Source organism: Hemitrygon akajei, chromosome 4 (assembly GCF_048418815.1).
Source record: "Hemitrygon akajei chromosome 4, sHemAka1.3, whole genome shotgun sequence".
Taxonomy (NCBI): Eukaryota; Metazoa; Chordata; class Chondrichthyes; order Myliobatiformes; family Dasyatidae; genus Hemitrygon; species Hemitrygon akajei.
Window position 1 is genome coordinate 197,407,318 of NC_133127.1, and position 130,196 is coordinate 197,537,513.

Genomic DNA, 130,196 nt, shown 5'->3' on the forward strand with positions numbered 1-130,196 from the left:
GCAGCCTTACGACGGGCCCCTGTGGATAAAATTAAAATGGCCTGGGAGAAGGATTTAAATATCTCCTTATCCGAGGAGAGCTGGGACTCAGTTCTCAAATCGGTTAACTCAACCTCTCTTTGTGCTCGCCATTGTCTCTTACAGTTTAAGATTGTTCATAGAGCCCATATGTCTAAATCTAAACTATCTCAACTCTACCCTGGCATTAGTCCGCTCTGTGATAAATGCAAGAGGGGCGTGGCCTCTCTCATCCATATGTACTGGCTCTGTCCTAGCTTGGAGAAATTCTGGAAAGATGTCTTCACTACACTATCGGGTATTCTGAATCAGCACCTAGAACCTAACCCCTTAATTGCTCTGTTCGGTTTTTGGGGCAAGACAGATTTATGTCTGGGTCCGACCAAATGCCGAATACTATCCTTTGCCTCTCTCCTGGCGAGACACTTGATAGATAGATAGATAGATAGATAGATACTTTATTCATCCCCATGGGGAAATTCAACATTTTTTTTCCAATGTCCCATACACTTGTTGTAGCAAGACTAATTACATACAATACTTAACTCAGTAAAAATATGATATGCATCTAAATCACTCTCTCAAAAAGCATTAATAATAGCTTTTAAAAAGTTCTTAAGTAGTTTACTTAAATACATTAAATACAATCAACCCCGGCACTTTAACATATCTTACTCCTGGCGGTTGAATTGTAAAGCCGAATGGCATTGGGGAGTATTGATCTCTTCATCCTGTCTGAGGAGCATTGCATCGATAGCAACCTGTCGCTGAAACTGCTTCTCTGTCTCTGGATGGTGCTATGTAGAGGATGTTCAGGGTTTTCCATAATTGACTGTAGCCTACTCAGCGCCCTTCGCTCAGCTACCGATGTTATACTCTCCAGTACTTTGCCCACGACAGAGCCCGCCTTCCTTACCAGCTTGTTAAGACGTGAGGCGTCCCTCTTCTTAATGCTGCCTCCCCAACACACCACCACAAAGAAGAGGGCGCTCTCCACAACTGACCTATAGAACATCTTCAGCATCTCACTACAGACATTGAATGATGCCAACCTTCTAAGGAAGTACAGTCGACTCTGTGCCTTCCTGCACAAGGCATCTGTGTTGGCAGTCCAGTCCAGCTTCTCGTCTAACTGTACTCCCAGATACTTGTAGGTCTTAACCTGCTCCACACATTCTCCATTAATGATCACTGGCTCCATATGAGGCCTAGATCTCCTAAAGTCCACCACCATCTCCTTGGTCTTGGTGATATTGAGACGCAGGTAGTTTGAGTTGCACCATATCACAAAGTCCTGTATCAGTTTCCTATACTCCTCCTCCTGTCCATTCCTGACACACCCCACTATGGCCGTGTCATCAGCGAACTTCTGCACATGGCAGGACTCCGAGTTATATTGGAAGTCTGATGTGTACAGGGTGAACAGGACCGGAGAGAGCACGGTCCCCTGCGGCGCTCCTGTGCTGCTGACCACCGTGTCAGACCTACAGTCCCCCAACCGCACATACTGAGGTCTATCTGTCAAGTAGTCCACTATCCAATCCACCATGTGAGAGTCTACTCCCATCTCCGTTAGTTTGTGCCTTAAGATCTTGGGCTGGATGGTGTTAAAGGCACTAGAGAAGTCCAGGAGTGTAATCCTCACAGCACCACTGACCCCATCTAGGTGATCCTCCTTAGATGGAGAGATGTTGCCCCGCCCACTCATGCGTAATGGCTTAACGACATTATGGCCTGCTTGGACCTCGTAAAAATTCATTATTCAGTTCTCAATTCGGATTTAAAGTTCCATAAGATCTGGGGACCTTTTATCGAGTACTTTCATAACCTTCCTCTTGACTAGGGTTTTTTTTCCTTTTCGGTCCCTTGCTTTCAGCTCCCTTTTTTTTCTGGTAGTAGGCATTATTATCCTCTGTTGCTAAGTGTATTCACAGTCTGGGAGTTTGACTGTCTGGACTTATACTCTCTATATTGTGTGGTGGTTGGTCTGGAATTGTTTTTTTTTCTTGTGTTGTGGGGTTTGGGGAGGACACTAAGCTCACTTGTCTTTAATTTAGGTGCTTTTTTGTTAAATTCTCTTCCTCTGTAGCATATTGTTATTGTATGCTTAACCTTGCTCTGTATTAATGCTCCTCATTGGGATTTGGGGTTTTCAATTTTGTAAAATGTTCTGAAAAACTAATAAAAAAATTTAAAAAAAAAACAAAAAAAAACACCAGTGCCCAAGAAGAGTGGTGTGTATAGGGACTGGACATCCATAGTGAAAATTAGATGATCAGGGCCAGGGAACTTAAAATCATTGAAATATTCAAGAGCGTGTGGTGTCACGGATGTAGGTTGGAAGGGACAGAATCAGAGGGGATAAAGCAGAGTGGTGGTATGCAGACACAAATTCACTAGGGTGGGACAGGTAAATGTATGGATCTTGGGTAGGAGGTGGAAATGGGAGGTGCGAGGTGAGGGAACTATGAGGTTGATGGCAAAGGATGGGAGATTCCCATAGTTGATCAGGTCAGTGATGTTGCCTGATGCTCCTTAGTGGGCTCCAGTTCAAGGGGTAAGTAAGAGGAGGTGTCTGAGGTTGTCGTGTGGCCTCAGCAAGGTAGAGATCAGTCCACAAAAACTGCTACGGCACCACACCTTATCTGTGGGTTTGGTGCTGAGGTTGGGATTAGTGCAGACAGAGTGAAGAGCAGAGCGTTCAGAGGGGATGAGGTTAGAGTTAGGGAGGAGTGTTAGAATTTGGCTGTTGCCTCGTCAGCAGTTAGGGACTCCGAGACACTAAAGGACTCCTTATCTTGTTATCTCATATTCTTGTTATTTATTGCTATTTATTTACCTTTGCATTTGCACAGTTTGTCTTTTGCACTCTGGTTAATCTTTCGTTGATTCTGATATAGTTACTATTCTATAGATTTGCAAAGTATGCCCATAGGAAAATGAATCTCAGGGTTGTATGTGGTTATGTTTATGTACTTTGATAATAAAATTTACTTTGAATTTTGAACTTCGATCATACAAACTTCTACAAGGTCTCCGCTCAGCCTTCAGATGGAGGAGAGGGGGAGGGAGTCAGCCCCGGTTTGGATATGACCCAAGTACAGAGTGAGAGACATTGAAGTGGATGATAGTTCACAAACTTTAATGCGAACAGTGTTAAAGGGAAAATAAAACAATAAACGCTAGGCCAAACAGGGCCGTTAACTAAAACGCTCAAATGGAAAACAAAGCCGACACTGTGGCTGAAAAGAACATCTAAATATTAAACGAATACCATTAGTCTTCAGAGTCAGTTGACTCGACAGTCCAATTTCTCAGGCAAGGCCGAATGCAAACAGGCAGCGAAGCGTTGCTGTGCTCTGTCCAAGTCTCGACAAATACGACGACGGAATGAATGGAGTTGAATACTATCAGAATGAAATAATAATCAGCTGACACATGCATATTCACGAGCACAATTGCTACGCTGCCGAATCCGTGGTTGTGACAGAGAGGGTGAGAGAGCGGGAGAGAGGGGAGGAGGGAGGGAGAGAGGGTGGGAGAGAGGGTGAGAGGACGGGAGGGAGGGAGAGAGAGTGGGTGGGAGGGAGGGCAGAGGGAGAGAAATTAACTTTTTATTGTCAAACACAAGTATGTGTGTGCCCAAGTCTAATGAAACACTTGCAGCAGCATCGCAGGCGCAGAGCATCAGAGAAACAGCATTCACAATCAAAACATAAACATAAATTGTACACAAATTTCACATGTAAACCATTCAAACATTAGCATGAGAGATTAAGCAGATGCTCGAATTGATGAGCAACACACAAAACACGGGAAGAACTCAGCAGGTCAGGCAGCATCTATACAAGGAAATAAACAGTTGATGTTTCAGGCTGTGACCCTTCATTGGGACTGAAAAGGAAGGGGACAGAAGCCAAAATAAGGTGAGAGGGGAGGGGGACGAGTACGAGCTGCCCAGTAATAGGTGAGACCAGGTGAGGGGCAAGGTGGGTGGGTTGAGTGGGGGCAGCTGTGGTGTAAGAGGCTAGGAAGGGATAAGTGGAAGTATGAAAATACTGAGATGCAAAAGGACTTGGGATTACAAGAGGACTAGAGCATAAAGGTAAGGGTGTAATATTAAGACTTTATGAAGCACTAGTGAGGCCTCACTTGCCAGGATTGTGAGAAAATATGGGCCCATTAGAAAGTATGTGCTGAAACTGGAGAGGGTTTAAAGGAGGTTTGCAAAAATGATTCCAGGATTGAATGGCTTGTCATATGAAGAGCATTTGATGGCTCTGGTCTTGTATTCACTGAAATTTAGAAGAGTGAGGGGTGATCTCATTGAAACCTATTGAATGATGAAATACCTTGTTAACTGGATGTGGAGAGGATGTTTCCTATAGTGGGAGAGTCTAAGACCAGAGGACACAGTCTCAGAATAGAAGGGTGTCCTTTTCAAACAGAAATGAGGAGGAATTTCTTGAGCTAGAGAGTGGAGAATCTGTGTAATTCTTTGCCACAGACAGCTGTGGAAGCCATGTTTATGTATACTTTAGGCAGAGGTTGATAGATTATTGATTCTTCAGGACTTGAAGGAATACGGAGAGAAGGCAGGAGATTGGGGCTGAGAGGAAAATTGGATCCACCATGATGAAATGGCAGAACAGACATGACGGGCCAAATGGCTTAATTCTGCTCCTAAATCTTATGGTTTTATATAAAACACAAAACTGAAAGAGTCCAAGCATATTCAGTTCAGTTCAATCTGGCACTCTGTCGCTCATTACCTGGTCAAAAACGCCCAAAAGAGCAACAAAAAAAAAGAGCAAGCAGAAACCAGAAATTTTCAAACTTGCTGTGATTTCAGTGAGTGAGATATTTTTAACAAAACAATGTCTGTCAGATTTACATGGTTTACCATGCAGTATAACAATGTAATTTCATCAGAAGAATGGTCCCATGGTTAGTTACAGAACATGACAGAATGGATAACATTTATTTCAGGTGATGTAGACAAACTCTGCCTTTCTCCGTTCCAATCGACAGGAGCTGCAGGCCAGGCCGGTGCCACAACAGTGCAGTGAGGGGTGGTGAGGTTGCCTCGCTCCTATCACGGGCTTGGATACAGACCTTTGCCTCCATTCCAGATGACCGATGGTCAGGATGTGCATCGGCCTGTATCTCATCTATTGTTTTATTCCCATCCACCCAAAGTAGAATGAGGCTTCACAGAGGGAATAAGCATGGAATTGGAGGCCCACTACTGGGTCAAATAAAATACAGAGATTGAGAATGTATCCCGGGAGTGTCAGAATGTAGGGGAGGCCATTCAGTCCATCGAGTCTGTACAAGATCAACACAACTGATCCCATAATTTCCTGTTTCATTTTTCATAATTTCCCAGTTCCCTTGTAAACATCCCAGTGCAATCAGCTAAAAGTTGAATCTCATGCCAATGACTGAAATACTGAACACTTGCCACCCAGCTGTATATTGATGTCTGGTCCCTTAAAGACTCTCTTGTGGATGCTACGGAGTGCACATGGGGACTTCTGTCTGTCCTTTCCTCTGAGGCAGAATCCCCATAGAGATTATCTCTGAGAATTATCTCAATAATCATCTGATGATAGTGCCCAGGAGTCAGAGGTGCTGTTCTGTCAGTGGTGAGAACAGGGAGTGGGTAGGAGGGAGCTGAGATCTCTTGCCCAGTTCATTTGTCCATCTCATTGTGATGGTGACCTCAAAGTGAAATGTGTCTGTGAGGTGAGGAGTTCCTCTGGGTTACCGTCACTTTTGCCACACTCACCGAGTCCTGGTGAGATTGATACATCCTCTGGAACTTGCCCTGAGGTGCTCAGTATTGCAAATGTTTCCAGTTTACCTTGTGGGACTAGCCTTCCTTCCATCTTTCCAAAGGAATGTTAGAGGAGGAAGGTAAAGCAAACCCAAGACAGAAAATAAAGAGGACATCAACATGTGGGGTTCTGCTGTGGCTGTGGAGAGGTTCAGAGGCTGAGACAGGACATTGAGCATCGAAGGGGAATGACTGAATCACTCAGATAGACTTGGAGGCACCAACGTTCTCCATTCTGAATAGAATCTCCCTGAAACAAGCTCAGAGTCCTTGGTGGTGTCTCTGAAGTCAGTAATAAATCTTGTGGGAACAGTTCCTTCCTTCAAGCACAGGTTGTCAAGGCCACAGCTGGGATCAAGAGATAGATGGGACTGAATGGAGATGTTCTGTCCAGTCGATGGTTTCAGATGTAAACCCACCATTCCCAGGAATTTCCCACATTTATTAATATTCATAGCTTTCCTGAGCACAAAGGCTGTTGGTCAAAGTCCAGTTACCCTGTTGGGTTAGTGGGAGCTGCAGGAACAGAGCTTTCCTTGGAGTGCATCTCTGAGTACTGCTCTCCTCACTGCTCATCAGCATCTCCTGTGGCTGATTTCAAGGTATCGTCTTTCTGGTGTGAATTGTTTCAATGTCTTTGTTTCAGATTCTCAGCATCTGCAGGTTTTTGTGACAAGGTTTATTCTGAGCCTTCAGTAAAACTGGATCTACCAGTTCCAATTCCTGAAGCATCTATACCCAAATGCTTGTGCTCCTGAACCTCTTTTAGATTCATGACCTTTAGTCTATATTGCAGGGTAATTGGTTACTGTCAATTTTCCATTCCCCACCCAGTACAAGTATTTGAAAGGAGAATTCATGTAAATACAGGAAGTGCTGGAAGAACTCAGCTGATCAGGCAGCATCTGTGAAGGAACCATCTGTGTTTCATTTGCTCTAATGTTGAGATATTCCAAGCAAATGCTCTGAAGTTTCTGACAAAGGTCACGGATCTGAAACATTAACTGTTTTGCTCTCCCCAGATGTCACCTGACCCACCGAGTGGTTCCAACATTTTCTGTTTTAATTTTATATTTCAATGTCTGCAATTTTACCCACTTTCCTTTACAGGAGACTGAGTGGGTGGGTTGGCATTTGACTGGGAGTAGATGTCAGGGAATATCAAGGAAATGGGTTGATTTGAAAGCCAGCATTGTGTCAGTCAGATAAACTTTAACATTTTTAATAGTAGATGGAAAATATTGCCCTTTCTTTCCCGCTTTCACTTTTTTTTGCTTTAAATTTCATGGAACTCATCCAGCCCTCCCACCATCCTGTGGGCTGGATTCTGACAGGGGCCGTGACAAAACCATGAGCTGGGAGGAGGTTTCACTTCATCCAGCATGGTGGAGTAATATGTCATCCAACAGGACAGAGAGAGTGGGGACTGAGGGATGAGGTGGGGACAGTCTGAGACAAAGGAAATGACCTCTGTGTTTCCGACTGGTTTCTAAGGGAAGGGACACAGATGGAAAAAAGGTTGTGATGGCGATAGGTTCTCTGGGCTAGGATTGGGGTGAGGTGATGACTGAATGTGAGTGCCCCACCCATCTGTTAAAGGAGGTCAGCATGAGGATTGAAGATGTACTGTCAAACTCTGAGGGCAGATGGGAGAGGAGAATGGAGGTGAATTAGAATCAGCAGATGGTTCATCGGCTGGGTGAAACTTTGGCTCCCCAAATTGGGAAAAGCTGAACTGATTGCCACTTATTTATCGCTAACCACCCAGTCAGAATATATAGAAAAATGTTTTTTGAACAATGGTTGAACACCTTTTTTTACTATCACTGGATTTTGCTTCTTATCCCCTGATAACTGTTTCCTGTTGATGAACTCTCCAATAGCTCGGCCTGTTCGTTGACCATCATCAAAGACTGAATTCGGTCCAGGTACCCTGGTTTTCCTTTGTCTTTCTCAGACTGAATCAGGAGGTCAATGTAAGCTGGCGTGGATAACGGGTTTGATCTCAGAGCTATTTCTTCAAGTCTTCTATTGCTCTCAGATAATTGGATAATCAACTCCAGCACTGAATTCTGAACCCCCTCAAACTCCTGCTGAAGCTTCTCCATGATCTTCTCCTGTGACATCTGCTCACCATAGGCTTTCTCATACTTTTCTTTTAAATCACCCAGTGTCCTCTTCTCCTTTCTTGTCACAGGGACATACTTGTACTTTTCCCTTGAGTGACTAAGCACGCCACATTTACCAGGACAGACTTTGCAATTTCCCCAGAAATCCATTGCTACACACCAATATTTAAAAATATACACAGCGTAAGTACAAGGATCATGGCAAGTAAATTCACATTTCTTACAGACGTTTACTCTCGAAGCATTCGATCCAAGATCCTTCTTTTCTGTATGTGTGACCTCAACTTCAAACTCAAAGCCTTTATTTTCATCCAGCTTGTTCTGATGCTGCTCCAGGACCTGTTTGGTTTTCTTTAGTTCCTCCAGTTGGGTCAGCCCGACTTGGATCTGATCCTGCAATCCCTTCACTGCAGCTTCCAGCTGCTTATGTTCCCTCAAAACCTCTTTGGTGAAAACTAAACTTCTTGTTTCCATTGTGTTGAGAGCTCTAAAGAATTTCTTCATACTGTTAATTCCCATCTTCCAGAACATTGCATCAAAGTTATCATCGTCTTCCTCTTCACTGCTGTCATCCGATCCCTTGTTGGTAGCGTTTCCAGAGGCTGAATGCTGGGCAAATACAACGGAATTGTTAAACGTGAAGTGAACTGGCATCCCACTTTTATCTTTGGGACATTGTACCTCAGCTACCTTCAAAGCCTCCAGAACAGTGGGGTGCTTTCCATCTGCAAAAGTCACCAGAATCTGAATGTTCTCTGCAATATCTTTGCCAAAAATAGAAATAATTGAATCAATGACATATTTCTGTGTCGGAGTCAGGCGAGCCAAAGGTGCTTGAGTAACAAAACACACAGCATCAATCTGATCAACCCCCTGTGGGGAAGTGAAAAACTCTCGAATGTTGTCAGTAATCTCTTTATCTCGGCTTATTCCCCTGGTATCTCCGAATCCTGGTGTATCAATGATAGTCAGTGAGTAATCGATGTTAAATCCCACCTGATGGTGTAGTTTGTAGGCAGTGATGGTGGATGTCTGATTTTCAGCCTGCGACCTTCCTGTCTCTTCCTGTATTAACATGTATCTGAAGTTGTCACCCCATTCCACACCCAATATGTAATTGATCATCCCATTGATAAGGGTCGTCTTTCCTGACCCTGTTGCTCCCAAAACCATAATTGTCTTCATGGCGTGGTTTATGCTGGGATTTCCAAAGGAGCAATTCACAAGATGTTTGGACTTACCAAATACCTCCTTCTGCAGGTTCAGCATGTAAATGGAAGGGTTTCCTGGAGATATTAATCGTCCTTCTGTGGGATGTTTCTGGTGTATTCCCTTCGTTACTTCTCCGATTTTTATTAAAACCTCTTCACTTGGTACACTGGAACCTGCTTCTCCACAGTCAGCAGACACTCGGACTCTGTAATCTGTTTGAGATTTCAATCCCATTAAGTTATAGCGACATTCACTGTCTGTTGTCTTTACTTCCGTCCACGATCGAGCCTCTGTGTTGGATGTAACTGATGTTTCTTCACTATATTCAATCCTGTACTGAACTATTTCAACAGCAGCTCCAATATGACTTGGTCTATCCCAGGACAGTGTTGCAATTGGTGAACAATCCTGGAAGATCAGTTTACCAGGTGAACTTGTAGGAAGTGTGAACTGTGTAGAACTATCACTGGCCTTACTAACCCCTACCTTGGTCACCGCTCGGTATTGGAAATGATATTCCTGATGTGGCTGTAACCCAGATATTGTAAAAGACTCGGATTTACCTTGTGTATCCAGAGCACTGAGTTTCACATCATTGCATCAGACAGCATGGATGAGAAAGTTTCTGCACTTAACGTGTCGGGTTCGATGAAAGCAAGTCTCTTGTGTGGGCTCGTGGAAGTGAAAGGGTCTGCAAAATATCTCAGTGACACAAAGGGATCAAAGCAACAAGAACGAGTTACCCTTCAGTACAAAACAACAACCCAGTTTGAACAACTGACCATGAGCCATTTAGGGAGACAGAATATCACCGATCCGAGTGTGTTTGACGAGGGCTCAGCCACCCATGTCATCACAGCAGTGCTGTATGGAGCCCAGGCTTTTTTTGTGTTTGATCAAATGGTTTCCTCAGCAGAGAAATTGCAGGATATCCAGGGTAATATGGAGACGACCATTAAACATCTCCCTAACATTGCCATTGAGGGTGAGGGCTCCTTAAAAATGACAGAAGAACAAAAATCAAATGTGGAGAAATTTAACTGCACCTTTTATGGGGATTTCTCACTGAACAGCAACCCCACCACATTCCAAGATGCCGTCAGTACCTATGCAAGACTCCCAAGCTTACTGGGACCAGGTGGGGAGCATGCGGTGCCCATGACAGTCTGGCTTTACCCTCTCAGTAAACTAGACTCAAAAGCCACTCAGCTGGTGAGAGAGGTAAATGTGGGATTGATCAGTCGCTGCCAGCATGTCCTGGAACAGCTCGGAGAGGCAGTGATGAGATGCAATGATATGGAGAAAGACAGAGCTGCCATTCAGTTTCCCGAGGTCAGGGACAGGATAGTGAAATTCCGAGAGTTGTGTCAGGAATACAAACTAGTTTTCCAGCAGAATTTAGCAAGTGATCTTCCAATCATCCGGGGAGGTATGGGTGAGGAAGAGTTACTCGTGAATATACTGAAGAACAAGGAAGATTCACCATTCCAACACCAGTCACTGATCACATGGCTGGATGACAAGGAAAGGGAGATGAAGTTAGTGGGACATTATCTCAGGATATTCGATGATGTACCTTCTGTGAAAATAGTGAGTGAGTTGGAGGATGAATTGATGGATCATGCAATGGACTATGTGGTGTTGTCCATTCTTCCTGCTGGGTACCTTTGTACTCTATCTTGTTAGATATGGCCCTTGTGGCTAAAGGGATCGGGGGTATGGAGAGAAAGCAGGTACAGGGTTCTGAGTTGGATGATCAGCCATGATCATACTGAATGGCGGTGCAGGCTCAAAGGGCCGAATGGCCTACTCCTGCACCTATTTTCTATGTTTCTATGTTTGTATGTTTGGGTTGCTGAGCCCTCGTCAAACACACTTGGATAGGTGATATTCTGTCTCCCTAAATGGCTCATGGTCAGTTGTTCAAACCGGGTTGTTGTTTTGTACTGAAGGGTAACTTGTGCTTGTTGCTTTGATCCCTTTGTGTCACTGAGATATTTTGCAGACTCTTTCACTTCCACGAGCCCACACAAGAGACTTGCTTTCATCGAACCCGACACGTTAAGTGCAGAGACTTTCTCCTCCATGCTGTCTGATGCAATGATGTGAAACTCAGTGCTGGGCTGATCGCGAGAGCTGACGTTGCTTTGGAGTGTCTGTAAATCCCACAGTGTGATGCCTAAGGGATAAAACAGCAATAACAGTCATTAAATTGAGCTAAAGTGTGTAAGTCAACAGTGTGGATAATGTTAATTTAGTGGATCAGCACACCAGCATCTGCAGAGTCTCTTGTGTTTGTATTTAGCCAATCATCTATCTGCACTGGATGTACTTTGTACTGAGTGTACAATGCTTTGCACCTACTGAACTAAATATTTCACTGGTTTACAACAGGTTACTTCTCATGCCAGAACATTTCCCCTCACCCCGGAGACAACTGGCATCACACTTCCTCACCACCTGGTCCAAAACCCGATTCCAGTTCCACCCTTCTGTGGCGGGAATGTCATTGGCAACGTCAGCTTGTGCCTGAAAGTTGTCCAGGTCTTGCTGTGTGTAGACATGGTCTGTCTGTATGCTCTGCAGTTGCAATGGATTTGAACAATGCACATTATCAGTGAATATCCCCACTGCTAGCCTTATGGGAGAAAGAATATCATTTCACAGCAATTGAGGATGGTTGTTCTCAGGGAAAAGTCTCTGTGGAATTGCTATCAGCTGCTGATGAGGTTCAACTGCATGGAGCACATGGACCTTATGAGTGACACGTAACACTATTGGAGTATAAAAGTATAAACTTTAACTATGAAGTCAGTTATTTGCATATATTGGAGTATAAAAGTATAAACTTTAACTATGAAGTCAGTTATTTGTATGCATGTACTCAATTTAGTAGAATGAAATCTTAGGAATGTAGAGGTAGCTAAAGAACTAAAGAAATGTAGATTAGAACATTGCTCAGTTCTGAGTTTCCTATTTGCTATGCATGTACCCAATTTGGTAGGAGACTGCAGTCTTAAGATGACAATGGTGTGTTAATGAGAGGTAGCTAAAGAACTAAAGAAATGTAGATTAGAACATTGCTCAGTTCTGAGTTTATTATTTGCTATGCACAATGTACGTGCAGCACGTGTAAAATGCAACTAGAGATTGCTATAAAAGCTGCTGTGTCCGAGGATCAGCGACTAGCTCAATGACTGTCTCAGCTTTGATTTGCAAATTAAAGTTTAACCCTTCTTGAAGAATCTTCTGCGTCTCCTGGTCATTTGTAAGGCACGAAAAACCACGACATAACTGGCGACCGCGGCAGGACCGGATAGAGACCCGCGGAAGGGAAACGGCAGATTGGGAACGCTTCCCGGTCCTCTAGGGACCCCACAAGGCTAACAGAATTAAGGGTGCACCCAAACTAAAGGAAAGCGCTTTTTGCGACAATTTGGACTAAGAATTCTGTTGGCTTTGGGGAGGTCTTGGAGTCTCAGAAGTGTGGAACCACTGCCAAAGGGTCTCTCCGGTCCAAAGAATCTGGCAGAATTGGGGGTTAACAGAGGAGGCTCAGAGGATTGCTCAAGAACACTGCAGTGAGGGTAAGTACAAATAAGATAATACGTTAAGAAGAAGTCCACGTGGTGTTGGTAAATCCCTGTGAGTACCGCTTCGTATGAAACGACGGGCTGAACGGGCAGGGAAAGTAGAATAGAATTAGAGTAGAAAGTCCTCGTGGATACCGTCTTAAGAGATAAGGGTCTGCACGGGCGAGGTGTTAGAATAGAATTAGAGTAGAAAGTCCTCGTGGATACCGTCTTAAGAGATAAGGGTCTGCACGGGCGAGGTGTTAGACTAGGTGTAGAATTAGAGTAAGTTATAGGAAGAAAAAGTCCACGTGCTGTTATAGGAAGAAAAAGTCCACGTGGTGTTAGACTAGGACTAGGTGTAGAATTAGAGTAAATAATATTATCCAGTAAACAAACTGTGAATCTCTGAAATACCTTAACAAGAGAGAATAACATGACAGGTAAAGGAACAGCAGTAGAGATTCTGAGCAAAAAATTCCCATTAGTTCAAAATGAGATCACAAAAACTTCAGAAAAATGGGAAAAAAGAACCAAAAACCTGGTCACAAAGTGGCCAAAAGAAGGAACATTTGATGTAAGTTTGTGCGAAGAAATGGAGGGACTAATTAAAAATTACAAATCAAAAGATAAATCTAAGAGAGCAAAAAAGAGAACGAGAAATGGAAGTGCTAAAACTCTTCAGAACGGAGGGAGAAAGGCTGAGGAGGACAGGTAGAATATTGATTACAAGCGAGGAAGACACTAAGGTGCTGGAGAAACAGCCTGTTAGAGAGAGAGAGAAGGGTATGGTGAGAAGCTGGCTTCGGCTCCGTACCCGGATGTGAAAGAAACAGAAAAGCCCCCTCCCTATAATGAGGAAGGAACCCCTAAGCAGTGCCCCCTGCTGATGGGAACAGTAAACATGCAGGGAGAAGTACAGGTTTGGGATAATGAGGAGGAGAAAAAACAATACGAGAAGGAAAAAGCGGCGATATGGCAGGAGATACAGGCAGAAAGGATAAAGATAGAACAGGTACAGAGAGAAATGCAAGAAGGGATTGAACGGATGAAATACTTGAGAAAGGAAAAGGAATATGAGGAGTATCGATTATACCATAGAAATAAACAGACTAGAAAAGGTGACTCATTGGAGGAGCAAGAGTTAAGTGGACAGAGGATGTGAGAATTTGTGGGGAAGAGGTTGGAGGCAGAAGCCTAGAAGGAAAGAAGGAGGCAGTAGGGGAGCGACTTGCAGAAGTAGAGAGAGAGCCAGATAAATTACTGAAAGGGGATTGCCAGGAGAGATGCGAAAAATATTCTAGGGGCCAACCAAGACAGAAAGGGAGGACTCCACAGGGAGACCGAGGGAAGAGCAGAACCCCGGAGACATTTGTGTGGGAGGCAGTAAAGACATACCCTGAGACAGATGGGGAGTCAGGCGAGGAGGAGAGCCAGGGCAGGTGGGAAGAAGGAGGAAGAATGATGCCTTTATTAGTAAAAGGATCAGGACAAGTGCAGTATATCCCTTGGGGATCCCAGGACCTAGAAGGGCTGAAAAACACTCTGCCCAATTTACATGAAGGAGCAGGGAAATGGATTGGAGCCTTTGAAGAAGAAACGGCGGGACGATTATTGGCTATGGGAGATTTGAAGGCACTGTTGATAAGGTTGATGGGAACCTCCAAATTTAACGAACTAATGGAAATGGCTGGCATAGTAAACTCGAACGACCCAAGAACTGATGGAGATGGGTTTGACAGAGTGAGGCAGAGGGTATGGCAGGCCCTCAGAAAGCTTTATCCACCTAAAGTGGACCCCAAAGCCTTAAAAGGGGATCCACTGGGAGATACTGAAAACCCAGCAGCCTACGTAGAAAACCAGTTGAAAAGGTGGAGACTGGAGACTGAGCAAGAGGTGGAGAATAGCTTATTTATGACCTCACTGTTCCGCCATAGCATTTTGGATGCAATGCCACCACAAGTAAAATCCAAACTGGAGGAGGTGGTTGGGCTAACGTCAAAGACCCCACAAGAATTTAGAGACCACGTAGTCCATGCGGTTGAGAAATACCGGAAAGACAAACAAAGGTTGGCTGAGCAGCAGGAAGAGGTGCGAAGAAAGTTAATACAAATGCAGCTCGAAGAACTCAAAAAGAAGGAAAAAGAGAAAAACAAAAAGATGCTGCCAACAACCACCGGTTCGAGTACAGCCATCGAGCTGGACAAAGCACTGCTATATGGAGGGACCGATCATACTGTAAGACAAGGGCTGGAAAACCCCATGCCAATAATTAACCTTGAGGGAGCATTCCCACAAATGCTCTATCAGGAACAGACTAAATTCAAACAGCCCAGACAGGACTGGAAGTCCCAAGGAGGGGGACAGAGGAGCTATGGGCAAAGGAGACCAGTGAGAAGACAGTGGGAAAGAGGTAGAGAGATTGTGCTGGGAATGTAATCAGCCAGGTCACATGAGAGGAGATTGTCCGTTTATACTATGGCCTGTCACACACCAGCAGGAACCGATAAGAAGGGAACTAAAGTTTAGCCAAGGACCAGCCCCCACAGGCCCAAGCGGACCTGTGAACCCCTATGCGAGGTATTAGGGGTGCCCCGAGAACTTGACTGGGAAGGGACATTACCCAATGATAACAAGGGAGGCAGACGACGAACCCATTGTTCAGGTTATGTTAGAAGGGCAACTGACACCAATGATGATAGATACTGGAGCCACGTACACTTGCGTACAGCCACAGTATGCCCTTCACCTTCCCATGTCAGGAAAGTTTATTAAGACGGTAGGGTTCTCGGGGAAAACACAGTTAACACAGTGCACGGCTCCAGTGCTGTTGAGAATGGGAAATAAAGGAATTGTTTTGCCGGTGCTAGTATTTAAAGGAACTCCGATTAATTTGTTAGGCAGAGATGCCTTGTTGAAACTGGAATTAAAATTAGAATGCACCAAAAATGGGCTGAGTGTGAAAAGAGCAGGGGCTCAATTGATAGTGCGAGAAGACAAGAAGGCTAATGTCTTTTGGATAGGAGACATCGCAGACCAGATTCAGGAAACCTGGGAAAAATGGAAAAAGGGCGTGCAGGCTATATTACCCAGGGCTGTAATGCCCAAGTCTGAGCTACATTGTACAGTGATTTTTGACGAGACTCAGAATAGGGAGTTAGAGGAGAGATGGCACCTGGAGGCATGTACCCAACAGCACCTGGAAGGGGAGGCTGTGATAAATGGAAAGCAAGGGGCAGCTTTACAAGTTAAGTGGAACACCTTTTAAGAAAAATGGTACAGGATACCGGAGGCTGCGCCCCACGTAATGTTGTTGGTAAATAAGGGATATCAGTCTAAAGACTTAGGACCTTTAGTTAAGAGTGCTGAAACCGTAACAGTGTGGAGGAAAATCACGCCAGAGGTGTGGATATCAGAAGACAACAATTGTATTAAAATAATGGTAAGTGTAGATATGGTAGGGACAGTGAGAGAGGTCGAAATAACTCCCCAACCACACATGCCCGTGCTGGGAAAGGAAAGAGGCCAGCAGAAAGATAAAAGGTTAGATGAGTTGCCGTCTATTCTGTGGTCGCAGCATGACACGGACGTAGGGAAAATAAAAACAGCTAGTCCGGTGGAAATAAAGCTGAAAAAAGGAGCAATTCCACCCAGGAGACCACAATACCCTCTAAGACCAGAAGCGGAAGAGGGAATAGCGTCGACAGTGCAGGGGTTACTTGAAATAGGAGTGCTTAAAAGAACAAACAGTCCATGCAATACCCCGTTGTTGCCGGTCTTAAAAGCAGATAATTCTAAGTGGAGATTGGTGCATGATTTGCGAGCAGTAAACGATGTGGTAGAGGACTGGCCAGTGGTAGTCCCCAACCCACACACGCTTTTGACTAATGTTCCACCAGAAGCAAGTTACTTTTCAGTGATCGATTTGTGTTCGGCTTTCTTCAGCATTCCTCTGGCTGAGCAGTGTCAGTATTTGTTTGCATTTACTTACAGAGGTGCTCAGTATACCTATATGCCGCAAGGATTTAAACATTCACCACACATTTTTAATCAGGTGTTGAAGGCAGACCTAGAGGGCATGCCATTGGAAAGTACATTGTTACAATATGTAGATGACCTGTTGATTTGCTCCCACAGCGAGGAACAGTGTAAGCAGGACACTATAACTCTGTTAGAGAAGCTAGCGCACGGAGGACATAAAGTATCCAAAAAGAAACTGCAATTCTGCATGCAGCAAGTGGAGTACTTAGGCAGGGTAATATCCAAGGGAGTGAAGGCGATAGCACCAGATCAGATTGAGGCAATAACTAAGGCCCCAAAACCCCAGACTGTAGGGCAGATGATGACGTTTTTGGGAATGGCAGGGTACAGCTCAGATTGGATAGGAGAATATGCTGAGATTGTGGCACCTTTAAGAAAGATAATGAAAGAAGCAGGACATACAAATTTGAAGAACGGCTTACAGTGGAATGGAGAGGCGGAGATAGCTTTCAATACTATTAAGCAGGAATTGTAGTCAGCACCAGCATTAGCTTTGCCTGACTACGAGAAGGTTTTTCATTTGTATGTATCCAATCGACAGGAGGGTTATGTTACAGCGGTTCTAACACAAGAGACAGGCACAGGAAAAGCAAAGCAGCCGATAGCATACTACAGTACGAGACTAGATGAAGTGGCTCAGGGGTATCCACCCTGTTATCAGGGATTGGCGGCGCTGTACTATGCATATGAAAAGGCATCATTGGTAACCCTGGGCTATCCTGTAACTCTGTACACACACCACAAAGTAGCAGAATTGCTGGAAAAAGGGAAATTTGTGCTGACGCCAGCCAGGATAGCAGCGTATCAGATGCTATTGACATTTCCTGACATAACTATACAGAGATGCACTACCAGTAATATAGCCGATTTTGTCCCTTTAGACTATGAAGGAGAACCCCATGATTGTGTAGGGAAGACGATGGTATTTGCCAAATTGAGAGCAGATTTACGGTCAGACCCACTAGAGGATATAGATAAAAAGGTTCTGTTCGTAGATGGCTCTTGTTATAGGGATTATGATGGAAATCACGCAGGATTCTCAGTAGTACAGCAGGATCAGTCGAGGTATAAGATTATTAGGATGGAGTCCTGTCCCCAACCGTGTTCCGCCCAACTAGCGGAAATCAAAGCCCTGACAGCTGCGTGTGAAATGATGGAAGGGGAGAAAGTAGACATCTATACTGATTCAGCATATGCTCATGGAGTATGCCATTTGTTCGGGGCAGTGTGGAAGCAGAGAGGTTTTAAAAAAAGTAGCGGAGATCCCATACAACATTGTCAGCAAATCCTAGACTTAATAAAAGCCATAATGAAACCTAAAGCATTGGCTATAGTAAAATGCCAGGCACATAAAAAGGGAAACGATGTAATAACAAAGGGAAATCAAGCTGCAGACGAGGCAGCCAGAAAAGCGTCTGGATGTACGTCAGCTGTCATTGCCCCCCAGGTAAGCCTAACTCCAGAACCTGACGTAGAGGACCTAATTGAAATACAAGGTAAGGCAACTTTGGCAGAACAGACAATGTGGAGAAAAAGGGGGGCCAAGCAGAACCCGGAAGGCTTGTGGAGAATGGAAGACGGTTTGTTGGTAGCACCCACCCCTCTACTGATGATTCTGATTTCAGAAGCGCATGGGATGGACCATTGTGCAAGGGGGGAAGTGATAAGGAAGATAAAAAAGGATGGTTTTTGGTCACCTTATTTACAGGCTTGAGTGGACTTTGTCTTGTCACAGTGCGAGGTATGCGCACAAAATAATGTTCGGAAGGGAATTACAACCCCAATAGGTCACATTCCTGTACCTGAAGGACCATTTAAACATTTAGTGATCGATTACGTAGACATGATAAAGACAGTGGTAAAATTCCTGACAAATGAAGTGATCCCAAGTTTTGGAATACCTACAGAAGTTAGCTCAGACAATGGTTCAGCTTTTATCCAGAAAGTGGTCAAACTGGTACTACAGGCGCTGAGGATAAAGCAAAGATTTGGATGTGTATACCACCCTCAGTCACAGGGCATGGTAGAGAGAATTAATGGAACCCTGAAAGCCAAACTAAACAAAATTTGTGCAGACACTAAACTTAATTGGGTCGATGCTTTACCGTTAGCATTGATGAGTTACCGCATGCAAACTAATCGAATAACGTGCCTGACACCGCACGAGATGCTCACTGGGAAGCTATCATACCTGTGATAGGGGTAAGCAAAAATGTTGAATGGATAAACTGTATATACTATAATCAACAGAGGTTCATCAACTACACTGACGATGCACTGGAGGCCTTAAGGCAACAGCTAGATGCAACTAGCAGGGTGGCGTGGCAACACAGACAGGTACTGGATTGGCTTTTGGCAGAGAAAGGGGGTGTGTGTGTAATGTTTGGAGAACAATGCTGTACTTTCATACCGAACAATACTAGCCCAGAAGGGTCTTTCACCAGAGCAATGGATAAGTTAAGGAATCTGCGGACGGAGGTCAAACAGAATGCAGGGTTCGGACATCAGTTCTTTGATTGGTTAGAAAGTAGACTCGGAGGATGGGGAGCATGGCTGACTAAAATAGCAATAACTGTCAGTATTATATTGTTGAGCTGTGCGCTTCTGCTGTGCTGTTTTCTTCCTTGTCTCAAATCTCTTGTAGTGTGTGCTGCAACCAAACAATTTCCGATGCTCGTGGCAATTACTGAAGCAAGCTTAGTGGAGAAAGAAACACCGAAAATGTATCATTACAGCCTACAACACCTGCAGGATGAACAGGAGCAAAACAACAGTGTGGGAGTAGATTGTAAGGGCTTCTGAGTCTTTTTCCCTGTCTCAGATACATAGGGACAGGTTTTTGGCTCAGTGGCCCAGGGTAACAGGGAGAGAATACTTTGAGGTCTTGGCGCAGAAAATTTTAGTTTAACCTGAGATTTGGGAATAAGTACTTGAGTTTATTGGGGCTTTTGTGCGCAGACTCTTAGTCTTCTTTCTCTGTGTGAGTGTGAGACCCCTCTGGGTCTCAAAGGGGGGATATATTGGAGTATAAAAGTATAAACTTTAACTATGAAGTCAGTTATTTGCATATATTGGAGTATAAAAGTATAAACTTTAACTATGAAGTCAGTTATTTGCTATGCATGTACTCAATTTAGTAGAATGAAATCTTAGGAATGTAGAGGTAGCTAAAGAACTAAAGAAATGTAGATTAGAACATTGCTCAGTTCTGAGTTTCCTATTTGCTATGCTGTACCCAATTTGGTAGGAGACTGCAGTCTTAAGATGACAATGGTGTGTTAATGAGAGGTAGCTAAAGAACTAAAGAAATGTAGATTAGAACATTGCTCAGTTCTGAGTTTCCTATTTGCTATGCATGTACCCAATTTGGTAGGAGACTGCAGTCTTAAGATGACAATGGTGTGTTAATGAGAGGTAGCTAAAGAACTAAAGAAATGTAGATTAGAACATTGCTCAGTTCTGAGTTTATTATTTGCTATGCACAATGTACGTGCAGCACGTGTAAAATGCAACTAGAGATTGCTATAAAAGCTGCTGTGTCCGAGGATCAGCGACCAGCTCAATGACTGTCTCAGCTTTGATTTGCAAATTAAAGTTTAACCCTTCTTGAAGAATCTTCTGCGTCTCCTGGTCATTTGTAAGGCACGAAAAACCACGACAACACCAGGCCACAATCTGTCTAATTGCCACATTAAACCATTGCCTGTTCCCTGTCTGACATGTTCCCTTCCTCATCTACATCACTCCTCACCTCCTTACCTAGTGGAGACTTGTCAGATGGAGACTTACCTGCAAGTGGCTGTTACCAATCTGTTTTTGTCAAGCGGTTCTGAATGATGTTGAAATCGGCCATGCCACAATTCAGGATGTTTTCCCCAGACTACCCATATTCCTTTACATAACCAGAGAGTCTGGTGACTATCCTGAGATTGGTAACTGGAATCAACTGCCCTGTATTGACCTCTACTGATTGATATGATTGTATTCCAGTACCTGGGATCAGAGTGTCTGACCGGCAGTCGTACAGCATTCCCAACTGGAAAGGACGGCCCACAGTCACCAGTTGAATGACCTCACTCATGACTGCAGCAGGAACTGGAGACTCGGCAACAACGGTGACCTGAAATCCAAGATATAGTTACACAGAAAATGCTGAATTCAGCCGGCACACATGAGGTAATGTTTTACATAGAAAATGCTGAATTCAGCTGGCACACATGGGCTAATGTTTTACACAGAAAATGCTGAATTCAGCCGGCACACATGGGGTAATGTTTTACACAGAAAATGCTGAATTCAGCCGGCACACACGGGGTAATGTTTTACACAGAAAATGCTGAATTCAGCCGGCACACATGGGGTAATGTTTTACATAGAAAATGCTGAATTCAGCCGGCACACATGGGGTAATGTTTTACACAGAAAATGCTGAATTCAGCCGGCACACATGGGGTAATGTTTTACACAGAAAATGCTGAATTCAGCCGGCACACATGGGGTAATGTTTTACATAGAAAATGCTGAATTCAGCCGGCACACATGGGGTAATGTTTTACACAGAAAATGCTGAATTCAGCCGGCACACACGTGGTAATGTTTTACACAGAAAATGCTGAATTCAGCCGGCACACACGGGGTAATGTTTTACATAGAAAATGCTGAATTCAGCCGGCACACATGGGGTAATGTTTTACATAGAAAATGCTGAATTCAGCCGTCACACAAGGGGTAATGTTTTACATAGAAAATGCTGAATTCAGCCGGCACACACGGGGTAATGTTTTATACAGAAAATGCTGAATTCATCCGGCACACATGGGGTAATGTTTTACATAGAAAATGCTGAATTCAGCCGGCACACAGGGGGTAATGTTTTACATAGAAAATGCTGAATTCAGCCGGCACACATGGGGTAATGTTTTACATAGAAAATGCTGAATTCAGCCGGCACACATGGGGTAATGTTTTACATAGAAAATGCTGAATTCAGCCGGTACACATGGGGTAATGTTTTACATAGAAAATGCTGAATTCAGCCGGTACACATGGGGTAATGTTTTACATAGAAAATGCTGAATTCAGCCGGCACACATGGGGTAATGTTTTACATAGAAAATGCTGAATTCAGCCGGCACACATGGGGTAATGTTTTACATAGAAAATGCTGAATTCAGCCGGTACACATGGGGTAATGTTTTACATAGAAAATGCTGAATTCAGCCGGCACACATGGGGTAATGTTTTACATAGAAAATGCTGAATTCAGCCGGTACACATGGGGTAATGTTTTACATAGAAAATGCTGAATTCAGCCGGCACACATGGGGTAATGTTTTACATAGAAAATGCTGAATTCAGCCGGCACACATGGGGTAATGTTTTACATAGAAAATGCTGAATTCAGCCGGTACACATGGGGTAATGTTTTACATAGAAAATGCTGAATTCAGCCGGCACACATGGGGTAATGTTTTACATAGAAAATGCTGAATTCAGCCGGTACACATGGGGTAATGTTTTACATAGAAAATGCTGAATTCAGCCGGTACACATGGGGTAATGTTTTACATAGAAAATGCTGAATTCAGCCGGTACACATGGGGTAATGTTTTACATAGAAAATGCTGAATTCAGCCGGCACACATGGGGTAATGTTTTACATAGAAAATGCTGAATTCAGCCGGCACACATGGGGTAATGTTTTACATAGAAAATGCTGAATTCAGCCGGCACACATGGGGTAATGTTTTACATAGAAAATGCTGAATTCAGCCGGTACACATGGGGTAATGTTTTACATAGAAAATGCTGAATTCAGCCGGCACACATGGGGTAATGTTTTACATAGAAAATGCTGAATTCAGCCGGCACACATGGGGTAATGTTTTACATAGAAAATGCTGAATTCAGCCGGCACACATGGGGTAATGTTTTACATAGAAAATGCTGAATTCAGCCGGCACACACGGGGTAATGTTTTACATAGAAAATGCTGAATTCAGCCGGCACACATGGGGTAATGTTTTACATTTTGATATATGGTGTCAGTGTCAGAATCAGGTTTAATATCACCGGCATATGTCGTGGAATTTGTTGTTCTGTGGTAGCAGAACATTGAAATACAGAATAATAAAAACTGTAAATCACAGTTAGAAGTGTGTATGTGTGTATATATATATATATATATATATATATATATATATATGTGTGTGTGTGTGTGTGTGTGTGTGTGTGTGTGTGTGTGTGTGTGTGTGTGTGTGTGTGTGTGTGTGTGTTGAATTAGTTAAACTATATTATTTCAAACAGAGGAAAATAAATAGGTAGTGATCATGGGTTCAATGCCCTTTCAGAAATCTGATGGTGGAGAGGAAGAACCTGTTCCTGAATCATTGAGTGTGTGCCTTCAGGCTCCTGTACCCCCTCCCTGATGGTGGCAGTGCGAAGAGGGCATGTTGTGGGTGATGGGGGTCCTTCATGATGGCTGCCTCCTTTTTGAGGTATTGCTCCATGAAGATGTCCTGGATGCTGGGGAGGCTCGTACCCATGATTGAGCTGACAGAATTAAAACTTCATGCAGCTTTTTCTGACCCTGTGCTGTGCCCCCTCCCGCCCCCCACCATACCAGGCAGTGATGTAGACATTTAGAATGCTCTCAACGGTACATCTGTAGAAATTTGCAAGTGCCTTTGGTGACATTGGCTGGCTGGTGGCGTAGTGGCATCAGCGTTGGACTTTGGAACGAAGTCTCTGGAGTTCGAATCCAGCTGGGTCCCTTGCACACTTTCCATCTGCGATGGGTTGAGCATCGAGCTAGCAACTCAACCTCGTAAAAACATGAGAGCCTGCTAAAAAAACGTAGTCACGATGGCATCCTGATGTCTCCGCTCGGAGTTAAGGGATTTCTTCTTCTTTGGTGACATGCTCGATCACCTCAAACTCCTACTGAAATATCGCTGCTGTCGTGCCTTCTTTATAAGAATATTTCCTTCCACTTGTAGAGAATATATTTGTGCCGAGACAGGGTCTGGAACGTGGGCCTGAGCTGTACAAGATGAAACTCAGCAGGTTTTTGTTAAATGTTCTCTCTTTCACTGAGTTTATTGGAAAATTATTCATACTTCCGATATGATGCAAAAAACTTGGAATAAAGATTTTGGTTGTAAATAGGAGAAACAGAATTTGTTCAGCCAGCACCACAAATGTGCAAGGATGCCAGTTTGACATGCACATTAATTGCTGAAAATTTAGATGAAAGTGGTAAATTGGCTAATCCCAGACTCAATGTTTATCGACGATCCTCATTCCCGGAAAACTCAGTCAAATTTCTTCCGTGTCTTCTCTGTAAACAGAGACTGATAAACAGTCAATATGCAAACAGACAAATCAATCAAATCAATCAAGTACAAGTGACATGAGACAAGCCTACCTCTGGGGCCAAGGTGCAAACTCATACACATGCATTCAGAATAATGAGAAAAGAAAAACAGAACGTGGTCATGGAAAAAAACAAATTTTTAGACCAAGTTCCAGAGCAACAAGTCCTTTAAATTGATGGTTTCTGCCTGTAATTCCAGCAATCCACCACTGGAGGGCATGCTACAATGCATTTCATTTCATTTTTCAATCTTTTTATTGATTTTCAAATAAAGAATATACAAGTCAGGGGAGGAGTTTAGCAAACAGATAATATAAAAGACATATAAACAGCAATAATAAAAACAGAAAGTATATAATGTCAAAATCAAAAAAGGTAAAATGTTACGCTGTTATATATACAATGGTCAAATAAAAATTACAACTCCTCATAGCAATCATAAAAAAAATTGGAAATTTTATTTGATAAGGAAAAAAACCCACTAACTAAACTGAAACAAAAAAGAGAAAGAAAAAAGAAAAAAAAAGAAAGATTGGGCAGTCCAATTGAGGATAAAATAAAAAAAAGAGAGAAAATAAAACATCCTTCCGTTCATCTCCGAACCTTCACGGATAAGGATTTTCCCCAAAGAAAACAAAGAAAAATAAATAAATAAAAAATAAATTAAATCATGTGAAAATATTGAATAAAAGGTCGCCAGACTTGTTCAAAATTAAAGGATGTATCAAATGTCCGGCTTTTAATTTTCTCCAAGCTTAGACATGACGTAATGGAGGAGAGCCAATAGAAAACAGTAGGTGGATTAGATTCTTTCCAGTATAGCAAAATAGCTCTCCTAGCCAATAAAGTTGAAAAAGCTATCACATGTTGGGTGGAAGCAGACACTTTGCTTCCTTCCTCTGGAATAATCCCAAAAATTGCTGGAACTGAATTAGGTTGGACATCCACATCTATAACTTTAGATAATATTCCAAACACATCCCTCCAAAAATTATTTAAATTTACACATGACCAAAACATATGAGTTAGAGTAGCCACTTCTGCATTACATCTGTCACTAATAGGGCTTATATTAGGAAAAATATGCGCCAATTTATCTTTGGACATATGTGTCCTGTGTACTATCTTAAACTGAATTAAGATATGGCATGTGCAGATAGATGAATTATTGAGAAAATAATAAATTTTATTCCATTGATTATCTGAGAGTGAATGTTGAAGTTCTACTTCCCAGGTGCGTTGAACCCTATCATTGGGGGACATGCGAGCATTCATTAACTGTTTATAAATGATAGCTATTAATCGTTTTTGAAAAGGTTTAAGCTGAAAAATAGCATAAGCCAAATTTAAAGAGCAGGCCAAGGGGTAATGCGGTAAAAAATCACGTAAAAAATTCCTAACCTGTAAATACCTGAAAAAATGTGTATTAGAGGTATCATATTTATCCATTAACTGTGAAAAGGACATTAACAGAGGTTTAATTTTGGTCCAGGATTTATTTCCTGGATTAAATTGATTTATTATGCCCTGGTAGCTGCGGTTATAACTAATAACCAAAAGTCTCCTTATTTTAGATTATATAGAGGTACCCATCAGGGTTGTCCCCTTAGTCCTTTATTATTTAATTTGGCTTTAGAACCACTTGCTATTGCTCTTAGGGATTCTAATTCTGTGCAGGGTATTAAGAGAGGGGATAAATTACATAAGGTTTTGTTATACGCAGATGATTTATTAGTTTACATTTCAAATCCTAGGAAATCTATTCCTTCTATGTTATCTATATTTATGGAATTTGGTATTTTTTCTGGATATAAACTTAATTTACATAAAAGTGAATTATTTCCTATTAATAATTATTCTGATTATTATGATCAAATACCTTTTAATATTGCCAAAAACCATTTCACTTACCTTGGTAACAAAATTACTAAAAATTTTAAAGACCTATATAGGTATAATTTCTACCCTTTAGTTGAATATACTCAACAGGGGTTTTCTAAATGGTCACCTATGTCGATGTCATTGATAGGTCAAATAAATGCTATAAAAATGGTTATTCTACCGAAATTTTTATATATATTTCAAGCATTTCCCTATTTTGTTCCAAAAGAATTTTTTGATAAAATAGATTCTCTGATTTTGTCTTATGTTTGGAATAATAAAAGCTCTAGAATGAATAAACTTTTATTGCAAAAACCAAAGAAAAATGGAGGACTGGCTTTACCAAACTTTAGATTTTATTATTGGGCAATTAATATTCGTTATATTACTTTTTGGATTTATGATATAGACGACCAAGATCGCCCTTCATGGTTACAGTTGGAGGAAAATTCAGTAATGGGGTTTTCGTTAGGTTCTTTATTAGGAGCTCCCCTTCCGTTTTTGCTCTCCAGAATAGGTAGACAAGCTCTCAACCCTATTATTAGACATACTTTAAAAATTTGGTTTCAGTTTCGTAGATTTTTTGAAATAAATGATTTTCTACTTTCTAGTAATATTTATTCTAATTTCTTTTTTAAACCATCAACTTTGGATAAGGCTTTTCTAACATGGAAAATTAAGGGAATAAAAACTTTTTTAGATTTGTTTTTAAAAGGCTCAATGCAAACCTGAGGACTAAGGCCTAGTCCTAGCTACAACCAAGGTGACGCTGTTGCCTCGCCTCGTCGTACCACCAAGCAAGAGAAGCAGGCCTGTGGCAATCAATGTACAGCAGGGATTTGCATCGCAAACAAAACATCGAAGACAGTCACTCACAGATTCTCTACAAGCTGCCTTCGTGCCAACTCGAAGGCACCAGCTCCAGTGTAGTTCACCACATTGGGAGATGTGAAAGCGAGATATCGGCTTTTATTGACTGGAAGAAAGAACAAGCAGTAGTTGACCACCATACTACATCCTGGAGACCGAAGGCTGGGCTCAGGCCTCAATCGCCTTTATACCGGGGTCTGTGGGAGGAGCCACAGTCAGTGGGAGGGGCCACAGGAGCAGTCAGCAGGGGGCGTGTCCAGACAGGTAAATGTAGTTCACCACATCCAGTGCCTCTGAGTAGCAAGCAGCAGCACAGTCTCCGCCCAGGTCAGCTCCTCCAAACCCAATCTGGAACCTCCTGTGGCCTGACAACCCAGCTGGAATCCTCACGCCCAACTGCCTGAATCGAATCCCGTGGCCCAACAGCCCAGCTTAAATTCCATGGCTGGATGGCCTGATCCGACGGGCCGACTTACTCTGAACAATGAGCAGCTCACTGATGCAATGGACCTGCTGTACAAGTAGTTATTGGAGTAAAGAATAGTCTTACTATGCAAAAAAAACACATTGAACAAGGAAAAAAGTACCTTTGGTTGGCCCTCGAGAGGCTGCTGCATGTAGATGTGCTGCCATCTTACCAGAAATGCAAAGCGTGGAAATGAAAATATGAATAAATAATACTGAGAACATGACTTGTAGAGTCCTTGAAAGAGAGTCTGTAGGTTGTGGAATCAGTTCAGAGTTGAGGTGAGTGAAGTTATCCACACTGGCTGATGGTTGAAGTGCTCCAAAACCTGGTGGTGTGGGACCTGAGGTTCCTGTACCTCCTGCCCAATGGCTGCAGCGAGTAGAGAGCATGGCCTGGATGGTGGGGTCCTTGTAGATGTACTCAGTGGTGGGGAGGACATTACCTGTGATGGACTGGGCTGTATCCAACACTTTCCATTCCTGAGCATTGGTGTTTCCACAGCAGGCTGTGATGTGACCAGTCAGGATACTCCCCACTGAGCGTCAATAGAACTTGTCGAAACTTTAGATGACATGGCAAATTAATGCAAACGTCTAAGGAAATGGAGGTGCTGTTGTGCCTTCTTTGTGATGGCACTAACGTGGATGCCAGATTATTTGACCTTTAAGATATTCAGAACTCGAAAAGTGCTGCTGTGACTAATTAATGCACAACTTCAAAGTACAGCCCAAAGGTTTAGACTTCAGTACAGCAACTTTAGGTTCATATTCCAAAGGATCTGCCTTATTTGAGTGCAAAAACATAGAAAACCTACAGCACAATACAAGCCCTTCGACCCACAATGCTGTGCCGAATGTGTCCTTACCTTAGAAATTACCTAGGGATATCAATAGCCCTCTATTTTTCTAAGCTCCACGTATCCATCCAGGAGTCTCTTAAAAGATCCTATCGTATCTGCCTCCACCACCTTCACCAGCAGCCCATTCCACACGCTCATCAATCTCTGAGTAAAAAACTTAACCCTGACATCTCCTCTATACCTACTTCCAAGCACCTTAAAATTGTGTCCTCTTGTATTGGCCATTTCAGCCCCAGGTAAAAAGCCTCTGACTATCCACACGATCAATACCTCCCATCATCTTGTACAACTCTGTCAGATCACCTCTCAAGCTCCTTCACTCCAAGGAGAAAAGGCTGAGTTCACTCAACCTATTCTCATAAGACAAGCTCCCCAATCCAGGCAACGTCCTTGTAAATCTCCTCTGCACCCTTTCTATAGTTTCCACATCCTTCCTGTAGTGAGGTGACCGGAACTGAGCACAGTACTCCAAGTGGGGTCTGACCAGGGTCCTATATAGCTGCAACATTACCTCTCGGCTCCTAAACTCAATTCCACGATTGATGAAGGCCAACACACCATACGCCTTCTTAACCACAGAGTCAAACTGCGCAGCTGCTTTGAACGTCCTATGGACTCAGACCGCAAAATCCCTCTGATCCTCCACACTGCCAAGAGTCTCATTGTTAATACTATATTCTGTCATCATATTTGACCTACCAAAATGAACCACCTCACACTTATCTGGATTGAACTCCATCTGCCAGTTCTCAGCACAGTTTTGCATTCTATCAATGTCCCGCTGTAACCTCTGACAGCCCTCCACACTATCCACAAGACCTCCAACCTTTGTGTCATCAGCAAACTTACTAACCCATCCCTCCACTTTCTCATCCAGGTCATTTATAAAAATCACGGAGCAGGGGTCCCAGAACAGATCCCTGAGGCAAACCACTGGTCACCACTCTCCATGCAGGATAAGACACATCTACAACCACTCGTAAGCTCTTCTGTTTTACTTGACTAGATTTACAATGGCCTTTCGTGATGCTCTCAAACCATCAGTCTGAGCGTGTCCCTTCTCCATCACCTGCCTATCCTCCCTCTCGCTCTGTCTCCAAGCTTTTTTCTTTTTTTTGTAATTTACTTTTTTATTGAAGTCCATCATCAAACAAACATTTCCATAAGATGTATTTCAGACATTGTACATATATATCATATAATCGTATATGTCACAAATCTCCACAAAGTATATATCTGAGGTATATAGAATAGAGTGGAAAGAAAAAAGCAAAAGGAAAAAAACTATGTACAAGTAGGGAGTGATCTTTTTTTACAACAGATTCATTGATTTGTGAGAATAACATCAGGCCTATGAGGCATTATGTAGTTAAACCCTTTTTCCCAGTATGAATCAAATTGTTCCAGCTTATGGTTAACAGATGCTGTTATCTTCTCCATTTTGTAAATGTCCATTGTAATTTCCATTCATACATTTAAAGTTGGGCTCTCCTGTGATAACCATTTCCTAGTAAGAGTCTTTTTACCAGCCACCAACAGTATATTCATTAAATATTTATCTCTTTTCTACCATTCTTGAGGTATATATCCAAAATATATGGTCTTACTCTCTAAGGGTATTTCATATTTAAAGATGTGTTGTAGGGCATTGTGTATCCCCTTCCAATAGTCTTTGATAACACGGCAGTCCCAATAAATATGATAATGATTTGCATTTTGATTTCCACAATTTCTCCAGCAAACAGGGAGGTTACTATCACAATGGGATTTCTGAGAGGGTGTAATAAAATATCTTAACAAGTTTTTCCATCCAAACTCCCTCCATTTCTGTGAACTGCTACACTTCCATTGATACCTCCATATTATTGTCCATTCTTCCTCAGATATAATTATCCCTCCTTCCTTCTCCCATTTTGTTTTAATGTATGAAATTGAATGTGTTTTAAGATTTGACAAACCCTTATACACACTTGAAATGATTCTACTACTGTTATCTGAATTACATGCTTTTCTAAATAGCTCTATCAAGCATGTACTTGCCTTGGTTACATTTTTAAGTGTCCTATTAACATATTGTCGCATCGTAAATACCGATAAAAATCTTGTTTTTCCATTAAGTATTTCTCTTTAAGCATTTCAAAACTGAACAGTGTTCCTTCTTTCATTACATTGCAAAGAACTGTTATTCCTTTAGCTGTCCAGTCCTTAAATCTAGCATCCAGTTTATTCCGTGTAAAATCCGAGTCATATGCACACCATTTAAGAATTGTAATAGCTTCCTCTAGATTATATTCTTTTATAGTAGTTTTCCATATTTTAAGAGTCAATTTCACCCATGGGTTATAGATAGTATTTACATACCTTTGCAGGTTGTTATCAGTCAAAATTACCTGTATGGGGATGGGAAGTACCCGCTCCTCAATGTTTTTCCATTGAGCGTCATATGATGGGTTGCACCAACATATCACAGCTCTCAACTGTGCTGCAAAATAATAATCTCTAAGAGAAGGTAGGCCCCATCCCCCCTTTTCCTTTGCTAATTGCAAAGTTTTGAGATGAACTCTAGGCCTTTTACCCTGCCAAATATACCTTGATAGCATCTTGTTTCATTCATTTTTCAAAATTGATTTTGATTATTCTCTATTGGTAGGGTCTGAAAGAGATATAACAGTCTGGGCAGTATATTCATTTTAATAGACTCAATCCTTGAACTGAGACTGAAAAAAGGAATCAGGTTCCATCTTGCCATATCTTCCTTAATTTTTTATATAAAGGCTGATAATTACATTCTGATAATTTTGCCAAATCTTTTGGCATAATGATACCCAAATATTTGAAAGGCTCTGTTTGCCATGCCCAGGGATATCTACTTTCAATTTCTCTTGGTGGGCTATAGTTATATGAAAGTAATTGGGTTTTATCCACATTGATCTTGTATCCTGATAATTGACCATATTGTTCAAAGGATTACATCAATTTAGGTAAAGAGTATGTTTGTTGCCCTAGGTAGATCAAAATGTCATCCGCATAACAAGCCAATTTATGCTCTGTCCCTTTAATAGTAATTCCCCTGATATCTTCATTTTGTCTGATGTATTGAGCTAATGGTTCCAGATATAATGCAAAGAGTAGCGGTGACCCTGCACAACCCTGTCTTGTGCCCCTTTCTAGGGTAAGACTATTTGATAACTATCCATTGATTTTAATCCTAGCAGTAGGGTTGTCATATAGTGTCTGTATAGTTTTAATAATTGTGTCTTGGAAACCAAATCTACGTAAAACTCTGTAAAGAAAATTCCAATTAACCAAATCAAATGCTTTTTCAGCGTTCACGCTTATCTCTATTGCTTCGATTTTATTTTTTTGTATATGATCCATAATGTGAAGTGTAATTCGTATATTGTCTTGTGTCTGGCATTGTTGTATAAAACCTGTCTGATCGTTACGTATCAGTAAGGGTAGAAACTCCTCTAATCGTTTGGCCATGATGGACGTAAATAATCTATAATCCACATTAAGAACGGATATTGGTCTAAATTACCCACATTCCATTTTATCCTTGCCTTCTTTCGGTATAGCTGAGATTATCGCTTCCTTCCAAATGGGTGGCATTTGTGCCATTTTTAGAGCCCAGTTCAGTGTGGGGAGTAAAACAGGAATTAACTCATTTTTAAACTCTTTGTACCACTCTGCCGTATACCCATCTGATCCTGGTGACTTGCTTAATTTAAGCCTACTAATTGTAGCTTTTAATTCAACTTCAGTTATGTCAGCAGTCATCGTTCTATTTTGTTCTTCGCTTAAAGTGGGTAACTCTAGAGAATTCAAGAAGGTGTCAATTTGGGTTATGCTTCCTCTTGGAACTTTGGAATATAGAGTTTTGTAAAACACTTCAAAAGCTTCTTGAATTTCACTTAGCTTTTTTTAAAATCATTTTTGTTCTTGGATCCCTAATTCTATGAATTGTATTTTCTGCTATCTTTTTTTTCAGTTTCGACACCAGTATTTTCATAGACTTAGATCCATTTTCATAATGTCTCTGTTTCAGAAACATTAAATTTTTCTTGATTTCTTGCATAGCCAAACTATTAATTTTATTCCTAATTTTTTAAAATTTCCTCTAATGCATCCTATGCCAAATTCAATTTGTGTTTTTTCTCTAGTTCCTTCAGCCTATTTTATAATTCCTCTAATGTTTTATTCCTTATTTTTTTCTTATATGAAGATATCGCTATAATTTTCCCTCTTAAGACCGCCTTCAGAGTATCCCATGAAATGGGAGGTGAAACCTCTCCATTATCATTGAATTCTAAGTAGAGATCAATTTCTTTTTTAATTTGTTCCTTAAAGTATGGATCATTGAGTAGACTTGCATTTAGTTTCCAAATAGTATTCTTTGGTTGTAGGTCAAAATCAACAGATAAATATATAGGTGCATGGTCACTTACATCTATTGTCCCAATTCCACAGGTGTTTATTTTGTCTTTGTCTTTTCCAAATGTTATGAAATAGTCTAATCTTGTGTAAACAGAATGGGGAGCAGAATAATGAGTGTAGTCCCTTCTGTCAGGGAAAAGGTCCCTCCATATATCAATTAAACCAACATCCTCAAAAAATGTATTAATTTTCTTATGTAAAGATTTTGTTTCATAGGTTTTTCTATTGGAAGAGTGTAAGTTTGATTGTAATTGTAAATTTAAGTCTCCCCCACATATCAGGAGACCTTCTGTTTCCGCTACCATAATATCAGTAATCTTCTGAAAGAAACCAATATCACTTCCTGGGGGTGCATATATATTCAATAGAGTAACTGAATTTCTGTCTATATTCCCCCTTACCAGAATATATCTGCCCTCTTTATCTCCCATTTCGAATACTTTTTCAAAATTTAGCTTACTTGAGATAAGAATAGCAACTCCTCTCCTTTGTCCTTATTTATATGAGGAGAAAAACAAATTAGTGAAGCCCATTCTCTTTAGTCTTCTATGCTCATTATCACTTAAATGAGTTTCCTGTAAATATACTACATGGGCATGTTCTTTTTTCATTTTGGATAAAATTCCTGTTATGTTTGATTGGATTTAATAGCCAATTGACATTAAAATAAATGAGTTTTTCTTAGCCATCTGTATTTATCTGTCAATGTATCATTAAAATTAGCAGAGTAAAACTTAATCGATCTGCCTCCTGAACAAATAAGAACCAAGAAACGCAAATAATAACAAAAAAGGCAACAAACGTGTGATTCCAAGGCTGAGGTCTCTAGTAGATGACCCTGGGTTGAGCTGGAGGAAATGTCTAGCTGTGGGGGATAGCCCCTCCTACTTGTGAGTTGAGGGCCCCCATTGCAGTATTCATAAAAGTCAGTGAACAAATCCATTACACACATATACATACACACACATATATATTCTCATTTTGGTGGGGAAAAAGGAGCAAGTGAGTGAATAAAGAAGAATAACTGAGTAATTTCCCAAGCAGAGCGGGATAATTCCTCCGCCAGGCTTTCCCTCGGTTTGATCACACAGACAGGCAACCCTCTGGAATCATGTCTGTAGTCGGCTCTTCCACTGTCTGGTACGTTTGGATCCCATCTTGATAGAACACTTTAAGTTTAGCAGGGTACGGAGTTTGAAACTAATCCTTTCTTGCTTTAGTATTCGCTTTATTTCAGAGTATTCTTTATGTTTCTGCAGGACCGCGGAGGGTAATCTTGATCAAAATATGTTAATTTACCATCTAAAAACACCCTCTTCTTACCGCAGGCCCTTCGTAGAATCTCCGCCTTGGTACTGTACCGAAGGAATTTAATTATTATTGAGCGTGGCTCAACTGCTCTATCTCGGGTCGGCTTCAGGACGATCGCACGATGCGCTCTCTCAATTTCCAGCTCCATAGTCGAGGGAAGCTCCAGCGCGTCCCGCAGCAACTTTCCAACAAACTCCGTCATAGACAAGCCCTCCGCTCCTTCGGGAACGTTGTATATTCTGATATCTTTCCGCCGTGATCTTCCCTCCAGGTCAAGCAGTTTACCTTCTTGTTGATTTAATCTTTTTATTGTCTAACTTAGTATCCGTTCCACGTTTTTAACTTGATCTTCCACCTTCTGAATTTGAGTCTCTGCCACCGCTATTTTTTGATTGACGTTGGCGAGCTCTGACTTAATATCATGTAGCTGCTGTTTTATATCTTTCTGGAACTCCCTTATCTCTTTCAAAATTTCGATCATATTTGCCGTTTCGACTGAACGAGGCCCAGCATCAGCCTTGCTAGAACACGGTCGGGTAGGAGAGCCGCTCGCTGCACTCCTCTCGTCTGCAGGCTCCGCAGTGTCGCTTTTCTTATTTCCATTCTTTTTCCCCATTCTTGCCCCTCTTATCAGTTCAAATACTTACAAAAAAAATCCTATATTCGATGGGTTAACAGGGCAAAATATGCGTTTTTCCGGAGGAGCTATTGACATAAGTTGCCATTTCCGACGATGACATCACCGGAACCACTCTCCAAGCTTTCTCTATTTGTGAGCCTACCGCCCCTTCCTCTGTCACTTCACTTCGGTTCCCACCCCACAACAATCCTAGTTTATGCTCTCCCCAATAGCCTTTGCAAACCTCCCCGCCAGGATATTGGTCCCCCAGGATTCAAGTGCAGGTCCTTTTTGTACAGGTCACCCCTGCCCCAAAAGTGGTCCCTTTGATCCAGAAATCTGAATCCCTGCCCCCTGCTCCAATCCCTCAGTCATGCATTTCCTCCATCTCATTCTATTCCGATTCTCACTGTCACGTTGGACAGGCAGAAATCCCGAGATTACTACCTTTGAGGTCCTGCTTCTCAACCTCCTTCCTACCTCCCTGTAGTCTGTTTTCAGGACCTCTTCCCTTTTTCCACCTATATTGTTGGTACCAATATGTACCACGACCTCTGGCAGTTCACCTTCCAACTTCAGGATATCGTGGGCGTGATCAGAAACATCCCAGACCCTGGCACCTGGGAGGCAAACTACTATCTGTGTTTCTTTCCAGCGTCCACAGCATCGTCTGTCTAACCCCCTAACTATAGTCCCCTATTATTGCCACCATCCTCTTCCTTTCCCTACCCTTCTGAGCCACAGGACCAGACTTTATGCTGGAGGCACGGCCACTGTTGTTTCCCCCAGGTAGGCTGTCCCCCCAACAGTGCTCAAACAGGAGTACTTATTGTTAAGGGGGCCAGCCACAAGGGTACTCTCTAGTATCTGACTCTTGCCCTTTGCTCTCCTGAATGTTGCCCACTTACCTATCTCCCGAGGCCCCAGTGTGTCTACCTGCCTAAAGCTCTTATTTATCACCTCCTCACTCTGCCTGACCAGACGAAGGTCATCGAGCTGCATCTCCAGTTCCCTAACAATGTCCTTTAGGAGCTGCAGCTCGACGCATCTGGTGCAGATGTAGCCATCTGGGAGGCTGGGAGTCTTCCAGACTTCCCACATATGACACCGAGCACAGAACACAGGCCCCACACTCATAATTTCTGTTTGTATTCTGCACAAGTAATGTACCTCACCTCGACCCGTTATCGCTTAAACTCCATTGAGCCAAAGCCTTCCTACCCTGTCTCCCTCTACTGCGTTGCCCGTGAGAGTGTGTTAAGGGTGAAAGGCCAAACGCTTAAGGGGAACATGAGGGGAAACATCTTCACTCAGGTTTGTGAGAATCAAACCTGATAAAAGAGTTTCACCTCAAGTTCCCCTTAAACGTTTCACCTTTCACCCCCATGACCTCTGGTTGTAGTCCCACCCAACTTCAGTGGAAAAAGCCTGCTTGCATTCTCCTTATCGATACCCCTCATAATGTTGTATACCTCTATCATATAGCCATATAGCAATCACAGCACGGAAACAGGCCATCTCGGCCCTTCTAGTCCGTGCCAAACGCTTACTCTCACCTAATTCCATTGAACCATACTCAGCCCATAGCTCTCCATTCTTTTCCTGTCCATATACCTATCTAATATTACTTTAAATGACAATACCGAACCTGCCTCTACCACTTCCACTGGAAACTCATTCCACACAGCTACCACTCTCTGAGTAAAGAAATTCCCCCTCATGTTACCCTTAAACTTCCGGTTCATCTTTGAGGTTACTGACATTTTGGATTTGTTCAGAAATAGTAGCACGCACGTTTGAATTAACCCCTGAAAGGTTGGGAGGTTTGTGCGATGATCACTCCGTCGGAAGGTCAGTTATTTTAAGAAACTTTACTTCTTCATGATCACCTCAGAGAAGGTAATTCTCGGCTGCACTCTGCATCGGCAGATTCATCATTTCTTCAAAGAAATCGCTTAAAGGGGTGCTTAAGGAAATCTTCCTCTCTTCTCGCTTACATTGTAAATCGTTTGGACTTTTCAACTTACTACTTTAAGACTGTGCTTGAATGAGAACTCGCTAAAACCTGTTTCTGAGTATGACTATTTGTTCGATATAGCCGCATAACAGTTAACTTCCTGTTAAGCTTGTTTACTTTTCTATGTTTTCGAGTAGAGGTTAATAAATATCGTTAGTTGTTTATAAAACTTAACTCTATTTTATATTCATTGCTTCTGGTTTATAACATAAAATTGGGGGCACGTCAGGGTCTGTTCCAATTTGAAGCTTATTTGATTGTTCAATTATCGATTTCATTTGGAAAAGGGAGATACTCAATTCCTTTTTGTTTGATTGGTTTGTGGGTGGCTGCAATGGATATTGACAACTTCCTGGCATCGCCAACCCTGGTGGCTTTAGTGAAGGCAGAAAAGGGTGAGGTATTAGAGATTGCTAGAAGGTTGGACCTTAAAGGAATATTGACGGTTACAATGAAGCCGGTAATTCAGAGGAAAATCACAGAACACTATATAAATTTGGGAGATTTTGATGAAACGGAGCTAGATAGATTTTCTGTAAGTAAATTGGCGATCCAGTTACATCTGGGACAGGTAGCATTAGAAAAGCTTAGAGTGAAAGCTGAATTAAAACAAGAACAACTAGAAGCTGATTTGGAACGAAGTCGGTTAGAAGCTGAAGAGAAACAGAGGGAATTTGAGCTAGCGATAGCAAGGTTAAGGTCCGAGAAGCAGGTGTCTGGTTCTAAGAAACTGTTTGTTGCTAGTCAGGAAGTTAAATTGGCTCCTTCATTTAACGAGGTAGAAGTAGATAAATATTTCCAGCATTTTGAGACAGTTGCTCTGATTTCAGAGTGGCTGAAAGTGAAATGGCCATTGCTGTTACAAAGTGTAATTAAAGGTAAAGCACAAGTTTATACAGCTTTAAATGCTGAACAAGCACTTGATTATGATATTGTGTAGTTGTTGTGTGTTTTTTTTACGGAGTTCAGTCTAGTTTTTGTACTGTGTCATGTAACACCATGGTCCTGAAAAATGCTGTCTCATCTTTACTATGCACTGTACCAGCAGTTATGGTCGAAATGACAATAAAAGTGTCTTGATGTGACTTGACTTGAGCAGCATATACTAAAAGCTTATGAACTGCTTCCAGATGCTTATAGAGAAAGATTCAGAAATTTGAAGAAATCCGTGAACCAAGTGTATGTGGAATTTGCCGAAGACAAATCTGTATGTTTTGAGTGATGGATTACCTCTAAAAATGTGAATGGGGATTGGAAGACTTTGAAAGAGTTGATTTTAATGGAGGAATCTTAATGGAGCAATATCCTTGCTGGTAGGTTTGCTATCATGGTTCGGGAGGGTTTAAACTAATTTGCAAGGGGGATGGGACCCGGAGCGATAGAGCAGTGAAAGAAGTGCATGGAGTAAAGCCAGAGCTAACATATAGAGAGGGTTTGAGGAAAGAGAAGCAGAATAAAGGTATAAAGGTAGTAACGTAGAACAGACAAACAGACAGACAGACATACTTTATTGATCCCGAGGGAAATTGGGTTTCGTTACAGCCACACCACCAAGAATAGTGAAGAAATATAGCAATATAAACCCATAAATAATTAAATAATAATAAGTTAATCATGCCAAGTGGAAATTAGTCCAGGACCAGCCTATTGGCTCAGGGTATCTGACACTCCAAGGGAGGAGTCGTAAAGTTTGATGGCCACAGGTAGGAATGACTTCCTATGACGCTCAATGTTGCATCTCGGTGGAATGAGTCTCTGGCTGAACGTACTCCTGTGCCTAACCAGTACATTATGGAGTGGATGGGAGACATTGTCCAAGATGACATGCAACTTGGACAGCATCCTCTTTTCAGACACCACCGTCAGAGAGTCCAGTTCCATCCCCACATCATCACTGGCCTTATGAATGAGTTTGTTGATTCTGTTGGTGTCTGCTACCCTCAGCCTGCTGCCCCAGCACACAACAGCAAACATGATAGCACTGGCCACCATAGACTCATAGAACATCCTCAGCATCGTCCGGCAGATGTTAAAAGACCTCAGTCTCCTCAGGAAATAGAGACGGCTCTGACCCTTCTTGTAGACAGCCTCAGTGTTCTTTGACCAGTCCAGTTTATTGTCCATTCATATCCCCAGGTATTTGTAATCCTCCACCATGTCCACACTGACCCCTTGGATGGAAACAGGGGTCACCAGTGCCTTAGCCCTCCTCAGGTACACCACCAGCTCCTTCGTCTTTTTCACATTAAGCTAAAATCACATTAAGAAGGGCTAAAGTGTGTGTACTTCAATGCAAGAAGCATCGGGAACAAAGGTGATGAACTGAGAGCTTGGATACATACATGGAATTATGATGTAGTGGCCATTACGGAGACTTGGCTGGCACCAGGGCAGGAATGGATTCTCAATATTCCTGGATTTCAGTGCTTTAAAAGGGATGGGGGGGAGGGGAGGAGGGGTGGCATTACTGGTCAGGGATACTATTACAGCTGCAGAAAGGGTGGGTAATGTAGCAGGATCCTCTTTTGAGTCAGTATGGGTGGAAGCCAGGAACAGGAAGGGAGCAGTTACTCTACTGGGGGTATTCTATAGGCCCCCTGGTAGCAGCAGAGATACCGAGGAGCAGATTGGGAGGCAGATTTTGGAAAGGTGCAAAAATAACAGGGTTGTTATCATGGGTGACTTTAACTTCCCTAATATTGATTGGCACTTGATTAGTTCCAAGGGTTTAGATGGGACAGATTTTGTTAAGTGTGTCCAGGATGGATTCCTGTCACAGTATGTTGACAGGCCGACTAGGGGGAATGCCATACTAGATCTAGTATTAGGTAACGAACTGGATCAGGTCACAGATCTGTCAGTGGGTGAGCATCTGGGGGACAGTGACCACTGCTCCCTGACCTTTAGCATTATCATGGAAAAGGATAGAATCAGAGAAGACAGGAAATTTTTTTATTGGGGAAGGGCAAATTATGAGGCTACTATAAGGCTAGACCTTGCGAGTGTGAATTGCGATGATGTTTTTGCAGGGAAATGTAATATGGACATGTGGTTGATGTTTAAGGATCTCTTGCAGGATGTTAGGGATAAATTTGTCCCGGTGAGGAAGATAAAGAATGGTAGGGTGAAGGAACCATGGGTGACAAGTGAAGTGGAAAATCTAGTCAGGTGGAAGAAGGCAGCGTACATGAGGTTTAGGAAGCAAGGATCAGATGGGTCTATTGAGGAATATAGGGTAGCAAGAAAGGAGCTTAAGAAGGGGCTGAGAAGAGCAAGAAGGGGGCATGAGAAGGCCTTGGCGAGTAGGGTAAAGGAAAACCCCAAGGCATTCTTCAATTATGTGAAGAACAAAAGAATGACAGGAGTGAAGGTAGGACCGATTAGAGATAAAGGTGGGAAGATGTGCCTGGAGGCTGTGGAAGTGAGCGAGGTCCTCAATGAATACTTCTCTTCAATATTCACCACTGAGAGGGAACTTGATGACGGTGAGGACAATATGAGTGAGGTTGATGTTCTGGAGCATGTTGATATCAAGGGAGAGGAGGTATTGGAGTTGTTAAAATACATTAGGACGGATAAGTCACTGGGGCCTGACGGAATATTCCCTAGGCTACTCCACGAGGCGAGGGAAGAGATTGCTAGGATCTCTGGCTAGGATCTTTATGTCCTCGTTGTCCATGGGAATTGTCCCGGAGGATTGGAGGGAGGCGAATGTTGTCCCCTTGTTCAAAAAAGGTAGTAGGGATAGTCCAGGTAATTATAGATCAGTGAGCCTTATGACTGTGGTGGGAAAGCTGTTGGAAAAGATTCTTAGAGATAGGATCTATGGGCATTTAGAGAATCATGGTCTGATCAGGGACAGTCAGCATGGCTTTGTGAAGGGCAGATCGTGCCTAACAAGCCTGATAGAGTTCTTTGAGGAGGTGACCAGGCATATAGATGAGGGTAGTGTAGTGGATGTGATCTACATGGATTTTAGTAAGGCATTTGACAAGGTTCCACATGGTAGGCTTTTTCAGAAAGTCAGAAGGCATGGGATCCAGGGAAGTTTGGCCGGGTGGATTCAGAATTGGCTTGCCTGCAGGAGGCAGAGGGTCGTGGTGGAGGGAGTACATTCAGATTGGAGGGTTGTGACCAGTGGTGTCCCACAAGGATCTATTCTGGGACCTCTACTTTTTGTGATTTTTATTAACGACCTGGATGTGGGGGTAGAAGGGTGGGTTGGCAAGTTTGCAGACGACACAAAGGTTGGTGGTGTTGTAGATAGTGTAGAGGATTGTCAAAGATTGCAGAGAGATATTGATAGGATGCAGAAATGGGCTGAGAAGTGGCAGATGGAGTTCAACCCGGAGAAGTGTGAGGTGGTACACTTTGGAAGGACAAACTCCAAGGCAGAGTACAAAGTAAATGGCAGGATACTTGGGAGTGTGGAGGAGCAGAGGGATTTGGGGCTACATGTCCACAGATCCCTGAAAGTTGCCTCACAGGTAGGTAGGGTAGTTAAGAAAGCTTATGGGGTGTTAGCTTTCATAAGTCGAGGGATAGAGTTTAAGAGATTGGATGTAATGATGCAGCTCTATAAAACACTGGTTAGGCCACACTTGGAGTACTGTGTCCAGTTCTGGTTGCCTCAGTATAGGAAGGATGTGGAAGCATTGGAAAGGGTACAGAGGAGATTTACCAGGATGCTGCCTGGTTTAGAGAACATGGATTATGATCAGAGATTAAGGGAGCTAGGGCTTTACTCTTTGGAGAGAAGGAGGATGAGAGGAGACCTGATAGAGGTGTACAAGATATTAAGAGGAATAGACAGAGTGTACAGCCAGTGCCTCTTCCCCAGGGCACCACTGCTCAGTACAAGAGGACATGGCTTTAAGGTAAGGGGAGGGAAGTTCAAGGGGGATATTAGAGGAAGGTTTTTCACTCAGAGAGTGGTTCATGCGTGGAATGCACTGCCTGAGTCAGTGGTGGAGGCAGATACACTAGAGAAGTTTAAGAGACTACTAGACAGGTATATGGAGGAATTTAAGGTGGGGGGTGATATGGGAGGCGCGGTTTGAGGGTCGGCACAACATTGTGGGCCGAAGGGCCTGTAATGTGCTGTACTATTCTATGTTCTAATTTAAAAGGTGCATACCTGTTGACATAAGACTATACTTAAATGAGAGGGACAACGCTACATTGCAGGAAACTGCTAAATTAGCTGATGAGTATGCTTTAATCCATAAGAGTAAGTTTCCTCTGGGTAAAACTTTTAGAAAAAGTAGCTCGGATAGTCAAGGTAAACCAGAAATTAAATCAGAAGTTAGTGAGAAAGGTAAGGATGAAGGGAAACAAGTGAAGGAAAGACAGTTTGGTCCTATTTGGAATTATTGTAAGAAACCTGGTCACATAATAGCTGACTGTTTCCGATTGAAGAAGAAGGAGAAGGAGGCAGTCCCAGATGCTTGTGTGCAACATACTGAAACACCTGTAAATCTGCAGGGTTCGAGAAATTCAAAAGAAGCTTTGTCAGGGTCTGACCAAGTTAAGAGGGGATATGATCGTTTTATAACCAAAGGATTTGTATCCTTGAAAGAGGGGTCCACTCAGATGCCAATAAAAATTCTTAGGGATACAGGGGCTTCTGAGTCACTTATATTAGACAGTGTTTTAGAGTTCAGTAATAAGTCTGTCACTGGTGAGATAAATTATATGCGAGGTGTTGGGAGTGTCCTTATGCCTGTACATCTGCATAGAGTAGTTCTAAGGTCAAGGTTCGTTTCAGGACCTGTTAAAGTAGGGCTACAGCCCAGTTTACCCATTAGTGATTTTTTTTATCGTTAGGAAATGACCTAGCAGATGGACAAGTTTTTCCTGAAGTGCATTTGACAATTAAGCCAATCCCTGATGATCCAAAGATGAATTCTAACATGGAATCCTCCTGTGTTGTAACCTGAGCTATGGCCAAAAGGATTGCTGATGCAGATGGGTCTGTGCAGGATGGGTCTGCTACCTATAACCGTTCAACTCGGGATTCAAATTTTGATGATTTGTCAGAAACTTTCTTACCTTCCTTGTTTGATCAAGATTCTAGTAGTAAGTCTGACCATAATGATTAGTCTCTGTCTTGGAAGGATATTATGGCAGAGTAGAGTAGAGACCCTGAGATTGTCAAATTAAAAGAACAAGCTCTCTCAGATAGAGAAATTGAGAAGGTGCCAGTAGGGTTTTATTTCAAGAGTGGAGTGTTAATGAGGAAGTGGAAACCACCTATGATTCCTGCCAGTGAGGATTGGGCAGCTGATCACCAGCTAGTAGTTCCTAAAGTTTATAGAAATGAGATTTTGACTTTGGCTCATAGTATGCCCTTGGGTGGCCATCTAGGTGTGAAGAGAACTGTGAACAAGATTTCTAAACATTTTTACTAGCCTGTGTTAAGAAAAGACGGGGAGACTGTTTGCCGAGCCCAAGGGGAGGGAGAAGAAGCGCGAGCCGAGCACAGCACGAGCCCCCGAGCCCCAGGGAGGGAGAACGGAAGCAAGCCAGCGCGAGCCCGACGGACGAAGAGACCGAGGCCATTGCCGCCATGTACCGGGCTCTCTACACCTTCCACTCGGCCGAGCTGCATTCGCTGCTCTCCACGGCCGGCGAGAGCTTCGTTATCCTGGAGCGGAGCAACCAGCACTGGTGGCTGGCGTCCAAGAGCAGCACCGGGGAGGTGGGCTATATTCCCGCATCGTACATCCACAAGGACGAGTCAGATCAGCATGATCTGGTCCTACAGTCGATTGACCGAGCAATCGAGGCAATTCATAATGCAGCAATGAAAGCTGGTGGCAAATACAACCTGGAACAACGTGAAGTTCTACAGAAATTAATCCATCATCGAAAATTTACTGTTGCTCGAAAAGACCAGATTATGAGCCAGCAGAAGGTAAACTCCAAGCCTAATATGACTGAGAAGCAGGGAGAAACAGATCACCAGCCAGGTAGACAGGCCAAGATCCTGCCTGATCATTGCCCTTTTCTGTCAGAGTCACAGTCTCCAGAAGGCACTGTTTACCAGACCACAGCTCAGCACCGATGTGCAGCTCCAGTGGCTCCACAACAGCATGACAAACTTGGGGATTTGTACCCTTCCTCATCACATAAGCAAGAGACTGTAGAAGACTCCCCACAGAATGTGTCAACTATTTCGTCTGTGAGTACAGCTTCTCTTGATACCCTGTATACTGGCTCCTCCAACTCACCTGAACTGCAGCAGTCCACAGTCACTTCCAGTCCTTCGACAACCCCTCCACCCCTCCCAACTCCAAGCACTTTTTCTGCTCCTAAATATCCAACCAGCATCCCTCCCCGTGGAGACGCTACACCAGGACATTTGATCAATGCCTACAATCCCAGTGGCCCAGTGCAAGCATCCACTCTTATCGACTTGAATGCTGAAAATGTGCACTGTGCAAGTCAGGGCAAAGAGACTCCAGCAATGTCATCACCTGAAGCGGAGGCAGGCCAGCCTGTTGTCTCTGTTCCCAAAACTATTGGAGCCGAGCTGATTGAACTGGTTCGTAAGAACACAAATCTCAGCTATGAGATGTCACGCGTGGCAATTGGTGTGATGGTTGGACACATTCAGAGTTCAGTCCCTGCAGTGATGGATGTTATGGAGCAGATCTTGCTGTCGCTGGTGGAGAGCAAGGACCTTAGTTCAACATTACCCAGGGGTCAAGTTTGTCTAGATGAACAGCGGCTTGAAGTAATCTTTGCTGATCTGGCAAGGCACAAGAACGATACCCAGCAAAGGAGCTGGGCATTGCATGAGGATGAGAGCATCATCTCCTGTTACTTGGAGGAGCTGCCGGGTATTCTGACTGATGCAGATCCAGAAGTCTGTAAAAGAATGATAAAGAAGAATCACTTTGAACCAGTTCTCTCACTCATTGCTTATCATCAGATGGAACACAGGGTGGCATTGAGGTTGTTCTTACTGAAATGCTTTGGAGCCATGGGCAATCTGGATGCAGCCATCATCTCCACATTGTCAAACTCTGTGCTACCAATGGAACTTGCACGGGATATGCAATCTGACACCAAAGAACACCAGAAGCCGTGTTACTCTGCATTGCTGCTGACCATGGTGTTTTCCATGGGGGAGCCATTACCATATCATCATTATGAACATCTGAATTCAGACTTCATTCAGTTTCTCCTGGATGTGATTGAGGACGGACTACTCTCTGATTCCACTGAACAGCTTCCAGACTTTTTCACGAATGTACTGCTTTCTTTCAATCTCCACATGCTTGTGCCATCGAACAATATCATCATGAAAATGCTAGCTAAACGGGAAAATGTGAAGGTGTTCACTGAAAAGTTATTGCTTCTGTTAAACCGAGCAGATGATCCAGTTAGTATCTTCAAGCACCAGCCCCAGCCACCACACTCAGTTCTCAAATTTCTGCAGGATGCGTTTGCAGACAAAGATACAGCGAGAATTTTCTACTGAACTGACATGATGGTGATGATCGACATAATCGTGCGGCAGACTTCTGACCTCTCACTGGGAGAAAAGATCAGAATGGAGTACCTCTCACTGATGCACGCCATCATCCGTACAACTGATTACACGTGCAACCGACATCGCCTCTCCGATCTGCAGGGCACCTTCCAGCGAATTTTGGCTGAGGAGGAAAATGACCAGGCATGCCAGATGGACAAACTGATCATCAATGAGATTTGCAAAGAATTTCCAGATTTTGCCATCGAGAACTAACTCGGGAATCATTGTGCCAAAAGAGTTTTCAGGATGCAATATGCAAACACTTGGAAGATTTGTTGGTGTGGTCTATTGCTAAATTCTGATCCCCATTTGACAGTGTGCTTTGTATTTGCAACTGAACCCAAAGCCTTCTGCAGCCTTGGAAAAGTTCTGAATCCTTTGTCTTCCCCATTTGCTACAGAAATGGTGGAGCATTGTGACTGACCGATGTTGCTAGACTATATAGATTGCTATTGTGTCCAGAATATCAGTAACTCTAAAGTAGAAGAGCCATGCCATATGGCAATAACCACTGAACAGGGAGAGTAGAATGTTGGTTGAGAGGGTTTAATGGACTTTGGCATCTAACATTTCTCCAAGTTTCCTGGAGCTGAGCTGACCAGCCAGATCTTTAGCATAGCAGTTAGAATATTTCACAAAAGGACCATCCGGACATATATAGTGGGGATACCATGCGTTATAAAGCCGCAATGAGTTTTGGGCATTGCAGGCGTTAGATAGATAGATAGATAGATACTTTATTCATCCCCATGGGGAAATTCAACCTTTTTTCCAATGTCCCATACACTTGTTGTAGCAAAAACTAATTACATACAATACTTAACTCAGTAATAATATGATATGCATCTAAATCACTAACTCAAAAAGCATTAATAATAGCTTAAAAAAAAAGTTCTTAAGTCCTGGCAGTTGAATTGTAAAGCCTAATGGCATTGGGGAGTATTGACCTCTTCATCCTGTCTGAGGAGCATTGCATCGATAGTAACCTGTCGCTGAAACTGCTTCTCTGTCTCTGGATGGTGCTATGTAGAGGATGTTCAGGGTTTTCCATAATTGACCGTAGCCTACTCAGATAACAGTTTGGTGATCTCACCTTGACTTTGCTAAAGTAACATCCACCTCTCTATATTTATGATTGGAAATTAAAAAATTTAGCCGATTATTTACTGAATGTTAAGTTTGCTGTTTTGGTGGAGTTGACAACTGTCACTCTGACAGCTTGTGTTGGTAGTTGTGGTGGGAACAGGGTACCATGCTACAGTCTGCCAAGGTTCTCACAGTGGCACACACAACTTGAGTGAGTGGTGCCAATACTTTTCTCTGGGATCTCAGTGTCAGGCAACTATAAAAGAATGTAGTGTTCAGGGATTTCATTTACTGCCCTCAATAGTGTGAGGAGGAGGGTGTGGTTGGGGACTCCACACCAATCTTGACTGTGTGTGCTCAGGATCAGGTTAAAGACAGGAGTGTAATTGGAGATGAGTTGATCAGTCACTTGGGCATTTTGATCAGTCCTGCCATTTCCTGTTTAACATACTGCCCACAATCGGCAGTGTCCGAATGCACCACTTTTCTGCTGCTGTCATCTGCATAGCTAGCAAGGAAACATGGGAATGAATCAGGAAAATTGAATGTTTGAAAGTATTGTGGTATGATCTGACCGCAGCTTAAAGGCCACTCAAACATGGCTCTTCTTTATCTGTGTGGACATGTGCTCTGGGTGTGCCAGCAGCTTTCTGTGTCCAAACTCTGCTCAGTATTCTCTGGCTCACACTGCTGTTTGCCAGCTTTAACAAAGTGCTTAACATTTAAATAGCCTTAAGTGAATGGTGATAAAGGTGTTGGTCTGGGGTAAAGTGAGTACACAGTCACTGACTGCCTGCTCGTGTTCTTACAGAGTAGGAGCAAACCAAGCTGTAGTCTGACCTCTGAACAGATCGGCAGTGAGGTTATTGGTGGGCCCGTTACCTGCAGGTACTCACCCCTCCCAGCTTCCAGTGCTACTTGTTATTCAGTATTTCCCTATTTCTCTTCGTTATAATTAAAAAGATGTGGTGAAATTTTGTCCAACTTGTCATATTTGTCAAGCTGTGGGTAAACCTAATCAAGTTACCCCAGTGGCCCCACTGCAACCTCTTCCTGCATTTAGTGAACCGTTTTCCAAAGTAATTGTAGATTGTATAGGCCCATTGCCAAAAACTAAAGCTGGCCATGAATATTTGCTGACCATCATGTGCACCGCATCTAGGTTTCCAGAGGAAATACCTCTCAGGAATATAAAAGCTAAAACTGTGACAAAGGCTCTTTTGAAATTCTTTACTTTATTTGGGTTGCCTAAAGAAATCCATTCTGATCAGGGAAGTAATTTTATAGACAATAGGTGCAGAAGTAGACCATTCGGCCCTTCGAGCCTGCACCGCCATTTTGAGATCATGGCTGATCATCTACTATCAATACCCGGTTCCTGCCTTGTCCCCATATCCCTTGATTCCCCCATCTATAAGATACCTATCTAGCTCCTTCTTGAAAGCATTCAGAGAATTGGCCTTCACTGCCTTCCGAGGCAGTGCATTCCAGACCCCCACAACTCTCTGGGAGAAGAAGTTTTTCCTTAACTCTGTCCTAAATGACCTACCCCTTATTCTCAAACCATGCCCTCTGGTACTGGACTCTCCCAGCATCTGGAACATATTTCCTGCCTCTATCTTGTCCAATCCCTTAATAATCTTATATGTTGCAATCAGAACCCCTCTCAATCTCCTTAATTCCAGCGTGTACAAGCCCAGTCTCTCTAACCTCTCTGCGTAAGACAGTCCTGACATCCCAGGAATTAACCTTGTGAATTTACACTGCACTTCCTCTACAGCCAGGATGTCCTTCCTTAAGCCTGGAGACCAAAACTGTTATGTCTGGGTTTTTCCAACAGGAAGTTTATAAAATAGGAGCTAAATAGACTACGTCATCTGCCTACCATCCAGAGTCACAAGGGGCCTTAGAAAGATTCCATTATACCCTTAAAACAATGATGAGGACATTTTGTGTTGAAAATGAGAAGGATTGGGATGAAAGCATTCATTTGTTTGCAGTAAGGAAGTCAGTGCTGGACTCCCTAGGCTTTAGTCGTTTTGAACTTGTGTTTGGACACAGAGTTTGAGGACCTCTGGCATTGTTAAAGGAACAGTGGGTTAACAAGGAAGTACATACTAATTTGCTGGAATGGCAGTGCAGGCTTGAAGGGCTGAATGGCCTACTCCTGCACCTATTTTCTATGTTTCTATTATGTTTTAAAATTTAAGGAGAGATTGGTAAATATTTGCAGCTTAGCCAGGGAAAATTTAAAGTCTGCTCAGGAAAGAATGGAAACTTGGTATGACAAGGAAGCTAGAATGAGGTCATTTAAGCCTGGCAATAAAATGTTGGCTCTTTTCCCAGTGCAAATAACCCCTTTACAAGCTAAATTTCATGATCTTTATGAGATTTTATCTAAAGTTAATGATGTGGACAATGTGGTAAAAATACCAGATTGAAGAAGGCCAATGCAGCTTTATGATAAAACCATATTATGGGAAAGAGTCTGCTACTATGACTATTGAGGTCAATAATAATGAGTCTAATCCGTCCGGGAACTTGGTGGATGATCCATCTGAGGCTGATTTTAAACCAAACATTATTTCTGCCAGACTACCAAACGCAACAATTCCGGAAAATATTGATGGGAAATTGGCTCATTTACAGCCAGAGCCGAGGCAGCAAATGAAGCAGTTAATTTAGAAGTATAGGTATTTATTTCCAGACGTTCCTAAATGAACTACAGTAGCTTCACATGATGTAGATGTTGGGAATGCCAAACCCATAAAAAGCAACATCCATATCAGATGAACATGGAAAAATGTGCACTTGCCAAACAAGGAATCAGGTATATGTTAGAAAATATTATTATTAGAACTTCTACATTGAATTGAAGTTCACCTTGTAACATAGTGCCTAAACTAGATGGTAGTATTCGGTTTTGTGCTGATGACAGGAAGGTGAATGCTGTAACAAAATGTGCATATCCAACCCCTAGGGTAGATGATTGTGTGGACAAAGTTGGAAAAGCAAAGTTTCTCACCAAAATTGATTTGTTAAAAGGGTATTGGTGTGTTCCACTGACGGATAGAGGTAGAGAGATTTCTGCATTTGTAACGCCATCTGAGTTATATGAATATAATGTTCTACCATTTGGAATGAAGGATGCACCCAGAAGTTTCCAGAGAATGATTAATTCTGTGATTCATGGGTTGAACCATACGGATGCCTATACTGATGATTTAGTTACAGGGAATGACACTTGGGAAGCACATGTCACTGCAGTGGAGAAACTATTTGAAAGGCTTTCAAAAGCTAACCTAACTATTGACTTAGCTAAAGGGGAATGTGGTCATGCGACTGTGACCTACCTTGGTTATAATGTAAATCAGAGTCTGGTTTGGGAAAATGGTTAATGAAACTCCAATTCAACAATGGAGATTGACTTTGTAATATGATTGATTAACATCAGTACAGACAAAATCTGCAATGCAGATGTTGGATTTACGATGTTTTTTAGTGTTATTTTAATATTTGTATACAGTCCTGCTGTATATTAGTTTGTAAGATGATGTATGAATATTTCTATGTATATTATGTATCTTGTAGATTTCATACAATTTCTATATTTTTTGTAAATAGTAGTTAAAATTTTGCTCATGATAGACCAAAATTTTCTCTTTTTGGAGGGAGGTGTTACATGCCCACAGTTTGATCTGGGACAGTGGGATGATGTAATGGTCTTGTGACTGGAATGATGTCATTGTCTCATGACCGTAGGGTGATGGTATGTCACGTGATGGCATGGTACTTACTCAAAGCCGCCATTGTGACGCAGTTAATTTTTTTATTTTGCTGCATAGAGTTTGCTGCTGGTTGGTTATAGAGAATGGCATTCGGTTTTTGATTGCGCAGTTGTTTTACTGTCGAGAGAGAGAGGAAGTGAAGACATTACCAACATCACATGAACCCAAAGGATTTGGGCAATGCCAATGACGTCTGGTTCATCTTTGAGGTAACTGACATTTTGGATTTGTTCAGAAATAGTGGCACGCATTAAATTGAATTAACCCCTGAAAGGTTGGGAGGTTTGTGCGATGATCACTCCGTCGGAAGGTCAGTTATTTTAAGAAACTTTACTTCTTCATAATCACCTCAGAGAAGGTAATTCTCGGCTGCACTCTGCATCGGCAGATTCGTCATTTCTTCAAAGAAATCAGTTAAACGGTCGCTTAAGAAAGTCTTTCTCTCTTCTCGCTTACATTGTAAATCACTTGGACTTTTCAACTTACTACTTTAAGACTGTGCTTGAATGAGAACTCGTTAAAACCTGTTTCTAAGTTCGACTGTTTGTTCAATGTAGCCGCATAACGGTTAACTTCAGGTTAAGCTGTTTGTTTACTTTTCTATGTTTTCGAGTTGAGGTTAATAAATATCGTTGGTTGTTTATAAAACCTGACTCAATTTTATATTCATTGTTGCTGGTTCATAACAGTAGCGTCTGAGGAAAAAGGAGGATTGGTGTGTACAGGGAAGTGGGATCAAAGGGAGATGGAGAATCCAAGGACCCAAGAGCTGACAGTGGAGATTGAGAGACACGGGACTGCAGAGTGGTGATAGGGGTAGGGGAGACTGGGGCAGCATGTAAAGTCTCTGTGAGTTGCCGTACGGTCCAAGAAAGTTAGAGATCAGTCCACCGGACTACCACTGCACCCCCTTTGGAAGTCTCAGGTCTGGGACTCTTCATCAGAATTGATTCTCTTTCTATATCAGCTGCCTGACCTGTGGAATATTTCCAGTATTGTCTGTTTTTAGTTTGGATTTCCAGTATCAGCAACTTTCATCTCCAGACGACCAGACTAGAACACAGAATGAACAAACTCCTGCTCCGGATGTGCAAAGATGGTCACTCTCCAGCTTGAAGTGTTCAGCAGTGGACAAGGGGAGAGATGAAACAGCAGCTTTGGATAGGGCATGAATTCATCAGAATGATTAGGGATCGAGTGCCTGGACAGTTTATATAGTCCATTCCTAATTTACTCTGTTGAGAACAGAAGGTGGAGGAGACATCCGGAAGTAATGTTTAAGACAATTAAAGGACTGTTAGTGGGAATTGAGGATCTGAGTTAGAGGGAAGGTTAGTAGTTTAGCCCCTTATTCCTGGAGTGTAGGAGGTGAGGGGAGATTTGATAGAGGTATACAAGATTGTGAGGGGTATAGATAGGGTAAATGCAAGTACGTACTTTCACCGAGGCTGTATGAGACTAGAACTAGAGGTCATGGGTTAACAGTGTGGAACAGGCTGCCAGCCGATGTGGTGGATGCAGGTTTGATTGCAACATTTAAGAAAAGTTTGGATAGTAAATGGACGGGAGGGAATGCAGGGCCTCCGTCCAGGTGTAGGTCAATGGGATGAAGCAGAATAACAGTTAGGCATGGAATAGATGGGCTGAAGGGCCTGTTTCTGTGCTGTAGTGCTCTATGACTCTGACCTGTGAGGTGAACTGGAGTGTTGTGCTGAGGAAGCAGAGGGGTGCATCTGGTTCAGAGAACAGTAAGACACAGGCTGTAGAATCGGTCTCACGGTGATCAGTCTCACTCCATTTCCTACCTATTGACGTGTCTATCCAACAGCCTCTGAAATGCCACTGTTGTATCTGCTTCCAATCCCACCCCGGCAGCCCAATATCACAATGTTAGACCTCTCCCGATTTGCATTGGGCAGGACAGTGGCATCTGGTCATCAAAATGGTCCGAAGCAGAGTTTTTATTCAGTGTGGTTTGTAACTCCTATCAAGGGACAAACTACAAACAACATTCGTAACTACTTGTTTTCATATGCAGACACCGACGTTCCCTCCAATTATTTTTTACAGCTACACGGACCAACCGTCGCTCTGAGTGGGAAATTTTTACACGGCTTTAAAACTGCACAGCACTTTAAATGTCTTTGTTGAAAAATCACACACTTCTGATTTTTTTATGAATTGAAGGGTATAATCAAATACAGTTTAACACAGAAAATATTTCACATTTTGTAATCTTTTTCTCGCTGCGTGACAACAAAGGCTGTGAGCACGGGAGCATTTCAGTTACTGCGTGGCTGTGCACCTGCGCAGCTTTGAGGAACAGTGAAGGCATTGTTCAAGTTTGAAAAGTCACTGCAACCTCTGGTGAATGTGGATATCTCTCCCAGGACAAGATGTTGTCTTCCCCAGAAATTGCTCAAAGTTTGCACAAGCCGTTCATTAATCAATCTTAGGACAACTATAAAGTTTAATTCAAGATTTCCAAGATTCAAAGGACATTTCTTATCAAACTATGTATGTAGTATAAACCCCAGAGATTCATCTTCCCACAAACAGCCATGAAACAAAGAAAACCACGGAACCCTTTCAAAGAAAAACGTCAAACCCACCCACGTGTAAAAAGATACAAATGGCGTGAATGGCAGGAAAGCGAGCGAGGAACACAGAATATAAACACAAAATTGAAAGAATGCAGACATATTCAGTTCAGTTCAGTCTAGCACTGTGTTGTTCATTATCTGCGGGCTGTCCTGGTCAAAAACACCAAAATAGCAACAATAAAAGAGCGAGCTGAAACCAGAAATTTTCAAATTTGCTGTGATTTCAGTAAGTGAAATATTTGTAACAATACAGTGTCTGTCAGGTTTCCATGATTTACTATGCAGTACTAACCATGTAATTTCATCAGAAGAATGGTGCTGTGGTAAGTTGTAGAACACGTCAGAATGGATAACGTTTGGTTCAGCTGATGTATCACTGTGCTCATGCTGTTGGGATGGGATATTCATCAGACTCCAATGGGTTCCAGGTGATCAGTCTGAAATCTGACATGTGAGCATCACGTTAAACTGGAATAGTTGCTGTTCAGGGACGAGGTGTTTCCAGAAATGTGAAAGGTCAGGGCAGTAAATGCAAGGGAGCCCAGAGGTCAAGAGATCTGGAGGATTGGTTAAAGAGGTACAAGATTGGCAGAGGACAGAAGGACAGCAAATGTGAGAGCTTTGCTCAGGAAGGGTAGCAGGGATAAACCAGTCTTATCTCAGTAGTTGGTACGCTATGGTGGGAGAGGGGTGCTAATGAATAGGTTTCATTTACATTTGCATAGTCAGTAATTAGTTACAGATTGTCAGAGAAACGGGTGGAGAGGAGATCTCCCTTGACCAATTTGATTGAATGTTTTGAAGGGGTAACAAATGTACTGATGTGATAGCTGTAGTCTTGGACAAGGCCACATGAGGGAAAGATCTGAAAAGATGATAGCCTGTGGGATCCAGAGCAAATTGATTCCAAAATTACTTTGTTAAGAGAAGGGAAAGTGTGACATTGTGAGATTGTGTTTCTGATTGGAAGTCTGTGACCAGCTGATGGAGAGCAGGTTAGTCTTTGGGATTATTGATAATATTGAACAGTTGGGGAGATGGGCAGAGGAAGGGCAGGTGGAATTTGCTGCAGATAGAGCGAGGTGATGTATTTTGGGATTACGAGTAAGTCGATAATGTACACAAAGAATGTAGCATGCAAGGCATTGTTGAGAAACAGTAAGACCTTGGTGTACAAGTTCAAGGATCTCTAAAGGCTGTGACAGTACAGAAGCCAAAGGGGGTTCTTGCCTTCACACTCCATGTCGGAGATTATCAGGGAAGAGTGGTTACAGGACAGTTGATAAACCGTTTGTCATGAGCAGCTGGAGTATTGCGCACCGTCCTGGCTGCCACACTGCAGGGATGATGTGACCGGACTGCAGAGAGCAGAGTGGGGTCTCCAGGTTGTTGGAACTTGAGGAGGGACCGCAGAGTCTTTGCTTTCCTTGGACAACACAAAGCTCAGAGGGCAGCTGATAGAGTTACGCACTACGTTGAGGGCAGCAAGAGGTATTATAAATCTTTCCTGAAAACACTCTCCTGAATGAGACGGATTGTCTTTAAGGTAAGGAGTAGAAGATTTAGAGTGGATCTGAGGAAAAACCTTTTGACCCAGAGGGCGGTTGGAATCTGGAACACACTGCTGAAGGCAGAGAATCTCACACTTAAAACGTACTGTATTTAGATCAGCAGTTCAAATACCTGAATGGGAAGGTATAGACGGCTACAGACAGACTGATAGATAGATAGATAGATAGATAGATACTTTATTCATCCCCATGGGGAAATTCAACATTTTTTCCAATGTCCCATACACTTGTTGTATCAAAACTAATTACATACAATACTTAACTCAGTAATAATATGATATTCATCTAAATCACTTTCTCAAAAAGCATTAATAATAGTTTTTTAAAAAAGTTCTTAAGTCCTGGTGGTTGAATTGTAAAGCCTAATGGCATTGGGGAGTATTGACCTCTTCATCCTGTCTGAGGAGCATTGCATCGATAGTAACCTGCCGCTGAAACTGCTGTGTAATGAGATCAATGCAGGTTGTACTAACTGGCTAGCATGGACACAGAGAAGGGCCTGTTTCTCTATTGACTGACTATATTTGATAAAGACAATACAAAGCGATTTTCTTGCTGCCCTGCAGGCCGTTGTGTGGATGGGTTTGAGGGCAGAGTTGTGCTCTCTCTGGTGGGGTAACGATTGTCTTAGGCAAACTCTGGTCTTCTCCATTCCAATTGACAGGAGCTGCAGGCTGGGCAGGTGCCACAACAGTGCAGTGAGGGGTGGTGAGGTGACCCTCACTCCCGTCACACGTTTGGATACAGACATCTGCCTCGTTTCCATGTGAGCCATTGGTCAGGATGTGCATCTCATCAGTCATTTTATGACCATCCACCCGAAGCCTCACAGAGGGGATAAACATGGAATTGGAGACTCACTACTGGGTGAAATAATATACAGAGATTGAGAATACAGAGTGTCAGAGTACAGGGAAAGACCTTTCAGTCCATCGAGTCTGTACAAGAGCAGCCCAGATGATCCCACAATTTCCTATTTCATTTTCATTATTTCCCGGCTCCTTTGTAAACGTCCCAGTGAAACCTGCTCTAAATCGAATTTCATTCCAATGACTTGCCACCCAGCTGTATATTGATGTCTGGTCCCTTGAAGGCTCTCTTGTGAATGTTTCTGGAGAGCACATGGGGACTTCTGTTGTCCTTTCCTCTGAGGCAGACTCCACATAGAGATTATCTATGATAATTATCTCATCATTCATCTGATGACAGTGCCCAGGAGTCAGAGGTGCTGTTCTGTCAGTGGTGAGAACAGGGAGTGGGTAGGAGGGAGCTGAGATCTCTTGCCCATTTCATTTGTCCATCTCATTGTGATGGTGACCTCAAAGTGAAATGTGTCTGTGAGGTGAGGAGTTCCTCTGGGTTACCGTCACTTTTGCCACACTCACCGAGTCCTGGTGAGGTTGATACGTCCTCTGGAACTTGCCCTGAGGTGCTCAGTGTTGCAAATGTTTCCAGTTTACCTTGTGGGATGAGCCTTCCTTCCATCTTTCCAAAGGAATGTTAGAGGAGGAAGGTAAAGCAAACCCCAGACAGAAAATAAAGAGGACATCAACATGTGGGGCTCACTGTGGCTGTGGAGAGGTTCAGAGGCTGAGACAGGACATTGACCATCGAAGGGGAATGACTGAATCACTCAGATAGACTTGGAGGCACCAACGTTCTCCATTCTGAATAGAATCTCCCTGCAACAAGCTCAGAGTCCTTAGTGGTGTCTCTGAAGTCAATAATAAATCGTGTGGGAACAGTTCCTTCCTTCAAGCACAGGCTGTCAAGGCCACATCTGGGATCGAGAGGTAGATGGGACTGAATGGAGATGTTCTGTCCTGTCGATGGTTTCAGATGTAAACCCACCATTCCCAGGAATTTCCCACATTTATTAAATTTCTTAGCTTTCCTGAGCACAAAGGCTGTTGGTCAAAGTCCAGTTACCCTGTTGCATTAGTGGGAGCTGCAGGAACAGAGCTTTCCTTGGAGTGCATCTCTGAGTACTGCTCTCCTCACTGCTCAATCTTGCATCTCCTGTGGCAGATTTCAAGGTATCGTCTTTCTGGTGTGAATTGTTTCAATGTCTCTGTTTCAGATTCTCAGCATCTGCAGGTTTTTGTGACAAGGTTTATTCTGAGCCTTCAGTAAAACTGGATCTACCAGTTCCAATTCCTGAAGCATCTATACCCAAATGCTTGTGCTCCTGAACCTCCTTTAGATTCATGTCCTTTAGACTATATTGCAGGTCAAGAGGTTAATTGGTTACTGTCAATTTTCCTCCCCCAACCCAGTGTTGGTGTTTGATGGAAGAATTAACATCAATACAGGAAGTGTAGGAAGAACTCAGCTGGTCAGGCAGCATCTGTGAAGGAACCATCTGTGTTTCATTTGCTCTAATGTTGAGATATTCCAAACAAATGCCTCTGAAGCTTCCGACAAAGGTCACGGTTCTGAAACATTAACTGTTTTGCTCTCACCAGATGTTACCTAACCCACTGAGTGGGTCCAACATTTTCTGTTTTAATTTTATATTTTCAACATCTGTAGTTTTTCTCACTTTCCTTTACAGGAGATTGAGTGGGTGGGTTGACATTTGACTGGGAGTCAATGTCAGGGAATATCAGGGAAATGGGTTGATTTGAAAGCCAGCATCGTGTCAGTGAGCTGAACTGCTCATACCTTCTGTAACAATAGATGGAAAATATTGCCCTTTCTTTCCCACCTTCACTTCAGGTCGTGATGGTGAGAGGTTCTCTGGGCTAGGATTGGGATGAGGTGATGACTGAATGTGAGTGCCCCACCCATCTGTTAAAGGAGGTCAGCATGAGGATGGAAGATGTACTGTCAAACTCTGAGGGTAGATGGGAGAGGAGAATGGAGGTGAATTAGAATCAGCAGATAGTTCATCGGCTGGGTGAAACTTTGGCTCCCCAAATTAGGAAAAGCTGAACTGATTGCTACTTATTTATCAGCAGACCTCCGATCAAAAATTGGAGAAAATTTGTTTTTGAAGATTGCTTGAACATCTTTCTTTCCTATCACTGGATTTTGCTTCTTACCCCCTGATAACTGCTTCCTGTTGATGAACTCTCCAATAACTCCGCCTGTTTCTTGACCGTCGTCAGAGACTGAATTCGGTCCAGGCACCCTGGTTTTCCTTCATCTTTCTCAGACTGAATCAGGAGGTCAATGTAAGCTGGTGTGGATAACGGGTTTGGTCTCAGAGCTATTTCTTCAAGTCTTCTATTGCTCTCGGATAATTGGATAATCAACTCCAGCACTGAATTCTGAACCCCCTCAAACTCCTGCTGAAGCTTCTCCATGATCTTCTCCTGTGTCATCTTCTCACCATAGGCTTTCTCATACTTTTCTTTTACATCACCCAGTGTCCTCTTCTCCTTTCTTGTCACATGGACATACTTGTACTTTTCCCTTGAGTGACTAAGCAAGCCACATTTACCAGGACAGACTGTGCAATTTCCCCAAATATCCATTGCTACACACCAATATTTTAAAATAGACACAGCGTAAGTACAGGGATCGTGGCAAGTAAATTCACATTTCTTACAGACGTTTACTGTCGAAGCATTTGATCCAAGATCCTTCTTTTCTGTATGTGTGACATCAACTTCAATCTCAAAGGCTTTATTTTCATCCAGCTGCTCCAGGACCTGTTTGGTTTTCTTTAGTTCCTCCAGTTGGGTCAGCCCGACTTGGATCTGTTCCTGCAATCCCTTCACTGCAGCTTCCAGCTGCTTACATTCCCTCAAAATCTCTTTGGTCAAAACTAAACATCTTGGTGCCATTGTGTTGAGAGCTCTAAAGAATTTCTTCATATTGTTAATTCCCATCTTCCAGAACATTGCATCAAAGTTATCATCATCTTCCTCTTCCCCACTGTCATCCGATCCCTTGTTGGTAGCGTTTCCAGAGGCTGAACGCTGGGCAAATATGACGGAATTGTTAAACTTGAAGTGAACTGGCACCCCATTTTTATCCTTGGGACATGGTACCTCAGCTACTTTCAAAGCCTCCAGAACTGGGGGGCGTTTTCCATCTGCAAAAGACACCAGAATCTGAATGTTCTCTGTAATATCTTTGCCAAAAATAGAAAGAATTGAATCAAAGACATATTTCTGTGTCTGAGTCAGGCGAGCCAAAGATGCTTGAGTAACAAAACATATGGCATCAATCTGATCAACCCCCTGTGGGGAAGAGAAAAACTCTCGAATGTTGTCCGTAATCTCCCTATCTCGGCTTATCCCCCTGGTATCTCCGAATCCTGGTGTATCAATGATAGTCAGTGAGTAATTGATGTTAAATCCCACCTGATGGTGTAGTTTGTAGGCAGTGATGGTGGATGTCTGACTTTCAGCCTGAGACCTTCCTGTCTCTTCCTGTATTAACATGTATCTGAAGTTGTCACCCCATTCCACACCCAATATGTAATTGATCATCCCATTGATAAGGGTCGTCTTTCCTGACCTTGTTGCTCCCAAAACCATAATTGTCTTCATGGTGCGGTTTATGCCGGGTTTTCCAAAGGAGCAATTCACAAGATGTTTGGACTTACCAAATACCTCCTTCTGCAGGTTCAGCATGTAAATGGAAGGGTTTCCTGGAGATATTAATCGGCCTTCTGTGGGATGTTTCTGGTGTATTCCCTTCGTTACTTCTCCAATTTTTATTAAAACCTCTTCACTTGGTACACTGGAACCTGCTTCTCCACAGTCAGCAGACACTCGGACTCTGTAATCTGTTTGAGGTTTCAATCCCATTAAGTTATACCAACATTCATTGTCTGTTGTCTTTACTTCTGTCCACAATCGAGACTCTGTGTTGGACGTAACTGATGTTTCTTCTCTATATTCAATCCTGTACTGAACTATTTCAACACCAGCTCCAATATGACTTGGTCTATCCCAGGACAGTGTTGCAATTGGTGAACAATCCTGGAAGATCAGTTTACCAGGTGAACTTGTCGGAAGTGTGAACTGTGTAGAACTATCACTGGCCTTACTAGCCCCTACCTTGGTCACAGCTTGGTATTGGAAATTATATTCCTGATGTGGCTGTAACCCAGATATTGTAAAAGACTCGGATTTACCTTGTGTATCCAGAGTTGTCCATTCTTCCTGCTGGGTACCTTTGTACTCTATCTTGTAGCCCACAATCTCACCCATACCATATCTAGGAGGGTATAACTGCAATGTCACACTGTCATGTGTTGTTCCACCAACCACAGGTCTCTGGGGCTGTGATGGGGGTTCAAAGCATCGGTTCTTTATACACGCATCCTCGTACAGGTAAATAGATGTTCCTATCTGGTTGTCATCTTTCACAGAAGCAACAAGGAATTTTATGTTCCTATCTGATTTGTTGGCCTTGGCAAATTCCAGGAATAACTGAGATTGTTCCTTCATCTTTCGTTTTACAATCTCTGAGTGAAACCACTGCTCACCGTGTTGTGTTGCACTGTCTCCATCAGCAGGAGTTGGTGCCTGTATCTTCGGAGCTGTGTGAGATTGGAGGTAATTGATGGTCTCTGACAGATAGACATCCTCCTGATGCAATGTTGTAAAGGTGAAGCAAACCACATAGTCCATTGCATGATCCATCAATTCATCCTCCAACTCACTCACTATTTTCACAGAAGGTACATCATTGAATATCCTGAGATAATGTCCCACTAACTTCATCTCTCTTTCCTTGTCATCCAGCCATGTGATCAGTGACTGGTGTCTGAATGGTGAATCTTCCTTGTTCTTCAGTATATCCACGAGTAACTCTTCCTCACCCCTACCTCCCCGGATGATTGGAAGATCTCTCGCTAAATTCTGCTGGAAAACTAGTTTGTATTCCTGACACAACTCTCGGAATTTCACTATCCTGTCCCTGACCTCGGGAAACTGAATGGCAGCTCTGTCTTTCTCCATATTATTGCATCTCATCACTGCCTCGCCGAGCTGTTCCAGGACACGCTGGCAGTGACTGATCAATCCCACATTTACCTCTCTCACCAGCTGAGCAGCTTTTGAGTCCAGTTTACTGAGAGGGTAAAGCCAGACTGTCATGGGCACCGCATGCTCCCCACGTGGTCCCAGTAAGCTTGGGAGTCTTGCATAGGTACTGACGGCATCTTGGAATGTGGTGGGGTTGCTCTTCAGTGAGAAATCCCCGTAAAAGGTGCAGTTAAATTTCTCCACATTTGATTTTTGTTCTTCTGTCATTTTTAAGGAGCCCTCACCCTCAATGGAAATCTTTGGCAGACGTTTAATGGTCATCTCCATATTACCCTGGATATCCTGCAATTTCTCTGCTGAGGAAACCATTTGATCAAACACAAAAAAAGCCTGGGCTCCATACAGCACTGCTGTGATGACATGGGTGGCTGAGCCCTCGTCAAACACACTCGGATAGGTGATATTCTGTCTCCCTAAATGGCTCATGGTCAGTTGTTCAAACCGGGTTGTTGTTTTGTACTGAAGGGTAACTCGTGTTTGTTGCTTTGATTCCTTTGTGTCACTGAGATATTTTGCAGACCCTTTCACTTCCACAAGCCCACACAAGAGACTTGCTTTCATCGAACCCGACACATTAAGTGCAGAGCATTTCTCATCCATGCTGTCTGATGCAATGATGTGAAACTCAGTGCTGGGCTGATCACGAGAGCTGACGTTGCTTTGGAGTGTCTGTAAATCCCACAGTGTGATGCCTGAGGGATAAAACAGTAATAACAGTCATTAAATTGAGCTAAAGTGTGTAAGTCAACAGTGTGGATAATGTTAATTTAGTGGATCAGCACACCAGCATTTGCAGAGTCTCTTGTGTTTGTATTTAGCCAATCATCTATCCGCACTGGATGTACTTTGTACTGAGTGTACAATGCTTTGCACCTACTGAACTAAATATTTCACTGGTTTACAACAGGTTACTTCTCATGCCAGAACATTTCCCCTCACCCCGGAGACAACTGGCATCACACTTCCTCACCACCTGGTCCAAAACCCGATTCCAGTTCCACCCTTCTGTGGCGGGAATGTCATTGGCAACATCAGCTTGTGCCTGAACGTTGTCCAGGCCTTGCTGTGTGTAGACATGGTCTGTCTGTATGCTGTGCAGTTGCAATGGATTTGAACAATGCACATTATCAGTGAATATCCCCACTGCTAGCCTTATGGGAGAAACAATATCATTTCACAGCAATGGAGGATGGTTGTTCTCAGGGAAAAGTCTCTGTGGAATTGCTATCAGCTGCTGATGAGGTTCAACTGCATGGAGCACATGGACCTTATGAGTGACACGTAACACAAGGCCACAAGCTGTTTAACTGCCACATTAAACCATTGCCTGTTCCCTGTCTGACATGTTCCCTTCCTCATCTCCATCACTCCTCACTTCCTTGCCTAGTGGAGACTTGTCAGATGGAGACTTACCTGCAAGTGGCTGTTACCAATCTGTTTTTGTCAAGCGGTTCTGAATGATGTTGAAATCGGCCATGCCACAATTCAGGATGTTTTCCCCAGACTACCCGTATTCCTTTACATAACCAAAGAGTTTGGTGACTATCCTGAGATTGGTAACCGGAATCAACTGCCCTGTATTGACCTCTACTGATTGATATGATTGTATTCCAGTACCTGGGATCAGAGTGTCTGACCGGCAGTCGTACAGCATTCCCAACTGGAAAGGACGGCCCACAGTCGCCAGTTGCATGACCTCACTCATGACTGCAGCAGGAACTGGAGACTCGGCAACAACAGTGACCTGAAATCCAAGATATAGTTACATAGAAAATGCTGAATTCAGCCGGCACACACGGGGTAATGTTTTACATAGAAAATGCTGAATTCAGCCAGCACACATGGGGTAATGTTTTACATAGAAAATGCTGAATTCAGCCGGCACACACGGGGTAATGTTTTACACAGAAAATGCTGAATTCAGCCGGCACACACGGGGTAATGTTTTACACAGAAAATGCTGAATTCAGCCGGCACACACGGGGTAATGTTTTACATAGAAAATGCTGAATTCGGCCGGCACACATGGGGTAATGTTTTACATAGAAAATGCTGAATTCGGCCGGCACACACAGGGTAATGTTTTACACAGAAAATGCTGAATTCAGCCGGCACACACGGGGTAATGTTTTACATAGAAAATGCTGAATTCGGCCGGCACACACAGGGTAATGTTTTACACAGAAAATGCTGAATTCAGCCGGCACACACGGGGTAATGTTTTACATAGAAAATGCTGAATTCGGCCGGCACACACAGGGTAATGTTTTACACAGAAAATGCTGAATTCAGCCGGCACACATGGGGTAATGTTTTACATAGAAAATGCTGAATTCAGCCGGCACACACGGGGTAATGTTTTACATAGAAAATGCTGAATTCAGCCGGCACACATGGGGTAATGTTTTACATAGAAAATGCTGAATTCAGCCGGCACACATGGGGTAATGTTTTACATAGAAAATGCTGAATTCAGCCGGCACACACGGGGTAATGTTTTACATAGAAAATGCTGAATTCAGCCAGCACACATGGGGTAATGTTTTACATAGAAAATGCTGAATTCAGCCGGCACACACGGGGTAATGTTTTACACAGAAAATGCTGAATTCAGCCGGCACACACGGGGTAATGTTTTACACAGAAAATGCTGAATTCAGCCGGCACACACGGGGTAATGTTTTACATAGAAAATGCTGAATTCAGCCGGCACACACGGGGTAATGTTTTACATAGAAAATGCTGAATTCAGCAGGCACACACGGGGTAATGTTTTACACAGAAAATGCTGAATTCAGCTGACACACATGGGGTAATGTTTTACACAGAAAATGCTGAATTCAGCCGGCACACACGGGGTAATGTTTTACATAGAAAATGCTGAATTCGGCCGGCACACACGGGGTAATGTTTTACATAGAAAATGCTGAATTCAGCCGGCACACACGGGGTAATGTTTTACATAGAAAATGCTGAATTCGGCCGGCACACATGGGGTAATGTTTTACATAGAAAATGCTGAATTCGGCCGGCACACACAGGGTAATGTTTTACACAGAAAATGCTGAATTCAGCCGGCACACACGGGGTAATGTTTTACATAGAAAATGCTGAATTCGGCCGGCACACACAGGGTAATGTTTTACACAGAAAATGCTGAATTCAGCCGGCACACACGGGGTAATGTTTTACATAGAAAATGCTGAATTCGGCCGGCACACACAGGGTAATGTTTTACACAGAAAATGCTGAATTCAGCCGGCACACATGGGGTAATGTTTTACATAGAAAATGCTGAATTCAGCCGGCACACACGGGGTAATGTTTTACATAGAAAATGCTGAATTCAGCCGGCACACATGGGGTAATGTTTTACACAGAAAATGCTGAATTCAGCCGGCACACATGGGGTAATGTTTTACATAGAAAATGCTGAATTCAGCCGGCACACATGGGGTAATGTTTTACATAGAAAATGCTGAATTCGGCCGGCACACACAGGGTAATGTTTTACACAGAAAATGCTGAATTCAGCCGGCACACATGCGGTAATGTTTTACACAGAAAATGCTGAATTCAGCCGGCACACATGGGGTAATGTTTTACACAGAAAATGCTGAATTCATCCGGCACACATGGGGTAATGTTTTACACAGAAAATGCTGAATTCAGCCGGCACACATGGGGTAATGTTTTACATAGAAAATGTTGAATTCAGCCGGCACACATGGGGTAATGTTTTACATAGAAAATGCTGAATTCAGCCGGCACACATGGGGTAATGTTTTACACAGAAAATGCTGAATTCAGCCAGCACACATGGGGTAATGTTTTACACAGAAAATGCTGAATTCAGCCGGCACACATGGGGTAATGTTTTACACAGAAAATGATGAATTCAGCCGGCACACATGGGGTAATGTTTTACACAGAAAATGCTGAATTCAGCCGGCACACACGTGGTAATGTTTTACATAGAAAATGCTGAATTCAGCCGGCACACATGGGGTAATGTTTTACACAGAAAATGCTGAATTCAGCCGGCACACATGGGGTAATGTTTTACACAGAAAATGCTGAATTCAGCCGGCACACATGGGGTAATGTTTTACATAGAAAATGCTGAATTCAGCCGGCACACATGGGGTAATGTTTTACATAGAAAATGCTGAATTCAGCCGGCACACACGGGGTAATGTTTTACACAGAAAATGCTGAATTCGGCCGGCACACACGGGGTAATGTTTTACACAGAAAATGCTGAATTCAGCCGGCACACATGGAGTAACGTTTTACACAGAAAATGCTGAATTCAGCCGGCACACACAGGGTAATGTTTTACATAGAAAATGCTGAATTCAGCCTGCACACACGGGGTAATGTTTTACATAGAAAATGCTGAATTCAGCCGACACACATGGGGTAATGTTTTACATAGAAAATGCTGAATTCAGCCAGCACACATGGGGTAATGTTTTACATAGAAAATGTTGAATTTAGCCGGCACACATGGGGTAATGTTTTACATAGAAAATGCTGAATTCAGCCGGCACACACGGGGTAATGTTTTACACAGAAAATGCTGAATTCGGCCGGCACACACGGGGTAATGTTTTACACAGAAAATGCTGAATTCAGCCGGCACACATGGAGTAACGTTTTACACAGAAAATGCTGAATTCAGCCGACACACATGGGGTAATGTTTTACATAGAAAATGCTGAATTCAGCCAGCACACACGGGGTAATGTTTTACATAGAAAATGCTGAATTCAGCCGGCACACATGGGGTAATGTTTTACATAGAAAATGCTGAATTCAGCCGGCACACAGGGGGTAATGTTTTACATAGAAAATGCTGAATTCAGCCGGCACACACGGGGTAATGTTTTACACAGAAAATGCTGAATTCGGCCGGCACACACGGGGTAATGTTTTACACAGAAAATGCTGAATTCAGCCGGCACACACGGGGTAATGTTTTACATTTTGATATATAGTGTCAGTGTCATAATCAGGTTTAATATCACCGGCATATGTTGGGGAATTTGTTGTTCTGTGGTAGCAGAACATTGAAATACAGAATAATAAAAACTGCACATTATGGTAAGAGTATATATAAAAATTTTAATTTTTAAATATATAGTGCAAAAAGGGAAAAAAATTAATGAAGTATTGTTCATGGGTTCAATCCTTGTTCATTCATGTTGTCATGTACCCCGTGACGGGTTAAGGAACCAGCAAAAATTGAAAACACTTTGGAGTCTGGTATTGCTGTAAACTAATAGTGTTTATTAGTAACTACGCAATACAGTACTATAAATGCAAATATATTAAACAGATTAGCAATTATACATATGTATATATATACAATGAGTGTGGAAATAGGAACAAAACTAGGCTCTTCCAAAGCCAGGGGTGAAGTGATACAGTTTTACGATGATGAGGAGAGTTCAGTTCAGTTCGAGGTATTTAGTTGAGTAATGTTGGAGAGAGAGAGAGGTGAGCTGATGCCATTGATCTTCCCGTTGTCTTCCGAAATCCTGTTGCAGTCACCGACTAGGACCATAACACGTGCGACCTTTCTTCAGTGATGGAATTATCACCCAGGCAAGGGTGAACACACAAATAATTCCCCACCAGTCCCACCTTTTCTGCACTGCGAGAGCCACTGATCGATTTCCCCGAATCGATCTTCCAAAAACCCACCTTCCTGTGGGTGCAACAAAGCTCGTTCAGTATCCAAAACCGTGTGTCTGTCTGTATAACAGCGGACCTGGTTTTTATCTCCACATGTTGGACACCAGCTGTCCATCAACCTGCTCTGCCCTCCTCTCTCTGTAAGAACTTTACAAGCAGGCAAATGTCCTTGTGGAAAGGTAAACAACTTGCAGAGAAACCATAACATCAATCTTTCGAGCAGTTTCTGTCTCTCTCTCTCTCACTGCGTTGGGCGCCTCCCTCTCTCTCTTAATAGCAGCACAGTTCATAGAGTCAACTCTGGACCCCATCACAAACTAGGGTCATTTCTGAACCACATCACAATGTCCATTCAGAAATCTGATGGCAGAGGGGAAGAGTCTGTTCTTGAATCATGGAGTGTGTGCTGTCAGGCTCCTGTACCTCCTTCCTGGTGGTAGCAGTGAGAAGAGAGTATGTCCTGGGTGATGGGGGTCCTTAATGTAGAAGCTAAGTTTCTGAGGCATCACTGTGTGAAGATGTCCTGGATGCTGGGGAGGTTGGTGCCCATGATGGATCTGACAGAGTTTACTACTCTCTGCAGCATAATTTGAAACTGTGTAAATCCCCACCCCACATACCAGACAGTGATGTAGACAGAATGCTCTGAGGTCAGGCTAACTGGTCTATAATTTCCTTTCTGTTACCTTCCTCCTTTCTTACAGAGTGGAGTGACATTTGCAATTTTTCAGTCTTCTGGCACCATTCCAGAGTCCAATGATTTTTGCATGATCATCTCTAATGTCACCACAATCTCTAACGCTACCTCTTTCAGATCCCTAGGGTGCAGTTCATCTGGTCCGGGTGACATATACCTTTAGGACTTTCAGCTTTTTGAGCACCTTCTCCCTTGTAATAGTAACTGCACCCACTTCTCTTCCTTCACACACTACAACATCAGGCATACTGCTAGTGTCGTCTACAGTGATGACTGACACAAAATACTCATTCAGTTCATCAGCCATCTCTTGTCCCCTGTTATAATTTCTCCTGTCTCATTTTCCAGTGGTCCTATATCCACTCTCATTTCTCTTCTATTTTTAACATGCTTGAAAAAACTTTTACTATCCACTTTGGTATTATTTGCTAACTTGCTTTCATATTTCATCTTTTCCCTTCTAATGATTATTTTAGTTGCTCTCTGTAGGTTTTTAGTAACTTCTGAATCCTCTATCTTCTCATTATTTTTTGCTTTGTTGTATGCCCTTTCTTTTGCTTTTACAATAGCTTTGACTTCCCTTAGCAGCCACGGTTGTATGATTTGAGTATTTCTTCAATTTTGGAATACACATGTTCTCTGCCTTCCTCATTTTTCCCAGAAACACACACCATTGCTGCTCTGCTGACATCCCTGCCAGCAGCTCCTTCCAATTTACTTTGGCCAACTCCTCTCTCATACCACTGTAATTTCCCTTACTCCACTGAAATACTGCTACATCAGACTTTACTTTCTCCCTATCAAATTTCATGTTGTGATTATTGTTTCCTTAGGGTTCCTTTACGTTAAGCTCCCTAATCACCTCCGGTTCGTTATGTAACACCCAATCCAGTATAGCTGATCCCGTAGAAGATTCAATGACAAACTGCTCTAAAAAGCTAACTCTTAGGCAAGCTCACTCTCTTAAGAGACATTACCAACCTGATTTTCCCAATCGACCTGCATGTTGAAATCTCCCATGATTGTCATAACATGGTCCTTTTGACTCATCTTTTCTATTTCCTGTTGTAATCTGTGATCCACCTCCCAGCCACTGTTGGGAGGCCTGTATATAACTTTTACCTTTTACCTTTGCATTTCTTAACTCAACCCACAAGGATTCAACATCTTCCAATCCTATGTCACATCTCTCTACTGATTTGATGCCATTCTTTACCAGTAGAGCCTCGTCACCCCCTCTGCCTACCTTCCTATCCCTCCGATATAACATCTTCTAATAACCTTGGACATTCAGCTCCCAAGTACAACCATCCTTCAGCCACGATTCAGTGATGGCTACAACACCATACCTGGCAATCTGTAAAATTGCAACAAGATCATCCACCTTATTTCTTATACTACGCACATTGAGATACCATGAGTACCGTATTTGCTATCCTTTCTGATTTTGCATCCCTAATGATTTGATACTCACCCCGTTGGTTGCAACTAAGTCCCATCACCTGCCTGCCCTTCCTGACTGCCTGACTGCAGGCTATCTTTACTTTTTTACCATCTGTCCTATACTGAGTCCTTTCACTCCCATTCCCACCTCTCTGCCAAGTTAGTTTAAACCCTCCCCAACAGCTCGAACAAACCTGCCCACAAGAATATTGGTCCCTCTTGGGTTTAGGCGCAACCCGTCACATTTGAACATGTCATACCACCCCTAGAAGAGATCCCAATGATTCAAGAACCCAAAGCCCTGCCCCCTGAACCAACTTCTCAGCCACACATTTATCTGCCAAATCATCCTGTTTCTACCCTCACTGTCACGTGGCACAGGCAGCAATCCAGGAATTACTACCCTTGAGGTCCTGCTTCTCAGCTTTCTGCCTAGTTCTCTAAATTCTCTCTTCAGGACCTCTTTGCTTTTCCTTCCTATGTCATTGGTCCCAATATGTACCAAGACATCAGGCTGCTCCCCCCCCCTCTCCAAAATGTTGCGGACGCATTCTGAGACGTCGCTGACCCTGGCAGCTGTGAGGCAACACGCCATCCGTGTGTCCCGTTCACATCCACAGAATCTCAGATACTTAGAGGGACTGTGGGAACTACTGACTCACCTATATGGTCAGTAAAGCCCAGTGGATCATATCCATTAACAATAGGCAACACTGCCCTTAAGACCAGGCCGAGATTGTTCCCATAGTGACGGGCCCTGCAACAATCCTGAATGACCTGTCTCCAGAACATAAAGCGATAGCCAGTGTTTTAGAGGTATTGCGAGATGAGGGGCAGTAATTAAGCTAAAAACTCACCAGGAAGAGGAGAGTCAGGAGTAGAAAGGCAACGAGTGGGCAGATATCACTGTGAGGAAGGCAACTGAGGGACAAGAGGCAACTGAAATTACAAGTATGCAGGAAGAAACTACAGAGCCAGTTTAGTAAAATGATATGAAAAGGTGGAGGCAGAAGAGAAGGAGAAAGGGAGCAAAGGAGGATCCAGATTGTTGGAGTGATTTTTGTGTTTAGGTCATTTACATTTAGCTTTGGCTACCACTCTTCTGTTTCTTCATAATGTATTGCGGATTCGGTTTGGAACAATGCATTCCTAAACGCTGTGGCTCCCAGTCCAGGCACTGAGTGTTAACTTGCTGGGACGGAGCTGCCAGTTGCGAAGGGTGGTTACTGGCAGTTTGGGACGCCAGAGTGGGGGCGTGTATACTCGTTTGGGGAGCTGCATTTTAAGCGTATACATTTTGCAAGTGTGATGTAAAGGAATACCGCAGGCATCATGAGTTCCGGTGCTCAAAAGAGGCAGATTGTGGAGTACATATTCTGTGGTTTGAAGTATGTGCTGTTTAACTGGTATTTGTCATTTACATTTTGCGTAGTGTGGGAATTAGTGTGAGGATATCTCAGGGAGAGATTTTATCCAGATAGATCTACCAGGATAGCACCTATTGAGGTCAGGCAACATCAGGCTGAGAACCCTGATGATCCCAGCCAGCCTTGACACTGATTACAACCGTTCATAAGCCCTTTACCCCCGGGGAGAAACAGAGTATTTTGTCCGAGTTTCCCTCACTTAAAGTCGCCTGTGGGAATTCAGAATTCTGGCACAAGCTTGAGGAAATGGCTGAAGTTCACCAGATGCACCCTAAAGATATACATGTGTTGGTAAAAGTGAAATGCCCGAGGAATAGGTGGGACGGTGTGGCCCAGGGGGTGCGGGATGATACATGGGCAACTACCGGGAACACCAGCAACGAAGAAAGGTATCACTTTTTTAAAGAGGAAGTGAGGCAGTGACGGGTGGGGGGGGGGGTGGAAGCGAGAGTAACTGGGGAATGATAATGGCAGTGATCCAAAAAGCTGATAACAGCCATGGATTATGCAGAACGTAAGTATCGAGTGAGGAGTATTCAGGGTTGGATAATCCTGGGAGGGACGACCAAGTCTTCCTGAAAATGATGAAGGAAGGCCTGAGCTCAGCCCACCAGGAAGTTTTAGATTTAGACATTACAGTGCGATAGTTTCCTGGGCCAGTGAGACGGACCGAAGAAAGTGCAAGAGAGATCGTAAAGTGTCTGTAGTGGATGCAGCTGCTGTGATGTCCCAGAGAGATTGTTCTGTTTGCTGGCGACCAAAGCTCGAAGCAAGGAATCGCTGGAATAGACGTGGGAGGGTAAAGGAGTTGATATGCTACAGGAGCGGCCTATTGGGACATGGTTGGAGGCTGTGTCCAAAACAGAGGAAAGGAAAACAGGCTTTTCCTTTGAGGTTAGGTAAGCTAGAACTAGAGGTCATGGGTTAAGGATGAAAGGTGAAATATTTAAGGGGAGGGGGACTGCGTATGTCTGTAAATGGACTAACAGCAGTTTTTGTGCTGCTCCCAGTTTTGTTCCTCTCCACCTAGTTTAAACCTTGAATTTAAAATCTTTATTGGATGTTTCTTGAAGGGGAGCTACATGTCTTTGAGGAGCAGGAAGAACTTGCCTGAACCTAATGATAAAGGTAACGGGAAAGGAAAGACGCCAAAGGAAAGATCTGATGAAATGCCATCACGGGCTGATGATATGGCTCAGACATTGAATTTAATTAAAGACCAACTGGAAAAGAATATTAATGAAATGATGTCATTTCCGAGAAAACTTAAAAACCTAGAAAGACAAGTTATTACACATGAAGAGGAACTGAAGGTAACTAAGCAAAAATTGCTTGAAACTACAACTCATTTGGAAAGATGTCAAAATAAGATTATAGACCTGGAAACTAGGTCTCGTCGAAGGGATATATGAATTGTCGGGTTGCAGGAAGGAGCCGAAAATGGAGATTTAACTGCTTACTTTGGTAAGCTTTCTCATACTTAGATTCCTACTATATTATCACAGCCTCCTGCTACAGAAAGAGCACACAGAGCTCGTACTTTGAGATCTCAAGATTCAGATAAACCGAGGTCACTTTTGGTTTGATTTCATCACTTTAAAGATCAAATTATGAGACAGGCAAGGAAACAGAGAATTTTCAGATTCAAGGATTCTGAGCTCCGTTTTTATGAGGATTACCCGAAGGAGGTAATGGAACAAAGATCAAAATTTCCTTTAGTGATGAAACAGGCATACGATAAGAAACTCTTCCCTTCCTTGCGTTACCCAACCAGAATTAAAGTTTGTCCCCCTAATTCTTCTGCTCATACATTTTTTGATCCTAAAGATGCACTGGCGTTTGTTCAAACTATACCCACTGTGACTGACGATTGAACTGTATGGAAGACTGCTTGGTTATCTGCATGTTATTGGCATTTCGGAAAGAAGATTTATGGTTCAAGTATGTTCAAATGATTGTTTGGACATTTGTCCGAGAAAATGAAGATAAAGGGACTTGTTCCTTTGACCTATTACCTGGTTGGATTTTTTTTTGTTTCTTTCTTAATTAATTAATTGGTAGTTTTTCCTATTAATGGGGTTATTTTTTATATATAGCTAGGGGAGGGTTCAATAATATAATATTACTAGTTGGTATTTTTGAAAATTTATTTGGGTTAAGTATGCTATTAATCTTTTTTTCTTACTCTTTTTTTTGAAAAACTGTGCTGATTTGAATTTGAATTGAATTGAATGATCTTTATTGTCATTATACATAGGTACAATGAAACTCTGTTTGGCTTCCTCTCAGGCAATTAAATAAAGCGGTAGATAAAAACGAGACAGTAATAGAAAAACAGTATTAAATAGATAAGTAGCAGAAAATAAGTTGCAGCAGCACCAGAATGTCACAGTAATGCACAAAGTGCCGTTAGTGCAAGTATTTGAGTCCTTGTGTGTGCTCACAGTTTCAGTCATTGTTCTGTGGGAGTGGTGTGATGCAGACAGTGAACCTTTTGCTGACGACAGCGGGTCAAACAGGGAGTGGCCGGGGTGTGTGGTGTCTCTGGTTATGCTGATTGCTTTCCTCCTGAGTCTGCTGGAATAGTCCTGGGAGCTCCATCCTGACAATTCGCCGGACCGTCTTCACCACGCGATTTGTTATTAAAAGCTATGCTTAGGGTTTTCTAGGTAATATATTTTAGATCTTAATAATTGCTTATTTTTTCTTTTTTTGGTTTAATTTCAATATGTCCGTATGTTTATTTAATATAAGAGAATGTTATAGCATCTTATAACCGAATTTAAAGCTTTTTTAGGGATTTAATGTTAAATTTAAGATGACGCCGGTTTTTCTTTTTCTTTTCATCTTTAATTTATTGTTTTGGCGCTGTCAGGTTCTTCCTTCATTTAAAAAAGACTAAATATAAACATGGGATAGTTTGTAGATGTTGGAAATGTAAACATTTTCCTTTGAGATTTTGCTGTTCCTCTTACAAGGTCAGTGAGTTTCATTTTTTTTTAACAAGAGGAAAGGATAGAAAATTGTTTTGAATTTTCTGTTTTTTTCGCAGACAGATCAGTCCATTGTTTTGTATCTATTTATGGGGTGCCTGCTATCCTTTGGGCTCTGGGGGGAGGGGTGGGGTGGGGTTAGAGTTAGGGGGCTTTTCCCATTGGGTGGTTACGGAGCATGCGTGTTCTCTATATGGTTGTATTCTTCATTGCCGCCATTTTTGATTATCCCGTATTGCGCAGCAAGTCTTTCACGGCGAGATTTGACACCAAACATGTCACTTGTTTTCGGTAGATGTGTCCTGTGCACGCGCAGTAGGAGGAGATTCACCAAAATATCCTTTTTAATGTGGGCAGAGATATTTTAAAAAATGCATAGTGTGGACGTCTATCGTTTTTACGCGAAACTGGTGTTTACAAAATTATCTGGTCTAGTGTGGCCGTAGCCTAAATCATTTGATTGACAAGTGTTCAACCAATCAGTGACTTCCAAATCGCTCCATGTCACTTATTAATTCCTTTTAGACTGATTTTTGGATTAATTGAACTATGGAAATATTTACACCCTGATGACAGAGTGTAAATCTTTTTCACGTTTATAAAAATATTCGAGGACCAATTATAGTCGATTCTTGCTTCTTGCCTAGTGTTAAGAATTGTGAGTATGATGCTATTGATCATGCACCTTTGAGTTTGTCTTTCGATCTCGATGATGTCGTCCTTGCCCGCCCATCATGGCACCTGTGACATTATTGCAAAACTCTGACTTTGTCAGCTTCATTGAAACCCAGATAAAAGATTTTTTTCTTTTAAATGATATAGGGAGTACATCTAAATTAATCATATGGGATACATTTAAAGCATTTTTGCATTGTAAGATCATTTCTTATTCAGCTAAGCCTAAAAAACAGACTAAAGTAGAATTAGATAGGATTTCAAAACAAATTAAAGACTTAGATAATATCTATGCATCTGCCCTAATATTGAGTTATTTAAACGAAGGGTGGAACTCCAATCACAATATAATTTACTATTAACCTATCCTATTGTAGGTTATTTGCTTAAGTTAAAGAGTCAATTTTATATATTTGGAGATAAAAGTAACAAACTGCTTGCTTCTCAATTAAAAACGGCCAGAGCCAAATGGCAAATTTTGAGAATTCATAGGAAAGATGGTAGCCTGGCTTGGGAATATGAGGAAATTTTTTTAAAAATTCAAGATTTTTACACTGAACTTTATAAATTTCAATTTCCAGTAGATTCTTCCAAAATGAATGTTTTCTTTAACAAAAGATTGCTTTTCCCCAAATTTCTGTTGAGGATCAACAAACTCTTGATGCCTCAATTAGTGAAACCGAAATTCATAAAGCTATTTTTTTAATGCAATCTGGTAAGGCCCCTGGACTTGATGGCTACCCTGTAGAATTTTATTAAAAAATTGGAAAATTGCTCTCTCCGTGCATGTTGGAAATGTTTAAGTATTCTTTTGTGAAAGGTGATTTACCCTCTACATTTTATGAGGCTTCTATTTCTTTAATTCTTAAAAAGGATAAAGATCCTTCTGATTGTGCGTCATTTCATTATTGAATGTCGATGCTAAGATTCTGTCAAAGATAATGGCCAATCGGTTGGAAAATTTTCTGGATAAAATTATTTTTAAAGATCAAACAGGTTTTATAAAAGGTCGTTATTCCTTCTCAAATGTTTAGAGATTATTTAACATTATATACTCATCTTCTTTTAAAACTCCACAATGCGTTGTGTCTTTGGATGCTGAAAAAGCGTTTGATCGGCTCAAATGGAAATATTTATTTAATGTTTTAGAGAAATTTGGTTTTGGTGTTAATTTTAATAATTAGATTAGAATGATATATAAAACTCCTATCACTACTGTTATTACCAATAACTGTAGATCCCCTTTCTTTCAGCTTTCACGGGGGACAAGACAAGGTTGTCCATTGAGCCCTTTGTTATTTAACTTAGTATTAGAACCCCTTGCTATCACTCTCCATGAAGCTAAAGATATTCATGGGATTCTTGTGAATGAGACCATTCATAAGATTTCTCTGTACGCTGACAACTTACTGGTTTATATTTCTAATCCTGAGGAATCTATCCCTGCCTTGCTAAAATTATTTAATAAATTTGGAGATTTTTCAGGATACAAATTAAATTTTCACTAAAGTGAACTGTTCCCTTTAAATGAATCTGTTTTTATATATGATAATATTCCTTTCATAGTCACGGATTCCTTTAGATATTTAGGTGTTACAATTACTATAAATATAAAGATCTTTATAAAGGTGATTTTGTTCCCTTGGTAGATTCTATGAAGTATTTATTTAATAGATGGAACCCACTTACATTTTCACTCACTGGTTGCACCCATGCAGTCAAAATGATGATTCTACCAAAACTTTTATATTTATTTCAGAATATCCCTGTTTTTTTGACTAAGAAGTTTTTTGATCAGATTGATTCTATTATGTCATCTTTTATTTGGAATAATAAAAGACCAAGAATTAGTAAATGACACTTACAAATATTAAAAAAGGATGGAGGTCTTGCTTTGCCTAATTTAAGAGTGTATTACTGGGCTGTTAATGTGCGATATATGTTCCTTTGGTTACACTGGGTTGATCAGAATGATCAGACAATTTGGGTAGACTTGGAGCTGAAATCTATGAAACAGTTTTATTTAACCTCATTATTGGGAGCTGCCTTACCTGTACAATTAGCTAAAGTTGCTATATCCTGTGATTAAGCATTCTTTACAAATTTGGCTCCAGTTTCGTAATTTTTTTAACTTTAAAAATTTTAAACATTTTAGTTTAATTTATTGAAATTACTTTTTTAAGCCTTCATTGAGTGATTCAATTTTTTTTACTTTGGAAGAATAAAGGCATTAGTTCTTTTTTGGATTTATTTAAAGAAGATAGACTGATGTCTTTTGAGCAATTAGTTGATAAATATTCTTTTTCATACTCAAGCAAACAGACACAAAATGCTGGTGGAACACAGCAGGCCAGGCAGCATCTACAGGAGAAGCACAGTCGATGTTTCGGGCCGCGACCCTTCGTCAGGATGAAGATAGATGCAATAGATGCTCCTATAGATGCTGCCTGGCCTGCTGTGTTCCACTAGCATTTTGTGTGTGTTGCTTGAATTTCCAGCATCTGCAGATTTCCTCGTGTTTGCTCTTTCATACTCACCCTCTTTACAATACCTTCAAATTAGACATTTCTTACAAAAATATTTAAGTAATTTTCCTTACATATTGGATGCCCACTTGTTAGATATTATTATGAGTATGAGCCCTTTGATGAAGGATTCCATTGGAAGAATTTATAATTTACTATTACAATGGGATAAGCGTCCTTTATTTAAGGTTAAACGAGATTGGGAAAAGGATGTTAATTTGAATTTTGTGGTGGAGGACTGTACGCAGATTGTGAAGTTGGTTAACTCTTCTTCGATCTGTGCTAGTCATTCACTGATTCAATTCAAAATTGTACACTCTTACTATTTGACAAAGAAGAGATTGTCTAAAATGTTTCCTAATGTTGATAGTTATTGTGATAGATGTAAAACTGAGACAGCTACATTGACACATATGTTTTGGTCTTGTTCTATATTGGAACAGTTCTGGAAGTCAGTTTTTTCTACAGTTTCTAAAGCACTAAAAATTAATTTACAACCTAACAAATTAACTGTGCTTTTTGGAATAATTCCTCAAAATATCTGTGGTATCTCTTTGTGTGACCAACACGTTATTGCGTTTGTTACACTGATAGCTAGGAGGGCAGTTCTGGTGAAGTGGAAGGATACGTCAGCTCCCACTCTGTCACAATGGTTCTCTCAAGTGATGTTATGTCTTAGTTTGGAGAAAATTAGAAGTCGGAACATTGAACCTATGTTTGATTTTGAGAAGATGGAGTTCATTTGCTTGCGATTATCATTTGAGTGAATTGATAGATTTCCTTCACAATCTAATTGTAAATTTTTGTATATATTTTTTGCTGGCAGTTTGATGTTTATCTTTTTTTTAGAAGCTTTTTGTATAACGCATGGCTCCGGGGTTGAACACCCAATGGTGTTTTTCCTCTCACTTTCTTCTCCTTTAGTAGGGTTTTTTTTTCTTTTTTTCTTTTTGTCACAAAAAAGTTTTCAATCTTTAATATGAATGTCTTTTTTTCCTTCTCTTTGAGGCATTGTAAGTGATGTTTACTTCGATGTACTCTTGTTAATTTTGGATTGATAATAAAAGGATTTGAAAGGAAATATTTAAGGGGAACATGAGGGGGAACCTCGTCACTCAGAGGGTGGTGCGAGAGTGGAACGAACTGCCAGTAGAAGTGGTGAACGCAGGTTCGATTGAAACATTTAAGAGAAGTTTGGATAAGTACATGCATGGGAGCTATTTGGAGGACTATAGTCCAGAAGCAGGTAGATGGGAGTAGGCAGAAGAACAGTTTGGCATAGATAGGCTGAAGGGCCTGTTTCTGTGTTGGAGTGTTCTATGTCTCAATGACTCTAAGTTCAAGAAGAATCCATCGCAATCCTCTGTGATGATTGTGAAGGAATACAGCCCAGGAACGTCTGGCAGATCTTGGGCTGTATTCCCTGGAGTTCAGGAGAATGGGGGGGGATCTCATAGAAACATTCCGAATGTTAAAAGGCCTGAACAGATTAGATATGGCAAAGTTATTTCCCATGGTGGGGGAGTCTAGGACAAGAGGGCACAACTTCAGAATTGAAGGACGTCCATTTAGAACAGAGATGCAAAGAAGTTACTTTAGTCAGAGGGTGGTAAATCTGTGGAATGTGTTTCCACGAGCGGCCCTGGAGGCCAAGTCATTGGGTGTATTTAAGGCAGAGATAGATAGGTTCTTGATTAGCCAGGGCATCAAAGGGTATGGGGAGAAGGCAGGGGAGTGGGGATGACTAGTAGAATTGGATCAGCCCATAATTTAATGGTGGAGCAGACTCAGTGGGCCGAATGGTTTACTTTTCTATATCTTATGGTCTATGGGTGTGGAGAGCCAGCCATGGATAACTAAGGAAATAAACAAAGGCATCAAACTAAAAGCTCTTGCCTACAAAGTCGCCAAGAGTAATGGGAAACTGATTGCATTAAATATTTCATCTTTCACCCTTAACCTATGACTCTTGTTTGAGTCTCACCATTCAGCCTGTATGAATTCACCCTATCTATACCCCTTATATTAGTCATAATCCTTGGATCATTTTCTCTGCCTCTTTGGTAATTTTAAAGTTTGAAGTAAATTTATTCTCAAAGTCATCATATGTCACCATAAACCACCCTGAAATACATTTTCTTGCGGGCATACTCAGTAAATCCAATAACCGTAATAGAATCAATGAGAGACCACACCAACAGGGTGGACAGCCAGTGTGCACAAGATACCAAACTGCAAATACAAACAGAAAGAAAAAATAAATAATAATAGTAATAATAATTATTATGATAATAACTAAGCAATAAGATTCCAGAACATGAGATGAAGACTCCTTGAAAGTGAGTCCGTAGGTTGTGGGAACAGTTCAGTGATGGGGTGAGTGAACTTGAGTGAAGCTATCCCCTCCGGTTCAAGAGCCTGATGGTCTGAGGGGTAATTACTGTTCCTGAACTTCTCAATATTTAGAAGGGAAGGAGCTGTTCCTTAATCGCAGAGTGTGTGCCCCCAGGCTTCTGTACCTCCTCCCTGATTGTAGCAATGAGAAGAGGGCATGTCCTGGCTGATGGGGTCCTTCATGATGGACGCCACCTTTTTGAGGCATTTCTCCTTGAAGATGTTCTGGAAACTACAGAAGCTAGTGCCCATGATGGAGCTGACGAAGTTTATAGATCTGCAGCTTACTTCAATATTGTTCAGTAGCTTCTCCCCTTCCCCTCCCACCCCATGCCAGACGGTGATGCAGCCAGTCAGAATGCTCTCCATGGTACATCTGTAGAATTTTACAAGTGTTTTGGTGACATACCAAATCTCCTCAATCCCCTAATGACATATAGTCGCTGTCGTGTCTTTGTAACTGCATCAATATGTTGGGTCCAGGTTAGATCCTCAGAGATATTAACACCAAGGAATTTGAAATTGCTCATTCTTTCCACTTCTGATCCTTCTATGAGAACTGGTGTAAGTTCCCTCCTCTTCCCCTTCATGAAGTCCACAAACAGTTCTTTGGTCTTACTGACATTGAGTGCAAGGTTGTTGCTGTGACACCACTAAACTAGCTGACATATCTCGCTCCTGTATGCCTCCTCATCACCATATGAAATTCTGCCAACAACAGTTGTTTCATCAGCAAATTTATCGATGCCATTTGAGGTCTGCCTAGTCACACAGTCATGGGTTTAGATAGAGTAGAGCAGTGGGCGAAATACTCTGGTCTTCAAGTTGAGTTTATTGTTTTCTATAGATGTGTACTGGAGAGTGTATTGACATCACGGCCTGGTATGAGAACACCAATGCCTTTGAAATGAAAACTCTACAACAGGTAGTGAATTCAGCCCAGTACATCACGGGTAAAGCCCTCACAACCATTGAGCACATCTACATGAAACACTGTCGTAGGAAGCAGCATCTGTCATGAAAGACCCCCACCACCCAGGCTATGCTCTTTTCTCACTGCGGCCATCAGGTAGAAGGTACAATTAGGACTCAGGACTCACAACCCCTCAACTATCAGGCTCTTGAACACAAGGGGACAACTACACTCGTCTGTTGAGAGGTTCCCACAGCCAATGATCTCATTTTAAGGATTCTTTACCTTGTTATCTCATGTTCTCATTATTTATTGCTATTTATTGATATTTGCATTTACACAGTTTGTCTTCTGCACTCTGGCCAATCTTTCACTGATACTTTTATGGTTACTGTTCTATAGATTTACCGAGTATGCCCACAGGAAAATGAATCTCAGGGTTGTAAATGGTGGCATATTTGTACTTTGATAATAAAATTTTCTTTGAACTTCGAACTTTAGAACTTTGATTTTTTTTTATTGTCAAACACAAGTATGTGTGTGCCCAGGTCCAATGAAACACTTGCAGCAGCATCTCAGGCACAGAGCATCAGAGAAACAGCATTCACAATCAAAACGTAAACATAAATTGTACACAAATTTCACATGTAAACCATCCAAACATTAGCATGAGAGATTAAGCAGATGCTCGAATTGATGAGCAACACACACAAAACACGGGAGGAACTCAGCAGGTCAGACAGCATCTATACAAGGAAATAAACAGTTGATGTTTCAGGCTGTGACCCTTCATTGGGACTGAAAAGGAAGGGGACAGATGCCAAAATAAGGTGAGAGGGGAGGGGGAGGAGTACGAGCTGCCCAGTAATAGGTGAGACCAGGTGAGGGGGAAGGTGGGAGGGTTGAGGAGGGGTCTGATTATAAGAAGCTAGGAGGGGATAGGTGGAAGAGGTAAAAGGTTGAAGAGGAAGAAGGAATCCAAGAGGAGAGTGGACCATGGAAGAAAGGGAAGGAGGAGGGGAACCAGAGGGAGCAGACAGGTAGGTGATGAGAAGAGAAGGGGTGAGAGGGGAACCAGAATGGGGAATGGAAAGAAAGAAGGGGGCCAGTGGAGAAATTACATGGTTTGAGAAATTGATGTTCATAACATCACATTGGAGGCTTCCCTGATGGAATATGAGGTATTGCTCCTCCAACCTGAGATTTACCTCATTGTGACAGTAGAAGTCCACCATGTTTGAATGGGAAGACCTGGATAGAGTGGATGGGGAGAGGATGGTTCCTATCGTAGGGAAATCCAGGACCAGAGAGCACAGCCTTAGAATAGAGGGATGTCCATTTAGAACAGAGACGAGGAAAAATTTCTTTAGCTAGTGTAACCCTTAGGTTCTGTCGGCTGTGTAAGTCTAGGGAAGACAATCTCTGGCCCCACTGAGTGTGTGAGATTGAGGTGCAAAACCTCCTGTTTGTGTGGATGCTGTGTGATGTGTTACTGTTACAAATCAGTACCACGGAACAACAGACAGTACACCCTATGCAATTAACGATTTACTTTATAATTCTTAATTTGCCTAAAGGGTTAGAAAAGTAAAACAAAACAAAAAGGGCCCATTTTAATGACAGAGTGTAACATGGACAAGCTGGAGTTCACAGTTTCCCTTTCGCTGGTCCTCCATCGATTTCCCCGGGCTTCGTAGACTCCCAGTCCCACTCCGAGTCCTTTCTAACATCTTCTCTCCCATCTTCCAACAAACAAGAGACCCAGATCACCTCGGTCTCAGGCACACAACGAGACAAAGCAGTCCCTTCACTGGACGGTGCACATTGCAAAGCACCCGCGATCTCTAACCATATTCCAAACACTGCCGCTACAGAAAGGCCGTGACGTTAGCAGTGAAACCCTTCCCAGGGTGGTACACTCTCCCCCCACCAAATTTAGTCATGTCCTCATGACATTGAGCTAATTTGCCAACCCTTCATGCAAAGCAGAAAGTCCACCCCAGGTGCAAAAGGCAGTGACATAGCTCCCCAGAGCAGTAGGGGCCACACTCTGTTCCCCCAGAGCTACATCGGCCAGCCCATCCGGTGGTCTCCTGATTCCTTCAGACCTCCGTACCCCCTCGTCGACCTCTTCATGTTCCGACACGACTGGGGATACTTCGTTCACACTCCTGCCTGAAATGTCCCAGTTCACCAGTTATAACACACAATGCCAGCCACTCCCCTTCTCGTGGGTCTCGTACTTCTCTGATCAGCTTAACAAACGGGGGGGGGGGGGGGTCTGACGAGTAAGTCGGAGACCCCAAGCGATCTTTGATATCTCTTTTTCCCCTTTTGAAGACCCTGACCTGGAGTTACACTCTGACTTCGGTTCTTTGCGGGAATGGGACCCGCTCTCAGGGCCTCACGACAGCCCACGGACGCGGCCTGGAAGGGAGCTGGGTTTGGGTTTGGGTGCTGGGTTTTCGTGGCTCTGGAGATGGGCTGATTCTAGCCCAGTGCCCCTGACTGAAGCGTGGCGGGAGAACACGGAACATCGGGATCAGCGGGTTTGCTGCCGGGGTTGTGTGTCCGGAGAGCCGCACTTTATTGGTGCTGACTGTCTGGGCACAGAGCTCGGAAAAAGCAACACAGCAGACTTTTAACATCGTAAATCAGCGAGCTGTTTGTCATGTCTCCCCGTCGATGTGAAATGTGGGCAACTTCTTTTCCCTTATTGGGAGAGAGAGAGCCTGTGGTCTGTCGAATACCGGGTGAACGAGTATTTTATGGGGTACTGCAAGTCCGTGTTTTTATTGATGCTTTGCTGCACCTTTGAGTGCTCGGTGGGGGGTGCTGATGCTTTTTTGTTGGTGGGGGTGGGGAGAAGGGTTGTTGCTTTGCTACTGCTTGTGCGTGGGTGGGGGCTTTGGGGTTCTAATGTTTAACTGCCATTCATTCTTTGGGCCACTCCTCTGTTTTTGTGGATGGTTGCAAAGAAAAGGAATTTCAGGATGTATATTGTATACATTTCTCTGATATTAAATGTACCTGTTGACCTATTGAAACCTATTGAGAGGCGGGAAATCCAGAGCAACACACACAAAATGCAGGAGGAACTCAGCAGGTCAGGCAGCATCTATGGAAGAGAGTGAACAATCGACTTTTCAGCTCAGACCCTTCATCAGGACAATAACGATGCAGAATAAAGTGCGGAGAGTCCAGTGAGAGTCACCAGTGGGACAGAGGTTCTCCTTGAGCCCGGTTGTATGAGCTTTCAGGTTTCTGCCTGATGGGAGGGGGGAGAAGAGTGAGGGGATGTTCGTGGACTGTTCAGAAATCTGATGGCAGAGAAGAAGCTGTTTCTGAATCATGGTGGGTAATCATGGTGGTGAAATTTAGTTTTACTGGCAGGAGGAATTTTAACAAAAAGTTTGTCCTTGATGCTTTTTTAACAGAAAATAATCAAAACATGCTTCAGTAGTTTGGAAGAAAGCTTTTGTGAAAATCTTAATGATCAGTGAATATTAAAGCTACAGAGGGAGAGAAAAAACAGCAGCTGACATTTGTGGAGGCTGGAGAGAGACAGGTGGGGGGAGAGGGACAGGTGGGGGGAGAGGGACAGGTGGCTAGAGAGGGACAGGTGGGGGGAGAGGGACAGGTGGCTAGAGAGGGACAGGTGGGGGAGAGGTACAGGTGGGGGGAGAGAGACAGGTGGGGGGAGAGGGACAGGTGGGGGGAGAGGGACAGGTGGCTAGAGAGGGACAGGTGGGGGGAGAGGGACAGGTGGCTAGAGAGGGACAGGTGGGGGAGAGGTACAGGTGGGGGGAGAGAGACAGGTGGGGGGAGAGGGACAGGTGGCTGGAGAGAGACAGGTGGGGGGACAGAGACAGGTGGGGGAGAGAGACAGGTGGCTGGAGAGAGACAGGTGGGGGGAGAGGGACAGGTGAGGGGACAGGGACAGGTGGGGGGAGAGGTGGGGAGAGAGACAGGTGGGGGAGAGGGACAGGTGGGGGAGAGACAGGTGGGGGGGAGAGAGACAGGTGGGGGAGAGTGACAGGTGGGGGGAGAGGGACAGGTGGGGGGAGAGGGACAGGTTGGGGGAGAGGGACAGGTGGGGGAGAGAGACAGGTGGGGAGAGGGACAGGTGGGGGGAGAGAGACAGGTGGGGGGAGAGGGACAGGTGGCTGGAGAGAGACAGGTGGGGGGACAGGGACAGGTGGGGGAGAGAGACAGGTGGCTGGAGAGAGACAGGTGGGGGGAGAGGGACAGGTGGGGGGAGAGGGACAGGTGGGGGGACAGGGACAGGTGGGGGGAGAGGGACAGGTGGGGGAGAGAGGTGGGGAGAGAGACAGGTGGGGGAGAGGGACAGGTGGGGGAGAGAGAGGTGGGGGGAGAGAGACAGGTGGGGGGAGAGTGACAGGTGGGGGGAGAGGGACAGGTGGTGGGAGAGGGACAGGTTGGGGGAGAGGGACAGGTGGGGGAGAGAGACAGGTGGCGGAGAGGGAAAGGTGGGGGGAGAGGGACAGGTGGCTGGAGAGAGACAGGTGGGGAGAGGGACAGGTGGGGGAGAGAGACAGGTGGGGGGAGAGGTACAGGTGGGGGGAGAGAGACAGGTGGGGGGAGAGGGACAGGTGGCTGGAGAGAGACAGGTGGGGGGACAGAGACAGGTGGGGGAGAGAGACAGGTGGCTGGAGAGAGACAGGTGGAGGGACAGGGACAGGTGGGGGGAGAGGGACAGGTGGGGGAGAGAGGTGGGGGAGAGAGACAGGTGGGGGAGAGGGACAGGTGGGGGAGAGAGAGGTGGGGGGGAGAGAGACAGGTGGGGGGAGAGGGACAGGTTGGGGGAGAGGGACAGGTGGGGGAGAGAGACAGGTGGGGGAGAGGGAAAGGTGGGGGGAGAGGGACAGGTGGCTAGAGAGGGACAGGTGGGGGAGAGGTACAGGTGGGGGGAGAGAGAGGTGGGGGGAGAGGGACAGGTGGCTGGAGAGAGACAGGTGGGGGGACAGAGACAGGTGGGGGAGAGAGACAGGTGGCTGGAGACAGACAGGTGGGGGGAGAGGGACAGGTGGGGGGACAGGGACAGGTGGGGGGAGAGGTGGGGAGAGACAGGTGGGGGAGAGGGACAGGTGGGGGAGAGAGAGGTGGGGGGGAGAGAGACAGGTGGGGGAGAGTGACAGGTGGGGGGAGAGGGACAGGTGGGGGGAGAGGGACAGGTTGGGGGAGAGGGACAGGTGGGGGAGAGAGACAGGTGGGGAGAGGGACAGGTGGGGGGAGAGAGACAGGTGGGGGGAGAGGGACAGGTGGCTGGAGAGAGACAGGTGGGGGGACAGGGACAGGTGGGGGAGAGAGACAGGTGGCTGGAGAGAGACAGGTGGGGGGAGAGGGACAGGTGGGGGGAGAGGGACAGGTGGGGGGACAGGGACAGGTGGGGGGAGGGACAGGTGGGGGAGAGAGGTGGGGAGAGAGACAGGTGGGGGAGAGGGACAGGTGGGGGAGAGAGAGGTGGGGGGAGAGAGACAGGTGGGGGGAGAGTGACAGGTGGGGGGAGAGGGACAGGTGGTGGGAGAGGGACAGGTTGGGGGAGAGGGACAGGTGGGGGAGAGAGACAGGTGGCGGAGAGGGAAAGGTGGGGGGAGAGGGACAGGTGGCTGGAGAGAGACAGGTGGGGAGAGGGACAGGTGGGGGAGAGAGACAGGTGGGGGGAGAGGTACAGGTGGGGGGAGAGAGACAGGTGGGGGGAGAGGGACAGGTGGCTGGAGAGAGACAGGTGGGGGGACAGAGACAGGTGGGGGAGAGAGACAGGTGGCTGGAGAGAGACAGGTGGAGGGACAGGGACAGGTGGGGGGAGAGGGACAGGTGGGGGAGAGAGGTGGGGGAGAGAGACAGGTGGGGGAGAGGGACAGGTGGGGGAGAGAGAGGTGGGGGGGAGAGAGACAGGTGGGGGGAGAGGGACAGGTTGGGGGAGAGGGACAGGTGGGGGAGAGAGACAGGTGGGGGAGAGGGAAAGGTGGGGGGAGAGGGACAGGTGGCTGGAGAGAGACAGGTGGGGAGAGGGACAGGTGGGGGGAGAGAGACAGGTGGGGGGAGAGGGACAGGTGGGGGAGAGAGACAGGTGGGGGAGAGGGACAGGTGGCTGGAGAGAGGTGGGGGAGAGGGACAGGTGGGGGAGAGAGACAGGTGGGGGGAGAGTGACAGGTGTGGGGAGAGACAGGTGGGGGAGAGAGACAAGTGGCTGGAGAGGGACAGGTGGGGGAGAGGGACAGGTGGGGGGAGAGGGACAGGTGGCTGAAGAGAGACAGGTGGGGGGAGAGAGACAGGTGGGGGGAGAGGGACAGGTTGGGGGAGACAGACGTGGGGGGAGAGAGACAGGTGGCTGAAGAGAGACAGGTGGGGGAGAGAGACAGGTGGGGGGAGAGGGACAGGTTGGGGGAGACAGACGTGGGGGGAGAGAGACAGGTGGGGGGAGAGAGACAGGTGGGGGGAGAGTGACAGGTGGGGGGAGAGAGACAGGTGGGGGGAGAGGGACAGGTGGCTGGAGAGAGACAGGTGGGGGGACAGGGACAGGTGGGGGAGAGAGACAGGTGGGGGAGAGGGACAGGTGGTGGAAGAGGGACAGGTGGCTGGAGAGAGACAGGTGGGGGGAGAGGGACAGGTGGGGGGGAGAGACAGGTGGGGGAGAGGGACAGGTGGGGGAGAGGGACAGGTGGGGGGAGAGGGACAGGTGGCTGGAGAGAGACAGGTGGGGGAGAGGGGCAGGTGGGGGAGAGAGACAGGTGGGGGGAGAGGGACAGGTGGCTGGAGAGAGACAGGTGGGGGAGAGAGACAGGTGGGGGAGATTGACAGGTGGGGGAGAGAGACAGGTGGGGAGAGGTACAGGTGGGGTGAGAGAGACAGGTGGTGGAAGAGGGACAGGTGTCTGGAGAGAGACAGGTGGGGGAGAGGGACAGGTGGGGGGAGAGAGACAGGTGGGGGGAGACGGACAGGTGGGGGAGAGAGCTGGGGGAGAGAGACAGGTGGAGGAGAGGGACAGGTGGGGGAGAGAGACAGGTGGGGGGAGAGGGACAGGTGGCTGGAGAGAGACAGGTGGGGGGAGAGGGACAGGTGGGGGGACAGGGACAGGTGGGGGGAGAGGTGGGGAGAGCGACAGGTGGGGGAGAGGGACAGGTGTGGGAGAGTGAGGTGGGGGGGAGAGAGACAGGTGGGGGGAGAGTGACAGGTGGGGGGAGAGGGACAGGTGGGGGGAGAGGGACAGGTTGGGGGAGAGGGACAGGTGGGGGAGAGAGACAGGTGGGGAGAGGGACAGGTGGGGGGAGAGAGACAGGTGGGGGGAGAGGGACAGGTGGCTGGAGAGAGACAGGTGGGGGGACAGGGACAGGTGGGGGAGAGAGACAGGTGGCTGGAGAGAGACAGGTGGGGGGAGAGGGACAGGTGGGGGGACAGGGACAGGTGGGGGGAGAGGGACAGGTGGGGGGACAGGGACAGGTGGGGGGAGAGGGTCAGGTGGGGGAGAGAGACAGGTGGGGGAGAGAGACAGGTGGGGGAGAGGGACAGGTGGGGGAGAGAGAGGTGGGGGGAGAGAGACAGGTGGGGGGAGAGTGACAGGTGGGGGGAGAGGGACAGGTGGTGGGAGAGGGACAGGTGGGGGAGAGAGACAGGTGGGGGAGAGGGACAGGTGGGGGAGAGAGACAGGTGGGGGAGAGGGACAGGTGGGGGAGAGAGAGGTGGGGGGAGAGAGACAGGTGGGGGGAGAGTGACAGGTGGGGGGAGAGGGACAGGTGGTGGGAGAGGGACAGGTTGGGGGAGAGGGACAGGGGGGAGAGAGACAGGTGGCGGAGAGGGAAAGGTGGGGGGAGAGGGACAGGTGGCTGGAGAGAGACAGGTGGGGAGAGGGACAGGTGGGGGAGAGAGACAGGTGGGGGGAGAGGTACAGGTGGGGGGAGAGAGACAGGTGGGGGGAGAGGGACAGGTGGCTGGAGAGAGACAGGTGGGGGGACAGAGACAGGTGGGGGAGAGAGACAGGTGGCTGGAGAGAGACAGGTGGAGGGACAGGGACAGGTGGGGGGAGAGTGACAGGTGGGGGAGAGAGACAGGTGGGGGAGAGAGACAGGTGGGGGAGAGGGACAGGTGGGGGAGAGGGACAGGTGGGGGAGAGAGACAGGTGGGGGAGAGGGACAGGTGGGGGAGAGAGAGGTGGGGGGGAGAGAGACAGGTGGGGGAGAGGGACAGGTTGGGGGAGAGGGACAGGTGGGGGAGAGAGACAGGTGGGGGAGAGGGAAAGGTGGGGGGAGAGGGACAGGTGGCTGGAGAGAGACAGGTGGGGGGAGAGAGACAGGTGGGGGAGAGGGAAAGGTGGGGGGAGAGGGACAGGTGGGGGGAGAGAGACAGGTGGGGGGAGAGGGACAGGTGGGGGAGAGAGACAGGTGGGGGAGAGGGACAGGTGGCTGGAGAGAGGTGGGGGAGAGGGACAGGTGGGGGAGAGGGACAGGTGTGGGAGAGTGAGGTGGGGGGGAGAGAGACAGGTGGGGGGAGAGTGACAGGTGGGGGGAGAGGGACAGGTGGGGGGAGAGGGACAGGTTGGGGGAGAGGGACAGGTGGGGGAGAGAGACAGGTGGGGAGAGGGACAGGTGGGGGGAGAGAGACAGGTGGGGGGAGAGGGACAGGTGGCTGGAGAGAGACAGGTGGGGGACAGGGACAGGTGGGGAGAGAGACAGGTGGGGGAGAGGGACAGGTGGTGGAAGAGGGACAGGTGGCTGGAGAGAGACAGGTGGGGGGAGAGGGACAGGTGGGGGGGAGAGAGACAGGTGGGGGAGAGGGACAGGTGGGGGGAGAGGTACAGGTGGCTGGAGAGAGACAGGTGGGGGAGAGGGGCAGGTGGGGGAGAGAGACAGGTGGGGGGAGAGACAGGTGGGGGAGAGAGACAAGTGGCTGGAGAGGGACAGGTGGGGGAGAGGGACAGGTGGGGGAGAGAGACAGGTGGGGGGAGAGGGACAGGTGGGGGAGAGAGACAGGTGGGGGGGAGGGACAGGTGGGGGAGAGAGGTGGGGGAGAGAGACAGGTGGGGGGAGAGGGACAGGTGGGGGAGAGAGGTGGGGGAGAGAGACAGGTGGGGGAGAGGGACAGGTGGGGGAGAGAGAGGTGGGGGGGGAGAGAGACAGGTGGGGGGAGAGGGACAGGTTGGGGGAGAGGGACAGGTGGGGGAGAGAGAGGTGGGGGAGAGGGAAAGGTGGGGGGAGAGGGACAGGTGGCTGGAGAGAGACAGGTGGGGAGAGGGACAGGTGGGGGGAGAGAGACAGATAGGGGGAGAGGGACAGGTGGGGGAGAGAGACAGGTGGCTGGAGAGAGGTGGGGGAGAGGGACAGGTGGGGGAGAGAGACAGGTGGGGGAGAGTGACAGGTGGGGGAGAGAGACAAGTGGCTGGAGAGGGACAGGTGGGGGAGAGGGACAGGTGGGGGAGAGAGACAGGTGGGGGGAGAGGGACAGGTGGCTGGAGAGGGACAGGTGGGGGAGAGGTACAGGTGGGGGGAGAGAGACAGGTGGGGGGAGAGGGACAGGTGGCTGGAGAGAGACAGGTGGGGGAGAGAGACAGGTGGGGGAGATTGACAGGTGGGGGAGAGAGACAGGTGGGGAGAGGTACAGGTGGGGGGAGAGAGACAGGTGGGGGGAGAGGGACAGGTGGGGGAGAGAGGTGGGGGAGAGAGACAGGTGGAGGAGAGGGACAGGTGGGGGAGAGAGACAGGTGGGGGGAGAGGGACAGGTGGGGGAGAGAGACAGGTGGGGGAGAGTGACAGGTGTGGGGAGAGACAGGTGGGGGAGAGAGACAGGTGGGGGGAGAGGGACAGGTGTGGGGAGAGACAGGTGGGGGAGAGAGACAGGTGGGGGAGAGAGACAGGTGGGGGGAGAGGGACAGGTGGGGGAGAGAGACAGGTGGGGGAGAGAGACAGGTGGGGGAGAGTGAAAGGTGTGGGGAGAGACAGGTGGGGGAGAGAGACAGGTGGGGGGAGACGGACAGGTGGGGGAGAGAGACAGGTGGGGGGAGAGGGACAGGTGGGGGGAGAGAGACAGGTGGGGGAGAGGGACAGGTGGGGGGAGAGGGACAGGTGGGGGGAGAGGGACAAGTGGCTGGAGAGAGACAGGTGGAGGGAGAGGGACAGGTGGGGGAGAGAGACAGGTGGGGGGAGAGGGACAGGTGGCTGGAGAGAGACAGGTGGGGGGAGAGGGACAGGTGGGGGAGAGAGACAGGTGGGGGGAGAGGTACAGGTGGGGGAGAGGGACAGGTGGTGGAAGAGGGACAGGTGGCTGGAGAGAGACAGGTGGGGGGAGAGAGACAGGTGGGGGAGAGGGACAGGTGGGGGAAAGAGGTGGGGGAGAGAGACAGGTAGGGGAGAGGGACAGGTGGGGGGAGAGGGACAGGTGGCTGGAGAGAGACAGGTGGGGGGAGAGGGACAGGTGGGGGAGAGAGACAGGTGGGGGGAGAGGGACAGGTGGGGGAGAGAGTCAGGTGGGGGGAGAGGGACAGGTTGGGGGAGAGGGACAGGTGTGGGGAGTGAGGGAGAGTGAGAATGGGAAGGAATAGAGAGGAAAGAATGTGACAAATAGACAAACATAATGTGGGGATCAGCTGCTACTTACTGTACAGGACTGCAACACTGAACAGAGGATAGTGTAGAAATGACCATTGCAGGAGGCTGAAGACCCACACACACAGAAACAGCTTCTTCCCTCCCGTGATCAGATTTCTGAATGGTCCATGAACCCTTGCATACTATCTGATTATTACTAATATTTTGACCTATTTATTTACTTCGTAATTTATAGTAATTTTATGTCTTTGCACCACACAACTACTGTGAAACAACAAATTTCATGATTGTAAGACAGTGAACATAGAACATAGAAAAAAACAGCACAATACAGGCCTTTTGGCCCACAATCTTGTACCGACCCTTTAATTTAACCCTTCCTTCCCACAGAACCTCCATTTTCTTTCATCCATGTGTGTATCTAAGATTCCCTTAAATGTCGCTGATGACACCAGACAGAGCTTTCCACACATCCACCACACACTGAGTAAAAACCTACCTCTGATACCCCCCATACCTCCCTCCAATCATCTTAAAATCATGCCCCCTTGTATTAGCAATTGCCACCCTGAGATAAAGGGCTCTCTCTGTGCATCTTCCCCCCTTTCCCCTGCTGAGCCACAGAGACAGGCTCAGTGTGGCAAGCAGGGTTTCAGATTCTTAGACCACTGGGATCTGTTTTGGGGTAAGGATGAATTGTACAAAGGAGATGGGTTGCACCTTAACAGGCGGGGGACCAGCATTCTGGCAGGCAGGTTTGCCACTGCAACATGGGTGGGTTTAAACTAAGTAGTGGGGGGGAGGAGACGAACTGGAAATATAAGGATGGAGTTAAAGGGAAAGAAAGAATAAGAAAAGTTAAGAAAGACAACAGAATTGACGGGGCAGAAAGCTCAGGAGGGGATCGGAGAGTATGGCCAAGTGCAATAGAATCGATGTGAGAAGCGAGGGGAGTAATGGGTTAAAATATTATATATGAATGCACAAAGTATAAGAAATAAAGTGGATGAGCTTGAGGCTCAGTTAGAAATTGGCAAGTATGATGTTGTAGGAATAACAGAGACATGGCTGCAAGAGGACCAGGGCTGGGAAATGAATATTCAAGGGTATACGTCCTATCGAAAGGACAGACAGGTGGGCAGAGGAGGTGGGGTGGCTCTGTTGGTGAGGAATGAAATTCAGTCCCTTGCGAGGGGTGACATAGAATCAGGAGATGTAGAGTCAGTATGGATAGAACTGAGAAATTGTAAGGGCAAAAAGACCCTAATGGGAGCTATCTACAGGTCCCCAAATAGTAGCCTGGATATAGGGTGCAAGTTGAATCCAAGAGTTAAAATTGGCATGTCGCAAAGGTAATGCTACGGTTGTTATGGGGGATTTCAACATGCAGGTTGACTGGGAAAATCAGGTTGGTACTGGACCCGAAGAAAGGGAGTTTGTGGAGTGCCTCCGAGATGGATTCTTAGAGCAGCTTGTACTGGAGCCTACCAGGGAGAAGGCAATTCTGGATTTAGTGTTGTGTAATGAACCGGATTTGATAAGGGAACTTGAGGTAAAGGAGCCATTAGGAGGTAGTGAAGCTTTAATCTACAATTTGAGAGGGAGTAGGGAAAATTGGAAGTTTCAGTATTACAGTTGAACAAAGGGGACTATGGAGCCATGAGGGAGGAGCTGGCCAAAGATGACTGGAAAGATACCCTAGCTGGGATAACAGTGGAACAACAACGGTAGGTATTTCTGGGAATAATACAGAAGGTGCAGGATCAGTTCATTCCAAAGAGGAAGAGAGATTCTAAGGGGAGTAAGGGGCGACTGTGGCTGACAAGGGAAGTCAAAGACAGTATAAAAATAAAAGAGAAGAAGTATAACATAGCAAAGATGAGCAGGAAGCCAGAGGATTGGGAAACTTTTAAAGAGCAACAGAAGATAACTAAAAAGGCAATACAGGGAGAAAAGATGAGGTACGAAGGTAAACTAGCCAAGAATATAAAGGAGGGTAGTAAAAGCTTCTTTAGGTATGTGAAGAGGAAAAAATTAGTTAAGGCCAAAGTTGGGCCCTTGAAGACAGAAACGGATGGATTTATTATGGGGAACAAGGAAATGGCAGTCGAGTTGAACAGGTACTTTGAATCTGTCTTCACTAGGGAAGACACAGACAATCTCCCAGATGTAATGATGGCAAGAGGAACTGAAGGAAATTCACATTAGGCAGAAAATGGTGTTGGATAGACTGATGGGACTAAATCCCCAGGGCCTGATGGTCTGCATCCCAGAGTACTTAAGGAGGTGGCTCTAGAAATTGTGGACACATTGGTAATCATTTTCCAATGTTCTATAGATTCAGGATCAGTTCCTGAGGATTGGAGGGTAGTTAATGTTGTCCCACTTTTTAAGAAAGGAGGGAGAGAGAAAACAGGGAATTATAGACCAGTTAGCCTGACATCAGTGGTGGGGAAGATGCTGGAGTCAATTATAAAAGATGAAATTGCGACACATTTGGATAGCAGTAACAGGATCGGTCCGACTCAGCATGGATTTACGAAGGGGAAATCATGCTTGACTAATCTGGAATTTTTTGAGGATGTAACAATGAAAATGGACAAAGGAGAGCCAGTGGATGTAGTGTACCTGGACTTTCAGAAAGCCTTTGATAAGGTCCCACATAGGAGATTAGTGGGCAAAATTAGAGCACATGGTATTGGGGTAGGGTACTCACATGGATAGAAAATTGGTTGGCAAACAGGAAACAAACAGTAGGGATTAACGGGTCCTTTTCAGAATGGCAGGCAGTGACTAGTGGGGTACCGCAAGGCTCGGTGCTGGGACCGCAACTATTTACAATATACATTAATGATTTAGATGAAGGGATTAAAAGTAACATTAGCAAATTTGCAGATGACACAAAGCTGGGTGGCAGTGTGAAATGTGAGGAGGATGTTATGAGAATGCAGGGTGACTTGGACAGGTTGGTTGAGTGGGCAGATGCATGGCAGATGCAGTTTAATGTGGATAAATGTGGATAAATTATCCACTTTGGTGGCAAGAACAGGAAGGCAGATTACTATCTGAATGGTGTCAAGTTAGGAAAAGGGGAAGTACAACAAGATCTAGGTGTTCTTGTTCATCAGTCACTGAAAGTAAGCATGCAGGTACAGCAGGCAGTGAAGAAAGCTAATGGCATGTTGGCCTTCATAACAAGGGGAGTTGAGTATAGGAGCAAAGAGGTCCTTCTGCAGTTGTACAGGGTCCTGGTGAGACAACACCTGGAGTATTGTGTGCAGTTTTGGTCTCCAAATTTGAGGAAGGACATTCTTGCTATTGAGGGAGTGCAGCGTAGGTTAATTCCCAGGATGGCGGGACTGTCATATGTTGAAAGATTGGAGTGACTGGGCTTGTATACACTGGAATTTAGAAGGATGAGAAGGGATCTGATTGAAATATATAAGATTATTAAGGGATTGGACATGCTAGAGGCAGGAAACATGTTCCCGACGTTGGGGGAGTCCAGAACCAGAGGCCAAAGTTTAAGAATAAGGGGTAGGCCATTTAGAACAGAGTTGAGGAAAAACTTTTTCACCCAGAGAGTTGTGGATCTGTGGAATGCTCTGCCTCAGAAGGCAGTGGAGGCCAATTCTCTGGATGCTTTCAAGAAAGAGTAGATAGAACTCTTAAAGATAGCGGAGCCAAGGGATATGGGGAGAAGGCAGGAACGGGGTACTGATTGTGGATGATCAGCCATGATCACAGTGAATTGTGGTGCTGGCTCGAAGGGCCAAATGGCCTACTCCTGCACCTATTGTCTATTGACTTGACTGCTGTAACTTTCCTCTGCTAGGTCACCCTCTCCTCTCCAGTGTTTGACTGCAGATTCCTGCACATACAACCTATGGTCTCACTTTCAAGGACACTTCATCTCATGTGCTCGATATTCATCATTATTATTATATTTACTCTTTTCTCTTTTGCACTTCCACAGATCGCTGTCTTTTGCACATTGCTTGTCATCCTGTTAGGTATGGTCTTTCATTCTGGTCTCTCAAGGTTGTATATGGTGACATCTATGTACTTTGATAATAAATTTACTTTGACATTGTTAAACGTTTCAGTAGAACAAAATGAAACAATAATAAACACAAGAAAAGCTGCAGAGGCGGGAAATCCAGAGCAACACACACAAAATGCAGGAGGAACTCAGCAGGTCAGGCAGCATCTATGGAAGAGAGTGAACAGTTGACTTTTCAGCTCAAACCCTTCATCAGGACAATAACGATGCAGAATAAAGTGCGGAGAGTCACCAGTGGGACAGAGGTTCTCCTTGAGCCCGGTTGTATGAGCTTTCAGGTTTCTGCCTGATGGGAGGGAGGAGAAGAGTGAGGGGATGTTCATGGACTGTTCAGAAATCTGATGGCAGAGAAGAAGCTGTTTCTGAATCACTGAGTAGGTTTATCAGGCTCCTGTACCTCCTCCCTGATAGTGTTAATGAGAAAGGGAGGACACAGCGTGAGGTCAGGATTGAACCCAGATGATGTGCACTGAGAGACGGCAGATCTACCGGCTGCTCGGCTGTGCCACCTATTAAAGGACATGTGGACAGGTACATGGATAGGAAGCTTCAGATGGATGTTGGTCAAACACGGTCAGATGGGACAAGTTTACACTCAGTGGCTAATTATCTTGGGTACTTTGTGCATTCAAAGATCTTTAATGTTCTATGGTTCTATGGTTTACATAGCTTGGCTCTACCATCACGGACAGCCTCTCCCTAGACTCCGAGATCAACAGATAGATCGGACAAGCAGCCTCAACATTTGCCAGGCTGACAAGGAGAGTCTGGGAGAACAGAAAGCGGACGGCGCACACCAGGATTGCAGTCTACAGGGCCTGTGTCCTCAGCACACTGCTTTTCGGCAGCGAGACCTGGAGCCTCTACTCCAGACAAGAGCGGCGTCTCAATGCCTTCCACCTCCGCAGCCTGAGATGCAGCCTGGACGTCAAGTGGACTGACCGAGTCACCAACAATGAGGTCCTGGCCCACGCCCAGACACCCAGCCTCTTCTCCCTGCTCCAATAACGCCATCTCCGCTGGCTGGGCCACCTACACCACATGTTAGATGGGAGGATCCCGAAAGACCTGCTGTATGAGGAACTGGCCTCCGGCAAGAGAGCACAAGGGCGGCCCCATCTTCGTTTCAAAGATGTCTGCTAGAGAGACATGAAGTCACTGAACATGAACGTCGAGAGGAGGGAGGACATCACAAGTGATTGCTCTCGCTGGAGGCTGGAACTACGCAGAGGAGGGAGGACATCGCAAGCGATGGCTCTCGCTGGAGGCTGGAACTACGCAGAGGTCTAAAAAGAGGAGAAGAGAAGCTGAGGCTTGCTGCTGAATAAAAGCGCACTCGTCAGAAAAACAGCACCAAGACAACACCGGAGGACAGTGCCTTCAATTGCAGTCGCTGTGGCCGAGACTGTCACTCCCGTGTGGGCCTCGACAGCCACAACAGACACTGCTCTACCAACACAGACTGAAGCAAGACTTTCCAGGTGCAGATCCATGGTCTCGCGAGACCACCATCACCACTGCTGCTTTCAACCACCTTGACACATCAATGCTTTGCAGGAGATGCCACAGGAACATAACACGATTGTGGTGTTAGATTGTGACTACGTTTGAAGTCAGTGCAGAGCAATTTGTTCAGTAACTATATGAACAGTGGGTGGGTGGGAAGGAGGAAAGGGTTTGTTTTTTGTTGTTTAGTTACTGTCGTTGTGTTGTTGTTGTTTGTGTTCTACTGCTGTGGGTACAACACGTTGGCACTGTAATGTGTGTAGAAACTTCCCCAACACATCCTCGGACCGTGTTGGTTGTTAACATAAATGATACATTTCACTGTACGTTTCGATGTACATGTGATGATATTAATAATAGTAACAACCCGAGAGGGGTTTTCTGTCCCCGATCGGGCACGTCCCCAGGTGGTGGGCTGGGGAAAGCTCTGCAGATATACAGGGCAGGTGGGAAATAAAATACCACTCACGGACCAAATCAGAAACAGATCCAGGTACGTCTGTACCCAGATAGGACGGAGATCTGATCAGTATCTGTTCCCCACGTTAGGGACAATTGAAACCAAAAACCTGGCTGTAGGTATAAAGAGCAACACCCTTTCACTTCAGAAATGGAGGCATGTCTAGGGAACAGAGTGATACGGCCACGGCCCGGGGATCGCCAGGGCCTCCCTGGAGGTGGTGCTGGGAATGACAGTAAGCGGATTGCTGGTGGTACACTGCTGAATCAATACTTTATAGCACAATATCCCTCCATGCTAGTAAATGCACAACGAACAGCAGATCACTGCAGAGTGATGGTAAAACATAACTTAATCCTATAGACATGTTAAAGCAAATAAAACATGAAGTAGCACAAGAGCTGGAAAGAAACCAACCTAAAGAGCACAACATACTATACAAGAAAATAGTGAAGAAGCCAACTGATGAGAATAGAATCACTTCAACAACTGCTCCACAACCTGACGGTCACAGCAACACAGATGTCGATCCTCCACAGAATGCTGCTGATGGGGAAGCTGAGCTTGCAGACCAGATTATCACCACATTTAACACCACACTAACAGAATCCATGGGCACTGACCCAACTAAAGTCCCCAGATACCAAAACAAAACACACCATTGACATTTACAAAAATCGTTAACAATCTCAAGAATATTATATTAACACAACATTTAGAACTACTCACAATAAGATACTGCACAACATCAACAGCAATACAGTGCATTGGTTCCAAAATAGAGAGACTCGTTAACAGAAACCCCAAACTGAGTAATGAAATGAGAACACCGAAATGGCAGAGAAGATTGAGAAACAGAACTGAAACCTGAACAGCTAAATAGCCTGCCTAATAGATTATAAAATGGATAACCCAAGCAAGAAAATTAAACAAAGCTGAGGAAATGTAAGGTACATACAGCAAACGATCAACCTAACAGAAACATTGTTGGATTTAAGATACACTAAAACAAATGCTTGGTACATGTACAGCCAGACTAAATAGATACATGAAATGTGTCAGAGGAAGAAAACAGAATTATCAGCTCAGGAACACTGAAAAAGGTTTCTACAGGACTTTGAAACTAAATTCAACACCAAAATGTCAGCAACCCTCATACAGAATTACCAACAAACAGAGATAATGAACTTCTGGTCGAATAACTGGTCTAACAGGGTGGTGCACAATCAAGATGCAAACTGGATTAGGGAGGAAAAGAAACACCGACACGTTTGAAGACATGCAAACACATGAAGTTAACAATGGATACAATGGCTGTATTCCCTGGAGTTCAGGAGAATGGGGGGGGGGGGGTGGGAGGGGATCTCATTGAAACATTCTGAATGTTAAAAAGCCTGAACAGATTAGATATGGCAAAGTTATTTCCCATGGTAGGGGAATCTAGGACAGGAGGGCATGACTTCAGGATTGAAGGACATCCATTTAGAGTAGAGATATGGAGAAATTACTTTAGTCAAAGGCTGGTAAATCTGTGGAATTTGTTGCCATGAGTGGGTGTGGAGGCCAAGTCATTGGGTGCATTTAAGGCAGAGATAGATAGGCTCTTGATTAGCCAGGGCATCAAAGGGTATGGGGAGAAGGCAGGGGAGTGGGAATGACTGGAAGAATTGGATCAGCCCATGATTGAATGGCAGAGCAGACTTGATGGGCCGAATGGCCTACTTCTGCTCCTATATCTTATGGTCTTACATGTTAAAAGTGGTTATAAATAATATCCACAACTGGAAAAGTGCTGGCAGTGTTAATTTTCATAACTATTGGTCTAAATAATTTACTGTCTTCATCTGTACTAATTACTTAAAAATCTTGAAAAATCCTGGAAAAAGTGCCTGTATTTTTGACAGTAGGTAAAACATACCTCTTAGACAATTCTGATATGAAGTACACTCTCGCAAACTTAAATGAAAGCTCAACCCAGAAAAATGAAGAAATTATCACTATAGAAGTAAAAGTTAACCTGAGCAGACGAGATGTCAGCGAGCAAGCGTCGAACGCCTGGCTCCGAGGTGGAGTCCTCTTCCCAGAAACAGAAGGGTTCCTTGTGGCAATCCAGGAGCAGGTGGCTAGCACAAAAAATGATCAAAAATACATAATTAAAGACCAACAAATTCAAGATGAAAAATGCATAAAAGTAAAACAGAAACCAGAAACGACTGAACATATTACAGGATTCTGCAGTAGTTTAACTCAGTTTGATTACTTACATAGGCACAATTAAGTGGCAAACATTCCCTAAAATCTTGCTTTAAAATGCAAACTTAACTAATTTGCTCTGTGTGTATCTTCTGTTTCTCTTTCTGCTGTGCCTGTTCTAACAGCTCAGCGCCTGCTTTTTAATCTTTGCTTTCGTATTTGCTTCCGGCCTCTTGAATCTTGACAGATAACTGTGGGCGCGGTGAGTAACTGTTCTCCCACAATTCTACAACAGCCTCCTTCCTGCATCTGCTGCATGTTATTGAGTTCTGTGTCAATGTTTCCTGGAAAGGCCCTTCACTTAGAAGAACGAAACTGATAAACAAAGACGAGAGCTAATCTGCTCACCTCCATCCATTCTGTGGGAAGACATGTCCTTTAATAGGTGGAAAAGCCGAGCAGCCGGTAGATCTGCCGTCTCTCAGTGCACATCATCTGGGTTCAATCCTGACCTCAAGCTGTGTCCTCCCTTTCTCATTAACACCATCAGGGAGGAGGTACAGGAGCCTGATAAACCTACTCAGTGATTCAGAAACAGCTTCTGCTCTGCCATCAGATTTCTGAACAGTCCATGAACATCCCCTCACTCTTCTCCCCCCTCCCATCAGGCAGAAACCTGAAAACTCATACAACCGGGCTCAAGGAGAACCTCTGTCCCACTGGTGACTCTCACTGGACTCCGCACTTTATTCTGCATCGTTATTGTCCTGATGACGGGTCTGAGCTGAAAAGTCGACTGTTCACTCTCTTCCATAGATGCTGCCTGACCTGCTGAGTTCCTCCTGCATTTTGTGTGTGTTGCTCTGGATTTCCCGCCTCTGCAGCTTTTCTTGTGTTTATTATTGTTTCCGAGCTCTGTGCCCAGACAGTCAGCACCAATAAAGTGCGGCTCTCCGGACACACAACCCCGGCAGCAAACCCGCTGATCCCGATGTTCCGTGTTCTCCCGCCACGCTTCAGTCAGGGGCACTGGGCTAGAATCAGCCCATCTCCAGAGCCACGAAAACCCAGCACCCAAACCCAAACCCAGCTCGCCTTCCAGGCCGCGTCCGTGGGCTGTCGTGAGGCCCTGAGAGCGGGTCCCATTCCCGCAAAGAACCGAAGTCAGAGTGTAACTCCAGGTCAGGGTCTTCAAAAGGGGAAAAAGAGATATCAAAGATCGCTTGGGGTCTCCGACTTACTCGTAAGATGTGCCCTCCCTCGTTTGTTGAGCTGATCAGAGAAGTACGAGGGGAGGAGAATGCGTCGGAGGCGCGGGAGTCCTCGGTAGTGGTCTCCTGCAGTGAAGTGACCACAGATAGAGGAGATTGTGGCAGAGTTGTGAACTGAGATGTCCCGGTTGTTATCGACGGGTCTGGCCCTCCCGTATGACGGAGCTGATAGGGAGACAACCCCCTAAGGGATGGAATATGCAGAGGGCTGCTAGCAGCCGGTGTCCCACGAGTAGGGGAGTGGCCGGTATTGTGTGTTATAACTGGTGAACTGGGACACTTCAGGCAGGAGTGTGAACGACGGGAAACCCCTCAGAGAGTGAGCCCCCGGGTACTTAAGCAGAGAGATAGTGAGAAAATTTAAGAGCCCCAGTAAGGGGATGGCCTGGTGCACTGGGGGGAACATCCAATATCCATATGGTGTTTATTTGTCAGTGAAGCTGAAGTTTTCGGAAGCCTCGCCAGGTAGATCAGAAGTATCCCCAGTCGTGTCGGAACATGAAGAGGTCGACGAGGGGGTACGGAGGTCTGAAGGAATCAGGAGACCACCGGATAGGCTGGCCGATGTAGCTCTGGGGGAACAGAGTGTGGCCCCTACTGCTCTGGGGAGCGATGTCACTGCCTTTTGCACCTGGGGTGGACTTTCTGCTTTGCATGAAGGGTTGGCAAATTAGCTCAATGTCATGAGGACATGACTAAATTTGGTGGGGGGAGAGTGTACCACCCTGGGAAAGGTTTCACTGCTAATGTCACGGCCTTTCTGTAGCGGCAGTGTTTGGAATATGGTTAGAGATCGCGGGTGCTTTGCAATGTGCACCGTCCAGTGAAGGGACTGCTTTGTCTCGTTGTGTGCCTGAGACCGAGGTGATCTGGGTCTCTTGTTTGTTGGAAGATGGGAGAGAAGATGTTAGACAGGACTCAGAGTGGGACTGGGAGTCTACAAAGCCCGGGGAAATCGATGGAGGACCAGTGAAAGGGAAACTGTGAACTCCAGCTTGTCCATGTTACACTCTGTCATTAAAATGGGCCCTTTTTGTTTTGTTTTACTTTTCTAACCCTTTAGGCAAATTAAGAATTATAAAGTGAAATCGTTAATTGCATAGGGTGTACTGTCTGTTGTTCCATGGTACTGATTTGTAACAGTAACACATCACACAGCATCCACACAAACAGGAGGTTTTGCACCTCAATCTCACACACTCGGTGGGGCCAGAGATTGTCTCCCCTAGACATACACAGCCGACAGAACCTGAGGGTTACACTAGCTAAAGAAATTTTTCCTCATCTCTGTTCTCAATGGACATTCCTCTATTCTAAGGCTGTGCTCTCTGGCCCTGGACTTCCCTACGATAGCAAACATCCTCTCCCCATCCACTCTGTCTAGGTCTTCCCATTTGAACATGGTGGACTTCTACTGTCACAATGAGGTAAATCTCAGGTTGGAGGAGCAATACCTCATATTCCATCAGGAAGCCTCCATCGTGATGTTATGAACATTGATTTCTTAAACCATGTAATTTACCCACTTGTCCCCTTCTCTTTTTCCATTTCCCATTCTGGTTCCCCTCTCACCCCTTCTCTTCTCCTCACCTGCCTGTCTGCTCCCTCTAGTTCCCCTCCTTTCCTTTCTCTCACAGTCCACTCTCCTCTCCTCTCGGATTCCTTCTTCTTCTTCAACCTTTTACCTCTTCCACCTATCCCCTCCTAGCTTCTTACATCATGTTTTTTGACTTCTCCAGTGCATTCAGCACCATCCACCCTGCTCTGCTGGGTGAGAAGCTGACAGTGATGCAGGTGGATGCTTCCCTGGTGTCATGGATTATTGATTACCTGACTGGCAGACCACAGTACGTGCGCTTGCAACACTGTGTGTCAGACAGAGTGGTCAGCAGCACTGGGGCTCCACAGGGGACTGTCCTGTCTCCCCTTCTCTTCACCATCTACACCTCGGACTTCAACTACTGCACAGAGTCTTGCCATCTTCAGAAGTTTTCTGATGACTCTGCCATAGTTGGATGCATCAGCAAGGGAGATGAGGCTGTGTACAGGGCTACGGTGGGAAACTTTGTCACATGGTGTGAGCAGAATCATCTGCAGCTTAATGTGAAAAAGACTAAGGAGCTGGTGGTGGACCTGAGGAGGGCTAAGGCACCGGTCACCCCTGTTTCCATCCAAGGGGTCAGTGTGGACATGGTGGAGGATTACAAATACCTGGGGATACGAATGGACAATAAACTGGACTGGTCAAAGAACACTGAGGCTGTTTACAAGAAGGGTCAGAGCCGTCTCTACTTCCTGAGGAAACTGAGGTCATTTAACATCTGCCGGACGATGCTGAGGATGTTCTACGAGTCTGTGGTGGCCAGTGCTATCATGTTTGTTGTTGTGTGCTGGGGCAGCAGGCTGAGGGTAGCAGACACCAACAGAATCAACAAACTCATTGGTAAGGCCAGTGATGTTGTGGGAGTGGAACTGGACTCTCTGATGGTGGTGTCTGTAAAGAGGATGCTGTCCAAGTTGCATGTCATCTTGGACAATGACTCCCAACCACTCCATAACGTACTGGTTAGGCACAGGAGTACATTCAGCCAGAGACTCATTCCACCGAGATGTAACACTGAGCGTCATAGGAAGTCATTCCTACCTGTGGCCATCAAACTTTACAACTCCTCCCTCGGAGTGTCAGACACCCTGAGCCAATAGGCGGGTCCTGGACATTTCCACTTGGCATGATTAACTTATTATTATTTAATTATTTATGGTTTTATGTTGCTATATTTCTTCACTATTCTTGGTGGTGTGGTTGTAATGAAACCCAATTGCCCTCGGGATCAATAAAGTATGTCTGTCTGTCACACCCTCCTCAACCCACTCACCTTCCCCCTCACCTGGTCTCACCTATCACTGGGCAGCTTGTACTCCTCCCCCTCCCCCACACCTTATTTAGGCATCTGTCCCCTTCCTTTTCAGTCCCAATGAAAGGTCACAGCCTGAAATATCAACTGTTTATTTCCTTGTATAGATGCTGTCTGACCTGCTGAGTTCCTCCCGTGTTTTGTGTGTGTTGCTCATCAATTCGAGCATCTTCTTAATCTCTCATGCTAATGTTTGAATGGTTTACATGTGAAATTTGTGTACAATTTACATTTGTTTTGATTGTGAATGATGTTTCTCTGATGCTCTGTGCCTGCGATGCTGCTGCAAGAGTTTCATTAGACCTGGGCACACACATACTTGTGTTTGACAATAAAAAAAAAATCAAAGTTCTAAAGTTCGAAGTTCAAAGAAAATTTTATTATCAAAGTACAAATGTGCCACCATTTGGGCACACACAGCAAATCTATAGAACTGTAACCATAAAAGGATCAGTGAAAGATTGGCCAGAGTGCAGAAGACAAACCGTGTAAATGCAAATATCAATAAATAGCAATAAATAATGAGAACATCAGATAACAAGGTAAATAATCCTTAAAGTGAGATCATTGGCTGTGGGAACCTCTCAACAGACGAGTGTAGTTGTCCCCTTGTGTTCAAGAGCCTGATAGCTGAGGGGTTGTAACTGCTAGTGTGAGTCCTGAGTCCTAATTGTACCTTAGAACACTACAGCACAGTACAGGTCCTTCAGCCCTCCATGTTTTGCCGACCCATATAATCCTTTAAAAAAAGTACTAAACCCACACTACCCCATAATCCTCTATTTTTCTTTCATCCATGTGCCTGTCCAAGAGGTTCTTAAATACCCCTAATGTTTTAGCCTCCACCACCATCCCTGGCAAGTCATTCCAGGCACTCACAACTCTCTGTGTAAAAAAAATTACCCCTAATGTCTCCCCTAAACTTCCCTCCCTTAATTTTGTACATATGCCCTCTGGTGTTTGCTATTGGTGCCCTGGGAAACAGGTACTGACTATCCACCCTATCTATGCCTCTCATAATCTTGTAGACCTCTGTCAAGTCCCCTCTCATTCTTCTACACTTCAAAGAGAAAAGTCCCAGCTCTGCTAACCTTGCTTCATAAGACTTGTTTTCTAATCCAGGCAACATCCTGGTAAATCTCCTCTGCACCCTCTCCAGAGTTTCCACATCCTTCCTATAATGAGGTGACCAGAATTGAACGCAATACTCTTAAGTGCGGTCTCACCAGAGATTTGTAGAGTTGCAACATGACCTCTCTACTCTTGAACTCAATCCCCCTGTTAATGAAGCCTAGCCTCCCATAGGCCTTCTTAACTACCCTATCAACCTGTGCAGTGACCTTGAGGGATGTATGGATTTGAACCCCAAGGTCCCTTTGTTCATCCACACTCTTAAGTAACTGACCATTAATCCTGTACTCAGTCTTCTGGTTTGTTCTTCCAAAATGCATCATCTCACACTTATCCGGATTAATCTCCATATGCAGTCTGTCTATATCCTCTTGTAACCTTCAATAACCTACAGCTCCATCCATCCACTTCTACCTTCTACCTGATGGCAGCAGTGAGAAAAGAGCATAGCCTGGGTGGTGGGGGTCTTTGATGACAGATGCTGTTTCCTCTGACAGCATTTCATGTAGATGTGCTCGGTGGTTGTGAGGGCTTTACCCGTGATGTACTGGGCTGAATCCACTACCTTTTGTAGGGTTTTCAGTTCGAAGGCATTGGTGTTCCCATACCAGGCCGTGATGTCAATACACTCTCCAATACACACCTATAGAAAACAATAAACTCAACTTGAAGACCAGAGTATTTCGCCCACTGCTCTACTCTATCTAAACCCATGACTGTGTGACTAGGCAGAGCTCAAATGGCATCGATAAATTTGCTGATGAAACAACTGTTGTTGGCAGAATTTCATATGGTGATGAGGAGGCATACAGGTGCGAGATATATCAGCTAGTTGAGTGGTGTCACAGCAACAACCTTGCACGCAATGTCAGTAAGACCAAAGAACTGATTGTGGACTTCATGAAGGGGAAGAGGAGGGAACTTACACCAGTCCTCACAGAAGGATCAGAAGTGGAAAGAATGAGCAATTTCAAATTCCTTGGTGTTAATATCTCTGAGGATCTAACCTAGACCCAACATATTGATGCAGTTACAAAGACACGACAGCGACTATATGTCATTAGGGGTTTGAGGAGATTTGGTATGTCACCAAAACACTTGTAAATTTCTACAGATGTACCATGGAGAGCATTCTGACTGGCTGCATCATCGTCTGGCATGGGGTGGGGTGGGAGGGGGAGAATCTACTGAACAATATCGAAGTAAGCTGCAGATCCATAAACTTTGTCAGCTCCATCATGGGCACTAGCTTCTGTAGTTTCCAGAACATCTTCAAGGAGAAATGCCTCAAAAAGGCGGCGTCCATCATGAAGGACCCCATCAGCCAGGACATGCCCTCTTCTCATTTCTACAGTCAGGGAAGAGGTACAGAAGCCTGAGGGCACACACTCTGTGATTAAGGAACAGCTCCTTCCCCTCTAAATATTGAGAAGTTCAGGAACAGTAATTACCCCTCAGACCATTAGGCTCTTGAACTGGAGGGGATAACTTCACTCAACTTCACTCGCCCCATCACTGAACTGTTCCCACAACCTACGGACTCACTTTCAAGGAGTCTTCATCTCATGTTCTGGAATCTTATTGCTTAGTTATTATAATAATTATAATTATTACTATTATTATTTATTTTTTCTTTCTGTTTGTATTTGCAGTTTGGTATCTTGTGCACATTGGCTGTCCACCCTGTTGGTGTGGTCTCTCATTGATTCTATTACGGTTATTGGATTTACTGAGTATGCCCGCAAGAAAATGTATTTCAGGGTAGTTTATGGTGACATATGATGACTTTGAGAATAAATTTACTTCAAACTTTGAAATTACCAAGAAGACAGAGAAAATGATCCAAGGATTATGACTAATATAAGGGGTATAGATAGGGTGAATTCATACAAGCTGAATGGTGAGACTCAAACAAGAGTCATAGGTTAAGGGAGAAAGGTGAAATATTTAATGCAATCAGTTTCCCATTACTCTTGGCGACTTTGTAGGCAAGAGCTTTTAGTTTGATGCCTTTGTTTATTTCCTTAGTTATCCATGGCTGGCTCTCCACACCCATAAGACCATAAGATATAGGAGCAGAAGTAGGCCATTTGGCCCATCGAGTCTGCTCTGCCATTCAATCATGGGCTGATTCAACTCTTCCAGTCATCCCCACTCCCCTGCCTTCTCCCCATACCCTTTGATGCCCTGGCTAATCAAGAACCTATCTATCTCTGCCTTAAATGCACCCAATGACTTGGTCTCCACAGCTGCTCTTGGCAATAAATTCCACAGATTTACCACCCTCTGAGTAAAGTAACTTCTCTGCATCTCTGTTCTAAATGGACGTCCGTCAATCCTGAAGTCGTGCCCTCTTGTCCTAGACTCCCCTACCATGGGAAACAACTTTGCCATATCTAATCTGTTCAGGCCTTTTAACATTCAGAATGTTTCTATGAGATCCCCCCTCATTCTCCTGAACTCCAGGGAGTACAGACCAAGATCTGCCAGACATTCCTGGGCTGTATTCCTTCACAATCATCACAGAGGATTGCGACGGATTCTTCTTGAACTTTGAGTCATGGAGACATAGAACACACCAACACAGAAACCGGCCCTTCAGCCCATCTATGCCAAACTGTTCTTCTGCCTACTCCCATCTACCTGCTTCTGGACAATAGTCCTCCATATACTCCCATGTATGTACTTAACCAAACTTCTCTTAAATGATTCAATCGAACCTGCATTCACCACTTCTACTGGCAGTTCGTTCCACTCTCGCACCACCCTCTGAGTGACGAGGTTCCCCCTCATGTTCCCCTTAAATATTTCCTTTTAAATCCTTTTATTATCAATCCAAAATTAACAAGCATACATCAAAGTAAACATCACTTACAATGCCTCAAAGAGAAGGAAAAAAAGACATTCATATTAAAGATTGAAAACTTTTTTGTGACAAAAAGAAAAAACCCTACTAAAGGAAAAGAAAGTCAGAGAAAAAAAAAACCATTGGGTGTTCAACCCCAGAGCTATTTGTTATACGAAAAGCTTCTAAAAAAAGATAAACATCAAACTGCCAGCAAAAATATATACAAAAATTTACAACTAGATTGTGAAGGAAATCTATCAATTAACTCAAATGATAATCGCAAGCAAATGAATTCCATCTTCTCAAAATCAAACATAGGTTCAAAGTTTCGACTTCTAATTTTCTCCAAACTAAGACATAGCATCACTTGAGAGAACTGTCACATACCCCGTGACCGGGTTACTAAACCAGCAGAAATGGAATAATACGTTGGAGTCTGATCGTACTGTAACTAAAAGTGTTTATTAGTAAACTAGTAATATAGTACCATAAAATGCAAATATATATATATAACAGGTTAGCAAAGTCAAGGTCATTGCTGTTGTGCCATTGAAGAGAGAGAGAGAGAGAGAGAGCGAGAGGGAGATGAGCAGCTGCAGCAGGAAAACCTTCCATTGTCTTCTTGTTCCGTTGTACCGTTGTGGTCACCAATTATGACCCTTCCGTTCCAGGTCAGACTGTTCTTCAGTGGTGGGCTTGTCACCCAGGCGAGGTGGACACACACACAAGCCCCCACTGGCCTGCCTTCACACACTGTGAGCTTCTGATTGATTCCCCCGAATCGATCCTCCAAGCCCTCACCTTCCTGTGGGTGCACAATGCTCTTTCGGTGTCCAGTGGCGTGTCTCCTTGTGTCTCATGGTGTGTCTGCTGTGTCGCAGCAGGCTTGCTATTTTATCCCCCCCTGATGGGGTATCATATGTCCATTGCCAGTCTATCAAACTGAGCAACTCCTTGCTGTCTCAGCAAGAATGTTAACGAGCAAAGAAGAGTGTCCTTGTAGCAAAAGGTAAATAATCAGTGAAGAAGCCATAATACTAAATTATGTGTGTCTCTCTCTCTCTTATCTGTGTAAGATGCCTCTCCCTCTGTTCTTCATCTCTCTCATTAGCAGCACAAACAGTGTCCTAAAGCCAGACTCATTGCCCAACATTTTAAAGTGGTTGTCCACAGAAAATATGAACCCTAGGGGTACATAACAGAACCACTATGACAAAGTGGGAGCTGACGTGTCCTTCCACTTCAACAGAATGGCCCTCCTAGCTACCAATGTAACAAATGCAATAACGTGTTGGTCAAAGAGATACCGCAGATATTTTGAGGAATTATTCCAAAATACAGTTAATTTCTAATGTTGTAAATTAATTTTTAGTGCTTTAGAAATTGTAGAAAAAACTGACTTCCAGAACAGTTCCAGTATAGAACAAGACCAAAACATATGTGTCAATGTAGCTGTCTCAGTTTTACATCTATCACAATAACTATCAACATTAGGAAACATTTTAGACAATCTCTTCTTTGTCAAATAGTAACTGTGTACAATTTTGAATTGAATCAGTGAATGACTAGCATAGATCGAAGAAGAGTTAACCAACTTCACAATCCGCGTCCAATCCTCTGCCACAAAAATCAAATTAAGTTCCTTTTCCCAATCTTGTTTAATTTTAAATAAAGGACGTTTATCCCATTGTAATAGTAAATTATAAATTCTTCCAATGGAACCCTTCATCAAAGGGCTCATACTCGTAATAATATCTAACAAGTGGACATCCAATATATAAGGAAAACTACTTAAATATTTTTGTAAGAAATGTCTAATTTGAAGGTATTGTAAAGAGAGTGAGTATGAAAGAGAATATTTATCAAATAATTGCTCAAAAGACATCAGTCTATCTTCTTTAAATAAATCCAAAAAAGAACTAATGCCTTTATTCTTCCAAAGTAAAAAAATTCGATCACTCAATGAAGGCTTAAAAACAGTAATTTCAATAAATTAAACTAAAAAGTTTAATTTTTTTAAGGTTAAAAAAATTACAAAACTGGAGACAAATTTGTAAAGAATGCTTAAGCACAGAATATAGCAACTTTAGCTAATTGTACAGGTAAGGCAGCTCCCAATAACGAGTTAAATAAAACTGTTTCACAGATTTCAGCTCCAAGTCTACCCAAATTGTCTGATCATACTGATCAACCCAGTGTAACCAAAGGAACATATATCGCACATTAACAGCCCAGTAATACACTCTTAAGTTAGGCAAAGCAAGACCTCCATCCTTTTTCAATTTTTGTAAGTGATATTTACTAATTCTTGGTCTTTTATTATTCCAAATAAAAGATGAAATAACAGAATCAATCCAATCAAAAAACTTCTTAGCCAAAAAATCAGGGATATTCTGAAATAGATATAAAAATTTTGATAGAATCATCATTTTGACTGCATGGGTGCAACCAGCGAGTGAAAATATAAATGGATTCCATCTATTAAATAAATACTTCATAGAATCTACCAAGGGAACAAAATCAGCTTTATAAAGATCTTTATATTTTTTAGTAATTGTAACACCTAAATATCTAAAGGAATCCGTGACTCTGAAAGGAATATTATCATATATAAAAACAGATTAATTGAAAGGGAACAGTTCACTTTAGTGAAAATTTAATTTGTATCCTGAAAAATCTCCAAATTCATTAAATAATTTTAGCAAGGCAGGGGTAGATTCCTCAGGATTAGAAATATAAACCAGTAAGTTGTCAGCGTACAGAGAAATCTTATGAATGGTCTCATTCACAAGAATCCCATGAATATCTTTAGCTTCATGGAGAGTGATAGCAAGGGGTTCTAATACTAAGTTAAATAACAAAGGGCTCAATGGACAACCTTGTCTTGTCCCCCGTGAAAGCTGAAAAAAAGGGGATCTACAGTTATTGGTAATAACAGTAGCGATAGGAGTTTTATACATCATTCTAATACAATTATTAAAATTAACACCAAAACCAAATTTCTCTAAAACATTAAATAAACATTTCCATTTGAGCTAATCATACACTTTTTCAGCATCCAAAGAAACAACACATTGTGGAGTTTTAAAAGAAGACGAGTATATAACATTAAATAATCTCCAAACATTTGAGAAAGAATAACGACTTTTTTAAAAACCTGTTTGATCTTTAAAAATAATTTTATCCAGAAAATTTTCCAACCGATTGGCCATTATCTTTGACAGAATCTTAGCATCAACATTCAATAATGAAATGACACACAATCAGAAGGATCTTTATCCTTTTTAAGAATTAAAGAAATAGAAGCCTCATAAAAGGTAGAGGGTAAATCACCTTTCACAAAAGAATCCTTAAACATTTCCAACATACACGGAGAGAGCAATTTTCCAATTTTTTAAATAAAATTCTACAGGGTAGCCATCAAGTCCAGGGGCCTTACCAGAATGTATTAAAAAATAGCTTTATGAATTTCAGCTTCAGTAATTGAGGCATCAAGAGTTTGTTGATCCTCAACAGAAATTTGGGGAAAAGCAATCTTTCGTAAAAAAAAAACATTCATTTTGGAAAAATCTACTGAAAATTGAGATTTATAAAGTTCAGTATAAAAATCTTGAAATTTTTAAAAAGATTTCCTTATATTCCCAAGCCAGGCTACCATCTTTCCTACGAATTCTCAAAATGTGCCATTTGGCTCTGGCCGTTTTTAATTGAGATGCAAGCAGTTTGTTACTTTTATCTCCAAACATATAAAATTGACTCTTAAGCAAATAACCTACAATAGGATAGGTTAATAGTAAATTATATTGTGATTGGAGTTACACCCTTTGTTTAAATAAATCAATATTAGGGGCGATCACATAAATATTATCTAAGTCTTTAATTTGTTTTGAAATCTTATCTAATTCTACTTTAGTCTGTTTTTTAGGCTTAGCTTAATAAGAAATGATCTGACCATGTAAAAATGCTTTAAATGTATCCCATATGATTAATTTAGACGTACCCCCTATATCATTTAAAAGAAAAAAATCTTTTATCTGGGTTTCAATGAAGCTGACAAAGTCAGAGTTTTGCAATAATGTCACAGGTGCCATGATGGGCGGGCATGGATGATATCATTGAGATCAAAAGACAAACTCAAAGGTGTATGATCAATAGCATCATACTCACAATTCTTAACACTAGGCAAGAAGCAAGAATCGACTATAATATAATTGACCCTCGAATATTTTTATAAACATGTGAAAAAGAATATTCTCTGTCATCAGGGTGTAAATATCTCCATAGTTCAATCAATCAAAAAATCAGTAAAAAAGGAATTAATAAGTGACACGGAGCAATTTGGAAGTCGCTGATTGGTTGAACTCTTGTCAATCAAATGATTTAGGCTACGGCCACACTAGACCAGATAATTTTGTAAATGCCAGTTTCATGTAAAAACAATAGGCGTCCACACTATGCATTTTAAAAAATATCTCTGCCCACATTAAAATGGATATTTTGGCGAATCTCCTCCTACTGTGCGTGCACAGGACACATCTACCGAAAACAAGCGACATGATTGGTGTCGAATCTCGCCGTGAAAGACTTGCTGTGCAATACGGGATAATCAAAAAATTTCTAAGTCCTTAAAAATACAGCGGGGAACCAGACAAGGTTGCCCTCTTAGTCCTTTACTTTTTGCTTTAGCTATAGAACCCTTAGCAATAGCATTTCGAGAATCTAAGGACATCTCTGGTATACTAAGGGAAGGTATGACTCATAAAATTTTGTTATACACTGATGATATTTTACTTTTTATCTCTAACACTGAAACTTATTTACCTTCGGCTCTTTCTTTGATTTCCCAGTTTAGTTCTTTTTCAGGATATAAGCTGAATTTACATAAAAGTGAGCTATTTCCTTTAAATGACCTAATGTCATCAAATGCCAAATTTCCATTCCAAGTTGTTACAAGTCAATTTACATATCTAGGTGTAACAATTACTAAAAACTTCAAGAATTTATTTAAAGAAAACTTAAACCCCTTATTGAATTATGTGAAAAAGACGCTTTCTAAATGGTCTCCTCTTTCTTTATCCCTAATTGGCCGAATTAATTCGATTAAAATGAAGATTCTTCCTAAATTTTTTATATCTTTTTCAGGCCTTACCTATTTTTATTCCTAAGACCTACTTTGATTCTTTAGATTCAATTTTAACATCTTATATTTGGAATAATAAACAAGCTCGTTTAAGTAAAGTTTACCTACAAAGAAATAAAGAGATGGGTGGATTAGCCCTACCCAATTTTAGGTTTTACTATTGGGCTGTCAATATAAGGAATAATACTTTCTGGTCCTATTAAATTTATTGTAAAGATTGCCCATCATGGGTCTCCTTAGAAGTAAAAAATTCCTCTATTGTCTCTCTTCTTGGATCATACTCTTCTTTTTCAGCAAATAAAATAACAGATAACATAATTGTTAAGCAAACTTTAAGGATTTCGTCTCAATTTAGGAAATTTTTTGGTTTAGCGAATTTTTTCATTATCATCTCCCATTCTCCTTAATTATTTTTGTGTCCCTTCCATGACTGACAAAGTCTTTAAGGATTGGGATGAACTAGGTATTAAGTGTTTTTGGGACCTGTTTATCTCAGGATCTCTTGCTTTATTTGACCAATTGTCAACTAAATTTGCACTCCCAAAAACACATTTTTACAGATACCTTCAAATTAGAGATTTCTTACATTTCCAATTAACTACTTTTCCTATAGGTCCTGATAAAAATTTACTGGATGATCTTTTAAATTTAAAACCTTTTGTTAATGGTTCTATTACCGGTATCTATAACTTGTTGATTGATTCTAGACAAGACTTTTTAGATAAAATAAAAAAAGCTTGGGAGGATGACCTAAATTGTCAGATTTCTGATGATAGATGGAATAAAATTCTTAAACGGGTTAATAAGTCATCTTTCTGTGCTCGTCATTCTCTTCTACAATTTAAAGTGGTTCATAGAGCTTACATTTCTAAACAGAAGCTGTCCAGTTTTTATCCGAATGTTTCTCCACTTTGTAATATATGCAACTCTGCTGATGCCTCTTTAATTCATATGTTTTGGTTTTGCCCTAAAATTGAAAAGTTTTGGCGGGAAGTATTCCATACCTTCTCACAACTTTTTAGGGTCCAATTTGACCCAAATCCCCTTACTGCCTTGTTTGGTATTATTGCAAATGAAGATATAACTTTAAATACTCTTAACCTACAGGTTTTAGTTTTTACCTCTCTTTTAGCAAGGACAGCAATCTTGCTTAAATGGAAGGAGTCTTCCCCTCCTACACATCTTCAATGGCTACATGATATTATGTCTTATTTAAATTTAGAAAAGATCCGCTGCTCAGTCTTAAATTCGAAACAATCTTTTTATGAGATATGGGGACCTTTCCTAAATTACTTTTCCAATGTATAAAGTTTAACAGTGCACAGACATTTATGTATATTTTTATCTTCTCTTCTTAAGCGAATATGTTTTTTTTCTAATTATCCATTTTCATCCATCAGCTTTTTTCTTTGGTAGTTGGTAAGGGGGTTGACTTTTTTTATATAAAAAATTTCTTTTATGATGTATGACCTATCTTTAAATTTTTGATTACAGAGTGGTTTACCTTTATGTGTTATGCTATAACATTTTTATCAATTTTATTACAATATATGAATGTACACAAGTTATGTTGAGATGTATCTGTTTTGCACTCTGTAAATCTTGTTTTTTTTCTTCTGAATAAAAATTAAAATATTGTAAAAAGAAAAAACAGAAACCAAAAATGGCGGCGATGAAGAATACAACCGCGTAGAGAACTCGCATGCTCCGTAACCACCCAATGGGAAAAGCCCCCTAACTCTAACCCCACCCCTCCCCCCAGAGCCAGAAGGATAGCAGGCACCCCATAAATAGATACAAAACGATGGACTGATCTGTCTGTGAAAAAAACAGAAAATTCAAAAAGATTTTCTATCCTTTCCTCTAGTTGAAAAAAACTAAACTCACTGACCTTGTAAGAGGAACAGCAAAATCTCAAAGGAAAATGTTTACATTTCCAACATCTACAAACTATCCCATGTTTATATTTAGTCTTTTTTAAACGAAGAAAGAACCCAACAGCGCCAAAACAATAAATTAAAGATGGCAATGTTATCTCTTTAAAAGAAAAACCAGCGCCATCTTAAATTTAACATTAAATCCCTAAAAAAGCTTTAAATTCGGTTATAAGATGCTATAACATTCTCTTAAATTAAATAAACATACTGATATATTGAAATTAAACCAAAAAAAGAAAAATAAGCAATTATTAAGATCTAAAATATATTACCTAGAAAACCCTAAGCATAGCTTTTAATAACAAATCGCGTGGTGAAGACGGCCCGGCGAATTGTCAGGATGGAGCTCCCAGGACTATTCCAGCAGACTCAGGAGGAAAGCAATCAGCATAACCAGAGACACCACACACCCCGGCCACTCCCTGTCTGACCCGCTGTCATCAGCAAAAGGTTCACTGTCTCCATCACACCACTCCCACAGAACAATGACTGAAACTGTGAGCACACACAAGGGCTCAAATACTCGCACTAACGGCACTTTGTGCATTACTGTGACATTCTGGTGCTGCTGTAACTTATTTTCTGCTACTTATCTATTTAATACTGTTTTTCTATTACTGTCTCGTTTTTTATCTACCGCTTTATTTAATTGCCTGAGAAGAAGCCAAACAGAGTTTCATTGTACCTATGTATAATGACAATAAAGATCATTCAATTCAATTCAAATTCAAATCAGCACAGTTTTTCAAAAAAAAGTAAGAAAAAAAGATCAATAGCATACTTAACCCAAATAAATTTTCAAAAATACCAACTATTAATATTATATAATTGAACCCTCCCCTAGCTATATATAAAAATAACCACATTAATAGGAAAAACTACCAATTAATTAATTAAGAAAGAAACAAAAAAAAATCAAACCAGGTAATAGGTCAAAGGAACAAGTCCCTTTATCTTCATTTTCTCGGACAAATGTCCCAACAACCATTTGAACATACTTGAACCACAAATCTTCTTTCCGAAATGCCAATGATATGCAGATAACCAAGCAGTCTTCCATACAGTTCAATCGTCAGTCACAGCGGGTATAGTTTGAACAAACGCCAGTGCATCTTTAGGATCAAAAAATGTATGAGCAGAAGAATTAGGGGGACAAACTTTAATTCTGGTTGGGTAATGCAAGGAAGGGAACAGTTTCTTATGGTATGCCTGTTTCATCACCAAAGGAAATTTTGATCTTTGTTCCATTACCTCCTTCGGGTAATCCTCATAAAAACAGAGCTCAGAATCCTTGAATCTGAAAATTCTGTTTCCTTGCCTGTCTCATAATTTGATCTTTAAAGTGATGAAATCAAACCAAAAGTGACCTCGGTTTATCTGAATCTTGAGATCTCAAAGTACGAGCTCTGTGTGCTCTTTCTGTAGCAGGAGGCTGTGATAATATAGTAGGAAACAAAGTATGAGAAAGCTTACCAAAGTAAGCAGTTAAATCTCCATTTTTGGCTCCTTCCTGCAACCCGACAATTCATATATTCCTTCGACGAGACCTAGTTTCCAGGTCTATAATCTTATTTTGACATCTTTCCAAACGAGTTGTAGTTTCAAGCAATTTTTGCTTAGTTACCTTCAATTCCTCTTCATGTGTAATAACTTGTCTTTCTATTTTTTAAAGTTTTCTCAGAAATGACATCATTTCATTAATATTCTTTTCCAGTTGGTCTTTAATTAAATTCAATGTCTGAGCCATATCATCAGCCCATGATGGCATTTCATCAGATCTTTCCTTTGGCGTCTTTCCTTTCCCGTTACCTTTATCACTAGGTTCAGGCAAGTTCTTCCTGCTCCTCAAAGACATGTAGCTGCCCTTCAAGAAACATCCAATAAAGATTTTAAATTCAAGGTTTAAACTAGGGGGAGAGGAACAAAACTGGGAGCAGCACAAAAACTGCTGTTACTCCATTTACAGACATACGCAGTCCCCCTCCCCTTAAATATTTCACCTTTCATTCTTAACCCATGACCTCTAGTTCTAGCTTACCTAACCTCAAAGGAAAAGCCTGTTTTCCTTTGCTCTGTTTTGGACACAGCCTCCAACCATGTCCCAACAGGCCGCTCCTGTAGCATATCAACTCTTTACCCTCCCACGTCTATTCCAACGATTCCTTGCTTCGAGCCCTGGTCGCCAGCAAACAGAACAATCTCTCTGGGACATCACAGCAGCTGCATCCAGTACAGACACTTTACGATCTCTCCTGCACTTTCTTCGGTCCGTCTCACTGGCCCCGGAAACTATCGCACTGTAATGCCTCAATCTAAAACTTCCTGGTGGGCTGAGCTCAGGCCTTCCTTCATCATTTTCAGGAAGACTTGGTCGTCCCTCCCAGGATTATCCAACCCTGAATACTCCTCACACACTCGATACTTACGTTCTGCATAATCCATGGCTGTTATCAGCTTTTTGGATCACTGCTATTATCATTCCCCAGTTACTCTCGCTTCCACCCCGCCCCCCCGTCACTGCCTCACTTCCTCTTTAAAAAAAGTGATACCTTTCTTCGTTGCTGGTGTTCCCGGTAGTTGCCCATGTATCATCCCGCACCCCCTGGGCCACACCATCCCACCTATTCCTCGGGCACTTCACTTTTACCAACACATGTATATCTTTAGGGTGCATCTGGTGAACTTCAGCCATTTCCTCAAGCTTGTGCCAGAATTCTGAATTCCCACAGGCGACTTTAAGTGAGGGAAACTTGGACAAAATACTTTGTTTCTCCCCGGGGTTGAAGGGCTTATGAACGGTTATAATCAGTGTCAAGGCTGGCTCGGATCATCAGGGTTCTCAACCTGATGTTGCCTGACCTCAATAGGTGCCATCCTGGTAGATCTATCTGGATAAAATCTCTCCCTGAGATATCCCCACACTAATTCCCACACTACGCAAAATGTAAATGACAAATACCAGTTACACAGCACATACTTCAAACCACAGAATATGTACTCCACAATCTGCCTCTTTTGAGCACCGGAACTCATGATGCCTGCTGTATTCCTTTACATCACACTTGCAAAATGTATATGCTTAAAATGCAGCTCCTCAAACGAGTATACACGCCCCCACTCTGGCGTCCCAAACTGCCAGTAACCACCCTTCGCAACTGGCAGCTCCGTCCCAGCAAATTAACACTCAGTGCCTGGACTGGGAGCCACAGCGTTTAGGAATGCATTGTTCCAAACCGAATCCGCAATACATTATGAAGAAACAGAAGAGTGGTAGCCAAAGCTAAATGTAAATGACCTAAACCCAAAAATCACTCCAACAATCTGGATCCTCCTTTGCTCCCTTTCTCCTTCTCTTCTGACTCCACCTTTTCATATCATTTTACTAAACTGGTTCTGTAGTTTCTTCCTGCATACTTGTAATTTCAGTTGCCTCTTGTCCCTCAGTTGCCTTCCTCACAGTGATATCTGCCCACACGTTGCCTTTCTGCTCCTTACTCTCCTCTTCCTGGTGAGTTTTTAGTTTAATTACTGCCCCTCATCTCGCAATATCTCTAAAACACTGGCTATCGCCCCTAAATTACCTGCTTCAGTTCCCGAAGCGATTAGTAGATCATCAGCATATTGTCAGCATGTCAACCAGGAGACGTTGTTATGTGTGCTGAACAAACCAGATGGAAATGGGGTCCAGAGCTGACCCCCCACCCCCCCCCCCCCGGGAACTATGCTGCTAATGAGAGAGAGAGAGAGATGAAGACAGAGGTAGAGGCATCTGCTACAGATAAGAGAGAGAGAGAGAGAGAGAGAGAGAGACGGATGATATATGTATTATGGCTTCTTCACTGATTGTTTACCTTTTGCTACAAGGACACTTCTTTGCTCGTTAACATTCTTGCTGGGACAGGAGAGAGTGGCCTAGTTTGATGGACATGGACATGTGGAGTTGATGGATGGCTGATACCCCGTCAGTGGGGATAAAAGACGAGTCTGCGGAGACACAGACAGACACACCAGTGGACACTGAAAGAGTGTAGTGCACCCACAGGAAGGTGGGGGCCTGGAGGATCGGTTCAGGAGAATCGGTCTGGAGCACGGTGGATGAAGGCAGACCGGTGGGGACTTGTGTGTGTGTCCACCCTTGCCTGGGTGATGAGTCCATCACTGAAGAACGGTCTAGCCTGGAATGGAAGGGTCATAACCGGTGACCCCAACAGTACAACGGAACAAGAAGACAACAGAAGGTTTGCCTGCTGCAGCTGCTCATCTCTCGCTCGCTCTCTCTCTCCAACATTGCAACACAACAACAACTACCTCAGTATGAACTGAACTGAACTCTATATTCTCTTATGACAATTCATTTACCCCTAGACTTTGATAGAGCTTGTTTTTTTACTGTTGATGCTTATTCTTACACTTCTGTTTTTATTATTGCTAACCTGTTTTATATGCATATTGGCATTTTTGATACTGTATTGCTTAGTTTACTAATAAACAGCTTTAGTTACAGTACCACCAGATTCCAACGTATCCTTCCATTTCTGCTGGCTTGTTAACCCAGTTACGGGGTACGTAACAGCGTTAGATTGAGTTTTTCCAAAGTCTGAGCCACGACTTTGTGAAAAATGTCAGGACTATTGTGGAATCCCTGGGGGAATCTGGCCATCGGGAATGCTGCCCGTCCAAGGTGAAGGCAGATCGGTCACAGGACTCAGGTGCTAAGGGGAGCCCCCAAAATCCGTTAGCGATATCCAGGACTGGAAAAATTTTATGTTCTGGAGACAGGTCATTCAGGATTGTTGCAGGGCCCATCACTATGGGAACAATCTCGGCCTGGTCTTAAGGGCAGTGTTGCCTATTGTTAATGGATATGATCCACTGGGCTTTACTGACCATATAGGTGAGTCAGTAGTTCCCACAGTCTCTCTGAGTATCTGAGATTCTGTGGATGTGAACGGGACACACGGAGGGCGTGTTGCCTCACAGCTGCCAGGGTCAGCGACGTCTCAGAATGCATCCGCGACATTTTGGAGAGGGGGGGGGAGCAGCCTGATGTCTTGGTACATATTGGGACCAATGACATAGGAAGGAAAAGCAAAGAGGTCCTGAAGAGAGAATTTAAAGAGCTAGGCAGAAAGCTGAGAAGCAGGACCTCAAGGGTAGTAATTCCTGGGTTGCTGCCTGTGCCACGCGGCAGTGAGGGTAGAAACAGGATGATTTGGCAGATAAATGTGTGGCTGAGAAGCTGGTTCAGGGGGCAGGGCTTTGGGTTCTTGGATAATTGGGATCTCTTCTAGGGGTGGTATGACATGTTCAAAAGTGATGGGTTGTACCTAAACCCAAGAGGGACCAATATTCTTGTGAGCAGGTTTGTTCGAGCTGTTGGGGAGGGTTTAAACTAACTTGGGAGAGGGTTGGGAACTGGGGTGAAAGGACTCAGTATAGGACGGATGGTAAAAAAGTAAAGATAGCCTGCAGTCAGGCAGTCAGGAAGGGCAGGCAGGTGATGGGACTTAGTTGCAACCAATGGGGTGAGTATCAAATCATTAGGGATGCAAAATCAGAAAGGATAGCAAATACGGTACTCAAGGTATCTCAATGTGCGTAGTATAAGAAATAAGGTGGATGATCTTGTTGCAATTTTACAGATTGCCAGGTATGATGTTGTAGCCATCACTGAATTGTGGCTTAAGGATGGTTGTAGCTGGGAGCTGAATGTCCAAGGTTATTAGAAGATGTTATATCGGAGGGATAGGAAGGTAGGCAGAGGGGGTGACGAGGCTCTACTGGTAAAGAGTGGCATCAAATCATTAGAGAGATGTGACATAGGATCAGAAGATGTTGAATCCTTGTGGGTTGAGTTAAGAAACTGCAAGGGTAAAAGGACCCTGATGGCAGTTATATACAGGCCTCCCCACAGGGGCTGGGACGTGGACCACAGGTTACAACAGGAAATAGAAAAGGCGAGTCAAAAGGACAATGTTATGGTAGTCATGGGAGATTTTAACATGCAGGTCGATTGGGAAAATCAGGTTGGTAATGGCTCTTAAGAGAGTGAGCTTGCCTAAGAGTTAGCCTTTTGGAGCAGTTTGTCATTGAGCCTACTAGGGGATCAGCTATACTGGATTGGGTGTTACGTAATGAACTGGAGGTGATTAGGGAGCTTAAGGTAAAAGAACCCTAAGGAACCAATAATCACAACATGAAATTTGAAAGGGAGAAAGTAAAGTCTGATGTAGCAGTATTTCAGTGGAGTAAGGGAAATCACAGAGGTATGAGAGAGGAGTTGGCCGAAGTAAATTGGAAGGAGCTGCTGACAGGGATGTCAGCAATGGCATGTGTTTCTGGGAAAAATGAGGAAGGTTCAGGACATATGTATTCCAAAAATGAAGAAATACTCAAATGGTAAAATAGTACAACCATGGCTGACAAGGGAAGTCAAAGCCATTGTAAAAGCAAAAGAAAGGGCATACAACAAAGCAAAAATTAGTGGGAACATAGAGGATTTCGAAGTTATTAAAAAACTACAGAGAGCATCTAAAATAATCATTGGAAGGGAAAAGATGAAATATGAAAGCAAGCTGGCAAATAATATCAAAGCCGATAGTAGTTTTTTCAAGCATGTTAAAAATAGAAGAGAAATGAGAGTGGATATAGGACAACTGGAAAATGAGACAGGAGAAATTATAACAGGGGACAAGAGATGGTTGATGAACTAAATGAGTATTTTACATCAGTCATCACTGTAGACACCAGCAGTGTGCCTGGTGTTATAGAGTGTGAAGGAAGAGAAGTGCTTACAGTTACTGTTACAAGGGAGAAGGTGCTCAAAAAGCTGGAAGACCTAAAGGTACGTAAGTCACCTGGACCAGATAAACTGCACCCTAGGGATCTGAAAGAGGTAGCGTTAGAGATTGTGGTGGCATTAGAAATGATCATTCAAAAATCATTGGACTCTAGCATGGTGCCAGAAGACTGGAAAATTGCAAATGTCACTCCACTCTTTAAGAAAGGAGGAAGGTAACAGAAAGGAAATTATAGACCAGATAGTCTGACCTCAGAGCATTCTAACTGGCTACATCACTGTCTGGTATGGAGGGGGTGGGGATTTACACAGGTTCAAAATACACTGCAGAGAGTAGTAAACTCTGTCAGCTCCATCATGGGCACCAACCTCCCCAGCATCCAGGACACCTTCACACAGCGATGCCTCAGAAACTTAGCTTCTACGTTAAGGACCCCCATCACCCAGGACATGCCCTCTTCTCACTGCTACCACCAGGAAGGAGGTATAGGAGACTGACAGCACACAGTCCATGATTCAGGAACAGACTCTTACCCTCTGCCATCAGATTTCCAAATGGACATGAATGTACAAGGATTGAACCCATGAACAATATTTGATTAATTTTTTTCTCTTTTTGCACTACTTATTTAACAAATTAAATTTTTTATATATACTTTTACCATAATCTGCAGATTTTATTATTCTGCATTTCAACGTTCTGCTACCACAGAACAACAAATTCCATGACATATGCCGGTGATATTAAAGCTGATTCTGACACTGACACTATATATCAAAATGTAAAACATTAGCCCATGTGTGTCAGCTGAATTCAGCATTTTCTGTGTAAAACATTACCCCATGTGTGCCGGCTGAATTCAGCATTTTCTATGTAAAACATTACCCCGTGTGTGCCGGCTAAATTCAGCATTTTCTATGTAAAACATTACCCCATGTGTGCCGGCTAAATTCAGCATTTTCTATGTAAAACATTACCCCGTGTGTGCCGGCTGAATTCAGCATTTTCTATGTAAAAGATTACCCCATGTGTGCCAGCTGAATTCAGCATTTTCTATGTAAAACATTACCCCATGTGTGCCGGCTGAATTCAGCATTTTCTATGTAAAACATTACCCCATGTGTGCCGGCTGAATTCAGCATTTTCTATGTAAAACATTACCCCATGTGTGCCGGCTGAATTCAGCATTTTCTATGTAAAACATTACCCCATGTGTGTCGGCTGAATTCAGCATTTTCTATGTAAAACATTACCCCATGTGTGCCGGATGAATTCAGCATTTTCTGTGTAAAACATTACCCCATGTGTGCCGGCTGAATTCAGCATTTTCTGTGTAAAACATTACCCCATGTGTGCCGGCTGAATTCAGCATTTTCTATGTAAAACATTACCCCATGTGTGCCAACTGAATTCAGCATTTTCTGTGTAAAACATTACCCCATGTGTGCCGGCTGAATTCAGCATTTTCTATGTAAAACATTACCCCATGTGTGCCGGATGAATTCAGCATTTTCTGTGTAAAACATTACCCCATGTGTGCCGGCTGAATTCAGCATTTTCTGTGTAAAACATTACCCCATGTGTGCCGGCTGAATTCAGCATTTTCTATGTAAAACATTACCCCATGTGTGCCGGATGAATTCAGCATTTTCTATGTAAAACATTACCCCGTGTGTGCCGGCTGAATTCAGCATTTTCTATGTAAAACATTACCCCGTTAGTGCCGGATGAATTCAGCATTTTCTATGTAAAACATTACCCCGTGTGTGCCGGCTGAATTCAGCATTTTCTATGTAAAACATTACCCCATGTGTGCCGGCTGAATTCAGCATTTTCTATGTAAAACATTACCCCATGTGTGCCGGATGAATTCAGCATTTTCTATGTAAAACATTACCCCGTGTGTGCCGGCTGAATTCAGCATTTTCTATGTAAAACATTACCCCGTGTGTGCCGGCTGAATTCAGCATTTTCTATGTAAAACATTACCCCATGTATGCAGGCTGAATTCAGCATTTTCTATGTAAAACATTACCCCATGTGTGCCGGCTGAATTCAGAATTTTCTATGTAAAACATTACCCCATGTGTGCCGGATGAATTCAGCATTTTCTATGTAAAACATTATCCCATGTGTGCTGGCTGAATTCAGCATTTTCTATGTAAAACATTACCCCATGTGTGCCGGCTGAATTCATCATTTTCTATGTAAAACATTACCCCATGTGTGCTGGCTGAATTCAGCATTTTCTATGTAAAACATTACCCCATGTGTGCCGGCTGAATTCAGCATTTTCTGTGTAAAACATTACCCCATGTGTGCTGGCTGAATTCAGCATTTTCCATGTAAAACATTACCCCGTGTGTGCCGGCTGAATTCAGCATTTTCTATGTAAAACATTACCCCGTGTGTGCTGGCTGAATTCAGCATTTTCTGTGTAAAACATTACCCCATGTGTGCCGGCTGAATTCAGCATTTTCTATGTAAAACATTACCCCGTGTGTGCCGGCTGAATTCAGCATTTTCTATGTAAAACATTACCCCATGTGTGCTGGCCGAATTCAGCATTTTCTATGTAAAACATTACCCCATGTGTGTCGGCTGAATTCAGCATTTTCTATGTAAAACATTACCCCGTGTGTGCTGGCTGAATTCAGCATTTTCTGTGTAAAACATTACCCCATGTGTGCCGGCTGAATTCAGCATTTTCTATGTAAAACATTACCCCATGTGTGCCGGCTGAATTCAGCATTTTCTGTGTAAAACATTACCACGTGTGTGCCGGCTGAATTCAGCATTTTCTATGTAAAACATTACCCCATGTGTGTGCCGGCTGAATTCAGCATTTTCTGTGTAAAACATTACCCCATGTGTGCCGGCTGAATTCAGCATTTTCTGTGTAAAACATTACCCCATGTGTGCCGGCTGAATTCAGCATTTTCTGTGTAAAACATTACCACGTGTGTGCCGGCTGAATTCAGCATTTTCTGTGTAAAACATTACCACGTGTGTGCCGGCTGAATTCAGCATTTTCTGTGTAAAACATTACCACGTGTGTGCCGGCTGAATTCAGCATTTTCTGTGTAAAACATTACCTCGTGTGTGCCGGCTGAATTCAGCATTTTCTATGTAAAACATTACCCCCTGTGTCCCGGCTGAATTCAGCATTTTCTATGTAAAACATTACCCCATGTGTGCCGGCTGAATTCAGCATTTTCTATGTAAAACATTACCCCGTGTGTGCCGGCTGAATTTAGCATTTTCTGCGTAAAACATTACCCCATGTGTGCCGGCTGAATTCAGCATTTTCTATGTAAAACATTACCCCATGTGTGCCGGCTGAATTCAGCATTTTCTATGTAAAACATTACCCCATGTGTGCCGGCTGAATTCAGCATTTTCTATGTAAAACATTACCCCGTGTGTGCCGGCTGAATTCAGCATTTTCTGTGTAAAACATTACCCCGTGTGTGCCGGTTGAATTCAGCATTTTCTGTGTAAAACATTACCCCATGTGTACCGGCTGAGTTCAGCATTTTCTATGTAAAACATTACCCATGTGTGCCGGCTGAATTCAGCATTTTCTGTGTAAAACATTACCACGTGTGTGCCGGCTGAATTCAGCATTTTCTGTGTAAAACATTACCCCGTGTGTGCCGGTTGAATTCAGCATTTTCTGTGTAAAACATTACCACGTGTGTGCCGGCTGAGTTCAGCATTTTCTATGTAAAACATTACCCATGTGTGCCTGCTGAATTCAGCATTTTCAGTGTAAAACATTACCACGTGTGTGCCGGCTGAATTCAGCATTTTCTGTGTAAAACATTACCACGTGTGTGCCGGCTGAATTCAGCATTTTCTGTGTAAAACATTACCACGTGTGTGCCGGCTGAATTCAGCATTTTCTGTGTAAAACATTACCACGTGTGTGCCGGCTGAATTCAGCATTTTCTATGTAAAACATTACCCCCTGTGTGCCGGCTGAATTCAGCATTTTCTATGTAAAACATTACCCCGTGTGTGCCGGCTGAATTCAGCATTTTCTGTGTAAAACCTTACCACGTGTGTGCCGGCTGAATTCAGCATTTTCTATGTAAAACATTACCCCGTGTGTGCCGGCTGAATTCAGCATTTTCTGTGTAAAACATTACCCCATGTGTACCGGCTGAGTTCAGCATTTTCTATGTAAAACATTACCCATGTGTGCCGGCTGAATTCAGCATTTTCTGTGTAAAACATTACCCCGTGTGTGCCGGCTGAATTCAGCATTTTCTGTGTAAAACATTACCTCGTGTGTGCCGGCTGAATTCAGCATTTTCTATGTAAAACATTACCCCATGTGTGCCGGCTGAATTCAGCATTTTCTGTGTAAAACATTACCACGTGTGTGCCGGCTGAATTCAGCATTTTCTGTGTAAAACATTACCCCGTGTGTGCCGGTTGAATTCAGCATTTTCTGTGTAAAACATTACCACGTGTGTGCCGGCTGAGTTCAGCATTTTCTATGTAAAACATTACCCATGTGTGCCTGCTGAATTCAGCATTTTCAGTGTAAAACATTACCACGTGTGTGCCGGCTGAATTCAGCATTTTCTGTGTAAAACATTACCACGTGTGTGCCGGCTGAATTCAGCATTTTCTGTGTAAAACATTACCACGTGTGTGCCGGCTGAATTCAGCATTTTCTGTGTAAAACATTACCACGTGTGTGCCGGCTGAATTCAGCATTTTCTATGTAAAACATTACCCCCTGTGTGCCGGCTGAATTCAGCATTTTCTATGTAAAACATTACCCCGTGTGTGCCGGCTGAATTCAGCATTTTCTGTGTAAAACCTTACCACGTGTGTGCCGGCTGAATTCAGCATTTTCTATGTAAAACATTACCCCGTGTGTGCCGGCTGAATTCAGCATTTTCTATGTAAAACATTACCCCATGTGTGCCGGCTGAATTCAGCATTTTCTATGTAAAACATTACCCCATGTGTGCCGGCTGAATTCAGCATTTTCTATGTAAAACATTACCCCGTGTGTGCCGGCTGAATTCAGCATTTTCTGTGTAAAACATTACCCCATGTGTGCCGGCTGAATTCAGCATTTTCTATGTAAAACATTACCCCATGTGTGCCGGCTGAATTCAGCATTTTCTGTGTAAAACATTACCCCGTGTGTGCCGGCTGAGTTCAGCATTTTCTATGTAAAACATTACCCATGTGTGCCGGCTGAATTCAGCATTTTCTGTGTAAAACATTACCCCATGTGTGCCGGCTGAATTCAGCATTTTCTATGTAAAACATTACCCCATGTGTGCCGGATGAATTCAGCATTTTCTGTGTAAAACATTACCCCATGTGTGCCGGCTGAATTCAGCATTTTCTGTGTAAAACATTACCCCATGTGTGCCGGCTGAATTCAGCATTTTCTATGTAAAACATTACCCCATGTGTGCCGGATGAATTCAGCATTTTCTATGTAAAACATTACCCCGTGTGTGCCGGCTGAATTCAGCATTTTCTATGTAAAACATTACCCCGTTAGTGCCAGATGAATTCAGCATTTTCTATGTAAAACATTACCCCGTGTGTGCCGGCTGAATTCAGCATTTTCTATGTAAAACATTACCCCATGTGTGCTGGCTGAATTCAGCATTTTCTATGTAAAACATTACCCCATGTGTGCCGGATGAATTCAGCATTTTCTATGTAAAACATTACCCCGTGTGTGCCGGCTGAATTCAGCATTTTCTATGTAAAACATTACCCCGTGTGTGCCGGATGAATTCAGCATTTTCTATGTAAAACATTACCCCGTGTGTGCCGGCTGAATTCAGCATTTTCTATGTAAAACATTACCCCGTGTGTGCCGGCTGAATTCAGCATTTTCTATGTAAAACATTACCCCGTGTGTGCCGGCTGAATTCAGCATTTTCTATGTAAAACATTACCCCATGTATGCAGGCTGAATTCAGCATTTTCTATGTAAAACATTACCCCATGTGTGCCGGCTGAATTCAGCATTTTCTATGTAAAACATTACCCCATGTGTGCCGGATGAATTCAGCATTTTCTATGTAAAACATTACCCCATGTGTGCTGGCTGAATTCAGCATTTTCTATGTAAAACATTACCCCATGTGTGCCGGCTGAATTCATCATTTTCTATGTAAAACATTACCCCATGTGTGCTGGCTGAATTCAGCATTTTCTATGTAAAACATTACCCCATGTGTGCCGGCTGAATTCAGCATTTTCTGTGTAAAACATTACCCCATGTGTGCTGGCTGAATTCAGCATTTTCCATGTAAAACATTACCCCGTGTGTGCCGGCTGAATTCAGCATTTTCTATGTAAAACATTACCCCGTGTGTGCTGGCTGAATTCAGCATTTTCTGTGTAAAACATTACCCCATGTGTGCCGGCTGAATTCAGCATTTTCTATGTAAAACATTACCCCGTGTGTGCCGGCTGAATTCAGCATTTTCTATGTAAAACATTACCCCATGTGTGCTGGCCGAATTCAGCATTTTCTATGTAAAACATTACCCCATGTGTGTCGGCTGAATTCAGCATTTTCTATGTAAAACATTACCCCGTGTGTGCTGGCTGAATTCAGCATTTTCTGTGTAAAACATTACCCCATGTGTGCCGGCTGAATTCAGCATTTTCTATGTAAAACATTACCCCATGTGTGCCGGCTGAATTCAGCATTTTCTGTGTAAAACATTACCACGTGTGTGCCGGCTGAATTCAGCATTTTCTATGTAAAACATTACCCCATGTGTGTGCCGGCTGAATTCAGCATTTTCTGTGTAAAACATTACCCCATGTGTGCCGGCTGAATTCAGCATTTTCTGTGTAAAACATTACCCCATGTGTGCTGGCTGAATTCAGCATTTTCTGTGTAAAACATTACCACGTGTGTGCCGGCTGAATTCAGCATTTTCTGTGTAAAACATTACCACGTGTGTGCCGGCTGAATTCAGCATTTTCTGTGTAAAACATTACCACGTGTGTGCCGGCTGAATTCAGCATTTTCTGTGTAAAACATTACCTCGTGTGTGCCGGCTGAATTCAGCATTTTCTATGTAAAACATTACCCCCTGTGTCCCGGCTGAATTCAGCATTTTCTATGTAAAACATTACCCCATGTGTGCCGGCTGAATTCAGCATTTTCTATGTAAAACATTACCCCGTGTGTGCCGGCTGAATTTAGCATTTTCTGCGTAAAACATTACCCCATGTGTGCCGGCTGAATTCAGCATTTTCTATGTAAAACATTACCCCATGTGTGCCGGCTGAATTCAGCATTTTCTATGTAAAACATTACCCCATGTGTGCCGGCTGAATTCAGCATTTTCTATGTAAAACATTACCCCGTGTGTGCCGGCTGAATTCAGCATTTTCTGTGTAAAACATTACCCCGTGTGTGCCGGCTGAGTTCAGCATTTTCTATGTAAAACATTACCCATGTGTGCCGGCTGAATTCAGCATTTTCTGTGTAAAACATTACCACGTGTGTGCCGGCTGAATTCAGCATTTTCTGTGTAAAACATTACCCCATGTGTGCCGGCTGAATTCAGCATTTTCTGTGTAAAACATTACCCCATGTGTACCGGCTGAGTTCAGCATTTTCTATGTAAAACATTACCCATGTGTGCCGGCTGAATTCAGCATTTTCTGTGTAAAACATTACCACGTGTGTGCCGGCTGAATTCAGCATTTTCTGTGTAAAACATTACCCCGTGTGTGCCGGTTGAATTCAGCATTTTCTGTGTAAAACATTACCACGTGTGTGCCGGCTGAGTTCAGCATTTTCTATGTAAAACATTACCCATGTGTGCCTGCTGAATTCAGCATTTTCAGTGTAAAACATTACCACGTGTGTGCCGGCTGAATTCAGCATTTTCTGTGTAAAACATTACCACGTGTGTGCCGGCTGAATTCAGCATTTTCTGTGTAAAACATTACCACGTGTGTGCCGGCTGAATTCAGCATTTTCTGTGTAAAACATTACCACGTGTGTGCCGGCTGAATTCAGCATTTTCTATGTAAAACATTACCCCCTGTGTGCCGGCTGAATTCAGCATTTTCTATGTAAAACATTACCCCGTGTGTGCCGGCTGAATTCAGCATTTTCTGTGTAAAACCTTACCACGTGTGTGCCGGCTGAATTCAGCATTTTCTATGTAAAACATTACCCCGTGTGTGCCGGCTGAATTCAGCATTTTCTATGTAAAACATTACCCCATGTGTGCCGGCTGAATTCAGCATTTTCTATGTAAAACATTACCCCATGTGTGCCGGCTGAATTCAGCATTTTCTATGTAAAACATTACCCCGTGTGTGCCGGCTGAATTCAGCATTTTCTGTGTAAAACATTACCCCATGTGTGCCGGCTGAATTCAGCATTTTCTATGTAAAACATTACCCCATGTGTGCCGGCTGAATTCAGCATTTTCTGTGTAAAACATTACCCCGTGTGTGCCGGCTGAGTTCAGCATTTTCTATGTAAAACATTACCCATGTGTGCCGGCTGAATTCAGCATTTTCTGTGTAAAACATTACCCCATGTGTGCCGGCTGAATTCAGCATTTTCTATGTAAAACATTACCCCATGTGTGCCGGATGAATTCAGCATTTTCTGTGTAAAACATTACCCCATGTGTGCCGGCTGAATTCAGCATTTTCTGTGTAAAACATTACCCCATGTGTGCCGGCTGAATTCAGCATTTTCTATGTAAAACATTACCCCATGTGTGCCGGATGAATTCAGCATTTTCTATGTAAAACATTACCCCGTGTGTGCCGGCTGAATTCAGCATTTTCTATGTAAAACATTACCCCGTTAGTGCCGGATGAATTCAGCATTTTCTATGTAAAACATTACCCCGTGTGTGCCGGCTGAATTCAGCATTTTCTATGTAAAACATTACCCCATGTGTGCTGGCTGAATTCAGCATTTTCTATGTAAAACATTACCCCATGTGTGCCGGATGAATTCAGCATTTTCTATGTAAAACATTACCCCGTGTGTGCCGGCTGAATTCAGCATTTTCTATGTAAAACATTACCCCGTGTGTGCCGGATGAATTCAGCATTTTCTATGTAAAACATTACCCCGTGTGTGCCGGCTGAATTCAGCATTTTCTATGTAAAACATTACCCCGTGTGTGCCGGCTGAATTCAGCATTTTCTATGTAAAACATTACCCCGTGTGTGCCGGCTGAATTCAGCATTTTCTATGTAAAACATTACCCCATGTATGCAGGCTGAATTCAGCATTTTCTATGTAAAACATTACCCCATGTGTGCCGGCTGAATTCAGCATTTTCTATGTAAAACATTACCCCATGTGTGCCGGATGAATTCAGCATTTTCTATGTAAAACATTACCCCATGTGTGCTGGCTGAATTCAGCATTTTCTATGTAAAACATTACCCCATGTGTGCCGGCTGAATTCATCATTTTCTATGTAAAACATTACCCCATGTGTGCTGGCTGAATTCAGCATTTTCTATGTAAAACATTACCCCATGTGTGCCGGCTGAATTCAGCATTTTCTGTGTAAAACATTACCCCATGTGTGCTGGCTGAATTCAGCATTTTCCATGTAAAACATTACCCCGTGTGTGCCGGCTGAATTCAGCATTTTCTATGTAAAACATTACCCCGTGTGTGCTGGCTGAATTCAGCATTTTCTGTGTAAAACATTACCCCATGTGTGCCGGCTGAATTCAGCATTTTCTATGTAAAACATTACCCCGTGTGTGCCGGCTGAATTCAGCATTTTCTATGTAAAACATTACCCCATGTGTGCTGGCCGAATTCAGCATTTTCTATGTAAAACATTACCCCATGTGTGTCGGCTGAATTCAGCATTTTCTATGTAAAACATTACCCCGTGTGTGCTGGCTGAATTCAGCATTTTCTGTGTAAAACATTACCCCATGTGTGCCGGCTGAATTCAGCATTTTCTATGTAAAACATTACCCCATGTGTGCCGGCTGAATTCAGCATTTTCTGTGTAAAACATTACCACGTGTGTGCCGGCTGAATTCAGCATTTTCTATGTAAAACATTACCCCATGTGTGTGCCGGCTGAATTCAGCATTTTCTGTGTAAAACATTACCCCATGTGTGCCGGCTGAATTCAGCATTTTCTGTGTAAAACATTACCCCATGTGTGCCGGCTGAATTCAGCATTTTCTGTGTAAAACATTACCACGTGTGTGCCGGCTGAATTCAGCATTTTCTGTGTAAAACATTACCACGTGTGTGCCGGCTGAATTCAGCATTTTCTGTGTAAAACATTACCACGTGTGTGCCGGCTGAATTCAGCATTTTCTGTGTAAAACATT

General features: G+C 43.7%; 2 protein-coding genes and 1 pseudogene across 2 annotated transcripts; 2 read left to right on the forward strand and 1 right to left on the reverse strand.

The window, feature by feature from the left end:
* The first annotated feature begins 9,747 nt into the window (after positions 1–9,747).
* LOC140727113 (neoverrucotoxin subunit alpha-like) lies at positions 9,748–10,945 on the forward strand. Its single transcript, XM_073044388.1, has one exon. The coding sequence runs from the start codon at positions 9,808–9,810 to the stop codon at positions 10,882–10,884; it is 1,077 nt and encodes a 358-aa protein (XP_072900489.1). The 5' UTR covers positions 9,748–9,807; the 3' UTR covers positions 10,885–10,945.
* Positions 10,946–11,023: 78 nt separating this feature from the next.
* Positions 11,024–98,002, reverse strand: LOC140726043 (neoverrucotoxin subunit alpha-like). The gene is made up of 7 exons (XM_073041938.1): positions 97,870–98,002; positions 97,623–97,728; positions 61,865–61,991; positions 58,805–60,939; positions 20,805–20,931; positions 11,075–11,377; positions 11,024–11,031 (listed from the first exon to the last, which is right to left on the reverse strand). Exons 3-7 carry the CDS (start codon positions 61,950–61,952, stop codon positions 11,024–11,026), a joined length of 2,661 nt encoding a protein of 886 aa, XP_072898039.1. The 5' UTR covers positions 61,953–61,991; positions 97,623–97,728; positions 97,870–98,002.
* Positions 36,984–45,404, forward strand: LOC140725860 (NCK-interacting protein with SH3 domain pseudogene; annotated as a pseudogene).
* Positions 98,003–130,196: the final 32,194 nt, after the last annotated feature.

Excerpts from the sequence above, each read along its gene's own strand:
- LOC140726043 (XM_073041938.1), bottom strand. The coding sequence starts at position 61,952 with ATGAGTGAGGTCATGCAACTGGCGACTGTGGGCCGTCCTTTCCAGTTG. Across the intron at positions 60,940-61,864 it reads GTCAGACACTCTGATCCCAG|GCATCACACTGTGGGATTTA; the intron begins GTACTGGAATAC and ends TTTATCCCTCAG. Across the intron at positions 11,378-20,804 it reads GTCAGACACTCTGATCCCAG|GCATCACACTGTGGGATTTA; the intron begins GTACTGGAATAC and ends TTTATCCCTTAG.
- LOC140727113 (XM_073044388.1), top strand. The coding sequence starts at position 9,808 with ATGGATGAGAAAGTTTCTGCACTTAACGTGTCGGGTTCGATGAAAGCA.